The sequence below is a fragment of the Thermobia domestica genome, chromosome 9, assembly GCF_964235325.1.
Source record: "Thermobia domestica chromosome 9, izTheDome1.hap1.1, whole genome shotgun sequence".
Taxonomy (NCBI): domain Eukaryota; kingdom Metazoa; phylum Arthropoda; class Insecta; order Zygentoma; family Lepismatidae; genus Thermobia; species Thermobia domestica.
In genome coordinates, this window is record NC_137462.1 from 62,594,493 (window position 1) to 62,716,388 (window position 121,896).

A 121,896-nucleotide genomic window follows, 5' to 3' on the forward strand; every position below is an offset into this window, starting at 1 on the left:
TTCAATGCAACTTTTGAAACCTAAATTGAATTACTTTCGCGTTTGCTACAAGTAACAAATTCGTCTAGTACTATATGCTACGAGGAGCTGCTGAAAATCTCGTAATCCAACCCAGAAGGAGTGTAGGTACTAGGTAGAAAGATGAAACTGTAGTTTTGAAAAACATGTTTTCAACAAATTTTCATATTAATAATGAAAACAAATTTTCATATTAATAATGAAATTCTTATTGCTTTCTCAGGCCTCTGAAGTGATTATGTGTGCCCAAACAGCGAATTTCACGAACATCCAGATCACAACTATTATAACATTTTTGTTCCACCAAGGATAGTCACCAAAGTAAATTAATGAGAAAATCAGTGAAACACTACGGGACTCTCCTCCATTATATACAGTGGTGAAGAAGTGATGGCTTAGTTCAAACGTTGCGGTTTCTCAACAAATTATGCTTTACATCCAGGATGACTTCACATCCAGTGACTGTTCCCGAAATCATGCATGCAATTTGTGACATTATTCTTGAAAATTGCAGCATTTCAGCCAGTGGTAGATACAACCTGGGGCCGGGGTTCCTACGCCACCCTAGTTTTTGACTGACAAAAAGAATTTAAGCTATTATTTAAAAATAGTAAACTCACGATATACTTATTATAGTCTGAGGTCTGGCTGCAACCCCCTTCCGCAGTTTTTACCGTCTCAGTAAAACTTGTGTCAGAGATTGTGGGCATTTCTTTGGAACGCGTCTGTAGTATAATTCAGAATGGCTTGGGTATGTGCAAGTTCTTGACACAATGGGTTCCCAAAAAATCTGTCAGGAGAATAAAAGAGTGACGGCATTAAGAGAAGTCTTCTTCCAATTTGAATGTAATGCTGATCATTTCGCTCACGAATAGTAACCATGAACGAAATATGGTTGTTCCATTATGATCCTGAAAATAAACAACAGTCAATGGAGTAGTAGCACTCATTTCTCAATCGCAAGAAGTTCAAGACACAGAAGTAGGTTGAAAAACTGTTTGCAACATTCTTCTGGGATAAGTATAGAGTCGTACAGGGATGCGCACGAGACAAGATTTATGGCTGTCTCGTCTCGAAAATGTGCTGTAAAAGTGATGTCTCGACTCGAAAAATGTATATTTTTGTATTGGAAGAGCCATGTCTCGACTCGAATTTTGTCAGGAAAATCCTGTCTCGACTCGCCTCGTGCGCATCTCTAGCCGTACTCATAGACTACCTCCGCAACGGCCAGATATTTAATTCAGAATCTCTACATTACTTACAAAACTGAAAGAAAAATTCGAAGTTCAACACCGCGGAAAATGAAAAGAAAGGAATTGTGTTCCTTTAAGAGAATACACCTGTCCATCGAACCCCTGCGAACACAATTAGCATTGCATAATCTAGGATTTCAATGTCTAGATCATCATCCTTATTCCCCAGATTTAGTTCCGTCTAACTATTGCCTGTATTTATTTCCTAAACTTAGATCTGATAAGGGTAGTGTTACGAACAGTGGTGCGAGGAAGTCTCCAGATTTTTTAAACTTCTGCAGAACTGGAGCACTGTACAAGGTAGTATATTGACTCTCGGGGGAAGTGTAGAAGAAGTAAAACTTCACCATTCCACATGCACTGGGTTGGGCTACGAATTTTTCAGCAGCTCCACGTACATTTCTAGTCAATATGATAGACGTCATGTCAGTACTTTGAAACAAAATAAGTAAGGGAGCACTAGTGCATACCATTACTAACTAAAGATCAACAACACTCTGAAAATACGTTTTATTGGGAGCTAAATAAATAATCGATTTAATTCCATATATTTATTATTATTATTATCATTTGGAGGAAGGGACAAACAACTTTTTTTTTTCCTTCAAAAAATTAAGCCCTGGTAGTCGCAAATTAAGCTGTTATAAGCCCATCCTCCGAATATTGAAAGCCGAGAATAATGTTCCAGGAAATAGAAGTATGAAACCTTTAAATAAAACAAAATATGAAACTGAAAACTTCAAAACTGGATAAATGCAAACATGTTATGTAATTGGTTTTACCTTTCTTTTGTTTCTAATCGAAGTTGATCCAATGAGAAGAAAAGAAGTCGACCAAATCTACTATTGGTCGCTAGGCACAGTAATTAAAATTCATAAGAAAGAACTGTAACTGAAATTTACCGGAAAAGGCGCTAAATTAGAAAACAGAAATATGCGTTCATACCCAGACGCTCAAAGAAGAAAGCTTGAGGACTAATCTGCCACATAGTAAATGCATGGAAAGTAGACTACAATTTGACAATGAGATTGGTTATGATACTGATATAAAATACTGTATGTAGAATGATTTATGATTGTAAGAGTCTGGGGGGGCAGTCTAGATGGCAGTCAGGGGGGCAGAAGTAGTCACCAGGGGGGCGCTCGCCCCCCTTGCTTCCCCTCTGGCGTCGTCACTGGTGGGAAGGAAATGGATCTGAGAATTCCGGAAATTTTACGTTCTTTTACGGGGAAGGAAATAAAAATCACCAGTTAGGAACAGGGTTTTTCGTTCACAAACGAATATTACCAGCAATTAAACGGGTTGAATTTGTTACTGACAGACTTTCTTTTATTACTCTTAAGGGACGGTGGTGTGATATTATTGTTTTAAATGTACATGCTCCAACTGAAGATAAGGGTGACGATATAAAAGATAGTTTTTACGAAGAAGTGGAACGGATATTTGACCAACTCCCGCGATACCATATGAAGATTCTATTAGGGGATTTCAATGCGAAGGTAGGACGAGAGGATATTTTCAAACCGAGGGAACGAAAGTTTGCATAAGGAAAGTAATGACAACGGTGTTAGACTCGTGAACTTTGCAACATCCAAAAACCTAATCGTGAAGAGTACAAAATTCCCACATCGCGACGTTCATAAATACACTTGGACATCACCAGACGGAAAAACACATAAGATCAAATTGATCACGTTTTAGTAGATAGAAGAAGACAATCTAGCATAATTGACGTCCGGTCGTTTCGAGGGGCTGATTGTAACACTGATCACTACCTGGTAGCAGCGATAATACGGGAGAGATTATCGTTGAATAAATGTAATACTCAATGTCCGAAAACGGAGAGATTTAATTTAAAGAAATTAGAAGAGAGCCAGATAAGAGAGGAATACCAGATTGAAGTTTCGAATAGATTCTCGGTTTTAGAGGACTCGGAGTGCACTAGTGTTGAGGATACTTGGATTGAAATTAGAGATAGCATTAAAAGTTCAGCAATAGAAAAATTGGGACACGCGGAAATACGTAGGAACAAACCCTGGTTCGGCCAAGAATGCATTAAACTAGTAGAGAAGAGAAAACAGGCAAAATTACGGTGGCTACAAAATCCGAATGAAATAACTACACAAAATTTCGCAGATATCAGGCGGGAAACTTCCAAAACTTTTAGAACAAAGAAACGGGATTTTTTGAAAGCTAAAATTAAGGAACTTGAAGATAATAGTAAAAATAAAAATATTCGGGACATGTATAAGGGGATCAGCGAATTTAAGAAAGGCTATCAACCTCTGCTTATATATTAAAGAAATCTGACGGAACAGTTCTCACTGATACGGATAGCCTCTTAAATGGATGGAAAGATTTCTTTGACGATTTGCTGAACACGCAGCCGAAAACTAATGTGAGTGGATAAAAGGAGATACACGCCGCAGAACCGTATATTCCAGAACCCAATCGAATAGAAGTGGAAGCCGCTATAAAGAAATTAAAGAAACACAAATCTCCGGGTGTAGATGAAATTCCGGCTGAGTTAATTTTAGCTGGAGGCGAAAAAATGTGGAACAAGATACACAAACTCATTCTCCTTATCTGGAACAAGGAAGAATTACCACAAGAGTGGAAAGAGTCAATCATTGTTCCAATTCACAAGAAAGGCGACAAAACTGACTGTAATAATTATCGAGGCATTTCTCTTCTGTCAACATCCTATAAAATCCTTTCAAATATTCTGTTAGCAAGATTGACCCCATACGCAGATGAAATTATTGGAGATTATCAGTGCGGATTTAGACGAAATCGATCAACTATCGACCAAATATTTACCATTTGCCAAATACTCGAAAAGAAGTGGGAATACAATACCCCGGTACATCAACTATTTATTGATTTTAGAAAGGCTTACGACTCGGTTAGGAGAGAAACATTATACAACGTTCTTACAGAGCTTGGAATACCGAGAAAGCTAATTAGATTAATTAAGATATGTTTAAGTAAATTCCAAAGTAAAGTCCGGGTAGGAAATTTTTTGTCCACGAGCTTCCACGTCGAAAATGGCCTGTAACAAGGAGATGCGTTGTCGCCATTATTATTTAACTTTGTGCTGGAATACGCCATAAGGAAAATCAAAGATAGCAACCAGGGCCTAGAGTTGAATGGTATTCACCAGGTTATGGCATATGCTGATGATGTAAATTTAATAGGGGATGATAGGAGAACAGTAGAAATAAATGCAAAGATATTATTAAACGCTTGCAGGGATATGGGTTTAGAAGTAAATGCAGAGAAAACTAAATACATGGAAGTGCGTCGGGACCGTAATACGGCAAATTGTGGAGGCGTTAAAATATTAAATAATACTTTTGATAAAGTGGATACTTTCAAATATTTAGGATCAATATTAACAGACGAAAATCATATTCACGAAGAAATTAAATGTCGACTAAAAGCAGGGAATTCGTGTTACTATTCGGTTCAAAATCTCTTGTCGTCGCAAATTCTGTCGAGGAATTTGAAGCTTAAAATATATAAAACGATAATCATGCCTGTTGTTCTGTATGGTTGCGAAACATGGTCGCTTACTTTAAGGGAAGAACATAGACTGAAAGTATTTGAGAACAGGATCCTGAGAAGAATATTCGGACCCAAGGGGAACGAGAATGGGGAATGGCGGAAGCTTCATAACGAGGAACTACATAGTTTATACGGTTTACCCAACATTGTTAGGGTCGTCAAGTCCAGGAGGCTTAGGTGGGCAGGTCATGTAGCTAGAATGGAAGAAAGTAGAAACGCTTTCAAAGTCTTGACTGGTAGACCCATAGGAAAACGACCATTAGGAAGACCTAGGCGCAGATGGGAGGATAATATTAAGATGGATCTCGCAGAGATAGGAATACAAAGTAGAAACTGGATCCAATTAGCTAAGGATAGAAGTCAGTGGAGAGCTTTTGTGAACGCGGCACTGAACCTCCGGGTTTCATAGGCCATAGAGTTAGTTAGTTAGTTAGTTATATATACAAAAATTCAGCATATGATCAATGGAAGGGTTAAACCATAGTTTCCCGCTTTATCCAAGGTTGAAGCCTATTTTATCGAATGTATAAGTGAGGGTCAAGGAGGTTATAGCCCCTATAGCCCTCCCCTTGGATCTGCGATATATGTATATATATGTATAAGACCGGGTCCAGGGTTTTCTAAGGGGGCTGCACCAAATAACAGCCAGTACATTTGAACTAAATTGAGTTTTTTAAATGCGTTTAGGTATCTGTGGTGTGAATGAGTAATCGCCCTGGAAATGCTAAGTGTCTGCTATCGATTAACCCTTTTCCTTCAACCTTCAGAAAATTGACTGAAACTATTGATTTTTGCAAAACTCACTGCTACCTTTTCACTTTACGTAGTGTATATTTACAACGAAGGAGAGTGCACGTGCACCTTTGCACCCCTCTAAATCCGGCCATATATGTATAATGCTCAAATTTTATACCAACTTGTATGAAATATTGAAAGGGAAGTTCTTCTAGATGCTCTGTAACACCACTAAATAAACAAGCAGTGTTGCTAACGCAACATAAAGTTACATTTTCTCAAATTGTACCATGTAAGATATTACATATTTCTAATTGAGATATTAAATAAAACTACATACATTATTCAGTGTGACGAGGGACAATACAGTATCACTGACATCAACATTTTGGCATCTCTAATAACTGAAGTGGCATGGACGATGCAATGTGCATTAATTGTAACTTAGCATCAAATGTTATGATTATGTTATAATGTATTTCAAATGAATGAAAGAACAAAGTTACAAGAAATGGAAAGTTTAAATTTTTCTAAAGACTTTACTTCGAAAACATGCTGACATTTCATCATTCAAGGTCTTAGACCGACAGTTAGTAATACAAATTGCATTGATTTTTTGTTTGGTTGTTTTAATTTAACGTGCCACAGTTATACTAGGGCGGCTAAAGGAAACGTGAAGCCACTGATTATAGTGGAATCCAAATCACTTCGGTCATTCAATTTTACCCCCACGGGAATCGAACACGGGACCACGCGAACCGAAGTCAAGCGTCTTAGCCGCTACACCAAATGGGGGTCCTTACATTGTGTTGATTTAAATCATTGAGTCAGTGTTGCCAGATCCGAAGATCAAAAAGTAGCGTGTCTGTGCTCCAAAAGTAGCGGGCCAAAAGTATTGTAGTCCAAATATATAGAAATGAATAATTGGGCAACTAATGACTGGTACTAATTAAGTAATTTTACCATGAGATGGAAAATGTACTGGACGTATTGCAAGAAGAAATTATGATCGATGAACGAAAACAGTTGTAGACTGGATACCACGAGACAAAAACAGTCTAGGAAACGTCCACATACAAGAAGACGTGACGAAATCAAGAACCACTGGGGACGTAACCTGGAAAAGAATTGTCAAGATAGATAATTGTGGAGAAGACTTGGAAAGACCTTCATCCAGTAGTGGATGATAATGGTTGATTATAATGATGCTAATAATTTTATTATATCTGGACGTTAGAGGTAAACTAAACCAAGTCATAATTTCGTAATTTTACAGGAGAAGCGAAAAGACGGTTGCTTAACTAGGACCGATAGTACTATTTTTCAAACTATACTAAGTAGTTACAAAGTAGTAGGACGCTTTTAGACTTACATTATTACACCACTAGAAAGAACATAGTCTATTTAAAAAGTATTCTTAACTCAACTTCGACCTAAAAGTGACTTACTTAGTACAGTCTACTTTTATAAGTTTGTTTATATATATATATATATATATATATATATATATATATATATATATATATATATATATATATATATATGTGTGTGTGTGTGTGTGTGTGTGTGTGTGTGTGTGTGTGTGTGTGTGTGTGTGTGTTGCAGCAAAACTACGAAAATTAATACAAAACAAAACTAGAAAGTTAAGAATCACTTGCTTTGGCGAAAGAGAGAAAATAGATACAGATACCTCGAATTACCTATATACCTATATATGTATGTTCATGCTTCGCAAGTAATTTTCAATCAACATAAAATTTCAATGTAATGAACGCACGATTAGTTTTCTCGAATAAAGATCGCATGCACCACTGAGAGCTCAGGAATAAGCTTAATCTATGTTACGGCACTGGATATATGCTTATGTAATGCATTGTGACTTTATGAACTTGTATACGAAACAGAATGTACTTAAATTGAGACGCAAACTATGTGAAGTCGTAGCTCCCACTACAACGTTCAGGAAGTTCGTGTTGTGAAGTGTCAATTAAACATCGAGGTGTGAAACGGTAATAAAGCATTTGATCAATTTGAAACAAAATATATTGTAGTAGTAATTTACCCTATTTGTTAAGATAATAAACGTTATATTCTTTTCTTAAACTGACAGTCAAAGCAGAATATATTGGATAATAAATGAGAAGTTGTAAAATTTCAATTTCGGTACGATTAAATACATTCGTGCTGCTATATGTTGCGTCATCCGTTAGGGGGTATTGAACAATTCTGATTCAAAGGAAGGAAATAAACTACTATATAGTACTGGAGTTAATTTAATAGAGTTTAATTGTATAAGCAGTACTGAGGCTATATGAGACAGAGTCTATTGCTGAAAGTGAAATATGGGTTACTATTAGGGTTTTATCTCAGGTATGATATATTCACTGAGATATCCTGGAACACACGCATGGAAAGCATTAGTGCTAGCAAATTAGCTATGAAGAGGTACACCATACCATAATTCTAAGTAAAAAATGAAAGCAAAAAATAAGAAGCGGAAACAACAGACTGTACGATAATAATACTTTCACAATTTTAATTTCACACTATTTATTTCGAGACTTTCGAGACGATACCGAGACGATACTGAGACTTGGTCCTCGAGACCGAGACCGAGATCGAGACAAGCATCGCTATTTATCAACCGAGACAAGACCGAGACTATACAAACTCTCGTCTCGTTTCGTCTCGATACCATCCCTAGTTCATAGTCTCTTTCCAAGCCAGGAACGGCACTAGAGTTGAGTGTCTGTGCCCCACTCTAAAATCTCGTTCACCAGAACTCGGTGGGAAATTGCTTGATTAGTTTCAAATTTACCAAAATAGGATGAAATATGTATCAAATCAAGGATAAACATGGCAACGTAAAGGGTAAAAATATTGTAAAATTCGACTGTCTCGAAAGCCAAGCAGTAAGTCCTATCGCTATTATAACTAGTACAAATATCAATATATGAAAGAGCCTGAAGTTCTTTTTTTACTTAGATATAGCCATCCCAGGTAAGTAAATAGAAACAGATGAAAAAGGAAGAAAAAATGGAGTCTTTGAATGTAAAACTAAGACAAATTCACCAGTGTTCGGAATATGCTGTTTACAATGCAATGAACAGAGTGGGTCGATGGATCATGGTGGTCAGAGTGTTTCAAGGTTGGTGGTGGGTTGCAATCGTTTACGTCCTTTTGACCCACGACCAACTCTCTCTGACCCACTCACATATCTTGACCCACGACCCACTGACCCACTCCATTTGTAGTAGTGGATACTGCAATTAAAGAAGTGTCTTTATAAAAGTCATTATTTATAAGTCCTTAATTAAGTTTGAGACTCCATATTAGTTTTCAAATTGACATTTCAGTTGTGGCCAGCGAGTGTAAGTTATGCTATCCAACATATCATAAGAGTTATATTGGTTGCGTACCCACCTTATCAAGTTCTGAAAGTTATATATCTTGACATGTGTGCTCTACGGATTGCCTGAATTCAAAGTGACAGACAAGAAAAATGTATCATTAATCAAAACAGATACCAATCCATATTTTGTTACAGAATTTCGCTCACGTTCCGTTGTCAGTTCAGAAAATTTTCAAAATTAAAGCCATAAACGAGCGTTGTAGGTATAATGTTAGTGGAACGGTAGTAAAATTTAATTATTTCAGAATTTGTTCTTTCTTTATACTGTCAATATATTTGAAATAGCAAAGTCGGCTATAGCGTTTATAACATTCTCTCGCTGGGATTTTAATGGTCTCAATAAATGTTATGTATATAGACACTTTTCCGCGTAACTTCGTACGCTACATAAAAGATGTCTTTAGTTTTAAAAGAAACTGAAGTTTTAGTTTATGAATCATAAATGCTAACCGGCAATCTTGTTCCACTAACTACTGCATTTACAGTAAAGTTCTTGCTAACACTGTTATTTTTTTTACTAACACATTTTTTTCTTCGTACACCATTACTTACTCTAATAGCTGTGCAAACAGTTCGTTCGAACTAGAAATTCCATTGTGTCCACCGATTTACTCTTTTACTTCCCTATCAAGTGATCGATTATCCTTCGTTACTGAAATACTACCTTTTTTTTTTCTTCAGTTTGCAGTAACTGAGGTGTCATCCACATATTACGCAACGTGGTAAGAGGGAGGGTTGAGTTAGGAAATGTGACAAGGAGGGAGAAGGGGTTTACACCTTCGTTGCTTAACGCATGTTCTTTGCTGTAATTTTTATTTTTATTCTCAGGTTTATATACAGTCTTTTGAACAAATAACTTTACTCAGTTCTTTCCTTTCCTACAGTTAAATAAAATAGCAGAATACCCGTTCTTCGCACGGGAAGAATGTTTCATTTTGGACATAAAAGGCACTAAAACCGTCATCATTAAACTAAGGAACCCAAAAAACTATGAATTCGATACTAATATCGGTCATTTTCAATTATTTTTACATGTCACCATCCCCCCTTAAAAATACTAATGAGGGATGAATTTGGAAAAATGAAATGAAATCTTGGAGTTTTACGTCCCATGGTTGTGCTGGTTAGGCTAAAGGAGACGGTGGTGATGAGTAATGAATGAAATGGTGGAATGAAGAAAATGGGAGGAAACGGGATAACCCCGAGGAAACCCACGCACACGGTGTTTGTCCACCACAAAGTTCACTTGGTGGGGGCTGGGATCGAACCCGAGACCCCAAGCACCAGAGCTGAACGTTCTACAACTCAGCCACCGCGGCCTCTAGGGCTGAATTTGGATTTCAATTGCATCGGAGGTGTCACTGTTTATATCAGCTACCCCGAAAACTATGGATTCGACACTAGTATCAATCATTTTGGATCATTTTTATATATTTCCCCCTCCCCCACACAAGTTGCAACAATGAAGTTTGATTTAACGGGCATCGGAATTGTGACTGTTCATCTCAATGACCCCTTTTTTTAAATATTTTTTTATATATCTCCCCCTGCCCCTCCCAAAGTTGCACCGTCAAACTGAAATGATAAAAGCCATCCCAAACCCGAACCTCACCTATGTTGAAAATTTAATTGAGATGGTTTAAGAGTTATAAAGTCACAAGCATGGTCACTTTCATTTATATACAGGGTGGCGCAGATAAAAGTAGCCCGTGTAAGAATAAAGGAAATGCAGTAAAATCGCATAAAAAATAGCTGAAATGGACTTACCATTTATTTACAATGAAAAATAGAGTGTAAATAGAGAGAAAAATGCAGTGAAAAATACATTTATAGAAGATGTTGAAAGTGATCCCCTGCGACATCAATACACAGCTCTGCACGTGTAAGCATATTCAGATACATCCGGCGTAAAGTCTGAATGTCGATGGCGGCAACTTCATGGCTAATGTTGTCTTTCAGGTCCTGTATTGTGTGCAGATTAGTTTAATAGACCTTGCTGATAGACCGTGTTCTTACCCCACTGGAAGAAATCATATGTTGTTAGGTCCGGCGAACGTGGTAGCCACAAACCCTTGCTGACAGTTCGTTCCTCAGAGAAGACAACATGGACTCGCTCCAGGGATAACTTAGAAGTGTGGTATGCCGCCCCATCTTGCTGGAAGAAACAGTATTGTCTTTCATATTCAGTGAGTTGAGCTCAAAAATTTCCATATATGCAACCGTGTTGAGGGTAGTGTCAAAATAATATCAGTCCAATGATGCGTGTTCCTGTTACACCGCACGAAACGCCGATTATTTCGTCAATGAGTGGTTGCTAACAAACAATATTAGGGTTCTACGTTGCCCAATACCTCGTATTCTGTGAATTCACATGACCGAAAAGATGAAACCATACTTAATCACTCATGATGTAACGGAAAGGGTCTAACAAACCATCCTTAGTGTTATTCAAAAGCCGCATACAGTAATATATACGTTTCTGACTGTTATCCTCTCGTAATTGCTGCACAACCGTCACACGATATGGCTTCAAGTTAAGACTGTTCAATATCTGCTGGGAACTCCTCCTACTTAGATGCGCCTGTTGGGCCAATTTACGTGAAGACTTCTTTCGGCTCTGAATAATTCTTCGGCGAATGCCTGCAGTAAACTTGTGGTGTGCGAACTGAAGGGATTCTTTGTCGTTTTACGTTTTGCACAGATCCGTAGGTGCTCTAATTTTTATACAGCCTCTGTATTGCTCTCTTTGTTGGTAATCCCCTATCCGGATACTTGACCCCGAAAATTTCGCGAGTTTCCTTAATCGAACCCGTTTTCACATATGCTTCCACAATTTCAATCCCTTCTTCTATCGAGAAAGTCATTTTGCAGACCGCAAAGAAAAACGTCTAACTTCACTGACAAAATAAACTGAAATGCCGACCGAAGAATGCTAACAAGCGATAATTCTTGTATGTCTATTGTTGTAGCTGTTTACTCAATTTCGGAAGTCGAAATATTGCATTCGCATTCAAAGGAGATGTGGGCTACTTTTAACTGCGCCACCTTGTATATAGATATAGATAAATATTTATATTGTTCTGGAAAAATGTGAACATACAGCCTACGTAAAACGAATCATGCAGAAGGGATTCGAAGACGCTACTAGAAACTAACATGACTAGTGATGAAGCCTGTGTGTATTACAATTAAATAAAAATCCGTTTTGTGGCTATCGCCGCTCTGCATTTACGACACACGAAGAGTTTCTGGAGTTAGTTGTTAGCTATCGTAGGCCGGCCGGTTCATCCATATAGACAACTTAGACGGGTGCCTAGGGCGAAAACATTTAGGGGCGGAATGGCAGGCTGTTTTTCACGTGCGGCTTATCAACATAGCCAAAACTTATGTGCGTCAGCGCCCTACACATTTAGGAAGAGGAAGTTAATGAAAAGTGCGATCACCCAAGATCGATTGCTGCTCACATATATGGAACGGGGAAACATCCATCTGGCTATACTACGTTTTCCTGTTCTCACTGTTCGTTCTATGACTAAAGATCTGCATTATCTGAATATCCATACTCCGGATGCTCACAGAAATGTCACTGACCTAAAATTTCTACATAAAGTAGTCAATGGAAACTTAAGGTCTGAAGCTCCTATTTCAATGATTATTCTTTCACATTCCAGTCCGTGTAGCACCAAATGCCAATCTCTTCCACCTTCCCCGCCCTAGACTGTCGATTATCCAAAGGTCCTTCTTTCACAAAGAACCAAATTTATATAAGCAGGCAACAACTGATGTGGACATTTTTTAAGCTATTCAGCTTTTGACACAATAATTATACAAATGCAAAATAAATAAAAATGAATAAAGAAACTTCATCTTTGCTTTGTCTTTTTTATTATTATCTATTGTTAATACATGTTTGTTATGTTTCCCTGTGTAAATGGCAGTCATTATACTGTATCTGAGCATCATTTGAAATAAATAAATAAATAAATAAATGAAATTAAAAAATAAACAATTATTCAATTTGGCAACTTTGCACTCCAATCCACCTTCGATTAACGTGACGTCTTCAACAAGTCAACTGAAAGAAAAGAAAAATAATTCGACTACAATTCCTTTTTCCACCCCACACACACCCAAAAAAAAAAAGAAAAGAAAAAGAAAAAGAAAGAAAAAAAGAAATCAGTGCTAGAAGTGATTTGGAATTCGAGAGAAGTGTGGTTGAAAGTGGGAAAGTAACAACAAAAATGTTGGAATAAAACCATTTTTTGAGAAAGGAAAGGTCCGCATTCAAAGTAAAAAAAAAAAACTATGAATAAATAGATGAATCTGCAAATGTAGCTCACCCCGCGGAAAATTTCGAGATCCATTTTTATTTTGCTGTTTTAGACACGGCTATGAATACAGTCAAAGAAAGATTTTTCCCAGTTAAATTACGTATCTGTTATCTTCGGATTTTTGTACAATATACATGATCTCGAAAACAAAAACGCACAAAAACAGAAACTGTTATGTGAAAACTTCGAAAAGGCCTTAACAGTTGAAAATGAAGGTGTGAAGGAATGTGATATTGACGCTTTAGGACTTGTTCTGAGCTTAGAGAAATTTGTCATTGCCTTAAGACTCAGTATCAACACCTGAAGAAGTCCTAAGCTACATTTACCACCATGGTCTTGAAAATGGATTTCCTAATGTGTGTAGCCCTTCGTATTTTACTCATGTTGTCAGTGCCCGTGGCTAGTGCAGAACGAAGTTTTTTTTTTTTTTTAATTAAAATTTATTAAGCATATCTTCGTTCTACAATGTGCTACGAAAGACTCGTAGGTCTTGCCACAATTTCTATTGAAAGTGAGTTAGCAATGCAAATAAACCCGACAGTGCTAGTGAAAGAGTTTGCAAACACTGTTTCTTCGAGACATGTTTTTAGGGGGGTGCCCCCCGAAGCTCTGACAGTGCCCTTCTCCCGGAGGAGACCAAAATAATACGTCTATAATATAATAATAAGTAGAATAGTACCAGCAGTGCCGCCCGGAATACGAAGTTTGCTCCCCGGAACATAGTTTCTGAAAGATACACTGTTTGCAAATACAAAAGTACCGTTACCTTATAAGTGATGTTGCTCAATCAGAGCCGTCGCGTGGGTTGTAAGCGCTCGGGGCGAGAATTCCCAGGCACCCCCCAGTGTTATGAAAAACAATCAGAGTTTATTCTGTACTCCTAGATTTAAATATGGAATGTAAGATCATAATGTAAGGCAAAAGAAGTTGGTGTTCTGTCAATTTTCTACAGTGACTGGCTTAAACATAAAAGTTAAAGAAAACAGGTTTTGAATTATTGAAAAAGGTGCTATTTTGGTTTGTTTTGAACTTGATACACATCAACATAGTAATAGTATAGAATATGCAAATATTAAAGCCCAAGTGATAACAAACTATAATTTTCTGACTTTCGCTAAAAACCAACACAATAAACTTCTCTTTCCTTGCGATTGACACATAAATTTTTCAGTATATTTATCATCGGGGACACCAGGAAAAGAGGTCTGGAAATATCCTCCCCCGTGTACACAAGATCCAGTAGTACCCCTCGAAACTTTTTTGTAAAACTTAAGCCTTAGCATTGCATTGTAATGCCTTTTTTTAAAAAAAAATGTTTTCAATTTAAACCAATATAAGAATTTCAACTTTATTAAGATTTCTATTTCCATTTTAGTGGGGAGGGACCCTTGAGTTCCCTCCATGGCTACGTCCCTGATAGTTAATAAACACAGTTATTGTATGAGGTTAATAGAGAATTGAAAGACTGAAAATATATTTATTCTGTTATTGCTTAGAAAGTACGTGTGAAATTGTATTTGTGATGCTAACCGGTCATTATCAATTGGTGTCAAACTAAGCAGATAATTGTGGTATTACAGTTATTGTAGTAGGCTTATTACTTGAGCATTTCTTGGACGGAATAGGAATAAAGGAGTTATTGGATTCTACTGGAGTTTCTTCAGATCGTACCAACTGTCATACGGATAAAAAAGTCAGTAGTAACAGATCTCGGTCAGTTTTCCAAGATAAAAACTGTTTTCACAGAGAGCTGGAGAGAATTCCAGTTAAATAATCACGGGTAAAGCGATCAGGTTTATCTAGGAGGGGCCCGTCGTTTTCGAGGGTTGTAGCTACAATGAACAAAGCCTATATATATATATATATATATATATATATATATATATACAGAAAATTGTGGCAGATGTGGTAGCAAGTGTGCATTTCATCATTTCTTACAAGGAAGAGATACCATACTATTTTTCGATCGGTAAATAATTTACTGTAAATTATTAATTATAAGTAAATTTTGTTATTTTTAAATGACTGAAGGGAGGTAATCTTACGATGATGTTTTAAAAGCTGGTCATTTTGGGGTCCAGGAAATCATTTGGGGGAGCCTGGCTCTTATGGAATTCCCCTTGGCTACATCTCTGTGAATAATCCTAAACGATGTTTTACATTACCGGTAATTTTACTCAGCCGTAGCCTGATCATTATTAAAATATCTGACTTAACCTTAATTTAAGAAAGAAAATTCATACACTACCATAATCTAAATTCCTTGAATTTTGTTAATTTGTCGTCCTGGCGCTCCCTTGGTCGCGGCGCAGGGACAATTACCCGGTCGCCCCGCCCATGCGACGGCCCTGTGCTCAATTTATCTCAAACAGTGAGTGAGAGACATGAAAATATTAAAATGTACTATCCCAACATCACGAACTTTATGATTTTTTTTCTTCTTTAACACTGGGGCAAACAGTACTGATTTTTCTGTGATACTTGTTAAATGTAGATAAACCTGCTACAATCAAAAATTATGTATAAGTACAGTAAGTTCGGGTATTATGGAATACCATTTTTGTTTCGCTTGTAGCTCAGTTAATAATTGCACATTGAAACAAAAACGAAAACAAGTATACGCCTTATATATTTGGCTTCATTTATGCTTTTCTTGATAAAGAAGTTTTGTTGCTGGGGTGGCTAAAATTTATAATTTGTAAAGAAATCACTTTGGAGGGTAATATGAAATAGTCGGGTAATATGGAATACAAATGCTATATAGAAAAGAAATGAGTTTTCTGTTGAACATACAATGAATACAGTGACAATATATGAAAATTCTGAATGCTAAGCTATAACTGAAAGTAATTACTTGCAGAAGTTATAAGTATAATACTCTGCTTTAGTATCGGCACAGTCATTGTATGCTCACATTAAACATGATGAACGCTGGACCCGAGCTTACCCCTTGTATCATCAGAAAATTTGCTGTAATAAAAAATACACTTAGCATTGTTGTCATCATAAATGTATGTTTAATTGCCCAATACCGATAGATATTTTTGTAATCGAAATACCATACGGAATACGGAATACCATGCTTTTCTTGCGGGTATTCCATATTGCCCTCCACGCCACCTTGGAAACGAAAGAGCTGTTAAACGCATTCGAAGGCGTAAAGGATAATGGAGCTTATCAAACTACCACTCTGTATATCCAACGTCATAGTAAATAAAGAATTATTGTTCTATTACATTTCAATAGGAAACTACAGGTTGTAAACCACTTACCTGTAAAAGTTTTCATGAATAAGAAATCAGATTTTCACCTCTACCAACGCAAGGAATGTCACAATCACATGGAGACTGACTGTAGAGCATCATGGGGACGTGAGGTAGTAGTTTCTTTCCCCTCTGCTTGGAAGCAACACATCACAGGCGAGATAATAAGGTATTCCATATTATCCGACTATTCCACAATACCCGAACTTCCTCTACAAACTTCCTATTACTAATTTAGACTAAGTTTTAACGTATAAATTGTTCAAAACACAAAGCTGTTTATAGTATACCTCTTAACTTTTGATTTCTCTAAAAAGACAAAAGTTAAAGTTTTGGACATATTGCAGTCAGTAATCACGTTTTCTATGAAATCTTTTTTAAAAAGAATTACAACCATCTTTTGTTTTTTATTTACATAGGACATCGACATGGTTTACATTACAATAATACTTTAATTTCCTGTTGCCCTGTGGTTATATTAATAAACTTTCATTCCAAATGCCACAGCAATACTTATGTTTTAAATAAATAATTGGCTTATAGATTACTGATTAATACCGTAAGACCAGATTTAAGGATTTTTAAAGCAAATCGCATGTAGCTTACAAACGAAATGATTTTTGAAAACTGTAATTTAAACATACACGTGTATGATAGCTAGATATATATATACCTATAAGGCAAACATTTGTGCAAGTGCATTAGTAAACATTCAGTATGACCAGTTATTGAAATATAAACTTTGGTGTAAAGTTACCCCATAGATGGGGATAGGGGTCTACTTTGCATTGCACAACATTCAAAAAAGTATGTTCAACATAGGAACATAAGTAGGAGCAGTAATAATTTTCTATCTAAGGGGTTACTTTGGATCGGTGCAAAGTAACCCCGATTTGAGGCTGAAACCGCCTTCTCCCGGTTTTACTTTTTTATGACTTTAAAACCCTTCACACTTCAATTTCAACTATTGCATCAAAAGTCCCATTATACACAGTAGTATTCTACGAAAATGACTTAACTTTGACGGAAATTCTTGTAGGTGATATCTTTCAAATTTTGTCGGCCTTTACAGTGACCGCTTTCCATACCTCTATAACAAACCTTCCGGGTAATTAGAAGTGATGTTAGCTGCCAACATCATAGCCAAAATCCATTTAGATGTTCTGTCTTATGGTGGCAGTTGAAACTTTCTCTTTATAGTTCATTATTTTACCGATAGAGGGCTGTGCAACTCTTTTCATATTTTGTGCAAAGTTACCCCTGAAGTGCTAAGTAACTCCGTCTTACGGTACCATAAAGAGAGGCATTGGGAGTGTTTTATTTTATTTAATACTCAAACAAAAGGTAACAATGTGATGATGTAGTGAAAATATCAGGGGTGACAAGGCTTCACTTTGGTTTGGGGGAGAAGGAGATTATGGGGACGCAGACATGTTTTTCGCCTAGGGTATAAAATATCCTAGAGCCGCCCCTGATCGTAGCCACCGCTTAAGAATGCCCTTGCATTGTCAGCGCTATTTCTGAGAATATGATCAAAATTTTTGATTTGAATCATTACTTACTCTATCCTTCTAAGCAATTTCGTATGTGAAACAGAAGAATCTCTTTTTCTGTGAAATAATGTTTTCTACGACGGAACGATCCACGGTTTGCAGAGCAAATTAAGATATTAAAAACCGAATTCGTTGGATATTCATCTCGTACTGGATTTTTTGCTCTTTGGATTTCAATTTTCTCGGAAATATCAAGTTTATTCGCATTCTGACACTAACTTGGGACAAGAAGAATGTGGGAAAGGGTAAACTGAAGTCCGAAGTCCAAAGAAGATACTCGAAAGCCTGTTAACAATCAAAATTCCCCTGTTCCTCCACGTGTGCGGCCACGTCGAATCTTTGGTCAACGACGAAGAGGTCTATGCATCGTCGACAATGGAGAACTTCAAATGCAGGAAGCATCCCGGAAGAAGAGGTTGGTGTCAATTCTTTAGATCCTAAATTCACCTACACCTTACGGCAGTACCGGTACTTTCTCCTTGCTAATCATCGGTGACCTAAAAGAATGTGTGTGTTCTTGGGAAAACGACAATATATAATTTCGATGCATTAAGACGGATGAATTAAACAACCTTATGGGGTTAAAATATTATTACGGCGCTACCATTTTCTAATACTTTGATTTGATGGCGAAGAAAACCATACAAATGTATTCAGAATACAAGCATTTTGTATTAAAAGGTTTTGCCATTAAAATTAGATCTTTTTATTGTAATAATCCCAAAATAAGCAAAATTAGTCAAAAAATGTGTTACGTAATATGTAAACGGCCCATAATTGTGTGTGTTATAATGGAAAAGAGAGGTGGAACAGTTATTTCTTCATTAAAACTGAAATGTTAAAAAAAAAGCAAAATTTCCCAAGCAAGAAAAGCAATGGAAAGAACTTTCTTTTTAAAAAATTTTTTCGAGCCCTTGCAATCCTATTGTTGTCACAATTCATGAGTCATGTCCGGACAAATATAAGTTATATTATAGACTAATTGTGGTTCAACACATTATTCAAATAAATTACGTTTTTTAAAAGATGTTTTTAAAGGGTGGGCGGAAAGTAACTGCCTATTTTAAATTGAGAATTTCTGTTGATGTTATGTGCAGATAGCAATGAAACTTATGTTGTTTTATAGACTAAAGTATGTCAATTTTTTTTCTTTTTTTTCAGATCCTGTGAATTTTTGTTATTCTTTTGAAGCCACAGAGATGCCAGGACGATTAAACATTAAGGAAAGAGCCAAAATTGTATGATGGAAGAATTGATGAAAATGGGAATATCGGAGAAAACGGAAATATCCCGAGAAAACCCACGGATATGATGTTAATCTGCCACAACTTTACTTGCCCGAGTTCAAACCAGTCACCCCACACACCAGAGGTAAGGGTTCATACCACTGAGCCACCGTGTACCCCCTCCCCACCCCGAAAAGCTTGATACGCATATGTCAGCATTAGTTACCTAATTGTGGCGTGGTTAACGTACAGCACCCTTTTTAGATTTACGCAAAACATCGTTTTTCCCGATTTTGTACAAAATTTCGCATGAGAATTTCCACTTTAAGATCTACGTACGTAGGTTGGTATATCTCATATATGGATTCATATTAACGCTAATAATGTAATATTTTTCCTACTACAAGAATGAAGACTTGTTTGTTAGGATATTATATAAGCTGCAATAACTTATTATCCAGTCATTACGTATAATTGCAATTTTCTTCTAACCATTTCCACCACGCTACGCGATCGATTACAATGGCCAAACAGAAGGAAGGAAAACCTACTTCGTACTGAAGTAATCGCCAGCGACCTTCCATTTCGTCCGCTGCGTAACCTTGACAACTTGGGTGAAGCATTTAGTAAATGACGTTACGAAATGTTAGTAATTACATCATATTTACAGCTCTATCATCCTGAGAAATTATTTTACGTGGTTTTCCTCTCTTCTTGCATGTTTTGTGTCAATAAAATCCAATAAGTGTGAAGTAAACGTGAGAAAAGCTTCACAAGAAAGTACATTTACACACAAAAGTATTAATTCGAGAAATGAAAATGGTAAAAAAAATTGAATTTTCCATCTAGTATCAGAATATGACGGCTAATTGTTAAACCAACAACTTATATTATTTTAATTTTCGAACCTCTCTCACTATTTAACTTCCAAACTATGTAATGCATATGTATGAGACAGGGGCGGATCCAGGACCGACTTCTGGGGGGGGGGGGTTGTCATACTGCTACTTTTAAGGGCTCCAAACTTTGGGATGGTTTTATTTATATATAAAAAATAAGAAAAATTCCTCTTCTGGAGGGCGATCGGGGCGACCTTGGTATGAGAAGTCTTATACAAATGCTATGTTCATACGTCCTTCTGTCTGTCTGTCGACAATTATCAGAGCAGAAACAGTTAAGAGAAAGCGAGAACCGCTTTTCTGGAAACAGTTCAGCGTTCCAAGAATAAGTACCATCTCCTGCACTAATCCTCTATTCAAACTGCAAGTGGTAGAAATGAACTATTTCCGGTTTCATTATGATCATCATGGAGCAAAAGCTGTTAATATAAAGCGATAAGAGGTTTACTGGAATTGATTTATTGTCTCAAGAATTCAGTGTCCATTTTTATTCTTACTATCTACTAAAACCGAAAGAGGTGCTACTTTCAGTTTTAACATTGGTCTCTATAAAGTAAAAACTGTTTTATAAAAAGCTTTATATAGTAAAAACTATGTAATGCGAAATAGCTTTTTGATATGAATTCAACATCCAAAGAACATTTCATCTCGAACGATATCCTTCTGCTCACATCGGAAGTGGTAGACACCTACAATTTCCGGTTTGAACACTCATTGCCATAGCAAAACAAAGCAAAAGAAGACTGTAATAGGTATTAAATAGGTAGCTCTACCACTGAGCTACCATGCCCCCTGTAATAGAGAAAAGTAGATTTTAGATATAAATTCAATACCGTGGGAATATATTCCATTTCCTACTTTATTGTACTACTGCAACCGGAAGTGATGGAAATTACTACCACTTCCGGTGTCAATATCAATTCGTATAGACCGAACACCATAGTACGAAGCGATAAATGGCTTCTCTTACGTGGATTCATGTTCATCTCAGCATTTATTCTTCTACTAAACCGGAAGTAATAAAACTATTTTAACTTCCGACTTCAACATTGGTTCCTATAAGATATGACAAGAAATTATTTGACTGGCAACCAGAAGTTATAGAGCTATTATCTCGAATAATTCGGAAGTTTTTCTTTTTCAGATTTGGTGTTTCGAGTTTTTAAAAAAATCCCGTTCGTATAAATTACAAACAGCTGGAGATAGAAAAAACATAAAGTGAGATTGGAAAATGTCATAGAGTAGATCGAATCAAACATTCTCCTTGTCCCACGTGGTGCCTTATGATGGGATCCCGGGATGTCCCCATCAAATTAATCTAAGCGAGGGTACTTTTATTAGTGGCACGATCGTTTGTTCTTTACATATAAATAAGAGTAATAAAGTAAACAGGTTTTTATTTTCCTGTCTCTTTTCAACGAACTTAAAAAGTTCGTTACTTAATTCTCTATGTCTCTGTGTGTAGGGGGGAGGGGTCTGTTATTTGCGAATTTTTCAATCTTGAGCTCTTCATTCCATAGACCATCAAAAACTATTTGAAAGAAATTATGGTATTTTTTTGGCAGAGATATTGGCCAAAACAGTTTCGATTTCGGGAGATTTAAAGAGTCATATCTCGGGAATCGTAAGCCATAAAGAGACCATATTGGTGTTGATCAATACCTAAGAGAATGGTGAACATTTAGTAACCGGTGGCCATTGGCAAACTGGCCACCGTTCCCCATATATTGAACCAAAAAAGTTGGGATTTCGGGAGATTTAAGGAGACATATACATCTGGGACCGCAAGTCATAGAGAAATGATATTTTGCTAACTTATAAATTTTGAGGATGTGTCTCCGTAAAACAACATAACGTAGAACGTTTTAACAGAACTCTTAAACAAAACATGTGGAAAAAAAATTACTGCTCAAGGTAATTATAATGAATAGATATATTACAGGAATTGTTTAATGAGTATGATAATAAAGTACATAAAAGCCTGTAGAAGTTAATAAGTAAAATGCTCTGGCAATGCTCTTGGAGCATTCTCAACTTTTTTTTTAAAGTAAAATATTTTGGTTTGCCAAGCGGTGGTGGATATCGATTGATCTCTCTTGTCACCACATGGAAGCCCATGTGTGCGTGTGTAAATATATAAAAGAAATAGAAACGTTTTAGTGACATGGCAATCAATATATGCAACACAAAATGACTAAGCTTCTAAATCTGCTGTATCCAATCACAAATCAAACAAGAGATCATCCGAAGCACAACTGCACAGTGCATGGGCTTCTTTGTTTAGAAGACTTGCTCAATCACTCTCGTATCTAACCAGTGGTCTCCTCTAAGTTGGCGACAAAGGAGTAACTAGGCAGTTGTCTGGGTTTCTTGTGTTATACCTTCTTATCAATGACCTTAAAAGTGGCTCACATGTGGTTGTGCACGTGGCATTGATCTTATCGCTTCTGTTAACTGACATTGTGTCAAAGTTGCTAACGAATTTGTTGAATGCAGTATAATAAAATACTGTATAAAAATAGTATTGTTCTTGACTACTTAAGCTCTAAACGCAATAAGTTCGTTTTATGTAAATTTTCAACACTTCCAGTGTACCCCTAAAAAATGTAATAAACAAATAACGGAAATGCTTTTTTTTTAATATTCAATTAAAACTGGACAATCTACACAAAATTTGGAATCGACCAGCGAAAGTGAAACGTTTCTAGCACTTGTGGTTTTCGAGATCTCATTGTCGAAAGGATTGGAGACAAACATATAAACCTAACATTTTCCTGTGCTCTCTACACAACTCATCATTCACACATGAGCATGAATCTCCTTGTCATTCCTCACAACATATGAACATGTTCCTTTACAGGCATAAATGAAAGAAATCTTTATAAAAATTAGCAAGGGATACCATAAAGAGGAGATTCTTTTCGATTGTTTTTTTCAATATCTCGCAAGGTTTACAAAATCTGAACCTCTTTCGATTGGAGTTTCTAATTCATCTATGATCAGTGTTTTCTTTCTTCTGGCATGTAGTATGTAATAAGCAAATGCATTACATACACAATTTATTATAATGTCAGTGATATATCATGTTCATTGGACAAAACACTAAAAACGATAAAAATTCGTCTTAGCCTGGAGCAATGGTTATCCTTCGTTTTTCATTATCATTTGGTTATGGAACAAACGCCTGATAGATACACAACCCCTGCACACATGTTGTGTTGGGATGTATAACTCACGGGAATTGATGCTTTTTTTTTTTAAATTTCATGACTTCCAGTGTGCCATTAAAATATAATAAAGAAATAACGACCACGTTTTTTTTTTTTTTTTTTTTTTTTTAATATTCAATTAGAACTGGACAATCTGCACAAAATTTGAAATCGACCAGCAAAAACGGCACGTTTCTAGCACTTGTGGTTTTCGAGAGCTCATTGTCGAAAGGATTGGAGACAAACATATAAATAGTATTTTAATATCTACCAAGTAGAAAGAGAAAAAACAAAAAGAAATACATTAGAAGAAAATATTGCTGAAATACTGCTGGAAATATCTTTATTCAAATTTAGTATTTAGATAGTAGGAACTGATCTTTAATAATGACATACGTCCGGTTGACCAGAAAATGAAGGTTGGCTACGCTATTCTAAATATCAACAATTGAAGTAACTTTCTACGCACAAATAAGAAAAACAATGTCCCATCGCTACCATGTATCATATGGCTATATATATAAGCATATGAGAAAGCGAAACATAGTATTGTTTTCATGTAAATTGTATACACGTAGAATTGTTTACAAGTCCTATATCCTCACAGAATAATTATCTTATATTATTGACGTAGCGTGGGTTTGGTTCTCATGATATAGTTTTTTGTTCTAATTAGTAAACAGAAGTATGGAACACTCCTTCTGATTCTCACATACAAGGTTATAGAAAGTCATGCTTCTTTAAGTACAAATTTTAGAACAATGAAATAGAACAACAAAATCTCCAGACGAGAATAGGCAAAATTTACTATCAATTAGCACCATGGTTGTATCTCAAGTAGACAAAATAGTCGACCCAACTTTGTTTTGTGGCTGAATTCATTTTTCGTGCGTAAATCAACTTTGGGACACAAGCCATTTATGATGGTCAAAATCGTTTATTTCAACCAACGAATTTTAACTTGTAATTTAATTATAATTTATAGTTGCTAATTCGTTCAGTTGCGATATCAAAACAGAAAAATCCTACGCAAAACAAAAAAAGTTACGCCTTCTATACACTATAGGATAGATTCCAGGAAATCTGAATGATTTGTCCTAGAGTCAAAATCTCAACGTGTGTGGCATCAGATCGCGTATCATTTCCTATTTATTGAACGATCCTATGAGATTTCTCTCATTTAGAGCACGCTCTATTTCGGAAAGAAAATTCGTAAGATTTCGATATAATGGCTCAACAATAGGGATTTTGCTTCCTCTACTTTGGAGGTCTGCGCACTTTATTTTACATTTTGATATACAGCACGTATACGGTATCATATTTTTAGTTTTTAATGCTTATTCTATTGTAGTTGCTAATGCTCTCATCGTTCGTGCGAACGGTCCTGGATTCGAGTCCCGGTGGGGACACACATTCCAAAATATGCAACATTTTTCTCAAGCCAGGTATCCTTAGTGAACTTTTTCAGGGTTTTTCTCGTTCACACAAGACAAATGCCAGGATAGTACCTAACATAAATACAGGTTCCAAGCTACTTTCTTCCTTCCCCATTTCCCCAGATAATGTGCTTGCTAAGACACGTCATGCTTCATGAATGATGAGGTTAAGGCCTTAGATGCCAAAAATGCCCAGAAACTTGCATAAATAAATAAATTAATCATTTGTAATGTGGTAATAAGTGCAACTATAATTTCTTGCACATGAATGAATGGCTCCGAAGACCACATGGTTGTTTGATTTCATTCATAGTCAGAGGAAAAAACAGTTCTTCATATTCAGTTAGCGTCTGTATCTACTTTGCACATGTTGATATTGAAATACTATATGTACAACGATTGAATAGTAATATGAAATTAATTTCATTCTATTAAAAGAAAGGAAGAATTAAACAATATTATGAACCCATCTGCATGCAACGTTTCTCCTTCGCTTGCCTTTTCTTTCCTTATTCAATTTCCTTTGGATTATAACTTATCACGTGGAAACACGTGATTTACAAGCTTTGTAATATCTGTTATATATGCTCATCATAAACAGAGGTCATGATACAGTGGGGCAGAAAGAAAAGATCTTGTTAGCTAGTTTGTTGATAATCTTTCAAACTCTTGTGGCCATGGACGAAGAAGATCTTCGAGAAGAAGTTCTGTCAAATGGGTGCGATTTTGAGTGTACTGTTAAGAAATTTTGGGTAAATATCAGTTAAGATTTGATCTTTCCTTTTTATCTTAAATTTTCATTGTCTCCAAACTGCCTCATACACTAATACACACTTATTTAGTTTCAAATGCGAAGTCTCAATATAGTTTCAATAATATAAAATGATACTGTAATTACTGGACTCCGAAAAGAGTAATCAAGGTTATTCCTGACGAAAGATTAAGATACAAAAGCAGTGACGTCAAGAGAACAAGTTAGGGGGTGATAAATTTGACAAGGACAATACTATTTTTCAACACTTATTGCCTTCCAAAGCATTCTTGTGCTTATAATGTACTGTCAAAGGTTAAAAATATTCATAACATTTGGAATTAGTATAAGTACAATATTTGTAATGAGACTGTGTTACAGATTTGTCTATCAAACGAACTACAAGATGTAAATGAACATTATCATTATTTACATCGAACGAACGAACAACAAGATCATTGTTTGGTCTATTGGCCGATAACAAGAACAAATTGTGTTTGTGCTTAAATTTTGAAATAGTTTGAGTAGAAAATGATTTTTTTTTTCAGGCAAATATAGGTTTTTCAAACTTTGAATGCAGATCTCGAATTCTTATGATCACAGATCCTTCTGTTTCCTTGGATAGCTCAGGTGTTTTAATAATGTATTTTTTGCACAGCTCCACATATTTTAGGTAATATTTTTTTTAATGCGAATATGCAGAGTCCAAAAGTCATATCTTAGATGTGAGAGTGTTTCAACCAGAAATCAACAACAAGAAAAACTTCTCTTTTTTTTTTTTGTCACAATTTAGGTGCTGTAGATTTAATAATTATGTTTAAGAAAAATTGATATAACCTATAATGGGGTGGTGGTGTAGTCCTGTAACCCAACTCTTGGAGGCGAAATTGTTTGGTGGGGAAAGGTCTATAGGCCTATTGTGAGGAGGTTTGTCTGTGAATCTTCCAACTGCACTAGATTGAAGCCTCGGTGGTGGTTCGGAGCCCATGTTAGTCCTTTAGAACCTCAGAGCTCCTCCGTGGCTAAGCGGTTAGCGTACGCGCCTTTGGCGTGGGAGGCCCGGGTTCGATTCCCGGCGGGAGCTCATGTGGTTCGGATTCCACGTTAATCAGTAGGTCCACGTCTCATATAGCCTCGCTGCTGAACGGGACGTTAAACTAAAAATCAACTCAACTCCTTTAGAACCTCAGCATTGCATAAGGAGCTTCGTGTAATATTAAAAGTTGCATAAGATTCATATTCGTTCTAATATTACAGTATAATGTTAACAACGGTCACGAGTGTATTTCAAGTGTGCATAATATGATTCGGTGAAGGAATTTTCAAAACAAAAATAACTTTCTTTTTTTTTTTTTTTTTTTAGGTTAAATGAACATTGTTCTGAATGATTGTCCCAGCGAGTCAGAATTGGGTCTGAATCCTCGAAATCCCTTATAATCAACGATAGTGTTATATTTTGTTCTTACGTCACATTTTGTTCTTTGTGTTTGCAACTGAAACTTGAAATACACAATACGAACACAAATTTTAAAATTAGCATTTCCTTTCGAAGGAAGTAGACATTGAAACTTTCGGCCTTTTTGCATATTTTTTTTTTCCTTTTTCTAAATATTATCTATTTAGATGCATCTTTTTTAAAATGAGTAGGATCTTGCGTATTCTTTATTCAAATGAGACAATATAATTTGTATTTTTCCACTATGTTAACGGAAAACTAGCTATGATTTTAAAAAAAGTGAAAATCTGTCACGTGAAGCCTTCTGGAAGACCTGTTAATCTTTAAATTCTAAAATTTCGTATCATACCTCATGGGGCTGAGCGAAATATCAGCGTATCGCGACACATCGGTTGGGAATCACTGCCTTATAGTGTCAAACGTAGTCACTTTCTTATTGGCTTAAAATGTGGATGCAATACTCAGTACACATACCCGTGAAGTAGACGCCAGATAGATACAAATAATCCTTGAAACACCCATATCTAATAGGGTTATTGCATACAATGAACATGCCTGCACTTACTGAATGACGATTTACTTATTTATTTATTTATTATTTAATATAAACTGAGCTTAATGGTTACGATGAGCAGTAATTATAATACTCCGTTGAATTTAATTCCTTACTGACATGTGAGTGAAGGTTATAAATGCTTTTACAAAATCACTTCAGAGTCGTTACGCTTTAGGTAAAGGTTAATGAGGAGAAAATGTTTATTTGACATACTCTTGGAGCGCTACGTCACAGCTTGGTTCTGCTAACTTCTGTCATATTTGCTCACTTAGCTAATAATAGTGGTTTTGAGAGCTGTTGAAATATTTAGTAACTTATTTTTAAAAATGGTTAAAGATCTTGGTTACCGCCGCCATCTTCGCTTTTTAGCCCATTGATTTGTGCGAGGAATTATTTTCCTGTTCTCTTTAAAATCAACTGGAATATTAATACTGTATTGTGATATTTTCTAAGTGTTAACGAAACCAATAACATCGAATATTTTAGCAAGTATAATTGAAATAAAGCCAGGCTTCTTGCTGCCTCGTCTCCCGAAGCGGGTGCATGGTTGATGGCGATACCTTCTCCGCCTTTAGGCCTTCATTTGTCAAATGAAAGCTTTCGAATTGCTGCAGCCTTACGTTTAGGCTTAGCAGTTTGTGAGCCTCATCGCTGTCCAGCTTGTGGGGATGAGGTTAACCAACGTGGCCTGCATGGCCTTTCATGCATGAAGAGCGCTGGTAGATTCGCCCGACATTCCTCGGTAAATGATATAATACTACGAGCCCTCAACACAGCTGGATTTCCTTCAATACGGGAACCTTCTGGTTGCTGTCGTTCGGATGGAAAGCGACCGGATGGGATGACACTGATTCCATGGATGAGAGGTAAATGTTTATTGTGGGACTGCACATGCGCTGATACATACGCTCATTCAAGTCTCCCTCTGTCAGTAATGAACGCTGGAGCTGTTGCTAATCGCAGAGAAGCTGAAAAGCAAAGAAAATACAACAACCTTCTCGAAAAGTTTGTTTTCACTCCAATCGCTATTGAAACAAGTGGTGCTTGGGGTGCAAGAAGTCTAGAATTCATTAGGGAGGTAGGAAGACGCATTTCTTGTGTTTCCGGCGAACTTCGCTCCACATCCTATCTAATACAGCGCATATCCATTTCTATCCAACGTGGTAACGTCTCGTCGGTCCTTGGCACTTTACCACCTGGCAAGGAACTGGATGAGGTGTTTATACTCTGAGAAGAACTGTCTTTGTAGAAGAACGTAATCAGAATCTAATTGCTTGATATTGTAAAGATTTTAAATATATTTGAGTTGACAGGAAAAAAAAAAAAAAAAAAAAATTATACCTTATATGAACAATCATCATAATTTTCTTACACCAGAAGTAAAAATCATGTGAGTAGTTAATTTTCTCATCCCAAGTTAACTCCAAATACAGTGAAGTGAAACGTTGACCACTATCAACTATATTAAATTGTGGCTAACTTACATAACTGGCCAACTTGAAGAAAATACATTTATTTTAAATCAAAACATATTATACTAGTAGATTGTAATTAGGTAAAGTGCTGCCAAAATGTCTTGAGCCGTGGCGAAAATGTGAACTAAAGCTCACCCTCGACACACCCACGCGTTGAGCCAATAAGGGTTCAGATGTTGCTAAGCGAGAGAGCCTCAGCAAAAGGGAGTGGAATTCCTTCAGCCGATAGCAGCGCTCGGAACGGAAGATTAGGTGTCAAGTCAATGTGGTATATTTATAGTATTTCTAATCCAATAATTAATTATTACTCACGTGTTAGTTCATATATTATATGAATCGTTCAGTTCCAAAACGGCTTATGTTCGTTTACAGTAAATCTCAGAAAACTTAGAAAAATGTAGGATTTGCATGTTTTGTAGAACTGGGAATACTTTAGTGTGTTCATATGAAAAACTTGAAGATCTTCAAATATTTCCAGCACTGCAAAACGCATCGATCCTACAGTTTTTCTCGGTTTTCTGGGATTTACAAGAGCCGTTTCGGAACTGGATGACTCATATGGTAAAATTATTTCTGCAATATAAAACCATTACATAGATGAAATTATTGGAGATTATCAGTGCTGATTTAGGGGAAATCGATCAACTATGATTAGATATTTACCACTTGACAAATATTCGAAAAGAAATTGAGATACAATGCCCCAGTACATCAATTATTCATTGATCTCAGAAAGGTCTATGACTTGGTTAGAAGGAAAACATTTTCACATCGACATTGGCTTAAAACAATGAGACGCGATGTCGCCATTAGTACTCAATTTTATTTTGACCAAAGATAGCAACCAGAGCCTAAAGCTTGATGGTTCTCATCAGCGTATGGTGTATGCTGATGATGTAAATCTGATAGGAGATGATATGAAAACAATAGAAATATATAGGGGGTCTACTGAGGTTTTGTTAAACATCTGCAGAGACATGATTTAGAAGTAAATACAGAGAAAACTAAATAGGTGAATATTTGCTGAGACCAGAATACTGTAAATTATTGATATATAAAAAAATATTATATAATGCTTTCGACAAAATAGGTACTTTCAGGTGTCTAGGATCAAATTAACAGACGAAAACCATATCCACGAATAAATTAAATGTCAACTGAAAGCACGAAATTATTGTTATAATTCAGTCCAAACATTTTCGTATTCGCGAATTCTGTAGAAGAACTTGAAGTTTAAAATATATAAAACGTTACGTATGCCTGTTCTGATGTATGATTGCAAAATACTGTCGCTTTCTTTGAGGGAAGAATGCAGATTCAAAGTATTTGAGAACAAAATTGTGAGTCGCATATTCGGGCTAAAGAGGAACGAGAATGGGAAATGGCGGAAACTTTATAACGAGGAACTGCGTAATTTATACCTTTTATCAAACTTATTAGGTTCTCAAATCTAAGAAGGTCAGGCAGGCAGATCATGTAACCATAGTAGATGAAAGTAGAAACGTCTTCAAAGTTTTAACTGGGAATCCAATTGTGAAAAGACTATTAGCAATACCTAGGCTCAGATGGAAGAACAATACTAACATTAATCTCACAGCAATAGGAATACAAAGTAGAAACTGGATCCCAGGCTAAGGACAGAAGCCACTGGAAAACATTTGTGAATGTAGCATTGACCCTCTGGGTTCCATACGTCATTTGCCATTCGCACATTATGATTTAAATACTGTAATTTGAAAACAATTAATTATCAACAAAAATCTAAGATACATTATTGTTTCATTCCTTCTGTCTATGACGACAGATGCAGATAAAATTGTCGTTCCAGGATATACTCTTTATATTACTCTAAGTAGTGGTACACCAACGTCGGCCTTCACTTATGAATTAACAAATATCCTAATAATGAGATTGTCTAGCAAACAGTGGGATGAAACAAGGATTCGCAGCTTAGTTTTATATTCATCTCTCTAACGGGATTGACCAGCAAGCAGTGGAAAGGGATAAGGGCTTGTGTTTATTATTATTATTATTATTATTATTATTATTATTATTATTATTATTATTATTATTATTATTATTATTATTATTATTTTGTATAATGGTGCCACGAGAGTTCTATTTCTTATGTGAGTTCAGGTAGGGACTATATACCCGTGAAAGTTGGAGATAACGCCATATGTAAATTGTTATAACACACAAGAAGCATGATTTTCTTTTTTGTATGCTACGAATTCCTTTCATTTTTCTTTTACAATGCAATCAGTTACTACATTGCCACTTATTTCCATATACGTGTCTTTATGTCTTTGAGCATATACGAGCACTAAGAAATTAAGTGTATGAGTCACGCTTAGAACACAAACAACAACAAGTACAATCTTCATCTTAACAGACGTTCCTCAAGTCAAAATCACCACATCTAAGATTCATGACAAAATTTATAGCAATCGTTAGTGCTACGTTAGTGCTGATTAGTGCTACACAAGCACAACGTTAGTACTCTACGTACGGAAAGGTATTATAGCAAATTAAAGTGGCGATTCTAGCTTGACGTTGTGAAAGGCACGTCAGACTGAAGAGTAAGATCTGCATTTAAATGTTGTATATTTGCATAGTAATATTTAAATTTATATATATATATAATCTCTTTCCAGCCTTAGAAAAAAGTTGATGTAATCAAACCCATCTGACTACTAGTGGATTGATGACCAGTGATTGGTTGTTGGTCTCACTGCACTAATATCCTACCGCAATATAATCCCTACTAAAATGATAATTTCAAATGAAAATATCCGAATTTATCCTGTACTTCGTGATAAACGCAATATATATAAAATATTTAACAACAAATGTAGCTTTATTTCAGCCTTACCTGTCCTTGGACATATAGTATTTACTGCGCATGCGTATGCGTTCGCGCGCCGACCCCACTCATTTGAAATTGTAGAATGCAGAGAGTTCCATGGCGAAAAAGTGTTACAATAATTCACCTTTCTCTTGTGTTATAAAACACAAAAGAGAACATCAGGAACAGAGGTAATCTCGTTTATATAATGATTTAAGAAAATATGTATTTTCAACATAACAGTAGTCAGTGTCAATGCATTAATTATATACCAATCAACAGAGCCTTACACTTTAGAAATTATGCGACGACAATAAGCTAGCAGAAGATTTTGCTGTTCATGTCCCTCGCTGCCGAAGCACGTGTAAGCCGTGGAGTAATACATTTCGCTTTGTTTACATCTACTTTGTTCTAAGGCTGGAAAGACTTTATATATATATATATATATATATATATATATATATGTGTGTGTGTGTGTGTGTGTGTGTGTGTGTGTTTTAATTATTTCAATATCTATCTCATAGATAATTATTTTAAGATTAAAAAGATTGAATGTAATTACAAGGGAGATGACTTAACACCTATTAGTTTTAGTGAGTTATACATGAATAATACGAGTTTCATGTTAAACATATATGAATAAATACAAATTACAAAGTTATTTTAGAAGTAAATAAAGGTAGCATTAGAATAATAAACTGGGAATTGAGCTAGGAAAAAACTGAAGATAGAAATTATCTTAGAAATATTAGCAAACGCAGAATCTCGAAGCTGGAACAATAAAGTGTTAAGTAGTGCTACAAACACAACGTTTGTGCTCTTATGTACGGAAAGTTGTTAACAAAATTAAACTGGGGAATCTAATAGCTTGAGGTAAAGAAAAATTGCCACTTTTATACATATATAAGCATTGCAGAAACTGAAAGTGCTATCAATCGTTATTACTACCTTAGCTCTGGTTAGTGCTATAAGCACAACATTAGTGATTCTACACACGGAAAGTCATTAACAAATGAATGTAGTTCTACTGGTTTGACGTAATGGCTACTTTTACGTATAAACTTTGTGGAAAACAAAAAGTCTCAATCGTGAGTAATTGTTATTTTTTTTTTAATTTTTAATTGTTAATTACTTTACATGTGTAGGAACAATAACGTTGTACTTGTAGAACTAACGTAGCACTAACGATTGACACCCTTTTTTTTCGGCAAAAGTTACTTTTAGAAGTTGCTATTTTGGCTTGACGTTAAGCCAGAATCACTACTTTAATTTGTTAATAATTTCCTGTACATAAGAGAACTAACATTCTGCCTGTAGCACTACCAGCATTAGATCCTAACATAACACTAATGATTGACATAGTTCTCAATATCGACAAAGCTTATTTGTAAAAATGACGATTTTGGCTTAACACAAGGCAGAATCGCCACTTTAATTTGTTAATAACTTCCTGTACATAGGAGCATTAACGGTGTACCTATATCACCTACCAGCACTAACGATTGCTATAAGTTTGCTTATGATTTTGAAATATGGTGATTTTCACTACCAAACTTTCTTTGTAGTTTTCTTTTTAACCCATTTCATGCCATAATTTTTCTACTGCGTATATTTGATTGCATGTTACATATTTTCTTATGCATGGAACACATACTCAAAAAACGAAGAGTTTGGTTGTGTGTACCGGGGTACGTCCGGTACAGTCTGTCCTATATATAGGACATTGGCCATTTAGGTTGATAATTTTTAAAAAGTAAAAATTATACCTGATTCCGACTCATGGTCAGTTTTATTAAACTTCTATTGTTGCAAGACTACATACTGGCACATTATGTTCTAAAATCAATACACAGCATTTTTACATTAGCGATTATAATCATCAAAGCATGACACTGTACAAAAACCAACATTACATTGATGGTTCTATGTTACCGGTTTCTTCGGTTTTGCATCTGTTTTGCTTTTTTTCGTGATTTCGTATTAACGTATGTTTGCTTACTTTTCGTGTCTGAACACTTTCTACAGAGTCCCTGTGTCCTGGGTGAACTCTTGTTGGTGGAGACGACGAGAGTAATGGCATAGTAATACATGCTAAAGGCCCACCTCTTGCTAATTCACGTTGTAAATTTATCCATATTGTATTTTAGATTAAAAACCAACTATGTATTTTATAATTAGGCTACTGCATACATAAAGTTTACTTAGTATATTTAGTCAGAATTGAAATATCTTAAAAACCGGCAGGTCAAGTGTCCAGTGTCCAGGTCAAGTGTCCAGTGAACACTAGAAAAACAAGGCCTTTATATCAAAATATTTTATATTGTGGATTTAAACAATAATAAAACCAGAAATAATAATATTTGAAGAGTACCGGTATAAAATAAATGCTTACCTTAGATTTCTTCGTTCTTTCCATGTTTTTATTCATACGACAAGTCAATCTTGATCAACAGTAAAAATTTCAGCTATTTCAGGTATTATATAATAAGTGAATAAAGTTTTTTTTCATTAATGCGGACGTTATCAGTAGCCGCTCATTAATTCCCAGAGGGGGATTACATATAATAAGTGAATTATCACTTTAATGGTGCATATTTTTGATTATTATTATTAACATAAAGCAGAATGGACAATTAAAATAATATTTTTCAGTGCGAATATTTGGTACGCGGAAGGTGAAAGAATAGTCAAAGAATTTAAAAATAAAAAATAACCTGAGGCCGGGTTGTATGAACTGGAGAATAAACTTTCCCACAACAAGTTATAACATAACATCTAGCTGACCTCCATATGTGCTTCTGTAATCTAATTTATTGTTTACAAAAAAAAAGTTAAAAACAAAATATCTGGTAATGTTCTGGTGGACAAATACACAAATTTTTCAAAACTAAACAAAAAACAAAAATAACCAACACTTTATATTTGTATACATAACAATAATATTTATTTAAAAAAAAACTAATTTTTAACTGGTCTAAAATTCAAAAATATAGTGCCAACTAGTTGTAACAAACAAGGACGATGGTACATATAAAAAGTAAAACTTCTGAAGCAAATCTATCATTCAACAATCATTCATTCAGCTTCCACCATTTTGAATCCACTTCGTTCCGGTCAAAATTTCAACATAAAGTCTCTAAGTAGCTGTCGTCAAAACATTAAGTATAAACTAAAAAAAAAAACTTATGTATGGTATTATATAATAGGTTAATATTATATATTAACAATTTACACGTTTTATAGTAATTGTATGCTTCTTTCTTTTCGTGTTTTATTTATGTATTTAACGTATGTGTAATTGTTTCTTTTATTCTAAATATTAATTAATTACATTATTCATTCTTATTAGTAGTAATTGCATGACTTGGCCTAACTTTGGACTTTGACCCCGACCTTTATGACGTCATAGGTCAAAGGTCAATGACCTTGGCCCGGGGTCAATGACCTAGGGGTACCTAGGACCACCCCCTCTAAATTTTGGCAGGGGTACCATGGCCCACCCCCTAAATTTTGGCAGGGGTACATAGGACCACCACCCCTTAAATTTTGGAAATTGCCAAATCTAAAAATTTGGTGTGGTAGCCTAGGACCATAGTATGTACCTCTATCAGTATTGGGTGTCTATGTCGTTCCCTTTCATGGGTAAAAAATTGCCAAAAATTCAAATTTCGGAGGTTTTTGACCTAATTTATCCCCTTTGATGAGGTGTTATTACCCTATATAGTTATATGGGCGTATACAGGGGTCCATTACCTTTCATAAGACATGGGTATATTAATGCACCCCTTTAAATTTTTGGGAGGGGTACCTTGGCCCACCCCTTCAATTTTGGAAATTGCCCAATTTCAACATTGGGTATTATAGTATAGAACCCTAATATGTACTATGATAAATTTGGGTGGTCCACCTCATTCCCTTTTAGGGGTACATAGGACCACCACCCTTAAATTTTGGAAATTGCCAAATCTAAAAATTTGGTGTGGTAGCCTAGGACCATAGTATGTACCTCTATCAGTATTGGGTGTCTATGTCGTTCCCTTTCATGGGTAAAAAATTGCCAAAAATTTAAATTTCGGGGTTTTTTGACGTAATTTATCCCCTTTGATGAGGTATTATTACCCTATATAGTTATATGGACGTATACAGGGGTCTATTACTTTTCATAACATATGGGTATATTAATGCACCCCTTGAAAAATTTGGGAGGGGTACCTTGGCCCACCCCTTAAATTTTGGAAACTGACCAATTTAAACATTGGGTATTATAGTACAGGACCCTAATATGTATCATGATAAATTTGGGCGGTCCACCTCGTTTCCTTCCAGGGGCACAAAATTGCCAAAATATAAACGTAAGCAATACGTTATACCACGTGTTTGATTTCTGGTCGATTTTATTCCCTTTGATGAGATGTTATTACCTTATATGGTTATATGGTCATGTATAGGGGTCCATTACCTTTCATAAGATATCGGTATATTTGTACACTCCTTTAAAAATTTGGCAGGGGTACTTTGGCCCACCCCTTAAATTTTGGAAATTGCCCAATTTAAACATTTGGTATTATAGTACCGGACCTTAACATGTATTATGATAAATTTGGGTGTTCCACCTCGTTCCCTTTTAGGGGTACAAAATTGTCAAAATATAAACGTAAGCAATACGTTGTACCACGTGTTTGGTCTTTTGGCCCAATTTATCCTCTTGGATGAGGTTCTATTACCTTATATGGTTATATGGTTATGTATAGGGGTCTATTCCCTATCATAAGACATAGGTACATTTGTGCACTCCTTTAAAAATTTGGGAGGGGTACTTTGGCCCACCCCTTAAATTTTGGAAATTGCTCAATTTAAACATTTGGTATTATAGTACCGGACCTTAACATGTATTATTATGATAAATTTGGGTGTTCCACCTCGTTCCCTTTTAGGGGTACAAAATTGTCAAAATATAAACGTAAGCAATACGTTGTACCACGTGTTTGGTCTTTTGGCCCAATTTATCCTCTTGGATGAGGTTCTATTACCTTATGTGGTTATATGGTTATGTATAGGGGTCTATTCCCTATCATAAGACATAGGTACATTTGTGCACTCCTTTAAAATTTTTGGGAGGGGTACTTTGGCCCACCCCTTAAATTTTAGAAATTGCTCATTTTATATATTTGGTATTATAGTACCGGACCTTAACATGTATTATTATGATAAATTTGGGTGTTCCACCTCGTTCCCTTTTAGGGGTACGAAATTGCCAAATTTTAGTACAACCATGTGTTTGGTCTTTTGGCCCAATTTATCCTCTTGGATGAGGTCCTATTACCTTATATGGTTATATGGTCATGTATAGGGGTCCATTACCTATCATAAGACATAGGTACATTTGTGCACTCTTTAAATTTTTTTTGGGAGGGGTACTTTGGCCCACCCCTTAAATTTTGGAAATTGCTCATTTTATATATTTGGTATTATAGTACTGGACCCTAACATGTATTATGATAAATTTGGGTAGTTCACCTTGTTCCCTTAAATGCGTAAAAAAAAATTGCCAAATTTTACTACAACCACGTGTTTGGTATTTTGGTTCACCCCTTGGATGAGGTCCTATTACCTTATATGATTATATGGTTATGTATATTGGTCCATTCCCTATTATAAGACATGGGTATATTGATGCACCCTTTAAAAAATTTGGGAGGGGTATCTTGACTCATCCACTCAGTTTTAGAAATTGATTAATATAAGCATTTGGTATCTTCGTACAGGTCTTCAATATGTACCACTATAAATTTGGATGGTCCACATCGTTCCCTTTCATGGGTAAAGAACTACCAAAAATCAAATTTCGGATGTTATTGACCCCTATTTAATACGTTATATGGTTTATTACCTCTATATGTTTATGTTCTCTTTTAAATTTGGGAATTATCAAATAACAAAATTCGGTAAACGTTTTCTAGGACCCATTGGTATTCCTCTTATGGCCAAATATTCAAAATTTAAAGGTTATTGACCGGCTTTATTATTGAATAAGTACAGGATTTATTACTTTTTCATAAGACACAGGTGTATTTGTGTACCAATCTTAAATTTTGGGAGGGGTACATTTCTTATTGTCATATCAATAATTGGTAATTGTTCTTTGGGTAAATCATTGTGATCACGTGATCAGTTATTGACCTATGATGGGATTAGGAGTCCAGGACATTGGTACATTTAAACTTTGTAGGATAATTTGAGAATGCGTCATTGGTATTGATTATTCCCCGCCAAATATAAACGTAAGCAATACGATGTACCACGTGATTGACCTTGATGAGGTAGTGTACAGGGATACATAGCTATCCTTATTGAATCTTATGACTCATAGTCTTAAGGGAATACATGCTACAACACTGGCAAAGTTATTGTTAATGCAATTTCATTGGTTGATCACTATCTTTCGTGCAATCTGATTGGTTGATCACTATCTTTCGTGCAATCTGATTGGTTGCTGATTTTCAAATCTTTGCTGTATTCAGTTTTAAGTTTTGTTGTTTGAAATTTTTTTGTTTCGAAATTTTTTGTTTGAAACTTTGGTTTGAAATTTTTTCGTTTGAAATTTTTAGTTTGAAAATTTTGTTTCTAGTTTTGTTTAAAAAAATTTTTGTTTGAAATTTTTGTTTCAGAATTTTGTTTGAAAATTTTTGTTTCAAAATTTTTTGTTTGAAAATTTTTTTGTTTGAAATTTTTCTGTTTAAAATTTTGTTTGAACATTTTTGTTTCGAAATTTTTGTTTGGAAAATTTTGGTTTCAAATTTTTAAGTTTATGCACTCATTAGTGAAGAACTGGAACTGCTTAGAAGAAGATTTGGTTTGAATTTTTTTCTTTGAAAATTTGTTTTGAAATTTTTCGTTTCCAAATTTTTTTGTTTCGAAAGTTTTGTTTCAAAGATTTTTGTTTAAAAGTTTGTGCACGAGTGCAATAGTACACGTCAGAACATAGGGTTGTACTTGAAATGAAAAAAACACAATTCATTGAAATGGATCATTTTATTACACTCCACATACATCCATAGCAGATAGTGGTTCTGGATATTGTCGATACAATGTATTTTGAACTTCTTGCACTAGTTTGTCTTTAGCATATAATTTTAATTCCAATTGAAGTCTTTTAAGGTCTATTGCAATATCAATTGGTGGAAACTCAATGTCCATTTGATCACAAATAAACTGTTTATCAATACAGGTATGCACCCACGAACGATGTTGACAACCATCACAATATCTAGATACATGTTGTACAATATGCATAACACATTTTTCAAAATAGTACTTTTTCAGGAATATACTTGTTTTGTTACACACTTCCACTGCATGTTTCACACACTGAAATACGCTGATGAATTTGTTCCATTCTGTTTGCGTTAGATACACCATGTTGCGATGGACATGGAATGTACTCTTTTTACGTAACAGCACCATCTTCTCTTCGAGGACTGTACGCAGCACCACTTCATGATTTGAGCCTAATGATTTGACTATGGTCACATTTAGCTCATCATGAAAATAATCGTTCATTTGGTCGATTCGTGAACATAATATTTGCCATTCTTCACAGGTCAGTTGTACACCAAATTGTTCTGCTTTGCCCAATCGAATCACTGGTTCAAATGTTCTAGCACTGATACCAATCATCACATGTTTTGTTTGAAATATATTTATTGGATAATAGCTTGCGAAGATGAACTCTTTATCGTTAGAAGTACACATCTTTCCTCCTGAAAAGCACTTGCTCAAATGATTTCGTGGGATGACACTGTATTTGCTGGTTTATAGTTATTGCTGACGTCATTGGTAAGGAATGTGCTGACGTTTGAATTCATGATTTCATCACAGTTGCTGACGTCATGCCGACCAACCAAATTCATACAACTATGTCTGATGTGCTGACGTTTGAATTCATGATTTCATCACAGTGGCTGACGAATCTGGCTGTGTACTAAATTCAAGTTGATGACTTCGACCCAAGAATCCTTTGTAACATAAAGATACAGATCCAGTATTTAAGAAACACAGCAGTTCTCCTTGTTTTGATGCTTCCATGGGTAAATATCTTGCTGGTAAAATTATATTCTTATCATTTTCAAGCTTCACTACGATTCTTAATCCAAACTTTGTAGGGATCATTTGGCTAGCTAAGATTCTATAAGGTATATTCTGTTGTAAATCAGTAATCTTGGTAAATGATTTCATCACATCACGTGTGTTTAGAAACTGCAGACAAGTAGCCATGATGACGTTATCATGAATACTAACTCGAACGATACTTATATATGATGCAAAACTGATGACGTTGCATTATCGTGTTCTGACGTGTACTATTGCACCACAATGTTGCCAGAGGTTTTTATTCTAAACAGTTCCGGTTCTTTACTAATGAGTGCACAAACTTTTAAAAATGTCAAACCAAACTTTGAAACAAAAATCTTTGAAACAAAATTTTGAAACGAAAAAATTCAAACGAAAAAAATTCAAACAAAATTTTGAAGCAAAAAATTTTCAAAGAAAATTTTGAAACAAAAAATTTGGAAACGAAAAAATTTCAACAAAATTTCGAAACAAAAAATTTCAAACAAAAAATTTGGAAACGAAAAATTTCAAACAAAAAATTTTAAACAAAATTTTCGAACAAAAATTTTCAAACAAAAAATTTCAAACGAAAAAATTTGGAAACGAAAAATTCAAACAAAAATTTTAAACAATATTTTGAAACGAAAAAATTTTAAAAAATTTCAAACGAAAAATTTTTAAACAAAAAAATTTTGAAACAAATTTCAAACAAAATTTTGAAACAAAAAATTTAAACAAAAATTTGAAAGCAAGAAGTTTCAAACAAAAAATTTTCAAACAAAAAAAATTTCAAACTAAAAATTTTACGTTTCACGGTTAACCGTCAAACTTTATCCGGTTTTTTAACTATTCGATTAACAAATAAACGGTTTTGATCATATTTATCAGTGAGTGCAAAATGTTGAACGAAACCAAGATTTTTAAATGTTAAACAAAACTTAAAACTGAATACAGCAAAGATTTGAAAATCATCAACCAATCAGATTGCACGAAAGATAGTGATCAACCAATCAGATTGCAGGAAAGATAGTGATCAACCAATCAAATTGCATTAACAATAACTTTGCCAGTGTTGTAGCATGTATTGCCTTTCGTCTATGAGTCATAAGATTCAATAAGGTTAGCTATCAGATTTCAAATCAATCACCACCAATGATCTTAGACTATGAGCTGTGACTAAAGTTCAATGTATTGTTTCAAATTTCGCACCTTATGTTAAAATTCTGTTTATCACCATTCCCAAATTTAAAGAATACTTCTCTTGATATACCTAAGTCTTAGAGTTAATCATATCATTATATGTTCAATAAGGTCAATAATGTCCGTCAATTGTTTACCTGAGTAGAACCAACTGTTTTCTAGAAGTGTGTGTGTACTCAAACTTAAGAAGTACCACAACAAAGGAAATGAATCCCTGTACACTACCTCATCAAGGACAATCACGTGGTACAACGTCTTGCTTACGTTTATATTTGGCGGGAATAATCAAAACCAATGACGCATTATCAAATTATCCTACAAAGTTTCAATGTACCAATGTCCTGGACTACTAATCCCATCATAGGTCAATAACCGATCACGTGATCATAATGATTTACCCAATGAATGAGATACTATCCAATTACCAATTATTGATACGACAATAAGAAATGTACCCCTTCCAAAATTTAAGATTGGTACACAAATACACCTGTGTCTTATGAAAAAAGTAATAAATCCTGTACTTATTCAATAATAAAGCCGGTCAATAACATTTAAATTTTGAATATTTGGCCATAAGAGGAACACCAATGGGTCCTAGAAAACGTTTACCGAATTTTGTTATTTGATAATTCCCAAATTTAAAAGGGAACATAAACATATAAAGGTAATAAACCATATAACATGCTAAATAGGGGTCAATAACCTCCAAAATTTGATTTTTGGTAGTTCTTTACCTATGAAAAGGGAACGATGTGGACCATCCAAATTTATAGTGGTACATATTGAAGTCCTGTACTATGACACCAAATGCTTATATTAAACAATTTCTAAAACCGAGTGGATGAGCCAAAATACCCCTCCCAAATTTTTAAAGGATGCATCAATGTACCCATATCTTATGATAGGAAATGAACCTATATACATGACTATATAACCATATAAGGTAATAAGACCTCATCAAATGGGGAGAAATTGGGCCAAAAAACCAAACACGTGATACAACATATTGCTTATCTTTATATTTTGGCAATTTTTTTTTACTCATGAAAGGGAACAAGGTGGACCACCCAAATTTATCATAATACATGTTAGGGTCCAGTACTATAATACCAAATATATAAAATGAGCAATTTCCAAAATTAAAGGGATTGGCTGTGGTACACCTCCCAAAAATTTAAAGTGGTGCATCAATGTACCTATGTCTTATGATAGAAAATGGACCCTATACATGACCATATAATCATATTAGGTAATAGGACCTCATCCAAGAGGATAAATTGGGCCAAAAGACCAAACACGTGGTTGTACTAAAATTTGGCAATGTCGTACCCATGAAAGGGAACGAGATGGACCACCCAAATTTATCATAATAATACATGTTAAGGTCCGGTACTATTATACCAAATGTTTAAATTGGGCAATTTCCAAAATAAAGAGGTGGGCCAAGGTACTCCTCCCGGGGTGCATCAATATACCCATGTCTTATAATAGGGAATGGACCAATATACATAACCATATAATCATATAAGGTAATAGGACCTCATCCAAGGGGATAAATTGGACCAAAATACCAAACAGGTGGTTGTACTAAAATTTGGCAATTTCGTACCCCTAAAAGGGAACGAGATGAACCACTCAAATTTATCATAATAATACATGTTAGGTTCCAGTACTATAATACCAAATATATAAAATGAGCAATTTCTAAAATTTAAGGGGTGGGCCAAAGTACCCCTCCCAAATTTTTTAAAGGATTGCACAAATGTACCTATGTCTTATGATAGGGAATAGACCCCTATACATAACCATATAAGGTAATAGAACCTCATCCAAGAGAATAAATTGGTCCAAAAGACCAAACACGTGGTACAACGTATTGCTTACGTTTATATTTTGACAATTTTGTACCCCTAAAAGGGAACGAGGTGGACCACCCAAATTTATCATAATACATGTTAGGGTCCGGTACTATAATACCAAATGTTTAAATTGGGCAATTTCCAAAATTTAAGGGGTGGGCCAAAGTACCCCTCTCAAATTTTTAAAGGAGTGTACAAATATACCGATATCTTATGAAAGGTAATGGACCCCTATACATGACCATATAACCATATAAGGTAATAACATCTCATCAAAGGGGATAAAATCGACCAAAAACCAAACACGTGGTATAACGTATTGCTTACGTTTATATTTTGGCAATTTTGTACCCCTGGAAGAAAACGATGTAGACCGCCCAAATTTATCATGATACATATTAGGGTCCTGTACTATAATACCCAATGTTTAAATTGGGCAATTTCCAAAATTTAAGGGGTGGGCCAAGGTACCCCTCCCAAATTTTTCAACTGGTGCATTAATATACCCATATGTTATGAAAGGTAATGGACCCCTGTATACGCCCATATAACCATATAGGGTAATAATACCTCATCAAAGGGGATAAATTAGGTCAAAAAAACCCGAAATTTAAATTTTTGGCAATTTTTTACCCATGAAAGGGAACGACATAGACACCCAATACTGATAGAGGTACATACTATGGTCCTAGGCTACCACACCAAATTTTTAGATTTGGCAATTTCCAAAATTTAAGGGGGGGGTCCTATGTACCCCTAAAAGGGAATGAGGTGGACCACCCAAATTTATCATAGTACATATTAGGGTCCTGTACTATAATACCCAATGTTGAAGTTGGGCAATTTCCAAAATTGAAGGGGTGGGCCAAGATACCCCTCCCAAAAATTTAAAGGGGTGCATTAATATACCCATGTCTTATGAAAGGTAATGAACCCCTGTATACGCCCATATAACTATATAGGGTAATAACACCTCATCAAAGGGGATAAATTAGGTCAAAAACCCCCGAAATTTGAATTTTTGGCAATTTTTTACCCATAAAAGGGAACGACATAGACCCCCAATACGGATAGAGGTACATACTATGGTCCTAGGCTACCATACCAAATTTTTAGATTTGGCAATTTCCAAAATTTAAGGGGGGTGGTCCTATGTACCCCTGTCAAAATTTAGGGGGTGGGCCAAGGTACCCCTGCCAAAATTTAGAGGGGGTGGTCCTAGGTGCCCCTAGGTCATTGACCCCGGCCAGGGACCATGGGTCCTGAGGCAGGGACCCAGGGGCCAAAAAGTTAGGCAAAGTAACGCAATTACTACTTTATTATTATTTTTATTCAATCTCTTTTATTCTACTATCTGTCATATCTAAATAAAATGTCATGGATCATTTGAATAAGGTTCTCCATGTAACAAGCAATGTACTATAATCTCACTACATTTCCCGTTCCATTATTGTGGTATACTAATACACTTTACCCATTACACCGTTATAAATCATTTTTATTTATTATATTCTTTATATGTGTTATGGCTCCCCGGCGGGGAATCGAACCCCGGTCTCCCGCGTAACAGGCGGGGATACTTAGAGAAGCTGAATGAATGATTATTGAATGATAGATTTGCTTTAGAAGTTTTACTTTTTATACGCACCATCGTCCTTGTTTGTTACAACTAGTTGGCACTATATTTTTGAAATTTACACCAGTTATAAAACAGTTTTTTTAATAAATATTATTATGTATACAAATATAGTGTTGGTTATTTTTGTTTTTTTGTTTAGTTTTGGAAAATTTTTGTATTTGTTCACCAGAACATTACCAGATATTTTGTTTTTAACTTTTTTGCAAACAATAGATTAGATTACAGAAGCACATATCGAGGTCAGCTAGATGTTATGTTATAGCTTGTTGCGGAAAAGTTTATTCTCCAGTTCACAAAACCTTGACCTCACGTTATTTTTATTTTTAAATGCTTTGACTATTCTTTCACCTTCCACGTATGAAATATTCCACAAAAAATATTATTTTAATTGTCCATTCTGTTTTATGTTAATAAAAAAAAACTTTATCACTATTAAGATATAATTCATTTATTATATGATACAGGGTACAGTAGTTCCCTTTAAATTGCACCAATTTCCCACAAACCACGTTGGAAGAAAGCATGTGCCTTCCCGAGTATGCGCACACAGGAACAAATTTTAGTTAATTAATCAGTGTTGCATACAGACATATTTTATCATTCTCCTATATATATGACATTGGCGTCAAATGGGTTAATGTACAGAGGGTGACCCAGAAGTAGGTGTACAGTCCCGTGCTGATCAACTCATTGTTTTTCATATCATTCTTATTGTTATCCATCAGGTAGACTTAGTTTCTTTATTTTGTTCTTAATGTGTTTTTATTTACATCTTAAGCTCGGAAGAGCCGAAACAAATAAACTTATAAGCTAGAATGTTATATTTGATCAATGCAGGAATGTATACCTACTTTTGGGCCACCCTCTATTCTTTATATACAAGAAATTCTGACTGACTGACTGATTAATTGGTACAACTAAGGTAAGATTTTTGAAAATTCAGCTGGTGAGAGGGCAAAGAGTATTGTTTTATCTTACAATGTCCATATCTCGGAATCTCTGGATGTTATAGACATGAAATTTGGTATTTGGACTTCTAATTAGGCATATCTTTTAGCATTATATATATATATATATATATATATATATATATATATATATATATATATATATATATAACCTAGAAGGAAAGAAAAGGTAGGTGAGAAGGAAATGGGAGTGGGATGTAAAATTGTTATGATAAGATGTTCATATATCGGAATATCTTGACATTAGAGACATGAAATTCGGTATCTGGACGTTTTATTTAAAATAATTAGACATATACTTTACCATATTTTTTATATTTGCCCTAGAAAGAAACAAAAAAGGCAGGTAGAAAAGTGTGGGGTTACAGTTGTCATAATTGGATGGCTATATCTGGAAATTCGTTAACATTAGAGATTTGAAATTTGATGTGTTTCATCGTTGGAGTATTGATATATCGATTTACAGCTTGATGTATGTCTCACCTTCGGACATTTTTTTTTTCATTAACGCTAGTAACCGTAGAGTTGGAACCTAATAATAAACTATAAATTTCTTAGTCTGTGCGTCATGCTGAAGTCCTAATAATAAACACTCACGTTAATAAATATCGTTATTTGTTCAATCGGGTATTAAACTGAACAGGCAACTTGCATGTTAATATTAATTTGCATGTGTTAACGTCTTTGAACATGTGTAAACCCCAGGAATGTTTTCTTTTTTTCCTTTCTTGGGATGGAAATTTGTTTAAACAATTTTAATAATTGGGAGAATTAACAATATGCTACAACCAGTGCTCCTTTCACTGATAATTTCGGGGGTCTTCCCCCACCCGAGTTGGTTTACACTCCCAGATGCTAAAGTAAATTAAATTGCATCACTTGTACAGCGCGTGTCTTTTAGCAGATGCAGCTTCCTCACATTTTGACTGTGGTTAGCGTACCCACCTTTGTCGTGGAAGACCCGGGTTCGATTCCCAGCGAGAGCTCATGTGGTTCGGATTCCACGTTAATCAGTAGGCCCCGTCTCATATAACCTCGCTGCTGAAAGGAGTGTTAAACTCAAAATCAACTCAACTCAACTCACATTTTGACTTCCGCAGATCAAAATTTCTAGAAGAATGAATGAACATAACACAAGCTTTTAACCGTACAATAAACATATAATAATTTACAAGAAAGAACCGTCTGAATGTGAGTGATATGTAATCATCTTGTGCGAGCTTAGGAATATTCCTGTTTATGTAATGTATTTACTAGTACAGCTTCACACACTTTGGACTTTCGACTTAACATGACGTAAAGTTGAAAGATAACAATTAGGGACTGAAGTAACAAACAATATGGATGTTTCAATTATTCTGAGTGTCAAAACGCGATAAATAAGAATTTTTAAGAAGATACTGTAGATAATGCACGTCAAACGAAACAACAAACACTGAAGCGTGTGTAATTTTCGATTTGACTTGCTTTCGGAATTTAACCCAGAGGACAAAGGTTTAAATTATTCTAAGATACTGTAAATATATATATTTTTCCTTATATTTCAGGTTTTAAATACGAACTGATTGTGCTGCTCAATCCTTAAATCCAAAGACAACTTCTAAAGTTCAATTGATGTAAATGGAAGAATTTCCGAATTCGTCTTTCACCATTTTAAAAAGAGTGGTCAATAGATTGGACAGTGGGCAATGTTGTATTGGCATCAGTATTTCTTCTAATATACTTCTCGAGAGAGCTTTCTCCCCTACCCCACAGAGAGTAGGCAAGGGCGCCGATTTCTCTGTAATTTTGGGGGGCATTCAGATGCAGAAAGCATATGTGAGAATTTTAAGACAAATTACATTCAAATTTTGCCAAATATTGTAAATTTATAAATACAATGAGGGGGCTCACATGAGATTTTGGGAGGACCCGGGCCCCCTCGGCCCCCAGGATCGGCGCCCTTGAGAGTAAACCAAACTACCCCTTTCCCCACACTGTAAAACATAAAACACCATTTAAAAAACACTTTTATTACAGATATAGAGGGGAAAATTTAAGAAATAGTGTTTATAAAGTGTGCTACGCGTGTCCAAAAGCGTTAATTCCCTAAAAGCAGTATCTAGTGTGACACATTTAAAACACTTCTTCAAGGTAAACAGTTCGAAAACAAAATGATGACATACATTTTGCACATTTTGTACATATATCTGGGACATACTTGGACAAGTCAGTACAAAGGAGGTGAATATGTATAATCTGGAGGTGTTCAAAGAGTGTCGGTAATATGTAAAATGTCCTATTGTGTCTAAACGTATTATCTTTATTTTTTGCAGTGCAGCAAGTTCGGGTAGAGTCTACAGCCTCCTCACATTTTGATTTCCTCCTTGCCCCTCTTGGACAAAATATTTTGGAAGAAAGTCCATTTGTCTCAATGGCAGTTTAGTACTTATTAGAAAAACTATTATTAGAAAAAAGTATTAGTATCTTAAAGACTATCGCAATGTAAAGTGTCCGCAGTGATAAACAATGTTTCATGACATTGGTAGTTTCACAGTCCTTTCGAAGTATTCTACGGCTATGAAAGTCAGGTTTTCACATTATTTTCTGCTTCTGTGTTATTTTTGGAAATTATAAAAATAATCAATAAAAGTAAAGACTACAGCGTGGCCCAAAAGTAGGTATACACCCCTGCATTGATCAAGTATAACATTCCCTAGTTTATTGATATATTTGCTTCGACTGTTCCAGGCTTAGGTTCACTGAAAAAAAAAAAAGTTTTGGTCAGATTGACCAAGAAAATAGGTGCTGGTGGCCAAATCGCTTGGTCAATATAGCGCCAACCAAACGTTTGGTCACCAGTACGAAATCATTTGGTTACAATTTATTTGGTTACAGGAACCTAGTATTTGGTTAGCAGTACCAAATATGCATTTGGTAATTTTGACCAAATAAGTGGGATTTGGTTGGGAAAACCAAAAATTTGGTTACAGTGATCCAGATTTTGTTCTTGGAACTAAATAATTTGGTTGTAAATACTAAACCTGCATTTTGTGAATTTGACCAAAACATTTGGTAGAAATTACCAAATATTGTTGGTATAGGTACTAAACTGAAAATAACACGAGGGATATGGTAAAAGTCATGGCAACTTTTTTTTTAACGAAAATGGTATCAAAGGAAGAAATTCTTAAACGTGCAAATGGAAAGTTAATATATATATAAATATTATGTGTAGGTTGGATGAAAATACACATCTCATAATGCCTTTTTTAAGGTTTAAACCATTTTTTAAAGCACAAACAAGAAAACTTTGAAGCAAAAAGTCACCAATCGTGTGCACTTCATGGTACATTTCCACTTATCTCAAATCAACCTGCGTTAAATGATTCCCACCGGCAAAAGCCCTACCGGAACTTCCACAAAATGAAATGAAATCTTTCAGGTTTACGTCCCACGTTTATGCCGTGGAGGCTAAAGGAGACGGTGATGATGAGAAACGAATGTAATGGTAGAATGAAGAAAGCGGGGGAAACGGGATAACCCCGAGGAAACCCACGCACACGGTGTTTGTCTACCCCAAAGTTCATTTGACGCGAGCTGGGAGCGAAACAGAGACCCCATGCACCAAAGGTGAACGCTCTACCTCTGTACCACCGCGGCCCCTCTCCAGGTAGGTCCATCCTGCGGCGGAACCACCAAATTTATATAACGACACTTATTCAAAATAAAGTTATGTGATGAACCACCAATATATATGTAGAACTCAAAGGTCGTTACTCAAAGGTCCTCAGTTTTTAGTTTTATACAAGCAAGGCTACGAAAACCACCATAAAATATTTTACACATTGCATTTATATTTTATTATGGCACATCACAAATAAAAAAACTTCACTCCTTAAATTGGACATGTAGTTTACATAAGATGGATCCGGAATTATATCTTATTTATTCTTCGTTGCTATAACGAATCTCTATTATAACAAAACAGCAACGTATATCAACTGCAAGAAATTACATCTACATATTCCCTTTTTTCATATACTTCTTCTTTCTTTTCTTGAATAGCTTGTGCATAATTAAAAAGTATATTCTGCTCACAAATACAAATAAACCTTGAAATACAAGTATCGTTATACCTCTCCAGGTAATAATTCGTTTCATGTACTACGTTTGTGCCCTTATGTCAAAGGTTACGGGTGATTAATGACAGGGAATGATTGTAAAAAAATGGTGGAATGAGAATGTGTGAGGAAACGGGAGAACCTTTAGAAAAAGCCACGGACACAATAATGTCCACCAGAAACTCTCGTTGGCGGGCATCGAATAAGGAGCCCTCTGTAATTGAGATTCCCCTTCCGCCTAATATATCTTCACAGACTTTGTTTTGCCATTAGTTTTTTAGATCTTCATCACCTTGGACACTATTCCTCGTGACAGACATACCAGAAATTCGTCAAGGAGAAAGGGTCAAGCTCCAAAGTTCATATAACTTCATATGTTTATGATATATGCATACATCATACAGTATATACATAGAGAAAGTGAATGTCACTATTTACATCTCTTCTAGACAATGAAAGGACCCATATGGATCAGCGGAACACTAATTGGAAAATACTGGCTCACTATATTTGTTGATTATTTCTCGCAAGCATAATCCGACAGATTCTTACAATTCTGTAATTTGAATGTAAAAGTTTTTTTTTCATTTTTATTTGTTTATTTATTTATTTATTTATTTTGCAAAGTTTCAATAATTTCTCACATTGGTCGATTTGGTCCAAGCTACAGAATTATTTTTTGGAGATAGTATAATATTCTTCGAATATTTGGAAGAATGTAATATTTTCGCATACCTAATAGAAGTTAAAGTATACATTTGAATATTTTTTGGTATTTCAGTTTACGGAACCACAATTTTGTAAAATTTACAGAAATATGACAGTGTACAGAAGTTGAATTTTATGTTTACAAGTGGAGTGTTACTAGTATGAATCCATGACAAGTGATATTATTACTCGTATATTTGCAAAAACACATTTCTTTTAACTACCCTTGCTATTGCGTGTACCCGCCATCACTGATGTGCCTGTTCCCTTTGGACGTCCCCTGCGCTAACGCGTTGGCTCACCAGCTTTGCCCTGTAATGACTCGGTTAGATAGCATTTGTGCTTATAAGAGGCAACCTAATACAAGTTTTTTTTTTTTTCACTGTAGATTTATTCCATAATCCGAAAGTTGTATTTATACGCACATCGTAAAAGAATTGTGATTTTTCAACAATTACTTCCGGCGGCTCTCTTGAATTTTGTCTATACAAAGTGAGATATTTTCATGTTGCCCAGTGCAAATCTTTTAGGAGTCAGTAAGAAGTAAATTAGGGAAACTTATATTTCTTCAATAATTATTTCGAATGGTGTGCCAAACGTAAACTTTCACGCTTTTATTAACGTACTTCTCAGGAAATATCGACCTCACAGGTAAGGATTCCCATATTTGGATTCCATATGAAAAGTTCTTTCAAAATTATGCTTTATATTCCGGATGACATTTAGTATCTCTCCAAAATATATCGACGGCTCCGGAGCCGGTACTGTGCCTTAGAGTGAGCCGTTGTTAACTACCTCGTTATACGAATGTCCACTATTGGTGACTCGTCTGCTCCCTACGGACGCACCCCGTTGCTAACGATCGGGCATCCGTGACGGTTAGATAGCATTCGTGATTTTTAGTGACCACCTAGTACAAGTTAGTTCGTGTTTTATGTACCGTATGTCATACGTTCACATTGAATTTATATTCGTGACTACATCACAGTTACTAATAACGAATAATAACCACTACCAAGTGAGCTAGAGTCAATGCCAAGTGATCTGGGAGAGAAACTAAACAATACCCCTTATTTCTTCCGTATATTTTAGATTTTGTGCATCTGTAAACTGTGAATGTACTAGTTTATTTTGCAAACTTCTGGTGTTAGTGTCACTTTATTCACCCCTTTCCGGAAGTTTCAAATTGGGGAATAGGAAATGGCCCAACCCTTGCCCCTATAATTTTGCTCCCTGCCCTAGCGTCGTTAATGGAACTTGCCCTCTTCATCTGTATATAAAGGCCTATTTGTTACACCAAATTTACGGCCACTAAAATAGCTTATACACATTACGTAACACTAAAGTAATATAGCCTATACGAAAAAGATTACCTCGATTTGCACAATTAATCACTCACTCAAACATTCAGTATTTGCTGCAAAATAGTCACTTTTATTTATCACATTCATACGCTCAAACCGCTGATAGCTTTCAAAAAGATTACGCAGAAGTCAAGTCGATACACGTGACTTTGTAACTAAACATTTTGGTCAGGAAAACCAAATCACTTAAGATTTGGTGGCATAACCAAATTAATCAACCAAATGTTCTGACCAAAAAATATAGTGCTCATAACAAAACAAGTATGGTATGAATGACCAAATTTTGGTAAGCTAACCAAATAAGGTGACCAAATGCCCTGACCAAACAAATTTGGTATTCCTGATCAAGTCTTTTTTTTTCAGTGTTATAAGTAAAAAGACGTTAAGAACAAATAATAAAGAAACTAGGTGTAGCCTACCTGTTTGATAACAATAAGAAATGATACAAAATACAGTGAGCTGATCAGTACGGGACTTACCTACTTTTGGTCCACCCTGTATAATTGACACAGAGGCGTTCAATTTGCTCTGCAATTAAACAACCTAATTTTTCAACCTTTCCCGTTCGGGCGATAATAATACCCCACCACCACCACCACCGAGGTAGAATTTCCAAAAACACTAGATCATTCAATTCATATTCAACTATAATTTCTCTCATTCCCATTATTACAAGCAAACAAAAGGCACATCCACAAATAACGTGAATTACAAAATGAACTCACAATTGAGTCATTGTATGGCAAAGCGGTGTAAGTCACTTTCGGAACATTTAGAAATATTGAGACCTTACTAGAATAGATACAGAAAAATTCCCACAAGTTCTGTTATGAGTTAGTTATGTTGACAAAGTATGCTGCCAGTATATATCTCACGTTGCTTTGCCATTAAATAAATTGTAATTTCAAGTTCACAGAAATCTGAATTGCTCTTTGCCATCCAACGACTCAATTTGAGTGTCAGATGACAAACTACTGAAATTTGAAATACCCTACACCAAATTTCGATATTTTATATCATTATATTTATTTTTATGATTGCCCACATAAGTTTAAATTGTTAAAATGATGTTACTGACGCTGAACATAATGTTTTCGCAATACACGCTCAATAATGTCTGATAGAAGGATGTCAATCGGAATCACATATTGAGATATAATAATATTATGTCTCAATAAATCAGTTAATACCTCAAAACAATTTTTGAATTTTAGTATTTTTATTTTTCACATAGTTTCCATGACTTGCATTGATTATTAGGATCTTGCTAGTGCCTATAAGATTGTAATGTTCGTGGTACGTTCAATGCTGAACATGATAATTGCTGAAATAAAGCTATTTTTTATTATGTTTTTTGCAACAGATAGGGAGAGTGATTGTCTTGGCTGAATTCGTTAACATCTTCATTGGTATCGGTGAGTTTAACGGTGGCTGTCTATATCTCATTCATTTACGCGAAACTCTAAATATGCAAACCCCAAAACATTTAAGAGTTCCTGGTTGCATAAACATCTAGGCTAACCCATTCATTCATAAAGATTTCGCGTGGATACTATTTGCCGTCTTGAACAGAGTTTATTTATAACTAATTTCTTCTATAATTATACTCTGTTAGCCATTAAAATTACAACACAAAGAAAGATATCTGATTCCGATCTTTGCAGAATGTGTACGATATGAAAGGACAATCACATGAACTCCCTCGCTACTATATGGTTAGCCTATGGGCCTATGTCAAAGGAAACCTCGATTCGATGCCCGCTGAGAGCTCTTATGCTTCTGATCCCACGTTAAGCTATAGGTTAAAGTCTTATACAGGGTGTCTCCAAGGAAGTACACACTGTTTAAACTTTCTAATAACTCGTATCAAAATAAACAAAATATGATTTTCTTTAGGTCACAAAGATGTTCAAAGCATTACTGATGATGTTCTAGTATGTAATATGTTCAAAATGCCCTCCATTGGCAACAATACATCGTCGGCAGCTCGGTGGATCAGGCCGACAAACATATGATATGGTTTCCATTAGAATGAAGTGTCAATTGCCTCTCTAATGGCATCCAGCGTATGTTGCTTTGTGACGTAGACAGTGTTCTTTAGAGTTCCCCACAGCAAGAAGTCTAACGGCGTTAGATCGGGAAATCTGATTGGATACTTAACACTTCTTCGTCGGCTAATCCACTTCTCAACAGAAGTTTCATCCAGGAATTGCCGCACGTCTCGATGGCAATGAGAGGTGCGCTGTCTTGTTGAAAAAAAAATCTTTATCTGGGTACATTTGATGAACGCCTGACAGGAGCTCTACACCTGTCACTGCTTCTTCAAAAAAGAATGGCTCGATAAGTCCTCTGATACACATACAGCACCACACTGGTAACCCAGGAAGATTAACAGTTCATTCTTCCATAACATGGGGATTATCTCTTGCCCAGTACATACAGTTGTTGCGATTGATGGTTCCATCCAATTTAAAAGTCACCGTATCAGACCAAACAATGAAATCAGTTAACTATTCATTAAAACAATTTCATTCACAAAATTGTAAGTACCTATCCGGATCGTCCACATTGATTGCATGAAGCAATCTGGGAATGTATGGTTTCCACTTTAATTGCTTTAAAATGTGGTAAACATTTGATTTACTTACACATGATTCATGCAAAGTTTGCCGTATGGACTTCTGAGGGGATCTTGTGAAAGTCTGTAACACTGCCCTCACCCTCTTCCATCCGCCACTGATTTCTTCCTGCCCATACACTCCTTCCCTCTCAATCTTGTCGTGTAATTTCGTAATTGTTACACGTCACGATGGCGCAGTATCAAATTCTGACTGTCATCGTTTCTGCACTTTCTTTTCTCACATTTTCAGAAACACTTTAAATCCACTTCCGTTGTTCAAATGAAAGGTTCCCAGCCATTTTGTCAATTGCTTGTCGCTATTGGTTGGTAAGTGAACTGAAAATTTAAGAAAAGCAAATAAATCTGAAAGAAAATTAAAAAATGGATGGCTACACACACTAGTTATGAGAGCGCCAAGAAATAACAATTTGATAAGGTCATCTTCAATACCTTCTCCGTTATTAATATTCAAACAATATGAACCCCTTTGTGGAACGCCCTGTATAATCTCGCTGCTGTACGAGACACTGAACTTCAAATCAACCAATCAACGATAGTTACATGATGAGCAACGGCTCCGCCTTGCACCACAGATTATCTCTGGATGAAATGAAATTATCACAGGGAGGGTTTGTATCCAATGAGAGGCTTAGTCTCTGCGACGATGAATCTTTATATTCCTTGAACTATAGAGATAGTAGGCTTATGCTATAACCGAAAATTCAATGCCATATTTTTTTTCATAATCTACATGTCCGTGCATTGATCCACCATTGATTTCGAATTTTATCATATCTAGAACACTTAGATAAGATAGATTTGAGCTTTAGAGTTCAAATAATTAGTAAGATAACAATGATAACTCATTGACTCCAAGTGACTGACACCTATAAATAAAATGTACTTAAGTACTTCTATTGAATGAAGGTTAAAACAAAGAAAGTGAAGATAAAAGGGACTAAGGATAAAGTATAGAAGCCCAGAATATAATATCAATAGAAATGGATACAACTTCCTGGACTCAGTTCCTGTGTGGTAGGCAACACAAAACACATGTTCACTTTGCATGACTCTATCGGGACTAATGATGAAGTACTCTTAGTTACCTTTTGTATTCACCAAAGTACCTGTTTTTTTAATTCACATATTTCAAATATTTGATTTGATTTAAGTTTTAGCGTCCTTTTCAGCAGTGAGGCTATATGAGTGGTAACTAACACTACTTTTTTTTTCTTTTTTGTTATGTGGATTACATACACTAGGGTATTCAGAATCGTCGTTTGTGTTATGACGAAATGACTGAGTCTCGTGTCGAACGATAAATAGCAGTCTTGATCTTCTCTTGAACACAAAATCGTCGCCCTTTCTCTCTCTCTCAATCAGCCAATGCTTCTTTCGATCTCGGTCCCGTCTCTATGACCTCCAAATAAATTGTGTGAAATTAAAAATGTAAAGGGAATATAATCTTGTAGTCCGTTCTTTCGTACTTTTATCTTTTTTCACTTCATTCTTAATTGTATGATATAGTACTTTATCCTAAAGAGTTGAATGAACTTTGTGGTGGACAAACACCATGTGCGTGGGTTTTCTCGGGGTTCTCCCGTTTCCTCACACTTTCTTCATTCCAATATTTCATTCATTACTCATCATCACCCTCTCCTTTAACCTAACCGGCATAATCGTGGGACATAAAATTCAAAGATTTCATTTCATTTCCTAAAGATTTGAACTTATGCTTCATCTCCACTCTTTCTTTTCTTATATATATGCACGGATCCACGGGGGGATATAGGGGCAATAGGCCCCTCTTGACCATATCCTGGATCCGCCACTGTATATATATATATATATATATATATATATATATATATATATATATATATATATATATATATATATATATATATATATATAAAGTTCTATCAAATCTGTGAATATAGGTAGCAATACTTAACAATTACTTATCGTGTTTTCGGATGCAATGTTAACACCAGTTCAATACTACATAAATGTAGTGGCTTAAGCCAGGTTGTCATGCTGCAAGAATCTTGTAGCTGTCATAAAAAACAACCTTGCAACTCTACAATATTTCTCCATGTAAACATAATCTTCAAAGGGATGTGCAACATTTTTTTTCATCTTGTAAGGAGTCAAACCATGTGCATCTTTCTGGATCGTCTTGCTTGCTAACTTCTATTGCCCTCTCGCTCACATAAAAAAAAAAAAAAAAGTTTCGCCGCTTCCGAAACGACGGATTCCTTTGGACAGGGAGAGGAAGCACGCCAAAATACACGTTTTTAATGAGGAGTTTCGTTATTTGTCTCGTAGAGTACAGTGCTGTATACGGGTGAAGATATCTTTCTTGCTTTCGGAAAGTTATATTGTAAAAATGAAATGTTTGAGTTTTACGTCCTACGATTATGCCGATTAGGCTAAAGGAGACGGTGAGAATGAGAAATGAGTGAAATGGTGGAATGAAGAAAGTGTGAGGAAACGGGAGAACCTCGAGAAAACCCACGCATAAGGCGTTTGTCCACCACAAAATTGACTTGGCGCGAGCTGGGATCGAACCATTGACCCCAAGCACCAGAGGTGAACGCTCTACCACTGAGCCACCGCGGCCCCGAAAGTTGTTCTGTGTAAACAGTAAATAGAAAGATGGGGTTGCAAGATTTTTTAATGACAGCTACAAGATTCTTACAGCATGGCAACCTTGCTTTATAGTACTGGACGCCTCCCCCCCCCCCAAACTTTGAACCTTCCCAACAAAAATTTCTGGGTATGCGCCTAGTGCTGGTTCAAGCTACTAACATCGTCAATTAAACAGTCCCTTGACGTTTAATCCTGTAGGACATGAACTGTCACTAGTGATTAATTCATTTCTTCCTTAATACATTCTTAAGCACTTATAGTTATGTAATAATTGAGCTTTTTTTTTAAGAATCAGTCATAAGCCTATCATTTATCAACAATTTTATGTCATTGTGCTTGTTTTATTTGTTCAGTGTTTTTCCTATTTTCTTTTAAAATTAAAACCGGAAGTACAAATAACAATTCTTAATCCGCCAGCACATTTTAGCTTAATTACACTTTGTAAATTGCAATGTATTGTCTCTTGCCTATTTTACAATGAAATTAAGCTCTATGATCTGTGTAATACAAAATACATAGTATTCTATTTACAAATAACCTTACACCAAAGTCCTACACAAAGAGGCATTTTAATTGAGATAAGACTTTCTTTAATCACGTTTACAGTTGAGAAATACATAATTGTATTATGGCGTCACAGCATGATGATTTAAATATATCCGGAAGTTTTACCACTTTGTTTCACAACAAATTCAAAGTTCTCAATAGAATAAAATGAAATTTATTATATAATTTTATATCGAACGATTATGACCTTTAGGCTAAAGGTGACGGATAATAATTAATAAAAGCGAATGATTATGGAATAATTGGTGGAATGGGGATGTGGGAGGAAATGGAAAACCCTGAGAAAGACCGTAGGTACGAAGTTATTTACAACATATTCACTTGGTCTGAATCGAACTAAAAACATGTCGCACCAAAACTGATTTCTTTTCCACTTTTCTTTTGTATTTTATATAAAAACTGGTTAATCGAATATTCCTGTTTTACTTGATTTTCCTATTTTTTTTTTTTTTCAATTTTACTCTTTTACAAGTCTCTACTTTAACAATATGGGGACACCAACACAGAAATATCGGAAACAGTTGAAATTCTAAAAGCTCTTCCATCAAAAATCAAACCCGGTACCACGTACACCAAAGGCGCACGCTAGCTATTAGATCAGCAGGGAGAGCGCCACAGAGTCGCCGTGTTTTCTTTTCTAAGTTCTAGAACTCCGTATTCTACAATATTTAAGCTACCTTTCATTTTACAATTATTTTTAGCAAGTAAAATATATTTCGAATTCTACTTCGAATTAGCGACAACGATATACATCTTTAAAACATGAGAAAGCCGTAGAGAACGATTTACATCAAGCGACGAAGAACTTCTGTCTAATTCACAACGCAATTTGTCTACTTATAATAATAATAATAATAATAATAATAATAATAATAATAATAATAATAATAATAATAATAATAATAATAATAATAAATTACTTTGATCCATTTCGTCGCAATAGAATATGTTATGATTTAGTGACTGCCTCAATTAAGTCGTGACGCATAGTCATGCATGCCGCACAGGCCTCAGGTAAAAGATAATGCAGCACCTGGATGTGATAAGCCTTTTTCTTAAGTACGAAGTGCATGGTTTGCTACACATTTCAATACTACTTTGGGATGGACTTTGGGATTCCATGTACCCAACTGAGACGACGTGTTGACTCTTCTGGACTCTGCTCGATCACCTGTCGTATGGTTTTCACAGTTTCCAACGACGTCTATGGCCGCCCAGAATGTTTCTCGTCATAAACACTCTCAGTTCGATGGAACTTATTGACCAAACCTATAATGGTTGTTCGCGTTGGAGCTTCTCTACGGTCACATCGGCGAGACCATTCTTGGACTTCAGCAAAGGGTAGTCCGTTGAGTCTCCATTCCACCTTCGACGTCTATTCGCTGTTGTAAGGTCAATAGCTTTCAGATTATCTGCAATAAAGAGTCAAAAATTAACTGTTTTCCCATAAACTGTTAGGGATTTATAGGAAACCTTGTATGTGTGCTGTAATCAAGGATGTAGCCACAGGGGATTAAATGGAAGCCGAGTCCCCAAACGATTTCCTGCTCCCCTTCCCAAATAAAATCCCTCTCAAAGAAGACTTTTGGTTCGTTTTTAGTATTGAAAAGGTCCCCTGAAAAAGTAATCCCCCTTCCTTCGAGAACAACTTGCTGGCCACACCGCTGGCTGCAGTGCTCTGAACACAATTGTTTTCATTATAGTAGACGTATTTCGTGGAGCACTCTTAGTGGGTGGATTATACACGCTGAGAGTAGAGCACTGAAGCCCTACCGCTGAAAGAGGATCCGGACAATTTTTCATCGGACGTTTTGCCACCAGTTTCATTAAGGAAGGTACCCTATCTTTGTCAAAAGTGTTTTACTTTTATTCGGCTGGTAGTTCTGTCTCTCTAAGATTTCACTTCTTAAGAAAAACACTACTGCAAGAATGTTTAGGTCGCCTTCTGTAAGGAGGATCTTGGACATCGAAATGTCCGTAGTTTACAAACCTCTAACCTAAATATCCATCACCAAACAGTATTAGCCCATTTGGAGAAAGTTGGCTGCAATGACGTTCTTAACTCCATGGTTATATGCAACCTACCTCACTTCGTTGATTGTCTCATATTGTGAGATAAGATTGTTTTCATCAGGCATTGCACGAACTATTTAATTTCTCAAAAAGAATTATTTAATTTTAATTTCTTTTTTCTCATGTTTTATACGTAAGACTCTTCCTTAAGAATAATTTATTATGGTTCTAGATTGTGTATTTTCACTAAGGAACTATAGTCACAAAACATCCTTCTAGTCGCACTATATTTCGCTTTTCAGATCGCACTTGTCGCTCAAAATTTGGAATTGTCCAACTCTTGGTTGTTACCCGAATTTATATCACACGTAGAACATATTCAAAAACACTCGAAAATACTCGAATCTTCCAGACAGGCAATTACGCACTAACCTAGAACTTTTCGAGAACATGCTCTAGTTCTGTTACTTGCTACAAGATGACGTTATACTTCGACTATCTAACTATAATTGACATTTTGCGTAATTTCGCCGCTTCCCGTAACATAGCACTGGCTCTACAATATATTGTTATTATGAGCTAGCTAGGTCTTGGCCCTTAGTGAAGAAGTCAGTGTGGCCCTTAGACTAAAAGTTTGGAAACCCCCTGGTTTAGGTTAGGTCATGCCTACCTACATACTGGTCTTACTCGACCGTTGCCAGAATAATCATTCATTTCTTCTGTGATTGGTCACCTACTCCAAGAAGCATCTTGAACATAGAAATTTCCAGAATGAAAGCCAATGAAGCACATTTTTGGAGGGGGGGGGGCTGTTGTTTTTGATAATGTATTTCTATTTTCCCCATAAACCGTACACAGAGAATAATCCGTTCTTCGAACAGCGGTATATTGTACAAATATGCGGTATCCTCTTGCTTATGTACTATAGAAATCTGTACGGAGCATACGTTATCCGTATGCTACATAGGCACTGCCCTTAGGTATTACATTATGCCATTGCAGGATGTCTGACATCTAACAGTTTTCCGTATATCACATGCATATACTTATGTTACCTTCGTCAACTATATGTTATATACATCCATTTGTGTGTGAGATCCTGACTGCCTACATTGTTTCATATGGAAAGTACGTATAGATAGAAAACATACACAGAAAGTATTATAAAACATGCGTTTTTAGTTATACGTCTGCTGTAGGCCTACGTTAAGTCCAAAAACTATAGAAATTACGCATGTAACTTATCTCTTTAAGTACGCCACCTACAAATTTTTTCTCAGTGAACTTTTTTTTTTTTTTTTTTTTTTTTTTTTTACAGATCTGTAAAGAATTTGCGCCTTTATGGAAACAGAATTGTAAAATATAGCGCAGTTTTGAAGAAAGGTCGCTCATATTCACATCGCAATATCTTACGTCTGATTATAAAAATTCCAACATTTTTTGCACATCTACTACAGTGGCAAGTCTGGTCCCCAGTTTTTTGAAAAAAAAAATGAAATGAAATCTTTGAGTTTTACGTCCCACGCTTATGCCGGTTAGGCTAAAGGAGACGGTGATGATGAGTAATGAATGAAATGGTGGAATGAAGAAAGTGGGAGGAAACGGGAGAACCCCGAGAAAACCCACGCACACGGTGTTTGTCCACCACAAAGTTCACTTGGCGGGGGCTGGGATCGAACCCGGGACCCCAAGCACCAGAGGTGAACGCTCTACCACTGAGCCACCGCGGCCCCCCAGTTTTTTGAGTGACAAATATAATTTAAGCTATTATTTATATATTTTTAAAAGTTTATAATAAACTTTGATATACCTATCGTAGTCTGGGTTCTGGCTGCCCCTCAGATTTTACCTTCTAGATTCGCCACTGATCTACTAGCTTCAACTGTCATTTGTTAGACCAGATCCGCAGCAACTCATATATTGCGATTTGGGCCACTAACAGCACCTCGTGTGCAAATGGCTGACTAATTTTGAGACTCATTTGATAGGAAGTTTATGTCCTAAATTAGTTTAGGTATCTAACTAAACTACAGAGACAAGAAAATAAATAAATAAATAAATAAATAAATAATATTATATGAAATCTTTCCGTTTAATGTTCTACGAGTATACCCTTTAGGCTAAGGGAATTGATGATTAAGACAAGTGAATGATGACGGATGAATTGGTGGAATGAGAAAGTGCGAGGAAATGGGAGTAGCCTGAGAAACTTCACGCACACGTTGTTGTCCACCACAAAATTAATTGGCCGGGAATCGAACCAGAGACCCCACACATCAGAGGTAAGCGTTCTACCATTTATAAAAATCCTGACTTTTATTTTCTTTTTCAATCACTGGTCAGGAGTACTAGACTCTACAGGGACATGAACACAGAAATATCGAGGACAGTTACTATTCCAAAGGCTCTCCTACCGGGAACCGAACCCGGGACCACATACATCAAAAGCGCATGCGCTAGCCACTAGATCAACAGGGAGAGCGTACCACTGAGCCACCGTGTCCCACTGTATTAAACAAAACAGTATGAGTGCTAAAAAAAAAAACAAAGAAAAGTGCAAGCAAGAATAAAAAAAATAGCTTTTGAGCACAGAACTTCGACAGATAATGTTTATGGCAAACGCATAAAAGCACTATTTGGTTGTTGGAATTGTCGATACAGGCGTATGTGTAAGTCCGTACACCGAAATAGTATTCGTAAGTGAACGGAAAAATTGTTCACAAGCTTTATTGATAAACCAATTTCTTCGCTGGCGTTCGTAAGCCGACAGCGGTTGTACGAACTACCGGATTACACGGAGCATCTGTATTTGAGTATAAACTACTTGTAGACTTTGGGACAAAAACCCGTCAAATTCAAAAAGTGGAAGTATAAAGGAGATAGCTTCACAAGAGTTTCTCTTCATCCGATTTTCTTCGAACTTGGCACATATATACTAAACCAAAAACAAATCAACACGTATTTTTGTTGTTGTTTGTTTCTTTCAGAAAATAAGTTAAGGAGGGTAAAAGGCACCTTTTCAAAAAACGGTCCTCTTGATTAAAAGGGACACTTTAAAGAAAAGAAACTCTGCCCATGCAAAGATGACTTCAAAGTAGGAAATACGGGTTTTATCGTTTTTGCGAGAAAAGGGTTGCAGGGGGCAATGGCCCAATCGAAATGACAAAGGAAACCGCACAATCGTTATAGAAATTGGATTTCGGAGGAATTGCTCGAAACCGTGATATGTTGTAGATATTGTGTTCCTAAGAAAAAGTCTCAATGGACACAAGCACAAATCGCTGGCCGTTTGGCCACTTTTTTGAAAACAGCCGAAGATAACGACATTCTGGATCTCGGTATAAACGACGAAAACCATGATATGTTGTAGATATTGTGATCATGAGAAAAAGTCTTACTGGGCATAACCACCAATCACTGATCGTTTGGCCACTACAGGGTCGCTTTTTTGGAAACAGAAAGTAACGGTATTCTGGATTTCGGTGGAATTGCTTGAAACCCTGATATGTTGTAGATATTTGACCCTGAGGAAAAGTCTTAATGTTCACAACTACCACTCGCTGACCGTTTGGCCACTACGAAGCCATATTTTTGAAAGCAACCGAAGATACTGATGTTCTGGATTTGGTGAAAATGACTGAAATTGTAATATGTTGTAGATATTGTGATCTTGAGAAAAGGTCTTAATGGGCACAACCACTAATCACTGGCCGTTTGGCCACTACGAGTCCACTTTTTTGAAAGCAGCCTAGCCGAAGATAGTGATATTCTGGATTTCGGTCAAAATGACAGAAACAGTGATATGTTCTAGATATTGTGCTCCTGAGAAAAGTTTCAATGTACACAACCATAAAACAATAATCTCTTAGTCACTACAAGGCTACTTCCTTGAAAACAGTCGAGTATAACGATATTCTGGATTTCTGTAAGATTGAGTATAACTGAGATATGCTGAAGATCTTCTTATCATGAGAAAAAGTTTTAATGGACACAACCATAGAATTATGCCCGTTTGGCCACTACACGTCCAGATTTTTAAAACAGCCGGGCATAACGATATTTTTTATTTCGGTGTAATTGAATGAAACTGTGATATCTTGTAGTTGTAATTCTGAGAAAAAAATGTCCAGGGATTTCCAGTTCTTTCCTTTGGCCCGCAAGATGAACATCTGAATATCGTCTAGGCTTAAATGATGTTGGCCGCTACTCTCCTTATCCCTTTTCCGGGTTGTGGGATAAGATTTTTCAGGGTTTCATACAATTCTACTAAAATTCCAGAGAATCCTTACCTTCCACTGTTTTAAAAAATGTAGCCCTGTAGTTGCCAAATGGTCACTGATTGGTGGTTGTGTCCATTGAGACTTTTTCTCAGGATCACAATATGTACAACATATCACAGTTTCAAACAATTACAACGAAATCCAGAATACCGTTACCTCCTAATCGTTTAAAAAAGTGGCCATATAGTGGCCAAATGGTCAGTGATGGGAGGTTGTGCCCCTTGAGACTTGTCTCAGGATTACAATATCTACATCTGTTTCAAACAATTCCACCGATATCCAGAATAAAGTTACCTTCTACTGTTTTCAAAAATGTGACGCTGTAGTGGCCAGTCAGAGATTGGTGATTGTACTTATTGAGAACTTTTTCTCAGGATCACAACATCTACGACATATCACAGTTTCAGTCATTTTCATCGAAATCCAGAATGCGGTTATCTTCGGCTGTTTTTTAAAAAGTGGCCCAGTAGTGACCAAACGGTCAGCGATTTGTAGTTGTGTCCATTGAGACTTTTTTCTGAGGAACACCATATCTACAACATATCACGGTTTCAAGCAATTCCTCCGAAATCCAATTTCCATAAGGATTGTGCGGTTTCCTTTGTCATTTCGAAGGGAGCACTGCCCCTACAACACTTTTCTCGCAAAAACGGCAAAATCTGTATTTCCTACTTTGAAGTAATATTTGCATGGACAAAGTTTCGTTTCTTTAAAGTAGCCCTTTTAATCAAGAGGATCCTTTTTTTGAAAAGGTGCTCTTTTCCCCCCTAACCTATTTTCTCAAAGAAACAAAAAAAAAAATGTGTCGATTTATTTTTGGTCTAGTAATATATGTGCCAAGTTAAACGAAAATCGGATGACGAAAAACTCTTGTGAAGCTCTCACTTACATTTTCACTTTTTGGACTTTGACGGATTTTTGGACCAAAGTCTTCAATTACTACTTTTAGCGGACCCAACTACTATTTTTATTTTATTCTATTAGTTATCTTAGATACTGACATTGCCAGTTTTAATTTCTTGGGGGACAAATAAGGGACAGAGAAATTTTGGGGAGTAGCTATTTTCTTGTAAACCGAAAATGTTTGTTTTCTAGTACTTTACCTATCTTACAATACAACATATCGATACAAACCCTTCCTCTCTCTAGTATCGTCACTGATACTGACATCTTCAACGAAATCGATTTGAAAAATGTAACATTCCTAGCGATTAAACGCGCGTGGAAGTTCGGTTGGCAACACTGACCGTCATAAATGGTTGTAGTCTGTGTCCTCGCGCAAGGCGAAGGCTGTCGAGGACTAACGATGACGAGTTAAATACGTCATTTATTGTGGAAACAGAACAGTAGGTCTAGGTAGCTGAGTGTGCATTACTTTCAATATTGGGGAGGTATTATGTCGATTCAGGATGGAACAGGGAGAACGAACAGTTCTATTATGAGAAATGTCGTATGAAACGGTATAATTAATGATCTGTGAAACAATAATCGAAATTGCAGTGTGTATTTTTGTTTTTTGTATAAGTGAAATGATTCGTTAGAGTAGGAAAAAATTTTCAAATTTGTGTTCCAACAAGTCGTAAGACTTACGTCTGTAGTACAGTCTTGACATTTATATATATAAGTGCTAGTGAACTGATGTATTATTATTAAAATAATGGAGTCGAATGATATAGAGACTTGTGTGAAAGATTGGGAAGATCTCAGTGATGAATTCAAAACATTCGAGGTATGTGTTCAAATTTCAAATGTGTATTTACGCATTGCATAGTTTATCAGAAAAGTGTTATACTAGATCGAAACCAGAAGGATCTACACTAGATTTAAGCAGTACTATTGAACAAATTCAATTCAGAATACCACAATTGTACTTCATATCATTCACAAATATTGTCATTGTTTTAAAGATTTTATAGCCAATGTATGCGAAGCGTGCCTAATTAACTTGCATTGTAATTCTTACCACGCCAAATCGTGAGTCTTCCTGTAATTAATGTACCGTAAAATTTTCTTAGAAGTCATCTCTTTCAATAGCTACTTTTGTCCTTGGTTGGTGTGTACTCAAGTGTTGGTTTTAGCAAGGAATTTTGAAAATCTTGAATCCTTTTTTTTATACCCACTGGAATCAATTAGAAGGCAATACGGCTTGATAACTTTTGTAACAATCACGGTTAATACTTACTGCAGTGTTCCTTCATTTATTTATATTTAGTATAGGGTCCAGATATTTGAAGCCTAACCTAAATTAGATTAACTTACCGGTAAGCCTTAACATCTTGGACGTACTCTGCGGCACAGAGACCTATTTTTATTACGTTTGTTTGTGATATTTTGTCACAAACATTGTTTGCACATGCATCAATATAAATTGTTACATCGTAAGTTAGTCTCGTTACAAAATAAACTGAATTTTTATGAATACGCTGGATACAACTCAGGGTTGACTGGTTTAAACCAGCTGTTTAAAAAAATGGTTTAAGCAAAAAAAAAAAAACAACCGAAAAATGCTTTAAATCGTGTGAAATTCATGGTGTTTTCACATATCAAACCACCTGCATTAGTTATCTTCTTCTCACCTTTTAATCAAGACGTCCCATGTTCAACCGTTCTTTCAAGTGTAAACCAAGTAGTGATTCGGATATCACTTTAAGCGAAAGTCTTCTTCTTAATAACTTACAGTAAGTATTACATAAGGATGTTAAGCGTAATCATACGAAACGAAACCAAATTGTATATTTCTGCTTGCTTGAATACTTGTTATTTAATAAAGAAACCAAGGTTTCTTAAATATATTGATAGAAATTGGCAAAATTTATCAACTGCCCACGTAGCTTCCAAGATTAGCTTGGATTTTACTTTGTTTTAATTTTATTGAATGATATATACATACTAAATGTGTAATTTAATACCGCAGGTTTACCGCACTGATTGATTATGATACATTGACCTTAAAATTTTACATGCAAATACATTTAAAGTAATAACAAGTCTTCCCAATGGCTAAGGCGGAAGTTTTCCGATTTATATATAATTCTGTATAATGGTTTCATTTGTGCAACTGTTTATATTTTTTTATATTTTTATCCTTCTGCAATGTCTCTTGACAATTACATTAAAAAGTATGTAAAGATGTTTTTATCTTTTGTAAAGATATTTTGACAACGAATTTTTATCAGAAGTCCTTCGTGAATGAGTCGGCAGACTCATTGCGTTTGTGGCCAATTAGTCCCGGTTTCGAGTCCAAATAAAAAACAATTTCGCTCGGATGAGCCGAGAAGCTTTCAGATTCCGCTTTAAGCTTATGTGATCCCATCCAGCATAATTCTGTTATTGCATAATAACATCGAGGCGAAACAAACCTATTTTTGTCCATATGTAATATAAATACATAGAGCAAATTATTTAAACCGAAAAAATCCTGGTTTAAACCAAAAAAAGGGGGGTTGAACAAAAAAAAAAAAACCTTTTTTTTTTTCAATAAAAACCATTGTTTTTGCCAACCGTGATGCAACTCAACATTCCTATTTTGAAAGTGCAGTCGTGATAAGTATTCCCCCCCACCCCTCACACTCATGGTGCAAATAGAATAATAGATATTGTATGACATTTAATGAATTAGACTGCTATTTATTTATGCCAAATGCTGTAAGATGCGAATTCAATGAAAATACAGAGTGAAAAAACACGACTGGCCCGCGAACCTGTAGGCACTAGATAGTCCAAGCCTAGTTGTACAGTCCATTTGCTCCCAATGAGAGACCACAGACGTAAAAAGTGGATATACATGACTGGTCACACTGAACAGAGTAGCATATTGGTTAGCGCACAGGTATATTTGGCGGGTACTACTTTTTCGCACCAATTGACAGTCGCACATTTTTCACTCTGAATTCTGTAAGCAAATAGAATTTCATTATTAGATGTTGATAACTCCCATTCAAAAATGAGTAAAATTGTTGGTGCAGATTAAGAATCTGAGTGTCACGCAGTAGGGAATGTATGGATGAATTCCATTAATTCGCAAAAGAAGAGTACCATCTAAGCGAATTATGTAGCCTAGACTCCATGCCACCGCTGGCTAAAGCAAGGACATAGAATTAACATAAAAACTATTACAACTTGACGCCATACGGGAAGCATTTGCATATATCAGGATGACTTCAAATAACGCTGTAACTCATTTTGTTCTCATATTTGCTCACTCGGTCTTCCAGTACAGCTTAATGGAATACGAAGTAAATGCTATCGTGTAAGCAAAAGTAGCTACTAGAATAAGTTTTTAAGACATTGGGACTGGGAGTCAATTTAATGCAGATGTAAAATCATTACGTACCTTTGTGTCTAAATTGATGGTCTGTATGTAGGAGGCTTGAAATATAAATGTTGTCAACGAAATATAGGTGGGCTTTAAAAAGAAAGGAAGAATGAAACAAAAGAAAAAAGTGGATAAATTCTGTTTTGGGGGGACACGTTATTTTTTCTAAAAATTGATATTACTTTGCTAAATATAGTGTAATTTTGATTAGTTTGTTAGTTTCAGATAGGATCGATCAGATGTTCCCTCTTGTACTTATCTTTAAGTCTGTATTGCACTTCCCAGACTCAGTTCTTACTTTAGTACGTATTCCCCGCCTTTCCAGAAAGTTCAGTACTTGTTTCCTTTGCAGTATACGTTCGTATGAAGTTTAGAATTGAAATATCACAATCTACGCAGGATCCCGCCTTGCTTCCAATTAAAACAGCAAATAGTTTCATTTTTGTGTTCAAACATTTAGGTACTATTCCGCCAAGTGGAAATAGTCCTGGCAACACTTCGTGTTCCTCCATTACAAACATTGCATTTCTATTCTATTCACTTCACAGATTACTAACACCTTAACTACTCTTCTGTAACAACAGCTTGCTTCTCCTATAAACATAGTTGTTTTTTCCTAGTTTTGTTCCCTCGAATACTCCACAATGGTTATGATCATATATTGTGGTACCTATTTTCATAGTCTGCACGCAACTTTTCCAGTATATGATTGTAAAATACACGAGAATAATTAGAAAAATACATATATTCTTTTAATTCTTTTGCCGTTGAAGGAAAGCTTCTTATGACATAATTTCTTGGATTTTGGAACTCAGTCCGATTCTTCAGAATTCGCATGGTTATCGTTTACGTTGGGCTAAATAGTAATAAAATTATAATGATCGTCAACATAACCGAATCTTGAAAACTTATGCAACTGAGTTGTACTTCCTTTGGCGTGGGAGACCCGGGTTCGATTCCCGACGGGAGCTCATGTGGTTCGGATTCCACATTAATCACTAGGTCTACGTCTCATACACCCTTGATGCTGAACAGGACGTTAAACTCAAAATCAACTCAACTGAGCTGTACTGACATGTAAGGAACTTCAGGAAAAGCAAAAGGTTTTGAATTCGATAAATTAATTTGAGAGAGATCTATCATATATATATATATATATATATATATATATATATATATATATATATATATATATATATTCTCTCTCTCTCTCAACATGTGGCTCAGTTGTGCAAGTAGGCTGTGGTGCAAATAAAAGAGGAAAGTTTCATGAGTAACTGATACCAAGTGCATTGATCTTGACTGACAATTAAACATGTGTAGGCTATCTGCTGCTAAGCTTCGTCGTAAGTTCAACATAGAACAAATGAACGAACATCAAGTTTTCTGCGCGTCTGGGTAAGACTGCTACAGAAACTTGTCAAATATTGCAAAAAGTGTGTGGGGCCACTTGTGTATCCTGTGCAAGTGTATTTTCATGGCACAAGCGTTTCGAGAAGGGTACGGGAGCAAATTGAACGGGTCCGACGAACATCCGGGTCCAGCAAGAACAATGAGAACACTGGAATTGATGGAGAAAGTGAGGACACTGAGCACGGAAGACTGAAATATGTTAGACCATGAATCCTTGCTGAGGAGCTGCACGTGAATAAAGAAACTGTGCGACAAATAATAACCCACGATCTCAACAAAGCGGAGGTCTGTGCCCGTTTCGTGCCTCATTCCTTAATAAATGACCAACGAAGGGACAAGGTTGATCACGGTTTAAAAAAAAAGAAACTGATTGCTACCGCTAATAGGGCCCTAACTTCTTCCTGAATATCGTTACTGGGGATGAGACATGGGTTTTCCAATATGACCGTCGACGAAACTTCAAAGTGCAGGGTCTTCTAACTCTCCACAAGCAAAAGAACTGCGCCAATCAAAAGCCAAAATCTAGCTTCTCTCTCTCGATAGTAAGGGCATTGTGCATAAGGAATTTATGCCTATAGAACAGATAATTAATGCCTCATTTTACCTTGAGATGTTGAAGCGGTTACTGCAACGAATCACACGTGTGAGGCCCGAGTCCTCACTCAAAGGTTCGTACTTTGATGACGTAACGGCCATCAAGAGAGTTGTTTTTCTTACAGCTCCAATCTCAATTTCGAACTGCCGCACTGTGTAAAATATGAAGAGAGTTCGAAAAAATAAATGTCTATAATTACTGATGTAGCAGATACAGAAATTGATATATATATGTATTCAATGAAATTATTTGGAAAATCGTTAAATTTCTTCCCTGTTTGTAAGTAATACATAACTGTAAATGTGTAACGACTTGTGGTTGCAGGACAAAACAGGAACACAAAATACAGGATCTGCACTCCTTAATAATCAGTCGCTATTATATCGTGCTTTAACAATTGATTTGATAATTAGGTGATTAATTGAAGTATCCGATGCAGAAACTTCGTGAATTTCTTTTACCACCAGGCCAGTACTAGAAATAATATATGTAACATAAAGTGGAAACATTTTAAAAAGAACATTTTAAAAACACACATTTTGATTGTCACTGAAAAGTGTTATTCTTTAAATTTTCAGACTGTCCACCGAGAGTATTTACGAAAATTAGAGGAAGTTGGAGAGTTACAAGCAAGATGTTTGAAGGAAATAAATCACCAGAGATACAGGATAGGCATAATAAAACAATCTATGAAGAAGTGAGTATAATATTACAACATTTAAATATTGTAAAGGCGCATGTACATTGTCTATTATTCCCAGTAAAAGTTCCATATAGTCAAATCAGGTTTTGTAGAGATTTTTTTTTCTTTCTAAATGTGTTATTAAGCTTCCACCATTATGATTAAGCAGTTATTTGCGTATTTTTTTCCGATGATACACTCTGTTATTTTGTAACACAGTTCATCAACATATTTTCCTTACGTAACATGTACAGTGATTCTTAGTTTCGTAAATATTGCTAAATATCGCCAGAGATTGAAGACGAATGGAAGATGCTGGTGAGTCGAACTTTTGGCAAACTGCCATACTTCTTTTCTTATAACCTTTAAAATTATTTTCTTATATGATTTTTTTTTTCTTTTTTCATCCTTGGTCTATAATCTGTGAGTACTTCCGTTAAAGGCTATTTTTCAGAGAAAAAATGCAGGACTTGGCTTTATTATTAACAGTTTTTCCAAGTTGGCACCAGTGATGGCCATTTTATGATTGAGATTCACTCAGGTTATCTGTTCGTGTGAGACTTGCGCTACCTCAATCTTGGACGTATTAACCTCATCAGGCGCCCACTCACTAAGATCTCGGGCTCGCTATTCTCGATGAGGCTTGTACTAGCTAATGTTCGTGCTCAGTAACATCATTGAGCACCCTCGTGGCTATGTGGGTAGTGTACTTGCCTTTGCTGCGAGAGCCCCGGGTTCGATTCCCTGTGGAAGTTCACATTGTTCAGATCCCACGTTAAGCAGTACATCCACGTCTCATAACCTTGCTGCTGAAAAGGGACGCCAAACTCAAATAAAAAAAGTCACTATTAGGATTGAGGATCACGCCCACTTAAGACTCGAGCTGTGGCAGAACTTGTGCTCAAACATACATACTCTTATTTATTGACCTCGAGGCCAATTGAACCCGAGAGTCAGGATCTCGTGAGTTTCAACATTTCTGGTTGGCACGTACTTACCACGTACTTATAGCTCTATAAGAGAAACTTGATCGCTGGCCAAATTGGAATAATATCTAAATGTACCATAAAAATCAACCACATTGTCAGATACAGAAGGCAATAGCTAGAAATGTTAAATTCTCAATCTGCTGGTGTTGTACGTATCAAAACACGTTAAAAATTTTGAATATATATATATATATAACCCTGCATAAGAGCTATTTGCATGTCCGAATGAAATATTGGGAATGTAAGAAATAATCAGTTGTGTGAATCTTGTATAGATATGAAAGAAAAGAAAAAAACCTCAGGAATCTACTCAAAAGCAGAATATCCGGTTTCAAATCTTTGGTAACATTTAGAAGGAAACAATATAGTAGATTCACTTCCCCTTGGAGTTAGAAATGAAACTCAGAGACCAGCTTCCGAAATTTGTTAAAACAGCCAAGATTAAACATGAGTAAAGGTTAATTGAATAACTAATAGGAGTTAGTGTTTAAAACGCAAATTAATGATGACATGAGTTGACAACATTCCCTTGTAGCACAAAAGAGTACATAACCTGACATCTCAATTTCGGTAATAAGTCACACAGTCAATGGACGAGTAGAACTTCAGCAGCTACCTACGTAGGTCTGAAAGTATTTCTGTACTGCTCTTCACCGCCGTGACCACTCTTAGATGTTTGTATTGTTTGTACTATTATTTTTATCCTTCTTGCCCAAGACTCCACAGAAGAGCCAAAAGCTTAAGGAATCGAAATTCGTAGTGTGTGAGATATTTAGCAATATTTCTGAGCATGTCCCTATACCGCCTAAAATTCTTTGGCTTCTTTTAAACATACAGAGTAAAAAATGTGAATCACAACTTTAATGATATTCGTAACTTTAATAAAATAAATCCTAAGTGGTCGCATTTTATCTGTTACAATATGTACTGAGATAAAAGAGAGAAAATTGCTCTAGATTAAATGTAGCAATAACGAATTTTGTGTTTTCAGTTTGAAGAAGGATGGGTCCAATGCTCAGGACCTAGAAACACTGGAGAAGGAGATAATGAGGAGGAAGGCCCAGTTGTACGACATGGAGCAAGCACTCCCAAAAGAAAACGGACTGTACCTGAAAATCATTCTTGGGAATGTTAATGTTTCAATTCTCAATAAGAATGAAAAGTAAGTCTCTTCGTTAGTTGTTAACTTACATTTGTTGTCTTTTGTAAGTCTTCGGAATTGTGCTGCATCTTGCGAGTTTGGTCGAATATTACGTAAATCTAATAAATTATAAAAACTATTACATAGTTTTAAGAGATTAAAACTCAAAACAGTCATGCTTATTTAATTTAACCTTTAGGAATCTAAGCCTGTTCCGTCATGTATGCTCCTTGGAAACCAAACAACTTTTTAAACGCAATATTTATGGAGTTGTAATTGGTCGAAACAAGAAGCAAAATACGCAGAATTGATCAAATATTTATATATTAAAAAAATCATTTATGCCCGATGAAGCAAGCGTAACGTAAGGGAGTCGGATATTTTCTCTCTCTCTCTCTCTCGAAAATGGGATTTTTGCCCTCTTGTTCCGGGTTAACTTTTCCCCTCTCCCCACCCTCTGTAAAAGCAGTCAAGGTTCTGAAATACCACAGTGTTCCCTCTGAAAACCTTGCAACGAGCTCTTAGAAACTAAACCTGTTTGGAACTTTTTTTGTAATAAAGGATGGCCTCATTCTACCTCCCGTCCTTACCCCATATTGACACTGGATATATTTCTTCCAACTGAAAATAAAAAAATAGAGATTAATATAGTATATAAAACCAATAGCATAGACTTCCAAAGAGAAATGTAAAATAATATTGCATTTAAACAAAAGTTATAACTAGAGACCGGATGTTTAGACATTAAAAAGCTAGGAAATGGGCATTTAAAATTTTTAAAAAAAAAAGTAGACAGTAAAATAGGCACTAAAATGTAACTTGAAATAATAAAGATAAATACTCAATACAATTAAAACAATAGATTCAAGTCATAGATAATGTTCAAAGAATATAGAAACGTATTTGTTACTATATTCTTCTACTGTATATATAAAAACGAAGCTTAACATGTATTCCATGTAACTTTGGCAAATATATTCTCTACAGCGCTTTTTCACTACACATACCAATCCAAATTTTATACACTTACCAGTATTACATACAACAGTCAAGAGTTTTACGACATCTTATCACTACAAGCAACACTTACATTTCTCGGAAGAGGCAGAATCCTTTCTTGAAATACTAAATTATAGTATTTTCCCCAATAAAGTCTTATTTTGAAAAAATGCGTAAATTAGGCAACACTAGGCACTAAAGCAATTATTTAGGATGGAATGGGCGAAATAGGCAAAATAAAATTGTCTTAAATTGAAACTATAACCTCACATATAAACTTTAAAACGTTATTTTTCATCATGTCTTTAATATTAAAGAATAGACATTTTGCTTAACATCCGGTCTCTAGTTATAACCATATATATGTAACTTTATAGTTATTTGGGGTTCAAGGGGGTTACGTGATAGTAACTGTATATGATTACTTGAATTCCTAAAATCAGTGTTAGAATGTGGCAGAAGGCTTAATTAAACTCCTGGGTGGACTTTGTGGTAGACAAACACCGTGCTCGTGGGTTTTCTCATTTCCTCCCACTTTCTTCATTCCACCATTTCACTCATCTCTCATCATCATCACAGTATCCTTTAGCCTAACCGGCATAACCGTGTTTTTTTTTTTCTCCCTCTCTTTCTCATTTCAAATTCAATATTTACTATTAAAAATCAGTTTGTTTCTGTCAGTGCTGCTTCGTGACGTTTGGAAAAGCTGTGTGATATTTCGTTGATTTAATTTCTGTGAACAATGACAATCATGCTATTAGTCTGAGATTGTCTTCTTTACTTACCACATATTTGTTTTTCTCTGGTGTGCAAGGAAAAGATATCTTCATCACTTAGTGGAAATTAGTAGCTTTGTAACCCTCTTTACTTCTGTAATGGGATAACCTACAGTAGTATAAAAAATGTTTATAAGGTATATGGATGCCGTCTTTGTTCATTAAAATAACAATGTTACTTTATTTTGTTTATTATTGATATTATTATTATTATTATCAGGGTTAGCTGGTTTAAACCAAGGTTTAAACCAGCTGTTTTTTTTTTTTTTTTTTTTCAAAAAAACCAACTGGTTTAAACCAAAAAACAAAAAAATATGTTCGTAAAAGTGTGTTTGTAAAATCTTGATGAACACACATTTGTGGGTTATCACGTTTCACTCCCGTATATTATTCGTATTATATTCAGACCTAAATTCCCCATTCATTACTCAAAAAGATTATACTACAAAAGCAACTTTTTTTTTATAAGTTTATAAATGTTTATTTTGTGAATTTTTGTAGTTGTTATTATTGTTATGTAATTGCAATCGAAGAAAAATTCTAAATATTGTTTCGTTTCAATGTTTACTATTGATAAAATACATCGAAAATGCCGTACTTTGTGTGTGTGGGGGGGGGGGTCATACAGACCCCACGAGAGGCATTTAGTGAAATAAGTATCTTTGGTATCTATTTATGTATAAATGAGTCTGAGCCAAAGTGGACTCAAATAATTCGTATCTTTATTCACTTTTCTTATTGATATGCAGATTAAGTCGGTGTATTTCTTTAATTTGGACCAATAAAAGTCGTTGTTAACTAACTTGAACTAAATTAGTTCTTCTGTACTCCGTAGTACTTTGAAATTGTTCATATGTAATTCTGTGTAATGGTTTCACTTGTGCAACTGTTTATCTTTTCGCCCTTCTGAAATGACTCTTGACAGTTATATTAAGAAGCATGTAAAGATCAGTACAACGTATTTTTTTTTATCAGGATTCCTTCGTGAGTGAGTCGGCAGACGTATCGCATTTGTGGCCAATTAGTCCTGGTTCCGAGTTCAAATGGAGGACAATTTCTCTCGGATGTAACTCGAGAAGCGGTATTTATTCCGCTTTAAGCTTATGTGACCCCTTCCAGCATAACCCGGTTGTTGCATAATAACATCTAGGCGAAACAAACTTATTTCTGTCCATATATGATATGAATGTATAGAGCAAATTATTTAAACCATAAAAACCATGGTTTTTGCCAACCCTGATTATTATTATTGCCACTTAATATTATTACTAGTAGTAGTAAGATAGCACTCACCTTATATTCAATGTATAAAATTTTAAAGTTATCCCATTTCGGAAGGGAGTGAGCTTACAAGGCTATTCATTTTGACTTTTAACAGTTTTCGTGCCATTTATTGTGAAATGTTGAGCTTTTATCTAAAAATAATAATAAATTAGTTTGATGAGATGAACAATACAATGACATCGCTAGACTAACTAGTAATCATTCCCTCTTATATAACCAGTAGAAAATGATTAGAATGAGTAAAAGCTGCTTCAGTTACTAGTAACGCATGCAGCAATTTCAGGTTGCCGCATCTTTATATTATACCATGTACTTTTGATTTTTTTTTTTTTTTTAATACATATGTTTTCCTATAAACTTATTGAATAGTGATGTGTGCTTTGTAAGAAGTTAGAAAGTGCTGTGGAAGAATGACCAACGACCTGTAATTTCTTACTTTCAATTTAGAAAGTATCAGTGGTCATTGCCTTTGATTCGGTACTTATAACTGTGTAATTGACCTCGTTGATGGCGATTTTTTTGCTTTTATGTTATTTTGATATAATATAATTATCAGAATAGTAAATTATTTTATTAATTCACTTTGTTTATTTAACGTGTAATTGGTGGAAGCTTTAATTATTATTATTATTTTTAACTTTGCAGATTCAAATACAAAGATGAATATGAGAAATTCAAGTTGGTTCTCAGCGCGATAGGCTTTATTTTGGCTGTGATCAATCTCATCACTAATCTCAGGTATGTGACCTGCTAGAAGTATAACTTCAGTTGCTCTGATCAGTTTCGGGTAATATCCTTGCAATGTGACGTTAAACGAAATTCCCCAACGGGCTGTTTTCCCGTTGCAGAAGGTGCCCATGGTTAAAATAGTTAACTTTTCGTTGGCTCTGTCGAACTACACGTATATCATGATGTCCCGATGTCATGCTGACTACACGTGGGCCTTCACTTGATAACAGTATGTTGAGTACGATCCATGGAATGATGAAGCTAAAAGTGACATCTTTTTGGGAGGGGTTTAGTTTTGAATCTTCTGCCGCCTATTATAGACAGTCAGCAACGCCAGCATAGCTGATGTAGGACCTCGTCAACCAGTAATGTATCAGTAGGCCCCTGCGGTACGTAGTCTGCTCGAAATTGTGATAATACGGCTACAGCTAGTTCAAGCTCCAATATGTGTCGCTAATTCGATCCTAGCTCGCACCAAGTGGATTTTGTTGTGCATAAACCATGTACGTGGGTTTTCTGGGGGTTCTTCCGTTTCCTCTCATTTTCATTCCACCATTTCATTCATTATCATCATCAGTCTCCCTTAGCCTCGGTGCATAAATGTGGGACGTTTAAGTAGAAATAATTTTCATTTCGAACCCCAAATACAGTGAGTCCTATGAAGAGAACATAGGCAGAACAATTCCCAAACGCAGAGAAGTTTGGACATATGACATGGTATCATAAAAGGCGCATTTTTAATCTCACCCAGAAGAGCCTCACATTGGAAGCATCACAAAACTCGTGGACACCCCTCACAGAGCTCCGCATCCAGCAGAGGTTCACAGACGCCAGAAAATTATGTGAAACATATCTCGCAGGAGACAAGTGGAGAGATGCATTGTATCTTGGATTAGGTGTAGCTGTGCCTAAATGAGGTCAACCGAGTTGGATCTGTTTTCTACTGTCAAGACAACAACAGCTGTTCTTTATGCTGCAATGCAAAGGAAAATTTCCCAAGGAATTTCTGGTGGTGGCGGATATATTACAGTCGGGGAACGCTACCACTCGTCGAAGTGCCTTCCAACACCAAAGTCAACGTAACTTACTTCCAGAGAAATTGCCTCCAGCCATATCGCATGATCATCTCAGGCGATCTACACAAGGATGAGAAAACAGACGGGAATTGGAGTAATCGCATTCTCATCCATCCCTGTGAAATCTCTGTACGCCTCACCAATGGACTAGTAAGGGATAAAAAGTGTCAGGAAACACTGAAGCAGTATGGTTTATAGTACATTAAACATTAGACACAGTAAATAATTTTAAAAAAGTAATTTTAAAATTTATTTAAACACGGGTCAGTTCATATGTTTAAATAATTACTGTGCGATAGCTGAATTTTGCTCTAGATTCATACAGATAGTAAAAATAGTTTTCCACATTGTAGAAAGTGTAAAATACTAAGAAACAATAGTAAGTTCTCATTGTCTATTTGTATGTCTTAGGGAAAGATTAGCGTTCTTATTTGACAGTAGTTTTGCGTTCAATAAACATACTATCTCAAAACTCAATTCTGTTTTGTATCATCTGGTTAAGTCTATAATAAAATATAATCTATATTTCGTGTATTTTAGTGAATATAGTTTTTCCTATTAAGTAATTAAAATTCTGTTGGCAACTAATTTGTTTAAATAATTCTGAAACCAATTTCTGTTTGCAAAATTTGTGACCTTATAAGGCTTAAAAATTGAAATTGTTACCATTATATAATTTGATAATTGACCTATTACAGTTTGAAATGGTGTTGAAGATATTTTCATACTAAAAATATTGTTTTTCTTTCTAGGGCATTAGAGCTAACAATGATATTTTTATTGGTTTGGTATTACTGCACCTTGACGATTCGAGAAAGCATTCTCAAAGTAAATGGATCCCGTATCAAAGGCTGGTGGAGATTACATCACTTCATCTCAACCGTTGTATCTGGGATATTTCTCATCTGGCCTAATACTGCTGCGTGGTACGAATTTAGAGGCCAGTTCATGTGGTTCAACTTATATATTAGTGAGTACCTATCTTTTGATGTGGCCTAAAAAAGTTTTGAGCCTATTCTTAGGAAACTAGAAGAAATACAGATTTGGTAATACCTTTATTTTTCAACATAATCCTGTTGGACAGCAACACACTTGCTCCAACGCTGCTGCAGTGCTGTCTCAGTAGAAAACATTTCGTTAGGTTGTGACCACAGAAACTCCTCCACGATTGTTATGACGCATTATCGCTTGCAAAACGTCGTCCTGCTAGAGCCTTTTTTAGATTAGGGAGCAAGTGGAACTCTGAGAGGGTCAAATCTGGAGAATAGGATGAATGAGGAAAAACTTCAAAGCCGCATTCGTGAATAGTTACCATGGCAACTGCTGATGTGTGGTCGGGAGCATTGTTATGATCTTAGAGAACGCCTCTGGACATCATTTGTGGCTTTTTTTCCCTCGAATTTGCACTTGAAGATTTTTCAAAAGGTCACTATAGTATTGTCCTGTGATGGTATGACTCCTTTGCAGGTAATCAATGAATATTCCACCTTGGGAATCCCAAAAAATAGAGGCCATCACTTTGCGAGAGGAGGGGATCACATTTGCCTTCTTTGGGGTAAGGGAGGAGGGATGCTTCCATTTTTTTTTTTTTTTTTTTTTTTAAGCTGGTAATGGTGTACGCAACACTCGTCCATAGTGATGAATCGACAGAGAAAAGCATCCCATCACGTTCTAACAGTTTCAAATTGTCCACGAACAGTAGGTACCGAGTGCGTTTTTGTTCGAGAGTCCTAAGACGTAGTACCCATCAAGCAGGAACTTGTGATAAACCAAGCTCATTCTTCAGAATATGATCTGCTCGCTCCTGTAATATGCCCAGCCGCATCTACTGTCTGTGGAGTTGACAATCGACGATCTTCCATAATCATACCAGGCCAGTGTTCTTCGTGGTGGTAGCACTTGGTCTCCCAGATCTCGGCTCATCTTCAACATTGTCTACCACGCTTGAATTCCTGCACCCATCTTTTGATGATGGTATATGAAGGGGCAAATTCACCTACGGTATTGACCATATCCTAGTGGATCTGATGCCGATATTCCTTTTTATTGCAGATACTTGATGACTGACCTGTACTCGATTTTTTCCATTTTCCCAACTTCTGCCATCTCACTCACTTCAAGAGCCTGTAAAAGACAAAAGAAATTACTTAGAACCAAGAGCTTAATACATATTAATATCAAAGGTTGTACTATTCTAATATATATAATTATTCTATTCTAGATTCTCATCATTCACCCCTCGTATTCTGTTGGTAATGAATAAGTAGTGTCAGAAATTAACTTTCACCATTTGTTCACACTTTTTTTTTATTATTATTATTTTTTATTTTAAATAACGTATTTACAATGTTACAAATATAATATAGAGCAACTTGTTAGAAAAACTCAAAAGAGAAAAATTGTTCTCATGCAGGGTTGGCAAAAAGCATGTTTTTATTGAAAAAACCAAAAAACCCTGTTTTTGTATAAATAATTTGCTCTATGTATTTATATCACATATGGCCAGAAGTAAGTTTGTTTCACCTTGGTGTTATTATGCATCAACCAGGTTATGCTGGAAGGGGTCACATAAGCTTAAAGCGGAGTCCAAACCGTTTCTCAACTTACATCCGAAACAAATTGTCCTTCATTTGAACTCGAAACCGGGACTAATTGGCCACAAATGCGATACGTCTGCCGACTCACTCACATAAGACTCCAGATACGTTGTATTGATCTTTACATACTTTTAATATAATTGTCTAATTGTCAAGAGTCATTTGAGAAGGACAAAAAGATAAACAGTTGCACAAGTGAAACCACTATACAGAATTATATATGGGCAATTTAAAAATACTACATTGTACAGAACAACTAATTAAGTCCAAGTTAGTTCACTACGACTTTTATCAGTCTAAATTAAAGTAGTACAACGACTTAATTTGCATATCAGTGAGAAAAGTGAATTAAGATAAGAATTATTTGAGTCCACTTTGGCCTGACCCATTTATGCATAAATAGATACCAAAGATACTTCTGATTTCAGTAAATGCCTCTCGTGGGGTCCCCCCCCCCCCCAAAGTACGGTATTTCGATGTATTTTATCAATAGTAAACTTTGTTAAAACGAAACATTATTTAGAATTCCTTTGATTGCAATTGCCTAACAATAATAATATACTATTAAAAAATCACAAAAGAAACATTCATAGACTTACATAAAAAGTTGCTTTTGTAGTAGAATCTCTTTGAGTAATGAATGGGGAATTTAGGTCTGAATATAATACTAATAATATGCAGGAGTGACGCGATAACCCAGAAATGTGTGAACATCAAGATTTTACGAATACTTACACTTTAAACATTTTTCCTTTTTTTGGTTTAAACATTTTTTTTTAAACCAGCTGGTTTAAAGCAAGGTTTAAACCATCCATCCCTGTTCACATGTAAAGAAAAAAAATAGTTTTCAGTTAATTTTTTATAAGTAGATTTATTATTATTATTATTATTATTATTATTATTATTATTATTATCACTCAGCATTATTTCGAAATGGTATTCTCTGACGTTAAGAATTCACATACAATACACATATTAGTCCTATTGTAACAAAACACTGTCCTAGAATACTATTTGAAATTGCTTGTCACTTCAATTTCGAGCAAGAACCTCAAATTTTCAAGACAAGCCAAAAAAAAAAAAAAAACTTGAAGCAATGTGCAAAACACTTATCCTGAAACTGCGTAAGAATAAACTTTCCCAGATCGTAACTATTGCCAGATTCCAAACACACAATAATAATAAACACCTCTTTCATGGTGGCTCTAAGCCAAATGGAAAATTGAGATAATGGAATTAACGTTGAGAACCCCATCTTTGTCGGGATTACTCATCCAAAACGTTGAATGTTTGATGTTTGTCTTAGTTTAATAGGACTCAGAAATTTTCTAGTTAGCGATGCAGTTTCCGAAATTATTTTGAGCGTCCTTCATATTGTATTTAACTTTTTTTAAGCCAGGAACTGCAGAATCTTGTTCCTTAGTATCTCCAATATTTTTCTTTATTTCAGTTTCAATGTTCCTCTTATACCGGTGTATGAATAATTGCATTGACAAATAGTGTAACACCCTAATGAGCTATTGTAGGCTTTGTTTTTGGAGCTGTATATTTTATAGCTATTGTTGAAAAGTTTTGCCATATTTGATTGTGCTGCCTATTATAATTATTAGGTTGGTTATATTTTAGTTAGTATTTATTTTATATAAAGTCCTTAGAGGGAAGAAAACGTACATTTTTTTAAATACTGGTGTGTGTATGTATGTAGGTATATATAACATATGATTCACCTTTATTCATGTATCACCTCTGTTTTTCTGTAGTGGATTCCATAATTCAAAAAGTACTTTTAGAAGATTCCCACAAATTCAAAAAATACTTTTAGAAGATTCCCACAAATTCAAAAAGTACTTTTAGAAGATTCCCACAAATTCAAAAAGTACTTTTAGAAGATTCCCACAAATTCAAAAAGTACTTTTACAAGATTCCCAAAGACCTGCCAGATGTGGAAAACCTGGAAGTCATGTAAATTTAACTTGATTTTTCTTTTTCTTTCTCCTCTCAGAATCTATTTTTCTTTCTGTCTTACCGACTGTTTGGTAAGGGATATTTTATAAAATAAATCAGTTTGTTTTGCAAAACTTTTTTTGATGATGAGACAGATAACCTCGAAGTCATTTTCATATATTGAGGAAATTTATTTTTTTTACTCTCCTTCCCTCTCTCGTTAACAGCAGAATTTCCGGAAATGTTGTGACATATTGACACTTGTTTATTTATATACCAAATACCAGGTAGTTTATTTATATACCAAATGCGAGTAAGTAAATGTGTACTTGTATTGTGATAATAAAGAGCTATAAGAGAATTCCGGAAAGTTTTTGACTACTCCTCGCATAACTTTGTATGTTCCATAGTACTAATAGAAGATCTAAAAATTCTGTCTCTTTTCTGTTGGATATTCTAGTGATGAACCAAAACCTCTACTTTTTCTAAACCTTGTTAAGTTAGAATCCTAAATGTCGTATTTCTGTACAAATATAATGCTTCGCTTGAGGAAGGGGTATATCTATCCTCACCCCTATCTGTAAATAATGTGCAAAGATGAGACTATCGCTGCTGGAAAACCAATAAGCTTATCTTGTTTCTGCTTCTTTAAAAACTTAATGCTGTACGTTAGAAAGATCACATTATCATGATGTCATTAGGAAACTTTCAAAATTTGAGTTTAAATGCCTTTGGATATCAGGTATAGGTTTATCACAAACTTGACAATATTGAGCAAGACAGTAGCTGCACTGAATATGTAACCATCTATTTTAGAAATCATTTTTAATTTTATTTTTTATTTATTTATTTATTGTTTATTTTGATTTGAGTATATACCATGTGTTGTCAAGAAAAGCAGCAAACATTTTAAAAATCTTCCACAAGTACTCAATTTTAGGCAGTATAGCAATCTTTACCCGTGTTTTTCACATTTCAGGAGTGGTTTGAGATATTAAATTGCTGTAAACGTAATTATGATCTTTAGATCTGTTGAAAACCTGCTGCGTGAATAGATTTGATACTGGTCTAAGTCGTGTTTTGAAATAAGACCTTTTGAAAAAAGTTTAATTTTCAGTCTCTTGTAGCTTTATTCTTATTCATCCGAAATAAGTCACATCATGGTCTTAGTATTCGACACTAAGGTACTTCGGATATGCATTGCACCCCATCCGTCTCACTTGCGTTCTTACTGTTGTAGAGGCCTCACAAATTTGGATATTTGTGATACTCTAGATCTCTAGTTAGTAACATTTAATGAAAAGTTCTTTTCAATGTAGCTCTGAAATCTGTCATAATCTGGCATAGCGCCATTAATTATAATAATAATAATAATTTTATGTTGGGTTAGCAACACTGTTATTGCAGAGTATATCAAACAGTTTTACCGTGCCTTTATTTGCATCGTAGATCTGAGCGTTTATTTTATCTATTCAAAAGTTACATGGGCGTACGTCTCTGTATATACACCGTCCGACAATAAGTAGTGAGACTGATTTTACTGTGACCAAACAAAGATATGTAATAATAGCTACTTATTGTTCAAAGTACATCCCTCTTGTGTCAATACAGCGAGTGGCACGATCACGCAAGAATTAGAACGACCTCTGCAATTCAGTTTGTGATATGTTCCGTATTGCCGTTGTCGCTGTTGCTTTTATGTCTTCAACATCGTCAAAAGGTCGGTCGTCCTTTCAATGGAAACTTCAGTTTAGGGAACAGAAAATAGTCACAGGGAGACATATCTGGAGAATAAGGGGAGAGTGCTGCAGCGCACACACTTGTTTTTTTTTGGTCAAATATTCCTGAATAGGTACTGCCCGGTGAGCGGATGTGTTGTCATGGGGCTGAGTAACGAATTGTCTTCATGAAACTCTCCAAAACACTTAAATAAACCTGGGTACTCACTGTGTGACCTTCTGGTACAAATTTATGATGAATGAATTACTCACACACAGGAAATCACAAGAGTATTGTCTTCATTTTTGACTTCTGAAGTTTAAGTTTCTCCGTATTCCCACATACGCTCTTCGTATCAAATCAACGATCTCTGTGGTACTTTTACCCAGTTTAACACAGAATTTGATATTCGCTCTCTACTCCATGACGAGGGTCTCTCAGTGACTGCTGGTAATGGCGTCGTATTTCACGTTATGCTTCGCGAGCGACAATACAGTGTTGCCGGATTATAGAGGAGGGATTATTCTTTCGAATGCACATATTGATTTACAGATTGCATTCACTTTCGTCACAATAAAATGAGTCTCATTACTTAATTGTCGGACAGTGTATAAATAACCTTAATTCATGTGATTAAATGGTTGTATATTTTGTTCACAGGTATGGTCCAGTATCTTCAATTTCGATACCAACAAGGTGTTCTGTACCGATTGAAAGCCCTCGGCGAACGTCATAATATGGACATTACGATAGAAGGCTTTCACTCGTGGATGTGGCGTGGCCTCAGCTTCCTCTTGCCTTTCCTCTATTTAGGTTACGTGTTTCAGCTGTACAACGCCTACACACTTCTAAAGCTTTCTTTCCATCCAGAAGCCACGTGGCAGGTAAGTGTGTTTGTTTCTTTGTTAATTTAAGAAAGAGGATAAGCTTAAGCAACTTACAAATTTGAAGTGTTTACTGTTTTATGTATAATTACATTCAGTGCATTCTATCTCCACTAGAACCAGGGTTGGCAAAAACCGTGGTTTTTATTGAAAAAACAAAGCAGGTTTTTTGGTTTAAACCCGTTTTTTGTTTAAACAGTTTTTCTTTTTTTTTTGTTTTTGTTTGTTTTTGTTTGTTTAAATAATTTGCTCTATGTATTTATATCGCATATGGACAGAAACAAGTTTGTTTCGTCTTGGTGTTATGCAACAACCGGGTTATGCTGGAAGGGGTCACATAAGTTGACAATGCTGATAGTTGTTAGCGAAAATTCGACGTTCAACGTGTTTGCATCATCTTTACAGGATATGGAAGCGCGCAAGGTAAATACAAAGTAAATAATCGGGATTATAAGCGAGTTGTGGGCGTCGTCCATACATAAAGTAGGCTTGATGTTAGATATAAGAATAATAATGATGGATCATAGTACTTTTTTCCAATCATGAGGGTTCATGTTTTTTGTTCTCGGAACGACAGTAATCAGTTGTTTCGAAATCACAATCCACTTACGGGTACGGAGGTTATATATTAACTGTGGTCGAACTGTGACTGTAGAAACAGGTTGTGAGCCCCATTAGCTCTGACTCTTCGTGGCAATCCTTCTCATTGCTAGGCGATCCACTTTACCGAGGCTTGGTTTCTATCTTTTCCTCTGTGTGATGATGTCTTGTTACAATTTATGCCATCATTACTTGTGACCCAGTTACTCTCGATACATTATATTGAATACGAAATCAAGCTAATGAATTCGATGTGGGCCTACATGTCCTAGTACAAACAGTAAAGAGGAAATAACACCAGTGCATGCTTAGGTAGCAGTTAGCTCTTTACTGCTAAGGTCAATGCACATGGCCATATATGCTCTAAAATTATGTATCCGCTACAGTTGCTAAAGAATAAACATTTCCGAATTTGATATGTCTAACGCTATTTTGTCATTAACTTATATCGGTCATGTACCGTAAGTAAAACATGATTAATAATTTATACATATCGTTACAAACAGCATACATACATTTAGTAATTGTTTATTCAGACAAATATATGATGATTAGTATAATAACGCCACTTTTCCCAGTTCAGAGTCAGAGATTACACCATTGATTACAACAAAACTTGCGAGTTGATTCCAGTCACATCACGTGACTATATATATTTGGTTGTGGTAAACAACATCTTGTTCATGGGTTTCACCGATTCTTTCATATCATCCACTCGTTAATCATACACCTCTTTTAGTCTAAAGGGCATATCTATGAGACGTAAAACTAAAATGGTTTCAAGCATTTGGTAATACGTAACTTCCTTTCGGCTAATTTTTGTTTCACAATATCATTAATCATAGTTGCAATAATTAATAAATTGGTATGATTTCCAATTCTCATCGTTTGTTTCCTTTTTTCTTTTTCAGCTTGTGTTAGGAAATTGTATCATTGTGGAGACACGAAATATTTAAGTAATTATCATTGTGGTATAGTAAGTAACTTTAGAATCGGGTCTCGTTGGCAACTACCCATTGTGTCTTTGCAATAAGATTGCCCTGATAGCATACAACAACTAATCCTATTCTTGTGAAAGTGAATTCTACAATAATTTCTATTTCTTTCCAGATACCAGCCCTAAGTATTCTGTTCTTCGTACTTTTCCTGGGGAACGCTGTTACAACATCGATGGTTATCCCGCAGAAGCTTGATGAGAAAGTGAAACTTAAATATCGCTTTGATAACCCGAAATGTAATAAATTGTTCTTATCGAAACGTAGTTCTAATAACCTACTCCCGGTCAATGAACAACCAAAGAAATCGCCTGCGAAGACAGCATCGGAAGGAGGCACAGGAGATCAATGCAATGACAGGACAGTAACAACTGCAGAAACTAAGATTGAAGAAAATAAAATTGGTGATGGAATCCATTTGAATCACATCGACACCATACAGGAAGACAAGAAAGAACAGTAGTTGGATATACATGGAAACATTGTAGAAAGAAATGCCGATATTATTTTTTTTTCGAAGCTATCTTATTGTCATAATCATTGTGTGTGTGTGTGTGTGTGTGTGTGTGTGTACATATATATATATACATATACATATTATAAAATAGTATGTTTGAATGTAATTTCTATTTAAGATTTTGATTTTTCTATGTATATTTGTGCTTACGTTGTGTATGTTCGTATGCATGTATTAATTAATGTTTACATATCGAGATTCGATCTTAATTCATTGAAGGGAAAAAGCGTCGTGAAAACACCCCTTAGTTACATGTATGGATTTTTTTTTACGTGTTCGGCGTGAAAATGATACATTAATAAGCAGCTCCTTTTCTGTAATAGTACCCAAATTATCAAGATAAAGGTTAATTTGTTTATTAATATTATTTATCCTATAGAAAAAGCGTATTCGACTTGCACTTTTGTCCCTTTACTTGGTGTCTCTTCCTAATTTGACTTATTTCCTCTAGTAAATTAAAATTAATTTAACAAAAATTTTGCTGAGCAATGCAATGAAAAATAAAGGTGTCATATCTATCTATTTATTGTCGATGAAGAAAGAGAGGGTTGTTATATATATATATATGCAATATAAAATTTCTTGTGTGCAGGTTTAGCAGTCATTAAAAAAAAATGATTAGAATTCAGCAAATCTCTATCGATTTTGAAAACACGGACCCATATTAATTGTGTGAAGCTGGTTCTTCTAAAATCGTTCAAATTACTAGTTTATCTAATCATAGATTTTGTTCCTGAAGAAACTCTAAGGATACTCGAAAGTTAGTGTTTAGCGTTTATGTTGAAAATTATAAGCAATATTTGATCATTTTCATGTCGAGGCAAGTTTTATCTACACTTTTGTGGATAAGTAGGTAAAGAAGTGAAAATATTTAACTATCAGAAATGTTGGAAGAAAATTATTGTAGGCATAAGCGATTTGTAAAATAGCCTACCATTTAATTCATTTAATTTTCCTTTATCGTTCGAGAAAGCTAAAATTGTTTTTTCACAGAGCTCTTGATAAGTTTCAAATAATTCATTGCTTGAACGAGTAAATGTTGTTAGAATTCAAGTCCAAATTTTTATAATAGTTTCCGATGAACATAACAAATAGGAAAATAAAAATACAATCAAGTGCTTATATTATTGACCAAAGAAATAGTAATTTGACCAAAAATAAGAAAATCAATAAAAAAAATGGGCAATAATGGTATGTGGTGAACTTAACCTCATTAGGTCTTCCTAATTAAATCATATTGTACGTTTTATAAATATATAAAAAAATAAAATAGTTTCATAAACCTTTGCTACGAATTAGTAAGTTCTTACTTTCGTACGAGAATTCAAATCAATCTAAATATAGAAGTCGTAATAGTAGATTTTTTTTTTAACTACTGTAAAAGCTTGTGATATTAGTTATCACTGTGAATTATGTTACGGCAAGCACGTGATAACCTGAAGGAAAATAGCAATTTAAATTAGATCATGGCATATGTTCAGTACTGTATATTCTGTTGAGACGAATGTATGCGATGCATTGTATTCAGCGTGGTGTGCGTGTGTGTGTTCGTGTGTGTATATACGTATATACTCTCCATATGACAAACCTGCCATATTAATGTGATGTTGTTGATTGCGTAATCTACGCACATGTTGAGCAAATTAACTTATGTAATTATAAAACAGTTTGTAAAGATGTAAGTGTATTTGTACGTAACTGTATACATTTCATTAATGTATTTATCATGGCAGGAGGACTAAGAGATAGAAGTGCAGAAGATACCTGTACTTTTATGTACAGTTAAACTGTTTGTATTGTAGGAGTAATGTAGGATCAGAGCAACGCATTGTGCAAGGTAGCTTCTAGAATTAAGAAGAGTTAATTTGCTATTGATGCAGGGCTTTAGTTAATGGAAAAGGCTAAACGATACACTAGTACCATTTATATGGACTTTTGAAGGCTGCATTGACAAAGAAGTATCAGTATTTACAGAATGTGTTCTCTAAATGTTTGACATGTTTTTCTAGATTCAAATAACTATTTTTTTTGGGAGGGAGGGGAGGGTTATCCACTGTGTAAAAATAATTGACGAAGAAAGAAAAAGAGGAAGAAATTATTTTTTTCCTAAACCAAATTGTTGACTGGTGTATTTATCTTTTATATCAATGTAATAGTAACCATGTCATATCTCATTGATAAAAGCAAAATTGTTTCTCATTGTTCATTGTAGATACAGGCTGTTGTGCTTGAATTTTGGAGAGAATATTATATATATATATATATACATATAGATATCTGTAATTAATATATTTTGTGTTGAAGAAATTGTTTTATTCAAAAAAAAAAATCAATACTTCTACGGTAAAATACTTAAAATATAGAAGTTAACCCAGTATTCATCCCATTAATGGTTTTCGTTGGCGACGAAATTGAACAAGCTGAACATGGAAGGCTAGCATTTCTTAAGTTAGAGGTACTATTTCCAACAATTCATTCATTCATTGAGTTATACAAAGAATGTTAAAATGGAGAATGATTGTGGTTCTTTTATTTATTTTTCGCCCTGCTCATTTTATATTATTACGTGATCATTCAACAAGCATAAAAAGTATTCCTTACATATTTATCGATGAATTGAATTTTCTAAATAGCCAGTGATATTGATATTGAATTGAATTTTCTAAATAGTCAGACAGGTCGTTTAATAAGTCTTCAGAAAATCCGAAAAATGATACTTATAGTATATAAAAAAAGTTTGCTTTTAGTAAGTCATTCCTCAGTAGACTGTTGTTAAAGTTGGAGCTATATCCGTCATGTAGTTTCATTGTCATAGTCGATTGAAGAAACATACTTGTGTTTATTCAGAAAAATTGAACGAAGTGAGTTTCGTGCGGTTATTAAACACTTCTATTTTAAAAGGATTAACACCAAAAGAGATCAAAGCAGAGTTGGATGAAGTTCATGGCACATCTGCTCCTGTGTTTGCGACTGTTTACAATTGGGTAAATAAATTTAAACGTGCCCGTACATCCACAAATGAACATCGTTCGGGACGTCCAGTGTAAGTGACTTGCTCCGAAATGATTAACAAGATCCACGATATGGTTTTTAATGATCGACGAATCAAAATGCACGAAATAGTTGAGGCCACAGGGTACAGAGTTTTCAATTTTGCACCAAAAATTAAGATTGAAGAAAAAAATCTCGGCAAGATGGCTCTCAATTGAAAATAAACGCAATCGTGTGATCGATTCGGAGGCTGATTAGGCGCTTTTTCATCGCAATCACGACGAGTTTCTACGTCGATACATAACAGCGGACGGGACATGGATATACTACTGCAGAAACAAAGGAACAGTCGAAACAGGGTTTTTTTTTTTTTTTTTTTAAGGCGATCCAGTTCCGAAGAAGGTGAAATCGGCCGACAAGATAATGACCACAGTTTCTTGGGGTGCATGCGGAATCGTCTACATCGATTACTGGGGAAAAGAATAAATAATAAATGGAGAGTATTGTGTGTCGTTATTGCACCGGTTGAGAGCCTTCCATCAAAACGTTTTGATGGTGAAAATTATAGAATTAAAATTCGAATTATTACCTCATCACCGTTTTCACCAAATTTGGCCCCCGTGACTGTTTTATTTCCAAACTTGAAAAACATGGCTCGGCGGAAAATGATTTATGTCGAACGAGGAAGTCATCGCCCAAGCAGATGCTTATTTTGAGGACCTTCCGAAATCCTACATTTTGGACGGCTTTAAAAAGCTGGAGAAACGCTGGGGAAAATGTGTCGTGCTAAAAGGAGATTATATTTTAAAAAATGCCCAAAATTATTGTTTTATCCTTTTTCAAAGGATTTATTGAAGACCCTCGTATTGGACATTGGTATCAAAACTGGATACAGATTATTACATATCGAAGTACTGAAAAAAAAAATGTAGCTTGCAGGAATGGATTACTTCAGTGTGACTTTAAATACTCGCATTCGAACCCTTGTCTTACTGTGTACAACGTGGGAATAATGCTGCTAAACCAAAACACACATTTTGAAAGCAGCCGTAAGGAGCATCTTCCAGTTAACTAACGAAGAATTATTACTCCAGGTTTAACAGTTTTGGTGCTGTCGTGTTATTTAGAATTCGGTCGAAATCCTTCATCAGAAAGTGGAAAATAAACCTTCAGGCTAGTGATTACGGTAAATGAAAAATGAAACAGTAGGTTATCCATAGATATTAAACTACAAACGACTTGTTACAATTTCCTTCTGTATCAGGACTGTTAAAAACATTCGAAGTACGATATTAGAAATGTGATTGTTTTGCATAGTTTAAAAGAGGAACACGATGGCTCACCGTGTGTGTAGGTTTCCTCCCACTTTCTTCATTCCACCATTTCATTTATTTCTCATCTATTTTAGCCTAGTCGGTTTAACCGCGGAACGTAAAACTTAACTCATAACTTCCCAGCGTGTCTATATGGACACGCAAATAGGGATAACTTTTTATGCCTGGGAGATTTTGTGACCTGGCTACTCTGTTAGGAGTGGCTAAACATGTGTGTCTTTTGTTTGCGTAGTACAGAGTCTAGATAGAAAGCAGTTGAAACTAGTCCAGCTGAATACTTTTGGCGGCGTTTCTCTACACTGGAAAAATATGAGTGTAGATACCAGGTACGTATGTATTATGTAATTATCACAATTGATTATTGGGACATAACTGTTATGTTATTCACCAACATTGTAGTGTAACATGTTATATTGTTGGAAATCGCTTGTTCATAATCCTGTGCATTCAGCACATGAACAAATTGATGCGTGTTCATATGACACGATGGGCAGTAATGATGTCAATTTGGTCTAGTTATGAACGAAACTAACTGCAGGTTGTACCTTATATGACGCACTTCATGTAAGATCATCAGAAAATAGAACCCTTGTACTCTATGCATAGTGTTAATTTCTCGATTCATAATAGTTTAGTACTAATTGCAACATGAAAGAACTGTAAATTTATTTGGCCATCTTGTATATAGAGTATAGAAATACATGCGTAGCCCGTGCACTTTATAAAGTAAAATTTTGACCTAGTTAAATTATTGCAACCAATGTTCACAGAAACATCTGCCCTTAATGAATCTAAAACAATATATTATTACGATAAATAACAACCCTACGTGTTTTAATTTTTTGTAATTGTAATTTTATGAGAAACAAGATAGAAGAATAATGCGTACTCATAATTATGGAAACAGCTGTTTTTTTTAGGGGGGGGGTAGGTTCCGGAATACGTTCCCCGGAGGTCCCTGGACGCACTTCACAAGTAATTTCTGAATACGTGTCCGGAAGAAAGAAAAAAAAACGTAATGCATTACTAAAGTTTGTTTTTTGAATTAGTGGAGCAATTAACCGTGCATAATGTAGTAGATATGTCATAAAATATTTAAGTTTTTCCAGTGTTTTACTCGTCATTCCCTTTTATTACTGTTTTGAAACTAAACTATATGTAACCTACATATGTATATTTTTTCTTTCAGTGGATTGCAGAGCTCCCTAGCTACAGAAGTAACAGTGGAACAGACATTAGATATACTCTTCGGACAGGAGCATACAAATGCTCCAGTAGCTAATTCACCTTTCATCTCTCCACCTGATCCTGCCGTGCAGAGTGAGGATTTTGCAGATGAAGACGCTGGGGAAACAGCAGATAATATCAGTGGGTTTGCTCCAAATATGGGTCTACTTCAAAAACAGCTGGACGCCCAACCGTTCATTTCACTGCATGTTCTAGAGTTTCCGATAGTATCCGCTTTGATAGTATGAACAATCTGACACAAAACATTGAACAGAAAAGAAGGTGCGCTGGTGATGCTTGCAAGAAGTCATCAGCAGTTCGCATACTGTGGAAAGTGCAATGTTGAATTGAACGTCGAATGTTTTGAAAGTTTTCACATATCCAAATAGTGAAAAGACATTGTCAGAGACAAGTGGGTTGATGTGAAATACATTGTTATGAGCGACACTCACAAAACAGTGTGTTAGCAAATATATATTGTATATATTGTGGTCAATTTGTCATTCATTTGTACTCATACAAAAATACTTTTCTTCAAAGATTACTATATTGATGTTTTCTATTTGTGTTTATCGTGTGTGTGTTCGCAAACAAACACACATGAGCGTGCGTGCGTGCGTGTGTGTGTGTGTGTGAGAGAGAGAGAGAGAGAGAGTGTATGGGCACAAGTTCTCCATCACATATTAAAATAAGTATCAGAACCATTTTTAAGATCAGCTGAAAATCTGCTCAAAATGCTCCCATATCTGCCCAGCGTGTCCATATGGACACGGTTCACAGCGAACACATTACAACAATAACAACAAAAATTTCGTTATTTACACATTTACTACGATCATATGGAACAAACGTAACTGAAAATATTTTAAAATCAGGAAAACAAAATAATTTGGGTAGTTATGGGTTAATTTCATTTCACGATGGTTCAGTAGTAGAGTACCTGGTGTTAGAATCTTTAATTGGGGTCCGCGCCAGACGAATTTGTGGGTTCTCCCATTTCCTCGCAAGTTTTCATTCCACCAATTCTTTCGTAATCATTTACTGTCATTAATCATTCATCTTTACCCTAAAGGATAATCCTGAGACATAAAACTAGGAATGTTATTCATTTCAATGATTCCAGAAGAGACGGATCTAGAAAGTAAAAACTGGCGGGGGAACAAGGATAGATATGTCAGGAGTTTAGTATAAACTTTCAAAAATATATAAATAATAGCTTCAGTTATGTTTGTCATTCAAAAAAACTGAGAGGCCTAGGCGCCCCAGGCTAGATCCGCCTCTCAAGTTGATTTCAGGAAGCTTGGAGGATATAATCCACAATTAAATTTGAACTCGGGGTGGTTGCATAAACATTGAGATAATATTGGTGTTATTGTGCGAGTTGGTAAATCACAAATTGTAATCATATCTTTAGTTGACTCGGGAGGAATTCACACCTTTTTTTTTAGACGTGGTTGTTCAAAGAAAATTTTTAAATAGTTTTAGACAAATTCCTATAGATTTAGAATTTCTTTTTCGTCTCAACTTAATAATGACACTAATCACTACTCATATTTTACCTTTTTATAAAGGATATCGGCAGAGTTCGAATTAGATGTATCGGGGGGTGGTAATTTCTTAATTTATGCCGATCCAGCTCAATATACGTATATAGATGCTATAGATACACGACGTCAAAATTAACTAAGGATATTAGCTGCAACTTTTTTTTTTTTTTTTTGCCTACAAACAAAATTATAAAACTGATGAAAGGTTTTTTTTCTCCTCTTATGTAAAATATTTTTTTCCTTTACAACTTAATGTTGTTACTCCAACAATTACGTATTTCGTCACTATACTGTGAAACCTTCCCCTTTAACCTGAAAGATAGAAAATCGAAAACGTGACTCGAAAGGTTTCATTTACAAAAGAAAGGAGGGAGGGGGAATCCTTGATTTAAGAATCTTTTTGAGGTTTTTTTCTTTTCAATAAAGAAATATTGAAGTACGTATAACAAAACAAATACATTTTACTTTTTTAAAAAAAAAGTGAAAGAAGAAACGTAGGAGATGATGAAAAAATTGTTCCTATACGTACAGTCTTTTCAAAAAGAAACTGGCCATCCACCTGTTTAAAAACAATCTAGCACTATTGTTCGTAGATCTCTCTTTGATCTGGAAGAACGGTGGGAACTCGTTGTTCGGATCCCACATTAAAATATAGGTTCATCTTCCGTATAGTGTGTGTTGAAAGCGACGTTGAGCTCAGAACGAATCAATAGCCGTATGCGCAAGCGGAATAAAATCAAGCTAACATGATTCTTCGTCCAGTAAATTCTTTATTTCAATCCAACTTCTTACATTTCTTATTTGTGGCTGTAACACCTTTGAAAGAAATCGGAGGTCAGTTTTTATTTTATTTTAGGCTGTATGTTGTTTTATAACGTCTTGAGTGTGCTCTATTCTTCTTATCTTGTAATGGACAGGGAATTCAGTATTGGCATTTTCCACCAGTCAGGTATCTGATTACATATAATTTTGGAAGTTTTGATTAATCAAATTCAATAAATGAACCATACATTCGTAATTTAGTCCATAGGTGCTTTCCAAGGAAAATTTCATGACAGACATTTCTATTTTGTCTGTAGCATTAATTATGAAAAAATGTGAAAAATTTGATGAACCGGGTTAGCTGTACTCTCGTGGTTTTCTTGTGTGTTGTATATCTGTTGATCAATCCAGCTTCTGAAGTAGGACACTTGAGTGTAAACTCCTGGTAAACCTGGTGTTGCACATCCTATACCCCAGCTGACAACTCCAGCCAGAACTTTGTAGTTACTGATGGAACACACCAATGGTCCTCCGGAATCACCCTGAAAGCACATGATACAAGCATTACGTAAGTCGTCTAATTGAAAGACTGGTATGTCATTGAATTGTCGCTTAGTTGAATTTTAGGACAGAAACCGAGATTTTGAAAGTTGTTCTACCTGTTCCATCATTGGCAATGATACTTTGTACCGGAAAATCAAATTAAATACTTGACAAGAATCTGTAACTATTACAATTCTCTTCCTGAATATTGTACGAGGGATGTTTCCAAAATTCTGGCAATTTCTAAATAATGCTGGACCAACATATTACTGACACTAAGACACATTTTTCCCAGCGATGTTACTCAAAGCCGATCAGTAATTCGACCGTTTCGGAAGTACGGCCGGCCTGTTTCTAAGGTACATAAGCTGCCGGTGGAACATGCTGTAAAATTCGAAAGATGCCATTATATTTTCTTTTTGTGGAAAGAGAGTGTAAAATTTTCGGACAGTTTTAAACGTTTATCTCCAGTGTTTTGGGATTCTGCAGAATTGAAATGTATAGTATCGCTGAGTTGATTGTTTTATGGCCGGTAGTACGAATATAGAAGAGTTCGATGAACGACATAAGTGACTGACTATTTGTGAGGTTAGTGCAAGTGTAGGCAATAGTGTGCGGTAACTTAATGAGAACCTGCACTATCATTTAACATGAGCAAAGTTTCAGCTGGCTGGGAACATCGGGTATTGGGACTAGTACGAAACTGAACAGAATAGAAACTAGTTTCAAGAATTGCAATGTATGACGAGAAATTTGACGTAAGTTAATAAACAGGTGAGGTCTGGATCCCATATTTTAACCCAGCAACAAAAAGGCAAATGCTAGGGGTTTTAGACAGTCTCACAATCTGTTATTTGTTATATATATATATATAATAACTAAGAATTTGGTAGGAGTAATTTGTTACTTGGACGATGTGTTAACATGGGGAAGCACTTTAGAAGAATGTTATCGAAGAACTACTCAGGTTTTGCAAAAATTCAAAGAGTACAGTATTCAGGTTAATAAAGACAAAAGTATTTTCTTTGTACAATCTATTACGTATTTGGGCTATGACATTTCACAATAAAATATTTTACCTGCAAAAGACAAATTGCAGCCAATTTTGGATACAACCCCACCGAAGAACATTATGCAATTGCAGTCGTTCATGGGAATGTTGAATTTCTATGATAGACACTTACCTTCTTTGCCTACAAATATTCCTTCGTTATACGTTGAAGAAAGGTGTACGGTGAAAGTAGTCAAGTAAGCATGAACAAGAATTTCCATTGGCAAAATAACTGTTAAAGGAAGCTAGAATCTTGCTTCCTTTTAAAGATGCTAAATGTTGTTTGTTTTAATGACAGATGTTTCGCCAGATGCCCGAAATAGATGGTTAATTGAAGACTGTTGCTTGTGCTTCAGCTACATTCTCAGTAACAGAAAAGAATTATTCTCAGTTTGAAAGGGAAGCTTTGGCCATAATTTTTGGAGTACGGAAATTTCACAAATTTCTTTTCGCAAGATATTTTAACTGATTCGCAGGCTGTAAAATGGATTTTCGGGTTAAAAGCTGCACCTGATGGTGCTTCTCCGAGAATTCAAAGGTGGTTTTTGTTAACAAATTATGATTATGACATTGTATATAGTAAATCTGTGAAATGCAGATTATTTATCAAGATTCCCTCTGAAAGTCTCTACGGAGGGAGAAAATGTAGCACCTGATTTTATTAGTGAAATCTCGTCCACTATTTTGAAGAAAGAGGAGATAGAGGAAAAATCTAGGAAGGATCCCACTATATTAAAAATTAAAGACTGGATGTTGAGAGGTTGGCCAAAGAAACTGCCTTCTTGTTTTGATTTCAAGGAATACAGGGACATGTTTAAAAAACGTTTTCAATTAGAGCCACAGAAAGTTTTTTTTTTTTTTTTTTTTTTTTTTTTTTTTTTTTTTTTTTTTTTTTGAAAAGAAGAGTATTAATACCTAGAAAGTTGAGAGATCAATACATGAGAAAATTACACCAAGATCATATGGGTGAATATACTACCCTGAAATTAGGATCTGAAGAAGTTTGGTGGCCGGATATGATTAACGATTTACGTGGCTTCTTGCGAAATTGTGAGATTTGTGCAGCTGTGGCTAACAATGTATTAATACCTAAGAGTTAACTATTCTCCTTGGCCTGCTTCTTGTAAACCTTTTGATAGAATGTATATAGGTCATTGTCAGTTATTGGGTTTTCTGTTTCTGATTATAGTAGATACATTTTCACATTGGATTAAAGTGTGGAGAGCAGATTCTACAAATACAGCTACTACCTTAGAGCAGGGATGTGCCGTAAACTATAATTTTACGTCTACGCGATTGTCTACTGTAATCTATACGTAATCTACATTACACCTTTTCCCGTGTAGACTATGTAGACAACCACTATCAAATGTAAGAAAGAATTTCGTTGCTCGTTTGTTCATATTTCCTCATTCAGTTGTTTTGCTTCGGTGCAGCGAAAGATTAGGGAAACGACTAACATATAAAAAGTAGAGGGAATTATCTAATCTGTATGTTTACTCTGCTCTGCACATACCACTTCCTTAGATTTTCCACTTCGAGCACTGCTTTGATAATGAAATTTACAAAACTAATTCTCACCTGTGGGCTTTCAGTCTTGAATCTGCTGAATTTGCCAATTTTTTATTGCATATTTTAAAAAATGCATAATATTTCTCATTTTCCTTCATCAAGACGAAACTAAGTATTCGAAAGTTACTATTCGCTGGTCTAGACATTCTATTTTGTACGCAATTTCGCAAGATAACGACAAAAGAAAGCTCCATTATTGTCCACGACGCCATATTAAATTACGTCTTGTTGACATATTCTACATAGTCTACGTTGTTTACATTGTCTACGGATAGTTGATACGTAAACGTAAACTATCGTTCTTTACGCGTAGACGCACATCTCTGCCTTAGAGTGCTTGGAGGAACTGTTTGAATTAATTGGGTTTCCCAAATTTATAGTAAGTGATAACAGACCATCCTTCAATGGTTAAATATTTAAAGAATATTGTAGAAAGCAAAATATTAAGTTATTAAATACACCACCGTATTCGCCGGAGAGCAATGGAAGTTCAGAAAGAGCAGTGCAGACTTTCAAAAGGTTAAAGAAACTGTATATTCAAAATGGATACAAAGTTAGCAAACAAGTTATGGTCCAGTGGTTAAAGGAAATTAATAATGCTCTGTTACACACTCCTTTGAAAACTATACAATCATCACCTGTTTCGATGATATTTGTTTTCAAACCGACTACTTGGTATAATATAACAGTTCGAAACGAAGAAAGAGACTGTGGTCTAAACAAAGATAAACCAGAAAATAGATATATGGAAGGTAAAAGTATTTGGGTAAGAAACTATAAGACAGATTTTCTTAAATTTATTAAAGGAAATGTTGTTACGTTTTAATTCATTCCGTTTGAAATTACTTCCACATCTCCCTACTCACCTGACATGGGCTTTAAGTGATATGAATTTTTCAGAATTTGAAAGATTGTAAAGTGGTGTAAATAGGTGGATAAAGGTCTATCTGAAGACCTTAAAAAGTTAGTTTCACACTGGGACAAATGCATAGAATTAACTGAACACAGAAGAACAGGAATGTAATATAGACGAAAACTATTAAATAAAAAAGTTAAATTTATAGAACTTTGGAATCGTCCCTCGTAATATTGGATCGGTACTGCAATAAGACAACTAGGCCAGGATTCATTTATATCAATCCATACGACGAATAACCATTAAGAAAAAACAAAAGCAGTTTGTTACAAGACGACTGTTAATTCATTACAAGACATATGCTCGTACAAATTGGCTATTTAGATGCCACATTTTGGATAAGAGGGTCTTCCATATTGATTTTTAAAAAATCATGAGCGAAGTTTGTTAGAAGTTGAGCTAAAGAGCGTAGGACAAACTAAGGATATTATTTTTGACGAAATATTAGGAGAACTTGTATTTCCGTCTATGTGTAAAATGCTTACGTATTAGTTTGTTCCTTGAGTTGATAAAAAATAAAACGTTACTCCAGCAATGTTATATATCTGTATAACATAAATTTAAACCGACTAAAGTTGATAACATCAGTTCTTTAACATGCAATTACCAGAATAAAGAATTAAGTGTATATTCAGTAATGTTTTTTCCTACTTATAGAAGGTGGGTCAAGATAAACAGAAGTCAAAAAAAGTCAAAAGCGTTCCTCTGTCTCTACGGGTGCTACTGGCAATTTTGATCGCCATTTCCACGCACAGGTTGCTTCAATGAAGCATGTTCAATGCGACTTACTGTTACTATCGTCCCATTGAAGTTGGAGTTGAGGAATGTGTTCAGTTGCAGTGAATGGTTCGTGGATTGTGGTGCACGTTGCTCTTCAGTTTGCCTTACAAATAAAAATCTCAACTGGATAGTTAGATCAGGGGACATCGGAGGCCATAGATCTTTAGAGACAGTTATCGTTGTGAAAATAAAGTACACTGCTTCCAATGAGCTGTGCGCTCTGTCCTACTGGAAATACGCGAAACGTTGGCGTCTGGGGTTAAAAGATATCGGCAATATAGCATGCTGAGGTTCACCATAGGTTCATTGATCTGCGTCCGCAATTCAGCATACCAGTTCAATGTTTACAGTAGCATACAGGATAGCTCGAATGATTTTTGATGGAATATTACCGCGTATTTTGCGAATTAATGTAACCATTGAGCCTCGTCCGTCATAAAGTAGAGGTTCAGATCAAGAAAACCACTTTAGATTTCCTGCAGTACTGTACACATCTAGAATCTGCTGTACACGTCGCGGATCTGCTGGTTTTAACTGCTGTAAAGCCGTGATCGCGCTGCATGTTCGGGATATTCTCATCCGCCGTGATAGACTCCTCATGGGCTTGTTGAAGCTTTGCACATCTGTAGGCGAATATAATATTTCTCCACCGTTTCTTTTACAATGCGGGTACTCATCTTGCTTATCAAGCACAAGTGTGGATCCTATTCGCTCGAACTTATATATGGGTTCGTGTATGGATGATTTGGCGGGTGGATCACTGTTGAACTTGGTACGGAATTTTTCTTGTACTCAACTCAGTGATCTGAGCTGTGAGTAATGTTCCTTTCTAATGAGTACTCTGGCCTCCTTCGTCAGCGCCTTTTTATATCTACACTGATGGTTGGATTTACTTTGATTGTTTTTCCTTCACAACAGCAGTCCCTGCTTTCCGTTCAAGGTCGATATTCTTCGTTCATCTCGCTATGTTGAATACGAAATGTTATTGTGTCGTTACCACAAGTAACCAAAGTGATTCCACCAAAAAATCAATAGTTGGTCAATGCTCATTTGGTTACTTGGGGTGTCGAATATAGTAACACTTTTCGGTTCCTCATCTTTTATGTTCGATTCGGTTTATCTTGGCCCACCCTGTACAAGCAATTTCCTTTAGCCTATGGTATAACGAACCAGTGTCAGTAGTGGTATTTGAGACGAAAATTGAATTGAGTGACTGAAATCCTGATCTGCATGTCAGAAGATTGTTTACCACTTCAGCTACCAGTAATGGGCTTGATTTATCAAAGCCTTACTGACCATTCTATTGCTGCCAATTTGTAGAAATAGTCCTATAATAATGGTAGCAGGGACCCGATCTGCCTTTTGCCGTAGTTACTCTACCAATTAATTTGCAAGCTGCAGGATCCGTTACAATTTTGCACTCCCGATCCTAGTTTCAAAATTTTGTTGGGGGTTACATTGGCAGTTAGCTTGATTGGCAAATGCTCGATGAAGCTCCAATTACAACACTTGGGGCCATCGTTGGTAGTTCATCTGCCTACTGTTTCGCCCTGTTGGGTCTACTGTCTGTACTTCTACGGCAGGGAACTTAAAGAAGTCATCAAGAAGAAGGGACAAGGCAAAAATCAAGATTTTCATATTTACATTGACATTAGACCCTCACACAACTTTGCAAAACGGAGGTGATTTGCAACCTGAGTTGATCAATGGTCCCTCTTCCCTGTTCCGGGTCTAATGTTCTCTAACTTCAATCTGTTTTTTCCCTTTGAAGAACAATATTCGGGGATATCGATTTGATGATGTAAACGAGGTGAAAGTGGGTGATGGAGCGCACAGCGCAGTTTTGCCAAACGTGATTTCAGAGTTGAGTTCAAAAATAATGCAAATGCATCGCTATAAATGGGTTATGTTAAAGTAGTATACTTTTCTTTAGCAGGAAACCTTACTCTATCGGCATGCAACATTTTAATGTTTTGAGTAATTAAAAGGAAAAACTAGAAGGTGGGTGTTGCATTACTTTTGGTTTAGCCAAGGGAAAACATTTTCTATAAATTTTATAGATGACAAACGATTCAAAAATACACTTTTTCCCAAAATTTCGTAAGAAATTGAGGAGAAACATTTCCTTAAAAATATACTAATAATAGTAATAACTCTATAATTTTATCTCTAACCTTAAATATGTGTTCTAATTACCAAGCAAGCATCTGCATTTTCTCCTCCTGCACAAAACATTCCTTCATATAAATGTTCCGTCTCAATCGCCTGGGAACAGTAATCAGTTGATACAACAGGTACTGTAGCTGATAAAAGCCGAATCGGTAATTCCGTCTCATCCTCTTGCAGGCGACCCCAGCCACTAATATTACATTCTCCTTTAAAAAAATAAATGAATAAATAAGAATAAGAAAATACTATATTATGCTAGACCGTATTTTGAGCATCTTTGAAGCCAACTGTTAAATGACTGTGTTGTTCATGGTTCCGGGTTCAATTCCTGGAAAGTTATATTAATTAAGAGGTAGAGGACTCCGGTATATAAAATCTGTAATAATGGTGGAGGGAGCCAATGAACTATTCATACATCACTCAGCTGAACCTGAGCCAGCTTCCCAACCTAGCCTTTCGTAAGCTGTGGCATGAAGGACTTTTGGATGGCCCTTTACAACTTTTTTCATAGTTCCATATGAACATATTTTCTCTATTTTGATGTGGGAAATCACCTCTTACGTTTGTCAGTTATAATTCATTTACATCCTTGAGCTCCCTCGTGGCTAAGCGGTTAGCGTACGCGCCTTTGGCGTGGGAGACCCGGGTGCAATTCCCGGCGGGAGCTCATGTGGTTCGGATCCCACGTTAATCAGTAGGTCCACGTCTCATATTGCCTCGCTGCTGAACGGGACGCTAAACTAAAATCACCTCAATAACATCCTTAATATATTAACACACCTCCTGTTTTTGAATTGAAATTGAATTGAAAAAGGATATATTCAAGCGGGCAAGGTTCAGCATATTGCTGCTCTAGCACCGAACTCTTGTCAAGGAAATACATTCACTTATACAAATGGCAGTTATAAAAATACATTCAGTGGTACTTTTAACAAAACACACACACACATATACACACAAGAAAACATACAAACATGAAAACGAACACAAACCGATCTACAGACAAAATACGGTATGCATGTCATTGATAATGCGGGGGGAGGGAGTGATGAAATTTTTCTGCAATGTACGATTATTTAATAGAAAATCAAAGAAAAAATACTAGTTCTTTTTTTTTAAAAATCGCTGAAACAAAACATTAGTAACTATAAAGGTAACCAAAAAAGTTCTGTCGCTTTTTGTGGAGGTCTGTTTTCGATTGGATCTCACACTATGAGTTGAATGCGAATGGAGATAAGGCGAATGCCAATTGTTGGTATGGGTATATCCAACATACTACCTGGTTTGACAGTTCAGTTACATCTTGAACTTGTGTAAGGACAGAGTAAACATGGGATCTCCACAGAGCATCATAAGAGCGTGTATGCTGTACGAGTTTAAACTGGGATCAAACGCCACTTCAGCGGGGCGAAGATATGCCAGGTCTTTGGTGAGGGTGTCGTGACTACGCGGACAGTGCAGTGGTGGTTTAACAAGTATAAGGACGGTGACGAAACACTCGAAGACGCACCATTTACCGGAAGACCAACACATGTACAAAATAAAGATCTTCAGGCAGCAATTGAGGCGAACAGTGGCCAGACATGTGAGGAACAGGAGGCTGCAATTCAGTGTGAGTGGAGAAACCATTCGGCAGCACCTTCATCCAGGCCCGCAACCAGAGCAGGGCTAGGGGGGCCTGGCACCCCTAAACTTTTCGTGGACCTTCCGGACCTTAACACAAAATGCTATTATTAATACACAAAACAAATTTAGCTATTTGTAAGAGAATTTTTAATGACTTGCCCCCCTAACATATTCATGGTCCCTCGCAACCTCTGTGGCTGGTTGCGGGCCTGCCTCCATTAACTTGGGAACCACTACAAGTTGGGTCAATGGGTCCCACATGATTTGACACATGATTTGACTTCGAGCCAGAGGGCAACGCTAGCGGACTCCTGTGTTTCTTTGCTGTCTCGTCTGAAGAAGAAGCCATTTCTGCACAAGGTGTTGACATGTGATGACAGGGTCCTGTACGAAGCTCTACGGCGTCATCATCATTAGTTAGCGTCACATGAACCTGTTCCAAAGCAGCCGAAACCAGCACTGCACCAGAAGAAGGTCCTCCTCTGTGTTTGGTGGACTGCTTGCGACATCGTGCATCGGGAACTGCTACCAGCTGGTCAGAGCATCAATGCAACTGCATACTGTCGGCAGTTGATCCGTGTTCAAGAAAAACTCAAAATTCTGGAGCCAGAACTTCTGAATCGCAAAGGGCTCTTCCCATCACAGGACTAGCTAAGCTCCATATAGCTAGAATGACCCGGGACACCATTCTACGCCTTGGATGGGAAACATTATTGCATCCGCCATTCTCCCCGGACATTGCACCGTTCGGCTTTCGCCTGGTCTATTCCTTGGACAATCAGTTTAGGGGACACCAGTTCAAATCCCTAGTAGAGGTTCAAAACGTACTATCTTCTTCGCATCACGGCCCACCAAGTTCTTCCGCGATGTAATCCGTTGCCTTCTAGGACGTTGGCAGAAAGTCTTCGATGCTGACGGGGGACTCTTTTTGATCTTCCGTGTGCGTGGGTTTTCTCGGGGTTCTTCCGTTTCCTCCCACTTTCTTCATTCCACCATTCCTCATCATCACCGTCTCCTTTAGCCTAACCGGCATAACCGTGGGACGTAAAACTTAAAAATTTCATTTTTTCATTTTTTCTTTTTGATCTTCTAGATACGTCTTAGGTGATATATCGATGTTCAAAGGTAGTGGATGAAAAAACGATAGAACTTTCTTGGTTACCTTTATACAAACTCCTTCCTTACTATTAATATCTTTTGGAACACCTCGCTGCTGAAAAAAACTCATGTTTTCCAGAACCGTTTTGTGGAAAAATTGGTAGGAGTTCATCCGAACGTAAACTTCGGCATCACAAGCTCTGTTGATATTTTGTTTCTATCATCTGATCACAAAAGTTTCATTACACTAAACACTCGTTCGGTAGTGCATTACTGATTGATATACCGAGCATATATTGTATTCTTTCAGCGAAGTTTGATGTGTCTGCATTTTCGAAAAACGTACTCCATAATGGAAATTCATGGAGTAAAAATGGAAATCAATATTTTAGTTTTATAGAAGAAAATGTTCATTTCACACACGTGATTTTTTTTTTTAATCCGCTTGTGTAAATTGTCCAGACAAGCTGGAAAAGAGTAGCGTTGTCTACTTATTTGAATTGTGTTTTTTTATATCCATTGTGTAACTTCCGTGTCACATAAGCTTGTGTATGCAATAAATTGTAACAAACTGTAAGAACGTCCTAGTTACATTATGCTGAAGAACGTATTTCTTTCAACTGGACATTTTTCTGCATACGTCTAGATTTTGGATTCGAGACAACACAAGTAATACTTTTCCACGTTTCAGTAATATGTCTTCCGCGATACTCGTATATAAACTGAAGACTTACTAGTTCCATAGATTCCGTATCTAGTATAGTCACCCGTAACTAGCAGACCAACATCTTAACTTTTCAGAGATAAATAGCCGAGTCCCCCAACCATTCCATTTTGAATATGTTGCAAATCCAATGCAAATAAACAATGTATTTTCTATTTTATATTTACACTACTTGGCATCCAAGCAGTCCAATTAATTACATATACTTTAATATTTAAGCCCGTAGATTTAGTTTTTTTGGCCAGTAGACCCGTATAATGTATTTCAAACCTGGGGACTTCCAGTGGCGTCCGGTTATCCTGCAACCCTCACATTAAAAAACATTTGGTCGCCTCTACTGTGCAAGTTACCCACTACTTTTACTTCAAATTGACAAACTAAACTAGTTCCTCTTGCTTGCTCACCTTCGGGAGTGAAATCCTTTGGTGGTAGATTTATAGGCTCTGCTCCAGTAGCAGAAGAGTCCCTGTAATTACTTACAGCTGACTTTGATAGCTTTAATAATGCCAAATCATTTTGTTTGGTTTGTCTAAAAAAAAAAAAAAGAAAAGAAATAAATATACAAGAATACATGCTAGTTAATAAAATAAAAAAAAGTCAATTGTAGTGTTCCCACAAGTCTAGGGTTGCCATTCGTCCCAGAAAATCCAGGATCGTCATGGAATCGAGATCTGCCTCCCGGCGTCCTGAAAATATTTCTCGGGATGCTTAAACGTCCTGGATTTCAGCAAAGAAGAAAGGAAGGGAATAGGATTATAGTTTGCTTTCGTCACAAAATTAGGTATATAATTATTCTCTTCAACTTCTGAGTATGGCAATTCAAAAGTTGAAAAAAAGCAGACATGCGAGTTACTGAGTTGTTAGTTTGTTTAAAACAACAAGAATAAAGTAAAAATTCAACGATGGAAGTTCTTTGAACATAAACGACGCTAGAAAATGAAATGAAATCTTTGAGTTTTACGTCCCGCGGTTATGCCGGTTAGGCTAAAGGAGATGGTGATGATGAGTAATGAGTGAAATGGTGGAATGAGGAAAGTGGGAGGAAACGGGAGAACCCCGAGAAAACCCACGCGCACGGTGTTTGTCCACCACAAAGTTCATTTGGCGGGGGCTGCGATCGAACCCGGAACCCCAAGCACCAGAGGTGAACGCTCTACCACTGAGCCACCGCGGTCCCCCTAAACTGGATGTGTCAAATTGAATTGTTTCTTCCTTATATGTGCGTGTGTCTTCTTGCCTCAATGCATATAAATATCTTGTTTTGAACATGGGCAGATTTAGGGGTTGTTTGCTGTGGGGGATGGATCTTCCAGAGGTTTGGAATACCCCTCAGTCGAGTGGTGGGACCGGGAGTTTTCCCGCAGGAAATTGTTAATATAAATACTCGGTTATTGAGCATTTTGGTGTATAATTCTCTATAATACAACATAAAGGGATTTTTAATTTTATACAGAAAGTTGTTGGCGGGGAACCAAAGTTTCTCCATGTCCTCTACCCGGTAAATGAAGAGAAGTTATCCAATGATTTTCAGTCTTTATGTAAATTGAAATGTAATCTTTTAGGCAACATACTCTCACTGTATTTCAACATTAGAAACCCGGTATGTCGAGTCAAAATTGTAATAAAACATACCGCCGCTGCTTTTTCCCCACTTCGAACACAGAGCGCTGTCTTCTGTAAAACACTAGTTCGTCAGGAAATCGTAATACCAAATGGTTTTAACAAAAGCAACTACTTTGTTCGTTTGTCATTAATCCTTGGCTTTTATCATTCATTTTGGTCCTTAGCTTAAAATGCGTGCAAGAATCATGAGATGTCGTTTTCAACAGTAACTGATACTCCATAGTATAATAATAAAAAAAAGACAAAAATTACTCATCATAATTAGCACTTCTTATTTCTTCAACTGGTATCAACTCCTGGTTTTCTAAGAGATCCAGTTCTCCAGCCATGACTGCCAACTCTGTTGGATTTCTGGAGTAGAGAAACAAAGAGGAATAATTAGGAACAAAAAGTAAAGTGCAGTGCTAATGCGATAAGAATGTAGCCAAGATATATATGGATTAGTACTTCATTTGTCTAGCAATGCTAATTAAACATAAACAGAAAAACTACAAGACACTTTGGACGAGAAATTCTATTAGCACAGGATTTTACAACTTCCCGAAGAATAATGTCATTCTCTAATAATAATAATAATAATAATAATAATAATAATAATAATAATAATAATAATAATAATAATAATAATAATAATAATAATAATAAAAGCCCCATAAAATTTTATATTAGTTATTTCTTTGGTTTGATTCAGCCTTTAAATTTTTTTTATAGGTGATAGCAAGATATGTTTTATAATAAAACCATTTCTTTATAATAAATTGCATTAAATTAGTATATATACGTGGAGTGTACTATGATGATTTACACATTTTTCAGACATATTCATACAGGTTACACAGCAACTAATGGATCCATCTTCTCAATATAGTCTCCTTTTATCTTCAACTTTTTCCACCGGTGTATCAGCTTCACAGGACTCTCAATTGTTTGAACTCTAACGCACCCATGTTTGGACAGCGTGTTCAAGTTCATGAGTAGCTTCAAACTGACAACCACGAATTTTTTTTTTTCTTTCTTTCATTTTACCGAACAGGTGGTAATCGCTGGGAGCCAAGTATAGGGAGTAGGGACCGTTGGTAGCACTGAAAACCTTAGTTGATCAATGGTAGCAGTGGTTTTCCGACTGATGTGAGGACGTGCATTATCATGTTGCGGAAGCACTCCTTTTCCCCCATTTTCCTGGCCGCTTCCTTGGAACAGCACTACGCGACGTAAGAGTCTGAGGGTCTCCACATACACTGCAGTGTTAACCGTGTCTACACCTTACAGCTATTCGATCAGGATAATGTTTTTAGCGTCCCAGAACACTGTAGTCATGCGCTTCCCAGCTGAATGTGTTGTTCGAAATTTCTTTGGCGGTAGACTATTGTGATGTTTCCACAGCACTGATCGCTGCTTCGATATCGGCTCATGATAATGGAACCAGGTTTCATCACCAGTCACAAGCCTAGACATGAAATCTTCGAGATCATGATCATGACGTTGCAAAAGTTCCTTGCATACGTCCACACGATATTATTATTGATCTGCAAACAAGAATTTTGGAACCCATCTTGCATTGATCTTCCCAAACTGAATTGTTGTGCACGATGCGTTGCAGGGTGTTTCTGTATACTTCTCTGGCAGCCTCCATTTCAGAATTTTTTTTTTAATGGTCTTTTCTACCATGGCGATATCGCTGGTGTTGTCACTGTCACTAATATATTCAGAAGTGCTCTTCCTTTTCGTCGAGGTTCTACCCACTTTCCAACCTTCTACTCAGTTATACACTGTTTTCCGCTATTGCGTATATTCTCCACACACTGCCACAAATCGCCCATGGAGTTCAGCAGCGACCATGCCCTCTTTCCAGAGAACCCACGAAGCCTAGCACTGTTTTCCATAATCACTTTCCATGTTGTCCGTTAGTAACATTCATCGGGGATTAAAGAAATTGACCTCACAGGGCGCTGCTCTCATCTTCATTTCCAATGACTCTCCCAAATGGTAGATGAAGATCCTAGGTGCATTTGGAAGCCTTCCTATCTTCAATGATCCACTACATCTGGAACGAGAGAAGAAAGTGTAAATCATTATAGTATGCCCCTACTAGCCTTTGGCCCAGATCCCCACATCAGCTTGATCTACAGCTTCACACCTCATATTTCAGCCTTTGCTTCCGTTCTTCGCACGGCAAGAATAATTACCATCCCTATTTCCCTCCTTTCTCATTGAAATTCCAAAAATCCTTGTTTAATTGTACCTTACGTCATAAATCCTATGCAATGTCAAAATTTCTATTGACCTGGGTGTTTATTAGTCAGTCAGTAATCTTAAAGGATTTCGGGATATGGCCATTCTATTATACAAATTGTAACCTCACCCTTTTTCTTCCCAATCTTTCTCTTCCCTTCCAAAGAAAACATCAAAAAGCAATGAGACGCGTGTCTAACTACTTTAAATGAGAAGTCCAAATGCCGAACTTTATGTTTCTAACGTTAAGAGTTTTCGAGATATGGGGCATCCTATTATGAAAATTATAATCCCTACCCCATTTCTTTCTTGCCCCTCCCTTTTTTCTTCCTAGGGCATATATTTAAGAAAAATACGCTGAAACATGTATCTAGTTATTTTCAATGAGAAGTCCATATGCCAAATATTATGTCTCTAACTTTCAGAGATTCCGAGATACAGACATTTTAAGATAAGAATTGTCGTACATCTTTCCTCCCTTTGCCGTCCAATTTCCAAAAAGCCTTCCTTAGTGGTACCGTAAGTCGCAAATGCTACACAATGTCAAAATTTTAAGTTTCTGGCTTAATCGATTTGTCTGGTTGTTGATCAGTCGCTCACTCAGGACTTTTATTTAGTTTGTGTATTTTTTTTTTTAATTCAGGTATTTAATTCAATAATTCGTGTAATTTTCTACTGGAAGGCAGGAGCGGATCCAGGACGGACTTCTGGGGGGATTGTAATACTGCTACTTAGAGCTACTTTTAAGAGCTCAAAACTCTGGGATGAGTTTTATTTATATATATATATATTTAAAAAAAACTTTCTTCTTCTGGGGGGGGGCTATCACCCCGATCGCCTCCCCCTGGATCCGCCACTGCTGGAAGAAGATGAAATTTTCACAGTTTTAACGTCAAATTTGGCATTCTTATTAATAAATGTCTCAATTTTTTTCAAATTTCAAAAGTAAATAAGCGAAAATACTGTTTAGCCCCCTTTTGGGGATGTAAATACAGTTCATTTTTCTTATGGGAGATTCAATGTTCATTTTGGAAGCAGCTTTCTTCAATAATTACTGGTAAAGATTTTGGGGCAAATTAGTATTATTCGTTACAAAATAAAATAACATTCATCCGCAATACTAGTACAGTCGGATCGAACTTTATTTTGGGCAAGGCTCCCCTTCGGGGCCAAGAGGTATAAAAAGGTGGTGTGTGGAGAGTAATCAAACTCCCAAATTTTATTTTGGGAATGCCAGTGAGAGTCACAAATGTCACAGAATTAATGCTCCGATGTTCTTTGCATGTACCAGTGACTGATATGGGGCTACAGCCCCCTTCCAAAAAAAACACAAAAAAATCCAAAAAATTAACAGGAACATAACCAGAAGTTTCTTTTCAATTAATGTGAAATTTATGAAAAAGGAATGTGTTCTTCAAATCTGAAATATTATTGTGAGAACAGGGGAGACAGGGCGCGGAAGGTAATTTGGTGGCTTTGGAGGGCACAGGGAAGGAGCGATAAAAATTCCAAATTTTATTTTAGAGTGCCAATGGGTATCAAATTAATCGCAAGACGCACCGAATTAATGCTCCGTTGCCACTTCCATATATCAGTGACTGATATGGGGATACAGCCCCCTTCGAAAAAAAAAAAACAGAAATTCATGATGAATGTCCTTGCGCAAGGACCCACTGTCAGAAGCTAAATATTTTTCATTATTAAAGTGAAATTTGGCATTATTGTAGAAAAATGTTCGTTTAGAAAAATCTGAAGCGATGTCCATGTGTCGATCTCTTTTAGGGGAGCGAATTCAAAATTCCATTTGCTTAATTGGAGTTTCAATATGAAATGTGGGAATTTGTGTTCTCTAATTATTTATGAGAATTTTGCAGTAAATTAACATTTCAAGAATGTTTCATCTCTGATCTTAACTCCTTATTACAACTCGAAGTTATAGATCTACTGCGTCTTAATTTCAGGATTGTGTTCGAATAGTTTGGAAGTGTACTTAGTTTCACAATACAAAAAACAACTCACTTATTTCTTACCAGGTACATTCGCGAAGTGTCCCCTCAAGATTCGTGTAAAATTGATTCAAATGCAAATTACTCCGCGGCCTAATATGTATTGTACTAATTTTAGCGGCCCATACCGGTAATTTGCATATTTATGGGCCTTGATATATCCGGAATTCAATCATATACTACTAGAAGACTAGGACACAAAATAGCTTTTAGTTCCTTTAGATGTAACTGCACATGAATGTGGACATAGAGTAAGGTGACCGATGATGGTCACTCTACCTATGATGGCCACCCTTTGATATTTTCGCATAGACACAACAGGTGGCAGTAGTAATGCAGTGTGGAAGAAGGAAGTGACACGCGCAAAAGGCTGTCAAATTGGCGGGAAATTCTGGTTAGTAGTATTAGAGTAACTGAGTTATGAAGTGCCATTAGGTACATTTTTCGGGTACGTTGTAAAATGAGACATGAATTCATTGCGTGGTTTTAGGCGTAATTTGTGTTACACACTATTCTCCCATTTGTGTCATTCTTGCTGTTACCAGAGGTTCAATGTCGACTTAGAGTGGTGTACAGGAAGTCATGTGTGTGCAGCCGGTGACGTCAAATGAGAGGGAGATTCTAGTATCCATATGATGGTCACAGTGAGAGGTTCGTATGAAGATCACCATGGCCAACGTGTTGCAATGCAAGTGGTGATTTCATAAAACCGTTTGTTATATTTAGGGGTAAGAGAAGAAGACCTGAATTCGAAAGGGGGTTTCCCCCTGGGACTGTTATTGAATATTCAGAAAGTGGATACACAAACGCTGCATTATTCCTCGCGTGGATACAATTCTTTCGTTCCAAGTGTACTCCTGGGCCAGTTCTTCTTCTTCTTGATGGACACATTGCTCATATCAACCATCTTGAAACGCTAGAATTTGTTGCAGAAAATTAAATACATCTTCGCTGTTTACCTCCCCACACCACACACTGGCTTCAGCCATTAGATAAGGCTGTGTTTAAGTCATTGAAATGTCACTACAATGCAGCCACAAACAACTGGATAAGACACAACCCTGGGGTGAACTTTTCTAAAAGAGATTTTGGCAGTATATTTTTTTGAAGCTTGGTTGAAGGCTGCGAGAATCAGAATGCTGTGAATGGTTTTACGTGATGTGGAATTTTTCCTGTAATGCAAAGCAAAATTCCGGACCATGCCTTTGTCGCAGACTTCGCTGGTGAACTATCCTCAGATTGCGCTGCACATGAAGAAAGATTTTCTGAGGCTCCTACAGCTAGTTCCCATCATGAAGTTGCTGAAGCGTGTTCAAGTGCAAGTGACAGTATTAACCCTTGTTCTCCTATCTCGTATGAACCTGACCAAGTTGTTAATTCCCCGTTAGGTAATGACAAGCACATAAGCTTTTCTACGTTGTCTCCTGTTCCATTGATGAAGACACAAAGCATGGCAAGAAACAAACGTATGCAACCGCATAAATTCAATCCTGTTTTTCCAAATAAACCGCAAACGCTTCGCGAGAAGCAACTTAAAGGAGATCGCAAAGGCACACGTAACATAGGCAGTGGCGATCCTGCTCCTCAAGCTACTACGGACAACGTGAAACAAACAATTCCGCAAACCCGTGGTGTTATATCTAGTTATTTTGCTCGTACCACTGGTAAGAAATTTCCTGCTAGAAAAAAATTGAAGTTTTCAAATGATGACTCTGATCTTTGTGTGTCTTGTGGCAAAAATTACTACGAGAAAAGTGCTGTGAACAAAGTTGATTGGATTCAGTGTGTTTTGTGTAATCTCTGGGCCCACGAAACATGCGCACAGTCATATGGTGTGCTGACGAAAACAAAATATTTTTGCGGAAGATGTTTTGATGTGGAATAAACTAGCCATAAGATATTTTGGCATCCAGGAGAAAGAGTGGAATGTTGAAAAATGTTATGTTTAATTACAATTATCTTTAAACTGTCAAATAATACAAATGGGATTATGCACGCGTAAACTCGAAATGTTAATGTTACACTTTAACTTAGAACAAGACATTTAAGTTTCTCATGAGTTTTCAAGTAGGATGCACTAGCACTACTCACTGCTTTTCAACTAGCAGCTGCATAATTCAACTATTTAAAATGTAATCTCTTTAATGTGGCTTCAAATATTAGACTACAAATATCACTGTATTTTTAATATCTTATATATTATATTGTGTTGCCAAACATACATGTGACTATTTGTTTTTAACACATTTAAGACTATTCTTCTTTGAATGACCATCATAGGCGATGAGGGTGACCATCATTGGGTATAGTATTCCTATGTTGGTCTTTTTGAACACTTTCACATTTCCGCTTTGTTCTCCATATATACTACAGGATGATTCATTGTTTATCTGATAATAGTAAGAGGACAGAGCAATGGTTGAAACCCATCCAGCATGATAGTTTTCTCTTCAGCTATTTTGAAATTACAAGGAAAAGTTGTTAGGGGTGGCCATCATCGGTCACCTTACTCTATGCAAAACAAATTGTATCAAGTACTGCTTCTCTGACACATGTTACCCACCCCGGCCACAATCTTGGATTCAACTTTCGTTCTTTCAAATGGGAATAGGTGCAAGTAGTACATCAAATTCATGTGCAATTTTCTCGAAAATTTATTGATGTAATTAGTTTTACCGTAGCTTGTACCGTTTGCAAGGTACTGCATATGACCACATTCATGTCCAGTTAGTTAGGGATGCAAATAAGCAACAAAATTTTACCAGTCCAAGGAAAAAGCTACAACCCCACATCCCACAACATAAATCATTTACTTACCTTCGGTATTTTAATAGTGATATTAAAAACTCGCCCTCACCGATAAACCATTCGCCCCAGGCGACTGGGCGAGTACTTATTTGCATCCCTGAGTTATATCTTTAAAAAAAAAAAAAAAAAAAAAAAAGCAATTTTGTGTCCGAACGTTATAGTAGTGTATGATTGAATTCCAGATATATATATGAAGGCTCATAAATACGAAAATTACCAGCATGGGCCGCTAAAATTAGTGCAATACACATTGAGCCGCGGAGTATTTTGCATTTGAATCAAATTTACACGAATCCCGAGAGGATACTTCGCGAATGTACCTAATTAGACAAAATCTATTCCTCTGTTTTTCTTCGCAAGCTTTGACCTGTACATTGCATGTTATTGAACGTTGTATACTTTCAGGAAATTATTAAAACTGTTCTTTTCCTACCATAGTGCAAAATTTAATACTACTATTAGATATACTTGATATTGAACTTAGATAAACTCTTCGTATAAGTGTATGTGACAACTCTAAAATAATTCTACGAATATTTTCCTGAAAAGAAGGTCTCTGAATACACATTACATCCCTTCAAATGAAAGAGACTTAAAGTTTTATTAGTGGTGTACCACACGAACCTTCCGCTAAATTTCTGTTAATGATCTATATTTTATATTTTTTGAGTCTGTTTACATAGCAACGTATGCAAGAATATAATAAGGAAATTCCCTAATATTCTTCTTTAAATATATTTGAGATTCATTTCACACCATTTTTGGAATAATACAATTTGGATGGGATGACATATTGAATCTCGAAATACCAGTTGCATGTTATCCTGTGCTTGTACTTGAGCACTTACAAACTTCCTGATTTTTATTATTTTATTTTATTAGACATGCTTACCTTGACCACAGAGGTATCATTCAGTATAAAAGAAATCTTATGTAGGGGAGACCGGGATATTCACGAACACTTAAGCTTTGATTATAAATAACTCTTTCGTTTTTGAGGATAAAATTAACATTTTGTGTGTGTGTGTGTGTGTGTATAGAAAGCTAGGAGTTTTTCCTGTTTACTAAAGTGCAGACGAAAGTCAAAATTAACATTTTTCAACAAATCAGTGAGATGTTTTAAAAATGTACGTATGTTCGGGATTGCCCCAGTGTGGTCGGGGTAATCCCAAACATACTGTATACTCTAAACTCTCCTTTACGAAACAAGCGAAATGCATTAAAATACATTAAAAATATACAGTAATTTAATATTTAAATCTTTAATAAGAATTATAATCACAGACAACTAATAAATATAGCAAACTATTCTAATTAATAAAGCTAATAATGCTTATTACCAAGACATGATCTATTTCCCAAACCAATTTCATTAACTTATTACTTACTTTTCAATAATAAAAAATAAGTATTAAATTTTTTTTGAAAATTTTATTTCACACCATGATGCAATCCCGAACACTCCGGGGTAATGGCGAACATTATGTCAGGCTTTTCCGCATGAGACAGCATTTTATTGTTTAAGTTGAAACTAATTGTTGACTGCATATAGGCTGGTAAGATTACAAAGAACTAATGCTCAAGTATAGGGGAATATATAGCCTCAACGGTAACAATATAGATAAAAGCCAACTTACTTTGCCCATATTGTTGAATCAACGTTATAAGTGAATCGATAAAATCAAAAATAAAAAAAGTCTTCTTCCTGGCAATCCTCTCAACTGAAAGTCATCAAATTTATGCTACACTTTTTCAGGTCTCACAGCTAGCGTGCAGCAAGATCATTTGTTTTCTAACAAGCTTCCCTAGGCGTAAACTTGAGTGTTCGGCATTACCTTGGTGTTCGCGGATACCCCGGTTTCCCCTACTCTTACTTGTCCAAAGTGCAGTGAGCGGCCGTAATAACCCATCGTGCATCTACCAAAGCTCCTCCACAAATGTGGTTAAAATTTCCAGTCTTTTCATCTCGCAGCTGAAGTGAAATTTGCCATCGATATTCACCTTCAAATAAAAAAAAAAAAAAAAAAAAATCATAGTCACAACTAATTTAAACTTGGTGTGCATAGAACAATTATTTTATATATATTAGGCTTGTAGAAAAATCTCCAATAACTTAATTTTCACTTCACAAAATTTTCTTTCCGAATTTCAAATCAAAATTGAAGTTTTAAGAAGCCTTAAAGAAATCAAAACTCAGTTTAGTGTACGCAGCACGGCATAGAGTGCAAAAACATTGCAAATTTTATAATGGGACAATATGAGAAACCGTTATTCATTGCCGATTTTCTTAGGTACCTTACGTTCATGTCATTGGGCTGATTCCAATGTATGATGCAAATAATGTCCTCTGTAAATAATAGTTACAAACAAGATTGGTAACCATTCTCGTTCGCGCACAAATAATATTGCAAAAGGAAAAAAAAATATTTTTGAGTGCTGTTTCCACGTTATCTCTATATTTCGGTATTTGGTGATTGGTACGTCAGTTACACGCAGTGGCGTATTTAGAATTTTATTTCCGGGGGTATGCACAACACGGAGAAACAGGGGGAGTTTGAGAAGTAAACATATTTTAATTTATGCATAAATTGAAGTTTTAATGGCAAGAATTGTAGACTGGTGAATCGTATGTGATATGATACAAAAATTTAACAGTGAATCTAACATTTTATTCTATTCATAGAAGGAAAAGGAAGCATCCTCTTGGCCTACCTAATTTCCCGGGCTACTTATTCCCTCTCTTGATTTTCTTTAATTCAAACATTTACCCTTCTTTATATCTAAACAATGTTAGGGTAAAGACATACCAAAGATACTTCGCGATCGAGGTCGATGTTTAAGTCGCGGTCGCTACCTCGATAATGGCACAAACACATGGATTCAAATGTTTGAGCGCATGTCGGAGATGTACGCTACATCGCGACCTAGAGGTCGACCGCGATGGTGAATTAGTGGTCGCGATTATAAACAACCGAGTTTGTTTTTATATCGATGTTCAGTGGAAACATCGCTCTGGCTCGTGTTCTCATTAGTTCTCCCTGAAGCGCTGCACGAAATAAAATCTTCATTTGTTCAGATTTTCATCTGCAGAGGATTATGTGTATCTATGCTCAAGAGATTTTGCTGCACTTTAAATTGATTATAAAAGACATATTAGTAGAACTAATGAAGAATGTGCCAGCAATATGGGATAAGAGGCACATACAACCTCATAATAGGCACGTTTTAAATAGAGAATGGAAGAAAATAGCAACTCAAATGAAAATTTCAGATAAGTTATTCATATTTATTTGAGAATTATACTGTAGCTTATTATTATATAAGGCAGTGGCAGTTACAGGGAGGAGGCTTTTGGGCTGAAGTTCCTAAATTCCGGAATTTCTAGAAAAAAAGAAGAAGAAGCTAGTGTTAATCATATCTATGTTTAGGGTCTACACGCCCTCCGACGAATTTCGAGATTTAAAAAAAAAATCTTCTAAATTCGTTACTGATATAAGGTAAAGAAATACCTGTAAAGACAGGCACGTATCCACAGGAAAGCAACGGCTCATAATGGAATTGCAGTGACAAAACTTCATTTAATGAAGTTAATACTTCCTCCGGCTCGAAACCTGAAGACATACCTGTTTTTTTTTAAATTATTATTATTATTTTACTTGGAAATGATTTTTCACCTGAGTGCTGAAAGAGGGCATTTCTTCACAGAAAATTGAAAAAATGTAAGTCTTTGATTTATTGATAGATATGGACAAAAGATGAGACTCAAATATTTTTGGGAAACAACAGACGAGATTTCGGCATTTCTCATGTCTCGTCTCGCGTCCATCTCTATTTGGTCCTTTCAATTTCAAAATGTGGTTTCGTAATGATTTTTATACACTGACGAAATAATTTCACACGCGTCACAGTAATGTTTCTCTTCAAACTGAGTACTTACAGCGAGGATGCGACCTCTTCGCTATATGCTACCTTCATCTATCTAGACCTAGACATCGAGGTAGCAACCGCAACTTAAACCTCGACCTCGACCTTCGGTATGTTTTTACCCTATATATTAGTTTGCTATAACTAAAGTCCCATTTTGTTGACATCCCTGCAAGTTGGTGTGAAACACCAGTTTCGCACATCAGCTCCTCCTAGTTTTGGTGTTGCTGACGACGCCGACTTAAATCACAACTAACAATGGTCGAAAGTATGATAGGAGAAAAGAAAGAAAGTAACAACTAAGAAAAAGAAACAGAAGAGTAAAATGGATAAAAGAAAGAAAAAGGAATGCAGTTTTTACATGGAATGAAATTTGACAATTACATTATTATTTCTGAACAAATAATATAAGAAAATGGAAACTCAATGAAATTCTTAGAAATGGTAAGAAGGATTATTGTTGTACGTGAAATGCGAAAAACTAACAAATTTATTCTGGGAGGCTTGAGCCTGATAGCCCCTAAATACGCCACTGGTTACACGTCATTTTATTTTCTTCTCGCTGACTTAACCATCTTTTAATTGACACCACGAAATCTGGGAAAGCGGAGAACCTATCCTTGATTAGGATATTAGGGCCAAATTTGAAATGCACACCATTATCTCGTCAGTTCTATAATGCGTTTTATAATTTATCTTTTTTACCAATTATGACTTGTCATCAATTACATAATTCAATTTTATGACATTCATTCACCACATTAGTAGGCAGATTTCTGCCACGAACCGAAATTTGCTAGGAAAAATCGCTAGTGAGTGATCTCATACTACATGCATAAAGTGCAGTTATTTTTATTTTGCTACAAAGTCATGTAAGCACAAACGAGAAGGTCACCATTGTGGTTTGCAACCATTACTTGCAGAGATGATGATGGTACACTACTGTATATGTTGGAATCAGCTCCCTAGTATGAGCATAAGACACCTAAACAAACGGCACAAAAGAGTTAACCTAATAGAAAATATCGCGATTTGCATTTTTCCTTGCAATGTCATTTGTGCCAAAGGAAAAAGGTCACCATTCTGGTTTGTAACTATTATTTATAGAGGTTATTAATGTGCATCATACATTGGAATCAGTTCCCTGGCATGAACGTAATATACTTAACAGAATTTGACTTCTCATATAGTACCTCATTATAAAATTTGCAATGTTCTTGCTCTGTACGTCTTGTAATCCGGAAATTTCTAGTTTTTCCGAAGTTGTCTCCAAACCTAAATTATTGCACCCAATTCTGGAAATAATTCCAAATTTAATTCCCTGCCAAAAACGGTCAAGGGGTCCTTTAATCCTTTTAGGATTTTTCGTAACTTTTTTTTTTTTTTAATCATGGTATAATATCGTTTTTCACCGCTTATTTAGCTTCTACAACAGGTATTTAGGCCGGGTTTTTTTATTGGTCAAGTCAAGGATGGACCAAAGAACACCACAGATGCGATTTGGAAATGATGGTCAAGTTGGCGGCGCCAAGTAGAGACGGAGGAGCGTGACTTTTCTTATTTTTTCTTAAGGCAAATTTCATTTTTTTTTTCACGCCTTTGTTTTCAAGATATCAGATTGAAACTTTGTGTACGGATTGTGCGTACCTTTGGGTATTTCTTACAATTTTTTGATATCCCTACGTGAAACCATAACCGGACCAGAGGAGTGCAAGTTTTCCGAGGGGATGATTATGATATGGGCATGTGAGTGATACCGTTAGAAAGGGCTCGTTGTACTGAAGAAAATGGCGTTTGAACCTGACTCTAGGTTAAATAGTAACGACGCAGTACATTTTTGAATATATATATATTATACAAGATCGAAATTTTGCATACGTATTGTGTACATAACAACGTATTTTTAAAGATAAATTCAGATTCCTACGTGAACCCAGGCCCAGGTCAGAGAAGAGAGAAATTTGAAAAAAAAAATCAAAAAATGTCCCGGTTTTCCCGATTTTCCCATTTCTGGTGTACGGAAAGCAGATGGCATCGTTTCAAAGTTTGCTCTATTCTGAAGTGAACGAGGTATAAACCATGATCCTGTGATAAATAGTAAGGAAGCAGTAACTGTTTGAGTGAAAGTCTAAAATTTACCTCAAAAAGTGGAAATTCTAAAAGGGTTAATCTACAATTTAAATTTAATTTACAGGCCATGTATTAATTTTACATACCTAAACCACTTAATTTTATCCAATATTAAATCTTTGATCTGATTCACAAGAAAACGAACATTTATATTTTTAGATTGCTGTAAAATATGACAATTGGACGTTATTAAAATTTACCTCAAACTTCTAACTGTTCCAAATTCAATTTTAAAACAGTGTGTTTTATACAATAAATACTTCGAAATCTACTGTAAAGTCCTACCTTCTTGAACTGGTTCTCCCCCAACGATACGATCTTGTCTATCAAGTAATTTAAACTCCGTGTATTCCACCCAAGAAAACAACAATATTAAAATACCAATATTACCATAAGCCATGACTGAGCGAAGCTGTGGTGGAATTACAAAAAACTGAAAAGGACAAATACAAACTGACTTTCCTGTCAAAGTTGATGGACAGTCATTGTAGGATGACGGTACGTCTTTTTCAAACAGAAATTGCATCTGTTGACACACTTGAGTACACAAAATAATCAAACTTCTGGGAAAACACAGTAACAAATACATAAAGAAAAATTATAAGTCATGTTTTCTGTTTAATGACTTGTCATAACTATATTTTATGTTGTTATCTATTGGCTCATAAATTACAAGCAGTTTCAAAATGTATTACGTACCTTTTCATAAATCAATTTTATCTCCCAGATAGTTTGATCTGATCAAATGTTTCAAAAATATTTTGATTCAGGCATGCTATAAATGAATGAATGTCTTTTCATTTCATAATTTTGGTATAAGGCTACAGCGCGTTTCCCAACCGGTGTGCCGCGGCACACTGGTGTGCCGTGAATGGGCCGCTGGTGTGCCGCGAGGAAATCAAAACAAAATTATTAATTCTATAGCAATCAAATTGGAAAACGTAGGGGAAAATGTATATTTGTATTGAACATTACTATGAATATACAATTTTAAGTTTCATGCCGTGTTACTTTTCTATACACTTGTGATGTTCAAAAAGTATTTGTCATTGTTATGGCCATTATTGCTTCTTTATTGTTGCAGACTATTTCGTAACTTGAAAATTTAAAATATCATTCAATCCTTTCGACAAATTACCTACATTTATGTTTTAAAAGTAAATGAGATATGTTTGTTCGTTATTTAGTGATCTTCCTTCGTAGTAAAAGGTTGGATACAGTTTTCGAAAAAGAAAGCGTATTTTTAAAAACCTGAGTCCAATATTTCATTGCAATTGTTTTCTGTTATTAAATTAGAATGAAAAATAAACATAGTGATTTATCATGGGGAAAACGAGTGATCGAGCTTTCTTCTCTGTGCGAAGGAGATCAGTAATCAAAGATAAAATACCACTGTGTTTTATATTTACATGTAATAGTATCTATAAGTGTGCCGCGAGAATCCAAGTTACATCCGTAGTGTGCCGCAAGCTGAAAAAGGTTGAAAATCGCTGGGCTACAGG

The 121,896-nt window shown here is 35.7% G+C and overlaps 3 protein-coding genes across 4 annotated transcripts; 2 read left to right on the forward strand and 1 right to left on the reverse strand.

Annotated features, from left to right (window-relative positions):
• The first annotated feature begins 25,510 nt into the window (after nucleotides 1-25,510).
• On the forward strand, nucleotides 25,511-89,638 carry LOC145694688 (transmembrane protein 120 homolog). Of its 2 annotated transcripts, none has more exons than XM_081771194.1 (7): nucleotides 25,511-25,654; nucleotides 70,978-71,096; nucleotides 73,062-73,232; nucleotides 76,916-77,008; nucleotides 78,828-79,045; nucleotides 84,996-85,219; nucleotides 86,930-89,638. In XM_081771194.1, the coding sequence occupies exons 1-7, from the start codon at nucleotides 25,580-25,582 to the stop codon at nucleotides 87,275-87,277; spliced, it is 1,248 nt and encodes a 415-aa protein (XP_081627320.1). In that variant the 5' UTR covers nucleotides 25,511-25,579; the 3' UTR covers nucleotides 87,278-89,638. The 2 variants fall into 2 exon arrangements, with proteins under 2 accessions (XP_081627320.1, XP_081627321.1); XM_081771195.1 differs by lacking the exon at nucleotides 25,511-25,654 and adding an exon at nucleotides 65,361-65,805.
• Nucleotides 89,639-89,783: 145 nt separating this feature from the next.
• Nucleotides 89,784-93,424, forward strand: LOC145694689 (uncharacterized). The gene is made up of 2 exons (XM_081771196.1): nucleotides 89,784-91,982; nucleotides 92,846-93,424. Exons 1-2 carry the CDS (start codon nucleotides 91,966-91,968, stop codon nucleotides 93,129-93,131), a joined length of 303 nt encoding a protein of 100 aa, XP_081627322.1. The 5' UTR covers nucleotides 89,784-91,965; the 3' UTR covers nucleotides 93,132-93,424.
• Nucleotides 93,425-95,515: 2,091 nt separating this feature from the next.
• On the reverse strand, nucleotides 95,516-120,822 carry LOC145660841 (trypsin-1-like). The gene is made up of 6 exons (XM_081726264.1): nucleotides 120,680-120,822; nucleotides 116,215-116,341; nucleotides 107,547-107,645; nucleotides 106,076-106,200; nucleotides 102,251-102,429; nucleotides 95,516-95,734 (listed from the first exon to the last, which is right to left on the reverse strand). The coding sequence occupies exons 1-6, from the start codon at nucleotides 120,792-120,794 to the stop codon at nucleotides 95,516-95,518; spliced, it is 864 nt and encodes a 287-aa protein (XP_081582390.1). The 5' UTR covers nucleotides 120,795-120,822.
• Nucleotides 120,823-121,896: the final 1,074 nt, after the last annotated feature.

Bases quoted from the DNA above. Each gene is read 5' to 3' on its own strand.
- LOC145660841 (XM_081726264.1), bottom strand. From the start codon at position 120,794: ATGGCTTATGGTAATATTGGTATTTTAATATTGTTGTTTTCTTGGGTG. The intron at 116,342-120,679 runs GTAGGACTTTAC...TTTTATTTGAAG, and splicing joins GGGAGAACCAGTTCAAGAAG to GTGAATATCGATGGCAAATT. The intron at 107,646-116,214 runs GTAAGAGTAGGG...TCTCTACTCCAG, and splicing joins GCTCACTGCACTTTGGACAA to AAATCCAACAGAGTTGGCAG.
- LOC145694688 (XM_081771194.1), top strand. From the start codon at position 25,580: ATGGACGAAGAAGATCTTCGAGAAGAAGTTCTGTCAAATGGGTGCGAT. The intron at 71,097-73,061 runs GTGAGTATAATA...TTGTGTTTTCAG, and splicing joins ATAAAACAATCTATGAAGAA to TTTGAAGAAGGATGGGTCCA. The intron at 77,009-78,827 runs GTATGTGACCTG...TTTTCTTTCTAG, and splicing joins AATCTCATCACTAATCTCAG to GGCATTAGAGCTAACAATGA.